We start from the raw sequence: 144,179 nt of genomic DNA, 5'->3' as shown, positions 1-144,179 counted from the left end.
GTTAAGTGTGTTTAATGTTTTTAAATGGAAAAGTGGGATAAAAGCGGATAAAAGAGGATGTTGTTAAAACTCATATACTCAGGGCTCATATAACACTGTCAGATTTCATCAGCTCAGCTAAGCGTGGGATTTTGTAATAAAGTGAACTGTTTTGCTTCAAGGTTGGAATAGTACGTTGACAAGGAACATCAATAGAACACACTGTGATCTCTTCCCAAATCCCCTGGGGATATACTGAATATTTCTGAGAACCATTTATTCAGAAGATGTTAAGCTCCAAGAAAACAGTTTAACCCCAAGTCACAACTAATGACTGTCTAATACAGACAATTTTTTTATGCATAGTACTGACAAAACTTTGAGCAAAAACTTCTCTGGTGAGATTATAGTTTTTAATCTATTAATTTAGGAATGAGATTAATGATATAGAAAAATTAGCTCAGAGAAAGACAAAGTATTAAATTCAACTGACATATTCTTATGTTGATATTTTAACATATATAAAAATATTCTAGTACTGGGCTTCACTGGGCCTTGACTCTGCAAGAAATCCAGATGTCAGGAACAATCACTACAAACAAAAATTGAAGTATCAGCTATTTAGTATCAGTGCACATCTATTCTCTATATGTAAATCCCTTCATCTTTTCAGTTTCTGTTTCTGAATGCTTATTTTGAACAGGTTTTCCAAAAAGAAAATATGCTTTTTAAAAGCTGTTTTGAAAAGCATATCCCTGCTTAGCATAGTTGTGTCTAAATTTCATTCTACAATATGCTTTCTTTAAAGGTGTTTTATATGCTTTTGAACAGTGGTGGGATTCAAATATGTGAACAACTGATTGTCTGTGTGGATGCCGCTTCCAGAAGTTCATTCTGGGCCAGGGCAACAAAAAATTAATTACCAGTTCTGCTGAAGTGGTGCGAACTGGCTGAATCCCACCACTGCTTTTGAGTAATTAATTCTAATATAAAGTTAATTCATTACCAGGTTGGGTCAGGATTTCTAGCCTTGTTTACATGTTAGTTGGAATCAGGTCAGCTTGCACTTGAAATCTCAAATTCCTAGTCCTCAGGATTTCCTTATCATTAGATCTCCATTGGTTTGTGAGCCTAGATATCTAAATGGCTATTGCAGAAGGTATAACTGGAACAATTTTTATCTGATTCAGAAGTCAATTTTTATGTTCTCTTCTTTTCTCATTGGTTAGATTCAGCCTTGAATAGCACAATCTATTGTTTCATGAAAGATCATTGTCTACTATTTCATCTTATAAATGCTATTTAATACTCCAAACATTATGTATTGGTATGTATAGCAGACATTTATAAGAAGTGATTTATCTGTTTGTTTTGAACAGCTAAGATTTTATTTCATCATTACTTTTTATTTTCAAAACTATTTTATTCCTCCTTCATCCTTCCATTATGTATTCAAGATGGACAGTGATTAATATTTACATGTTACTTATATGTAAGGGTGTTGATCTATCTATATCTAATCTATATCTATATCTATATCTATATCATCTATATCTATATCTATATCTATATCTATCTATCTATCTATGTTGTGGATAGTATGTTTAAATATGTGCTATGTATGTGTACACTTTGAGATGAGAGCAAACAACTAAATTTAATTTTTAATGTGTGCCATTGTGCCCACGGTAAAAAATGGCAATAAAGGTTATCTATCTATCTATCTATCTATCTATCTATCTATCTATCTATCTATCTATCTATCTATCTATCTATCTATCTATCTGTTTTCCAGAATAATTAAACCCACTTACAGTTGTCACAATTCATTCCCTGTATCTGAAAATATATGCTATGGATTGAAAAACTTAGTGTCATAATCAACATGTTAGACGCTTTAAGAATTTATGCCACTATTTTATGCTGTGATATTATTTTTGCTAGTAACATCTGCATCTCTATGACTGCTCTCTTTGAAAACTTCTTTTAAAAGTTCAAAATAAAGACTGCACAAACTCATGGTGAACATAAAAAAAATATTGATTAATAAAGGCACTCTACAGCCATAACCAAGGCCAGATTCACCATGGTTAAAGGATTCTGTTTTCTTTAGAACCCATTTTACTACCTGAGGTCATTCTTCCATCTTCTGGCTTGAAAGTCACAACTTAGCCTGCACTTGCAGAGTCACCAGTTTTTGAAGATGGTAAAACCAAAGTTTTTCACATAGAAAAAAGGGAAAGTTCTCAATTTCAGAGATGTTGTATATGTCAATACATTCCAGGAGAAATTGTACAGAGAACTCTTCAAGGTACTATCCAGAATTTGATCATAATTTGATTTGGTTTTGCTTTATTAGAATCAGAAGTTGTTGTTCTTGTCATTTTTAAAATCTTCATTTTCTCCAAACTTGCTTTTTGTCCTTATTGAAAGATGACTTGCTTAGCAAAGAACAAACATTAACCTTACTTTGTTCTTTCCTGGTACATAGAACAGCTTCTCACCATCTGTCAAAAATGTGATCAAGTACTAGACATTAAGCATTCATGTGCAAATACATCACAGGATTGACACAAAGGAACATATTTACCCATATCAGTTGGGTAATGTTTCCTCAAGTGGCAAATTCATCACACAATATTTTTGTGTACTATCTACTGTATAATCATTTACAACCACACAAGATATTTATGATGGTCAAATTCTGAAATGTCATCTGTCTAGGATCAAAACTGAACCTCATCCTAAAATGGCCCACAAAAATCAAATCCAAGATTGATGAAAATAGCCTTTCTAGCTTTTATTACATTTTTCAATATATATATTGTCTGCCAAATGTACTATCTGATATACAATTTATATTTATTTAGAGATTAGAAATATCCTCGGGTCAATGAGCCAACCTTATACATATTTGAATGGGAGTGAAATGATATGACATGGTACAATCCACCCAAGCAGACTCAGTCAATGTGACAGAGCGGCAGCACAGAACACCTGTTATTTTCCACTCAAAAGTTTGCATAATGATCATAAATCTGGGAAGGAAATAACTTTAAAAGTGATCATATAAGCTTCTAGCATTTTTGAATCTGCAAAAAGGAAAAAAATTGCAAAGTGAAATAGTGCACACATTATCTTCAAAGCTTACACAGATAAGCATGTATCAACTTTGAATATTAATATTGTTTTTCTTAGTTTCTGCACAATTTTCTGTCACCCCTTTTTCTACTAATGCTATAACAAAAGCTTAACTTTCTAAGAACAGTCAATTAGGAACTTATTGCCCTTAATTAAAAAAGAAAATGCAAGAGATGGATGGATGGATATTTTGACATTAATTTTTAAAATTATTTTTTTTACTTTGTGTACTAGAAATAAGAAACCTCACAGCAACTGTAAACATCCAAGAATTTTAGATTAATATTATTTCACTGTACTTCATCCATCAGATTTTAAAATTTCTATCATGGTCTTGAATGCATTTCAGAATCACAAACACACTGAAAATACATAAAAGCCAGCTGCTGCTGCTTGCTTACCCTAGAGAACTTCAGAATATTGGAAGCCTTTCTTAGTAGTCAAAGTATGTGCTCACTGGATTAAATTGTCAACCTGGTGAACACAAGGGGAAAACCACTGGAAACAGAAGCTGTCATTTGTGCCTTAAGGCTTTTTGCTATTTCCAACACAGACAGAGTCCTAACTCATCCCTGAAAATTAGCAGCACAACAGCCATTGTGTACCTCTCCCAAACCCTTAGTGCACACCATAACATTCACCCAACATAATTCAAATGTTAGAACAAAATCCAAACTATCCAAAGGAATTTAAAAGATGGGGGGGGAGAGAAAATCTCATCTTGTTTCTACCGGAATCACCTATCCTAATTATTTTGCATTGTGCTCACTGAGGTTCCCTCTAAAAGACTTAAGGTGCTGTCCCACTCACACAAAGGTTGCCTATCCCAGGAACAGGCCTCAGCAAGGAAGGGAAAATTCAAATTCAAATATGCAAAAATACAAAGCTTGGAGAGCTTTTAAGTGTGCAGAATTAGGTAAAATATTCTTCAGAGATTGCATAACTAATCCTGAGCATTTGCTTTGATAGCTGTGTAGTTTCAATTACTCGAAATTCAAAATGATTGTTCCATGATCTCTGCATGGTGCCTCATACTACAAAAGAGATATTACCCACTTTGCAGAATTGCTTTGTGTCATAGGGGTGGTATATCTTGTTGAGATATAACGATATGAGTCATTTCCTTGATCGCATATGGCTATTAGTAATGGCAAAGGAGGTCCCAGAAGTAACAAGACAGGTTTGTTCTGTGAGGGAGTCCCATAACCTTGCAACGTTATTTTCAAGAGATAGTTTGCTTGAAACTTCAGATCAAAACTTTTATTACAGCCTTTAGGCCAGAAAACACAACAATAAAAATGCATAAACCTAAGTTATTAATGAAACTAAAAGTGGGCATAAATGAAATAAATAAATTAATATAGTAACAACAATACAGATAACAGTGGCAATCATCCAAATCTGTACTTGAATTGTAGATAGGACTAACTGAACAAATAGTGGCACAAAATCAGGGAAGAAGTCAAATCAAAGCTAAGAAATTCACTCTTTGCACAGTCCTACCAAATAATGTCAGGGCTGTCATAAGCTGAGGTGTCTAAGTTGTGTAACACACAAAGGTGCCATGTCATGGGGGATGCCAAACAATGGAAATGATAGTAGCTCAGTACTGCATTGTATGATGCCAGTTTGATATAAGAAATCCATTCAGTTACTATTTTGCATATCTAAGCATACATTTTAGAACAAAAGGGAAAATGAAGCACTGGTAAGCTAAAGCTCTGGTGGCAAAAATCTTTTTGTACAATGGTACCTTATAGGTCAGGGGTAGCCTTCGGTAAAGTGCATATTATTATTATTATTATTATTATTATTATTATTATTATTATTATTATTATTATTATTATTATTATTATTATTCCCCAGTGAGGCATTACCTTGAAGTGGTTGTGGGGCTTGTGTACTCTGAGGAAGATGAGAGCTATGCCAGAGATTCAACCATACTGGACAGGTCTCATCACAGGAGTCAGACAAAGAGTGTCTTTCCCATAAAAAATATGGTGAGACGTAAATTTCAGAAAACCATACTGGCTCAGATGTTGCCCAGGTTAACAAGGTCCATGTTGGATGTTGGAGTTCCTGGATATCTGGTGAAAAATGGGTTACAGGACTCAGGACTGTTGGCTGAGCAACCTGGGCCAGCAACTGCAGAACTACTGGAAGAAAAGGTGTTTACCTGTCGTAAATACACAGTGATTGAAAACAAAGAAATAATAGTTAGTTATAGTTAGTTTATTTGATTTATATACCGCCCTTCTCCTTGGTAGGGACTCAGGGCGGTTCACAGGGCATATATCAAAAAGAGAATACAAAAATTAAAAAAGGAATTAAACCCATGCCCAATAAAACAGTGGTACAAATTAAAAACAATTAAAAACCCATAATCCCCCATCAGGCCAGACCAGCTAATTCGAACAGGTGGGTCTTCAGGCCCCGACGGAAAGTTCGGAGGTCTGGTGCCATCCGGAGCTCCACCGGCAGTTGATTCCATAATGCCGGAGCCCCCACAGAGAAGGCCCTCCCCCTGGGGGCCACCAGTCGACATTCCCTGACTGGCGGCACCCTGAGGAGGCCCTCTCTGTGGGAACGCACAGGGCGGAGGGGAGTCGATGCCGGCAGCAGGTGGTCCCCGAGGTATCCCGGACCCAAGCCATGTAGGGCCTTAAAGGTCGTAACCAACACCTTGAACCTCACCCGAAAGACAACTGGTAACCAATGCAGCTCGCGGAGCAAAGGTGTAACATGGGAGTACCGGGAAACTCCCAAGACAACTCTCGCGGCCGCATTCTGTACCAGTTGGAGCCTCCGAGTGGTCTTCAAGGGAAGCCCCATGTAGAGAGCATTACAGTAGTCAAGGCGAGAGGTCACGAGCGCATGAGTGACCGTACACAGGGCATCCCGGTTCAGATAGGGCCGCAACTGGCGCACCAGGCGAACCTGGGCGAAAGCCCCCCTAGTCACGGCCACTATATGCTCTTCCAAAGTAAGCCGTGAATCTAGGAGGACTCCCAAGTTGCGAGCTCTATCCACGGGGGGTAAGAGCTCACCCCCCATAGAAAGAGGTGGAACATTTGGAATGTCCCGGGATGCCGGAATGCACAGCCACTCAGTCTTGTCAGGGTTGAGTTGAAGTCTGTTCCTCCCCATCCAGACCCGAACCGCCTCCAGGCAACGGGACATCACAGCGAGGGCATCACTGGGGTGGTTTGGGGTCGAAAAGAAAAGTTGGGTATCATCGGCATACTGATGATACCCAACTCCAAAACCACGAATGATCTCACCCAGCGGTTTCATGTAGATGTTGAACAGGAGAGGCGAGAGAACCGACCCCTGAGGAACTCCACAAACGAGAGACCTAGGGGCCGATCTCTGCCCCCCTGCCAACACCGACTCCGAGCGTCCCAGGAGATAGGAGGAGAACCACTGAAGAACTGTGCCTCCCACTCCCAGTCCCCTGAGACGCCGCAGCAAGATACCATGGTCGATGGTATCGAAAGCCGCTGAGAGGTCCAATAGGACTAGGACAGAGGAATGTCCCCTATCCCGCGCCCTCCAGAGATCATTCACCAGAGCGACCAATGATCTGTTACTACGGATCAAGTCCAACAAGAAGAGGATATCTAAAATGAATGCAACAGTTCTGGAAAGAACAACATCCAGAATCAGAAATAACAGAACAGAGACTAGCAGATCAATGCCAATTTATAATATGAAATAAAGTATTCACAGAAACAGAATTTATTTTATTTTATTTTATTTTTATTTTAATCCCATTTATATCCCGCCCTTCTCTGAAGACTCAGGGCGGCTTACAATCTAAGCACAAATCAAATGTGCTTAGCAATAGCCTTCATTCTATGTATATGCCTGCTTATTAGGGCTTTTGCCCCCCCCAAGTGGCATTATTACAAAGTCAGCTTATTGCCCCCAACAATCTGGGTCCTCATTTTACCTACCTCAGAAGGATGGAAGGCTGAGTCAACCTTGAGCCTGGTGGGATGCGAACCTGCAATAATTGCAGGCAGCTGGTGTTACTTAAGGAGACATTAGCCCACTGCTCCACCAAGGCTCTTGGTGGATGAACTGCAAAGTTTTGCCCAAGGCAAAGAAATCAAAGCCTTGCCAGAAGTGATTCAGAATGTAGAGGCAAACCAGGGGGAGTTGGCAGTGAAGGAATCCAGCAGAGATATACAACTGTTCTCATTTGGAAACCAGGCACCTCTTCCTCAGGAAGAACAAAACCCTCTAACTAAATAAATAAAAGAATTGAAACAAAGAATAACTGAGCATCTAGAACAGCACAAAAACAACAGAATAAGGCTGCCTGCATTGAAGCTTGTTCCAAAGAAACAGCTAGCACAAGCATTAAAAGATGCAAATACTGCAATATCAAGCATAATTACCAATTCACTGCAAGAAACAAACCAACTAATGTACAGCACAGTTGCAGTTATAACTGAATACCTGGGATGCAAAATCAACAAAAAAGAAAAACAAACAAACAGTGCACCACAAAAATGGAAGGTTAGACTAGAAAATAAGATCAGCAAGTTAAGATCACATGCAAGCAAGCTAGAACAGATGAAAGAAAAGAAGCTGAAGAACAAGAAGACCAAAGAATACCTAATCAAGAAATATCACTTAGAAACAAGGATGATTAAGGAAGCACTAGAAATAATAAAGCAGCAAATAACAGCTATAGTCAGGAAAATCAGTAGATGTGAAGCTCGAATTGCAAATTATAGGCAGAACCTCCAATTTCAATCCAATCAGAAACATTTCTACAAAATCCATCAATGGAGAAACTGCAATGAATCAGTACCTGACAAGGAAGAAACAGTGCAGTTCTAGAAGCAGATATACTAGGATAACCCAAAGAAACACAACAAGGATGTGGCTTGGTTAAAAAAGGTGGATGCAAATAAAACAGAAGTTGAAATGAAGAACTAGTAATAACAACAAAAATGGTAGAAAAAAGAGCAAGGAAGATAAAAAAAAATTGGTCAGCACCAGGTGAAGATGAACTGCATGGGTTTTGGTTGAAACATCTACCTATTATATACCCATTCATTGCCAAGCAGTTCAACAATATACTACAAGAAGGAGAAATTGAAAAGTGGCTAACAACTGGGAAAACCTACCTAATAATGAAAAATCCAGCAAAAGGGGCAACACCAGGCAACTACAGGCCAATTACCTGCTTACCCACAACTTTCAAATTGCTAACTGGTGTGGTACCTGATGCAGTACAACAGCATCTAGTTGAAAATAATCTCTTTCCACCCGAACAGAAAGGAAACCATCCCAACAGCAGAGGAACAAAAGATCAACTCCTAATAGACAAAATGATCTTGGAAAACTGCAAGAAAAGGATGTCCAACCTGAATGTGGCATGGATTGACTACAAAAAAGGCATTTGACTCTCTGCCACATGACTGGATAATCAAGTGCCTCGAAATAACAGGAGTCAGTAGAAACATCAGAAAATTTGTGCAAAGATCGATGCCACAATGGAAGACACAGTTGCAGATCAATGGTGAAAGACTGGGAGAGTTTAATATCAAGAGAGGAATATTTCAAGGAGATTCATTATCACCACTAGTATTTGTTATTGCACTGTTTCCTCTGTCAACAATACTGAATAACTCAGGACATGGCTATCAAACATCAAAAACACCTGCTAGACTATCCCACCTGCTTTACATGGATGGTCTGAAGCTATATGGAAAAACACCATCTGAAATAAAATCTCTGCTGAACACTGTCCATATATATAGCCAAAATATTACAATGGAGTTTGGCTCGGACAAATGTGCCACACTTACTCTCAAACAAGGAAAAATAGTGAAAACTGAAGGAATCAAGATGCCAAATGAAAATAACATTAAAAGTCTGGATGAGGAAGATTACTACAAATACTTGGGTATCCTTCAAGCTGACAACATCAAGCACGCTGAAGTCAAGAAAAAGATTAGAGATGAATACATCAAGAGAGTGAAGAAGATCTTAAAGTCCAAACTCAATGGAGGAAATACTGTGAAGGCAATCAACACCTGGGCAATTCCAGGCATTAGGTACACAGCTGGAATACTGGACTGGACTCAAGCAGAACTAAAAGTAATGGATAGGAAAACCAGAAAAATAATGACAGTGAATCATGCCTTTCATCCACGCAGTATTGACAGACTCTATCTACCAAGGCAAATAGATGGACATGAAATGCTGCAAATACATCAGATGGTTGAAGAAGAAAAAATGGCTTTGGAAGAATACCTGAAGGACAATGATGAAGATGCACTGAAATTAGTATATCAGGAAGGCTTACTGACTACTGGAGAGACCAAACTGGCCTACAAGAAAGACCAAATGAAGAACAGAATAGAGGCATGGGAAGACAAAGCACTACATGGCGAGTAAATAAAAAAAATAGCTGGGAAAGCATATAATAACAAGACCTGGCAATGGCTAAGAGCAGGAAAGTTGAAGAAAGATACTGAGGGACTAATTCTGGCTGCACAAGACCAAGCCTTAGGGACAAATGCATACGAAGTCAAAATTGAGAAGACAGCAACAGACAGTAAGTGCCGCCTATGCAAAGAAGCTGAAGAAACAGTAGACCACCTGGTAAGCTACTGCAAGAAGATCGCACAGACTGACTACAAGCAGTGGCATGACAAAGGAGCAACAATGGTGCATTGGAAGATCTGCAAGAAATATCATTTGCCTGTAAGCAAGAACTGGTGGGATCATAAAATAGAGAAAATCATAGAAAATGATAAAATTAAACTGCTTGGGGACTTCAAAATTCAAACAGACAAGCACCTGCAACATAACACCCTGGACTTAACAATTGTCGATAAGAAAGGCTGACTGTGTGATGATCAATAATAATAATAATAATAATAATAATAATAATAATAATAATAATAATGATGATGATGATGATGATGATGATGATGATGATGATGATGATGATGAAAGTTGGAAGGGATCTTTCAGAAGCAAATTTTTTCTCTGGAAGAATGCTTTGAATGAATTAAATATATAATTGGATTAGTCACTTTGCTCCTCATTTTTGAGATTGCAGAATCCTATCCAAAATCTTCTCCAGCCAAGGTTTTTGTTTGTCTTATAGGCAAACCAGGTGCCCAGTGTCCACACCAGAAGGACTTCTCCTGCTTATTCCATGAAGCCTGTATCAGAATGACAGTTACAGCTATAATAATAATAATAATAATAATAATAATAATAATAATAATAATAATAATAATAATAATAATAATAATAATAATAATAATAATAATAATAATAGAAGGTACCTTGGAGGTCATCTAGTCCAACCCACTGCTCAGGCTGGAAACCCTATATCATTTCAGACAAATGGCTGTCCAGTCTCTTCTTAAAAACCTCCAGTGTTGGAGCATTCACCACTTCTGGAGGCAGGTTGTTCCACTGGTTAATTGTTCTAACTGTCAGGAAGTTTCTCCTTAGTTCTAGGTTGCTTCTCTCCTTGATTAGTTTCCATCCGTTGCTTCTTGTCCTGCTCTCAGGTGTTTTGGATAACAGCTTGACTCTCTTCTTTGTGGCAGCCCCTGAGATATTGGATCACTGCTATCATGTCACCCCTCACCCTTCTCTTCATTAAACTACACATACCCAATTCCAGCAATCATTCCCGATATGTTTTAGCCTCCAGTCCCCTGATTATCTTTGTTGCTCTTCTCTGTACTCTTTCTAGAATATTATTATTCATCATCATTGCTTATCACAGTGTATCCTGGGAAACCTTTGCAGAGATGAGTACGCTGAAGAAATACATTCAAGATTTACTGAAAAACTGGAAAAGAAAAACTCATAAAAGTCAAGTACATTTCCTGGAGATTTCATAGACATGTCCATCTTGCTTTACTTAGCAACAGTAAAAACATTATTTCTCATTATCTTCTTCCAGGATTTTTTTATTATTATTATTTCCAGTCTAGTTGATACCTTCATGCTTTAGGGAGTTTTCCATTCAAGGAAACAATAATTCCCACTACACATAATGCTGCACTGAATTCTTGATAGCTTCTGCATTCTTGATCTAAATGACTGACAGGAGTTGTTAAGTTCATAGTCACGATATTTGAATGACATATTTTTTGCACAACCATCTAAGCAGGGTTTTTTTAATATAAAATCAATAAGAAGTGTAATTTGATAGCACGTTGAAATTGTAATGCTGGAGGTTGCATTTTATAAATTGCTTTTTGAAGACTTCAAATTTTACTCAGATAAAGATAAAGCTCTTTGATAACCTCTTTGAAGACCGGACCAGATTTGTTTAAAGAAAATGCATGCAAATAAAATAGTTATTCATAGCTTATACAGATCTGCATAAAATATTCAACTTTTTTCTGCAATGCCTCCAACAGATGACTCTTTTCCACAGTTTATGTTCTTAACATGAATACTTTTCCTGAAACTCATCATTAACTGAATTTTCTCCAGTGGCATTTTTGGTTTTGTTTACATACATCTTGTAGCACACAATTCATCTTATTTTAATACTACTTAAGAATATACCCAACTTTTTCAGAAATTTAATCAAAGTAAGAACAGCAAAGGGTTGGCTTGTTATTGAAAATGAAAGGCAAAAGTTACCCAGAAATCCCTTGTATTTGCTGGGTTGAATTTATTTGTTTATTTGGAAAATTTATATTTATATTGCAGCCTACTTGCTCATGACAATATAAAAGAAATAAAATAAAAATAGTAAAATAGCAAAAAAATACCTCCCACCCCAGTGACAACACACACTCATACTAGCCCTTCAATGAGTTCCATCCAGCTCTGGGTTCCCCAGGCCCACTGGCAGAACCACATCTTCAGGGCCTTCTAAAAGAGTGTTTGAGTGGGAGCCAGTCTACTTTCTGGAGGGTTGATGTTCCAGAGGGAGGGAGCCACCATGGAGAAGACTCTTCTTCTGAGTCCTGCCAGATGTATCTCCTTAAGGGATGGGACCCTCAACATTCCTTGCCTCTCCACTCTAGTGGGTCAGTGACCAGAAAAAGACGTTCCCTCAGATAACCTGGTCCCAAGCCGTAAAGGGCTTTAAATGTAACCACCAGTACCTTGAATTGCACATTGAAGCAAATCGGCAACCAATGCAGCTCCCAAAAGAGAGGTGATACATGCACGCACTGAGGTTTGCACAAAACCATGTGGGGCACTGCATTTTGCACCACAAGAGCTTCCGGATGCTTTTCAAGGATGGCCTCACGTAGATCATGTTGCAATAGTCAAGATAAGAGGTGACTAGGGCATGACTGACCATGAATTGTTGGTCCAGGAAAGGGCATAACTGGCACACAATCTGCAGTTGTGCAAAGGCCCTCCTGGCCATGACTTCCACCTGCTCTTCAAGCAGGAGTCACAAACCCCCAAGATTATGCAGTGCCACTTCATCCAAGACCAAAAGTGGTAATTCTCCAGGGATCAAAGTACCCCAAACCCAGAGCCACTCAGTCTTGCCAGAGTTCAGTTTCAATCTGTTGCTCCCCATTCAGCCCCTAACAATACCTCCAGGCACTGCGAGAGGGAGGTCATGGTATCATTTAACTCACCATAGGCTGAGATATACATCTAAGTATCATCAGCATATTGATGATATCTCAGTCTATGATGACGGATGATATCTCAGTCAATGGTGATGGATGATCTCACCCAATGGCTTCATGTAGATGTTGAATAGGAGTGGAGAAAGTACCAAGCCCTGTGGGACCCCACAAAGCAGTGGGAGAAGGCTCCCAACTCCCAACCCCTAAAGCTGCTCCAGAAGAATACCATGGTTGATGGTATTGAAAGCCACCAAGAAGTCAATTCAGCGGGATATCTGTAAAAGAAAATGTTTCTGAGCATGTGTAGAGTGCTAAAAGAATACCAAGTAACTAAGTAGCTGCAGGTCTCATTCAGAAAGAAAAATGTTCCCAGTGCCAATATTAGGTGGGAAATATTGGGTTAGAAAACCTATCAATGAATGTTAACAGATATTCTTTATATGTAAAATAAAAGGTAGAATTCTTAAGAAACCCATTGAATAGGAAAAACCTTGTTTCTACTAAGCTACATCTGAGAAAGAGAATGAAAAAACAGAAAGGTCCTTTTTTAAAAAGAAAGATTCTTTTACCAATAGCCCAGATCACTATAGATGCATGGACAATGTACAAAGACTAAGGGAGTCCCAGGTGGGATCAAAACAGCCAATTCAGCAGCCACAGAGGCATTATTAAAACTGTACCTGCTCTTGTATGCATGTTGGGGCTTTGATTACACTGGTGTGGCACCATCTTGAAGAGGATCACTCTCCATTTGCCTTAGTGGCCAAAACATCTCATAGATGCAGTCTCCAACTTGTTGCCTGTCCTTTGCATTTTCATGTAACCATTAACAGAACAACATAAAAAATAAGTTAAAAAAGCAGAATAGAAATCAGAATCTCAGAACTGATTTTTTTGAAAATGTGAAAAAACTAGATTAATATGCTAAATGAGATCTGTAAAAAGACAATATTATGGAAATGCTCTAGGACCTTCTCCCAGTTTTCCTAAGCATTCAAATGTCTCAGAACCTGTAGTAATCCTGAATCAGTTTTTTCCCTTAGAACTGTTTCTCCTCTACTTTTATAGTCAAAAGAATCCAAGTATGAGTCTTGTCCAGGTTGTTATAACAAAGTCATAATTTGTGAAAACTCTGCATTTTCCTGTATATTTCTATTATTACATTTTGTTCATGTTATTACTGAGGATCCCAGAAATTTAAAATCCTTATTGTGTATTCTTGAATGAAATGAAAAGTTGCTTATGTGACCAAATTGCTTTGGACATACACATTTATGCATGTATGTATTATATGTAGTCTTCAGATTTTACTAATACTCTTGATTCTGAAAAAGAATGAATCTTCAATTTACCGTACATTGTTTTTTATTTAAAAGAAAGAAAATGGTTTATACAAGAGTTAGGCAAACCAGCATTATTCTGTTTGAAAAGCATTCATTTGGAATAGCCATTGGTGGAGTTCACAGTGTGAACGTGATGATTAAGTACCTCTTTCTTGATGGGAAGTTTATTGAACAGCATTATTACCACAACGCATTTCCTAAGGTGAGCATGCTGTGCTGTTTTAATAGAGCTGAATAACTATCATTTTGGTCCTCTGTGCTAGGTTTGCTTATTTATTGTGCATGCTAAATCCTAAATTTATATTTTTTTTAAGGAATACATTATGAGGGAAAACAATTTCCACAAAAGGTTTAAAATTAAATACAACCATGACATATAAATCTGGTAATTCAAATCAAGCTAAAATGTTTCACGCAATGGAAAAACATCCTGGTATTATCCATTTTTCATGGACTCATCACAGGGTTTGCATATCAGCTTCCTGATTTGGAAAAGAAACTATTTATTTCCTTCCAGTGGTATGAGTGCTGGGGCATGGACTCCAACAGAAATGCAGCTGTAGAAGCCTTTAGATTTGGGTATGGACAGATTGCGATCAGGCTATCATTAGGGAGGGAGGAAACAAGCATCAAGAAAGAGCACTAAAACTGTACTTTAGAACATGGGATAATTTCTGTCAATGGCTAGAAAAACAAGTTAGAGAAAAAGGAACGTGATATGTAATTTTGAATATATATTAGCAAGAAGAAGGCTATTGAGTGATTAATTAACATACTGTTTATGATACTTAACTATATTATTGTTTGTTAAACACATGAACCCATTATGCTGTTTGCCAAATATTGAAAAGGTTATTTGGAAAAACCCCAACCCTAACCCTAATCCTAATCCAAATCCAAATCCCAACCCTAACCCTAACCCCGACCCAATCTTATTCCTAACCCTCTAAAAACTAATAAAAACTAATAAAATCTCTCTATACCTATATCTATATCTATAATCTATAATCTCTCTCTCTCTCTCTCTCTCTCTATCTATCTATCTATCTATCTATCTATCTCTATCTCTATCTATACATACATACATACATACATACATACATAAAGAGCACTAAAAGATTAGTTACCTAATTATTAAAGTAATTCTATGTCCTTTATAAGGATAGATAAACAATGAAAGCATATGGGCCTGAGGACTATTCAACTGACAAAGTAAAATTTCAGCCACTGGAAAGATACATCCACAGAAGTCCTCTGTAGGTTCTGTAGTTAGTGGTAGACTTAAATGTGAGTCTCCTTTCAGCCATGTGTATGAGTGTGTAGAGGTTAAAACTGATGAATGCAGTGACGTGGTACTGCAGTTCCCCACCCATTTTTAGACGGATCGTAACATTGCATGCAGAGCCCCCAAAAGTGAATCCTAAGATATACATATTGTAGACATTGCTGTCATCCTGTTCCCAATCCAAATCTTAATTACTACGCCTTATTAGTTGTAATATTTTAGTGAACAAGTGGGATAAAATCAACATGAACAGAATATGAAGATCCATGGGATCAAGCATATTAGGAAAGTAATGACTGTGCGCTTATACAGCATAAAAATTATTTTACAGATTTCAGTTCGTATTTCATATATTCCATCATTGTCTTGCCAGGATCTTTTGGCCACAGACAGCTTTAACCATACTTATTCCCAGCCTGGCTGGGGCAGCAGTCAGAATACCAGAATTCAACTCTGTTGTCCTGGAACCTCTGGAAGGGATCAAATTGTGGAAAGCTAATTTAACAATTGGAATCTTGATACACAGATGACTCATTCATTATGGATATTAAATAATAATTTAATTTGCAGAGAACAGGCAAACATGTTCAGTAAGGTTGTATTATGTTTAAAGGGCAAATGTACCTTGACATAATCTTACAGTTATGGCTTGTATTTATAAAATACTACACTTAAAAGTCACTATTTAAATATAAATTCAATTCTACGTTAAGTCAACACATTTCACTATTTATGCTGTGACTATAGAGTATTAAAAAGTATGTTCTGCTCCTAAGTTCATATTTTCTGAACTTCAAAAAGCAAAGTAATTATAAAGGGCAACTCTTAAATACCAAGAACAATTTCTCCAAGTTTTAATATTTGCAGAGGGCACTTTATAGTACTTTAATTTTATGATTTTTTTTTCCTTTTGGGATGTTCTTAATTTTCTTTTCACCCATTCCATTTAGATACTGACATTTTGGGAAGCTGTCTTGAGCAGATCTGGAAGCCCTTTCTTTATGATTTGTGGAGGACTATCATCTTGCAAATGAATACATCATACTTCTGAAAGTAGTTGTAATAGTAGGAAAAATAATGAAGAAGTTGTTCAAGTTGTTCATTTGAGTGGTTTCAAAAACAAAAACCCCTGCAAACTTTTTTAAAAATATATAATTTTTATTAAGAATTGTTATTATAATAGTAAAATCTAATACAAATTGAACTTAAAGAAAGAGAGGAAAAAGAAGGTGTAAAATAGAAGGAGAAGGGAAAAAAGGGAAGAAACATTATAATAGAAATATATAAAAATATATTATACTGTAGATAAATAATATATAAATATTATGTTATATAAATACTATAATATAATATTTCCATTTATATAAAGAAGTGACTTTCAACCTTCATCACAGGTATCAATGAATCTAGTGACTTTTTACCCCATCTAAGGTTACAAGCAATTATCTTTGCATCCCATATTCCATTCCTTATTTATAGGGAGATAGATAAAACAACATCTTTTTAAACCTGGTGTCAGCAGAAAGTCCTAAAGGGTTGTCAGATATAACAGCATATGTAACCTTAATTTTAAACAAATAAACCAAGTTTATATTCTTTCCTACTACTTGTAGAGCTCTTAATCTTTAGTTCATTCAAATATTGTAATAGGATTTTATTTCTCTTTATTTCTTCTTTATACAATCATACAGAGTTCCTCAGTATTTAAAAATCCTTGTTTATAAATAAAAAAATGACTTCTGGTTTGCCATTGCAGCCGCCATGGACGCTGGAAGGCAAGCTCTGTCTTCCGTGTTTGATTTTGCACCACTGGGGGACCCTGGAAAGGTTTGAAAGTTGCCTTGTAGGGGTGACCAGCAAGGAAGGGATCCCCACTTGATTGCAGGAGGGCAGTAGCCCTTCAGCTCGATCTGGGGCAGCCCTACAAACTGACAGATGAAAGACGGACCATAGAAATATGGCTCATCACTAGGCTGCAGACAGCCAAAGTCAAACTTACTACCAGGCACTCTAAAGCAGCACGGATGAAACTGGATGAGATTTGAACCTCTCTTTAATCCCAAGTATTCTTTTTCTTCTGCAAAAGCTGCCCAAAGTATGTTCCCCCCCATGAGGAAAGAGGGGAGGGAACTTTTATCCCACCCTCTAAGAATAGCAGCAACTGACTATCCAGGGGAGTTAAAATACTGAAAGAATAACTTTAATCTAACTGAATTTATATGCTTCTAGAATTTGGGGACCAAAAGATTTCTTATATTTATTGAAGACCTTGGTTTTTATTTATAAAAAAGAAATAAAATTGAAAAAAGGATTATAAAAATTTTGGATTTAAAAAACCTTAAATGGCATTGATGACATCTTGTGGCCATGTTTGATATTACAACTTGTTATTGTCTAAAGGAGATTTGGCTTGAAGCCCAGACTACAGATAAGACTTTTTCAACCTTGACAAATATCAGCTGTGAGAAGCTCAGCTGTGTTCTATACTCAGTTATAAAATTATTTTCATTCTCTGACTTTGAAGAACCCAATTTAACACACCATTAAGAGAATATGGATGAAGACCAGGAACAATTTCTTTTTATGTTGAAAGCAATACGTGAAACAATTCTTTTAGCTTGTGATGAAATAAGATGCTACACAAAAGAACAAGATGTCAGCCTAGATATACGAACCTGAATTTTGACTACAATTAAAGAATCAACTTTGCAGAACATAATAGAAGTGGAACAATTAAATATTATGATAGAGGATTCAACTGATCAACAAATACAGTCAATGGAAAATCCAGAAAAGGGACTGAGAACCTGAAAATGTTCTGGTTTCTATATAAACCAGAAGAAACTTGAGGAGCAAGAAGAACAGACTGAAAGGAAGACAAACATATCAGGACAACTATGGGGATCTGGAATAGTAGAAGATGATTTATTAGGCCTTCCAAAAAATGGTGACTAGATGGTCTCTTTTATTTCAGATAATATATATATATATATATATATATATATATATATATATATATATATATATATATATATATATATATATATATATATATATATATATATATATATATATATATATGTGTGTGTGTGTGTAAATTTTAAATTGCTAACAAAGAATTAAGGGAGACTGATATGCATTTCAAACTTATTAGTTTTCATCAGTCAGCCATACCCTTCTGAGATCCGAACCTGGGCTGATTGCACATTAGGCAGTTGTTTTCACCTCTAAGCCACAGGATCTCTCTCGCTTTGTTAGCTGAGAAGCAAGGGGAGATATATGTCAAATGCTTGTTAACTATTTTTAGATTACCTTGCTAGGCCCCTTGCTATATATATATATAAACAGAGGGAAATCTATTTGATGACCTAAAAGCACTGACATGTAGGGTGAGATGGCAAAGGAAGAAAGCTAGAATAAGGCTGAAGAAAATTGGGGTTTTGATTTATCAGCAAGGATTTTACATTACTAATTAAAATAGAATATACTTAAATAAACAAGATGTGTACTTTGAATACCAGATTTTGTTATGAATTGAGATAAAGAAAACTTTGGTCATTTAAAACTTGGAAGTATAAATACTAAAAGTTGAATCTGAATATTGATGGGAAATTAAAAATTGGGGAAAACAAATAAATAGGATATTGTTTATAAAGATTAAATGTAAAAGTAATTAAGATACGTAATAAGCTAAAATTATTGTTAAATATAACAAATATTTTTATTTAATTGAGATAATAAGAACTGTATTAGCTTAAATATGAGATAGTAGATATCAAGAGGAAAAGAGAGGAAATATTTGATGTTGAAATAGGGGAAATTTTGGTCATTAAATTTAAGACATTTGGAAACTAGTTGAAAATAAGAAAAGTTATAGTATATTAGATGATGTAAGATGGTGGGGAACAGAATATATTAAAATAGATAAGATGTGTATTTTGAATATTAGACTTTGTTAAGAATTGTGATAAAGGAAAATTTGGTTACCAAAAATTTGGAAATTATAAATATCAAATGTTGAATTTAAATATTGATGGGAAACTAAAAATTAGGAAAAACTAACTACAGGACAGTGATTGAACGTTAAAATAAGTAGGATATGTATAAGCTAAAATTTATTGATAAATGTAACAATGCTATCTTTACTTAATGGATACAATAAGAATTGTATTAGTTTAAATAAATAAAGTAGATAGGAAAGGAGGAAGAAATATTTGATGTGGTAGTTTGAGATTTGTACTAAAGATTTTTGTATGTTATTGAATTATTGATTAACCCAGCCACCACATTGCTTTTTAAACACCTAAATGTAAAATTAGAAAATCAATAAAATATTCCAAAATAAATAAATAAATATCCAGGTCACTTTCTTAGTTTATCATTTGTATTTCTCTTTTGATTTTTAAAACATCAGTCAGTTTCTTTTGCATATCCAGTGAGATATACTTTTCTAAGTTGTTTTTGTGGTCTGTCATTTGTAAATCCATTTCCAGGAACACCTCTACCTTGTTAGATAAAATTTGTTCCACATTTGTCATTTCTTCAATAACATATTTTGGTCATAATCTATCCATAAAAACAGATATCGTTACTGACACTGTTGATATTGTGGCTTTTAATTTCTAGTTCCATTCTTCAAAGATTTCCATTAGTATTTTCAATTTTTACATTTTTTCATCATATTTATGTTCCAGTTAATTTAACAAAAGTAGGTTCCTAGTGCTCAGTCCACTAGCACAGGTGATATTAACTAGTTTGGATAATGAAACATCTGCAGGAAAACAACCAAGTTCAGAGAGCACCAAGGACCCTCATTTTGACCATAAGCTATAAATATTCTCCTTTAAAGGTAGGTTCATCCAGCATTTCCAAACTTGTCATTCTAAAGGTCTCTAATAGCTTAAAGTTGCTAATAAGCAATTTCTAAAACTGATAAGAAAATAAGGCAAGCAAACTTAAATGTACTTCAAATTGTGGTCAAACAGTTGTGAGCAAGATGTCTATTCCCATTGTTTTCCAATGCTCAGACTTGCAGAAAATTGCTGTCTTAAGGTCTCCTCACTAAAAGCAACCATCTGGAGCACATTGGTTGATCTTCCAACCAGTGGTGGGATTCAAATACCTGAACAACTGGTTCTCTTATTGGATGCAGGTTTGGGCCTCCGAGGCCTAGTACGGACTTCTGGAAGTGGCATCCACGCACTTCCAGTGGGCTGCTCTAACCTTGGGAGGCCTCCTCCAGACCTCCAAGGCCTAGACTGGACTTTTGGAAACAGTGTGCATTCTCTGAGCTCAGCAAAAGTTAGCTACTGGTTCTGCCAAACCAGTGCAAACTAGCTGAATCCCACCACGGCTTCCATCCCCTCCTTCCCTAGAGATGATCAGAATAATTGGTCTGCTCATCAGTTCATTCTTCACCACAGTCATTGGTTTCACTTTCATGGCAACACCTTCAGTCTTCCATTCTTTTCCAGGAAACCTTGCCACCATGAACTTTGTAAAAAGCAGTCCTTCTCATATATGCACACTAAATAAGATGTGTGGATTGTTTTTGATAGTTCCAAACAATATGTCACTGCACCACTGAAGTTCTCTTGGTTGAATGCAAACATTATACTCTATAACATGAAGCCCCTTAGGACTCCACAACTATTGCAAGGACTATAAAACTGTTCATTCCAATACTGTGTTACTCCAATAAATGGGCTAGGATTCATTGAAAAAACAATTTCTCTGACATAATATATATTTCAGAGTATAGTGGAATAATTCAGGAGGGGAATGCACCACAGCTATTGTTGCTAAGAAAAAGAGGTTCTCTTATTAGCTCCCTTAATGCATATGTTGACTGATATATCCTTTTATAGTCCTGTCAATATATCAGTGAATCATAGCTCTGTTATCAAAAAATCTTTCAATGCATAAATTTCAACTGCATCTGAATTTAAAGATGGCCAGCCTTAGCAACAACTTTAATAAGAGCTAAATGACCCTGAATTCTGACTCTCCACCTCAATCAACTCCTGTGAAATCATTTGAAACAAACTAATCAAATTTCCAGAGCGCAACACATTATAAAACTAGTTTTAAACTATGTGTAATTAAAAGTTGTGTGGTGATTCTACTTCTGCAACAGATCTGTGCCAGTTTTTGTTGTCTCTTTCTCTTGCTTTCGATGTTGTACTCCATTTTGGAAAAGTGTGAAACCACAATGCTCTATTGTGCATATAAAGCACAATGCCATGATGGTCTTATAGTTCCCACTGGCCCTTTCTGTTTCTTAGGAAAACAAGTAACAGGAGACAAGGGAAGAAGCAAATCATGCTGATGACAGAACACACTCTGTCACCAGACTATGCTCAGATGCAACCTATGGTGTTAGCTTTGAGTCAATAACAATAGCAACAGCACTTTGCTTTACAGCCCTCTATAAGCAGGTTACAGAGTCAGCATATTGACCCCAATGATCTGGGTCCTCATTTTACCGACCTCAGAAAGTTGGAAGGCTGAGTCAATCTTGAGCTGGTCAGGATCAAACTTCTGGCAATCAGCAGAATGCGTCTGCAATACTGCATTCTAGCCTTTGTGCCACCACAGCATTGTGCTTTGGGTGCACAATAGTGCATTGCGGTTTCATACTTTTCCAAAATGGAGTACAACATCCAAAGCAAGAAAAAGAGACAACAAAAACTTCTATCTAAACTATAAAAGGAACATGAGATTGTTTTCTTTATGTAATGGTATTGAAATAATTGCCCCTGAGAAAGAATTTCATACTTCAAATGTCTAGTTATAGTTTGTTTATCAATATTATTAAATTGTTCATCTTTCCTTCATGGTCTCAATGTTTTTATTCTTACATAAAAACATCTTAATAAAGTGTTTAACATTAGATATCTTAAGTCCTAACCATGAGATTCATTGATTTTTCTGTGTCAGTTTAATAGCACAAATTTAATGTTCCATCCCAAAGTTCAATTATAGTTTATTCATCAATAAAAATATGATGCAGATTTGCTTTTTGTTGGTTTTTTTAAGTTCAGTTAAATATTTCTGAATCATTAAATTTTTAGAACTGAAAAAAGATTCTAAACATGAATGAATATTTCAGGGTTAAATATAATGATAAAACATTATTTATGATCATTTATTTTACTGGCAATCTTTTGAAGAATATCACCCAAACTGTAAAATTTATTTAAATTTATTTAAGATGCTCCCAACTTTGTGGATAAATGTTGTCAGCTAGTACTGTAATCTTTATATTGCAAAGTAACTTTAAAAGACACCTAATTTAATATTTTAATATTTATTTTTTTCTATATTTTTATTATATCATCCCCAGTACTAAGCAGTAAATAGCTAAAAGAATTACAAAGACTAAATGCAAAAGAAGTTGAGGTTATAGCTCATCAATGTCACATTAAGGTTATGTCAATGCAAGTAGCCTGAAAAAGTTTGTTCCATTTCTATAGATTATTTAAGGACTATCAGATAAATAAAATGGAAGGTATATGGATCTCAATATTCAATATATTTAGGAAACCCAGTTATATTACAAAACATGGAAATTGACCAAAAGAGAGAAGCAACTAAGGAATTTATTTATTTATTTATTTATTTATTTATTTATTTATTTATTTATTTATTTATTTATTTATTTATTTATTTTATTGGATTTCTATACCGCCCTTCTCCCTAGGGACTCAGGGCGGTTCACAGGGCATATATAAATAAGTATACAAAAATTAAAAGAAAATTAAACCATGCCCAAATTAAAATATAAGAATAGTGAAATAAAAACCAATTAAAAACCCAAATACCCCTTCAGGCCAGACCAGCTAACTCGAACAAATGGGTCTTCAACCCGCGACGGAAGGATCGGAGGTCCGATGCCATCCGGAGCTCAACCGGCAGTTGGTTCCATAGTGCCGGGGCACCCACAGAGAAGGCCCTCCCCCTGGGGGCCACCAGTCGACATTCCCTGACTGGAGGCACCCTAAGGAGGCCCTCTCTGTGGGCACGCACAGGGCGGAGGGGAGTTGACGCCGGCAGCAGGTGGTCCTCGAGGTATCCCGGACCCATGCCATGTAAGGACTTAAAGATCATAACCAAGACCTTGAACCTCACCCGGAAGACAACTGGTAACCAATGCAGCTCGCGGAGCAAAGGTGTAACATGGGAGTACCGGGAAACTCGCAAGACAACTCTCGCGGCCGCATTCTGTACCAGTTGGAGCCTCCGAGTGGTCTTCAAGGGAAGCCCCATGTAGAGAGCATTACAGTAGTCTAGGCGAGAGGTCATGAGCGCATGAGTGACCGTGCACAGGGCATCCCGGTCCAGATAGGGCTGCAACTGGTGCACCAGGCGAACCTGGGCGAAAGCCCCCCTAGTCACGGCTACTACATGATCTTCCAAGGTAAGTCGTGAATCTAGGAGGACTCCCAAGTTGCGAGCCCTATCCACGGGGGGTAAGAGCTCACCCCCCATAGAAAGGGATGGAACATTTTGAATGTCCCGGGATGCCGGAATGTACAGCCACTCAGTCTTGTCAGGGTTGAGTTGAAGTCTGTTCCTCCCCATCCAGACCCGAACCGCCTCCAGGCAACGGGACATCACAGCGAGGGCATCACTGGGGTGGTTTGGGGTCGAAATAAAAAGTTGGGTATCATCAGCATATTGATGATACCCAACTCCAAAACCACGAATGATCTCACCCAGCGGTTTCATGTAGATGTTGAACAGGAGAGGCGAGAGAACCGACCCCTGAAGAACTCCACAAACGAGAGACCTAGGGGCCGATCTCTGCCCCCTTGCCAACACTGACTGCGAGCGTCCCAGGAGATAGGAGGAGAACCACTGAAGAACTGTGCCTCCCACTCCCAATCCCCTGAGACACCATCCCCTGAGCAAGATACCATGGTCGATGGTATCGAAAGCCGCCGAGAGGTCTAATAGGACTAGGACAGAGGAATATCCCCTATCCCGAGCCCTCCAGAGATCATTCACCAGAGCGACCAATGCCGTCTCCGTGCTGTACCCGGGCCTGAAACCCGATTGGTAAGGGTCCAGATAATCCGCTTCATCCAGGACCAGAGGGAGCTGATGCGCCACCACACTCTCAACAACCTTCGCAAGAAAGCGAAGGACTGGACGAAAGTTGTTCAATACAGCTGGGTCCAAGGCAGGCTTCTTGAGGAGAGGTCTCACCACCGCCTCCTTCAAGATGGTGGGGAAATAACCCTCACTCAAAGAAGCAGATATGACTGCCTGGAGCCAGCCTCGTGTCCTCTCCCTAGCTGCATAAACCAGCCAGGAAGGGCACGGATCCAATAAACATGTGGTGGAGCTCAGCCTCCCCATAATCCTGTCCACTTCATCAGGGGTCACAGAATCAACCTCCTCCCAGATAACATCGACAAGACCGCCCGTGTCCTGATCGCCAGACTCTGCCCAGCTGGAGTCCAAACCGGTCTGAATCCGAGCGATTTTATCCGACAGATGTTGACTAAATTCCTCGGCACGACCCTGCAAGGGATCCTCCCTCACCTCCTGATTAAGAAGGGAGCGAGTCACCCTAAACAGGGCGGCCGGGCGATTATCTGCGGACGCGATGAGGGTGGAGAAGTAATTACACCTCGCCACCCTCATCGCTGCGAGATAAGACCTAATATGGGTTCTTAACCTCAACCGGTCGGATTCAGATCGGCTAGACCTCCAGCAGCTCTCTAGGCCCCATTTCCGACGCTTCATCTCCTGGAGCCCCGCGGAGAACCATGGAGCTCGCTGGGATCTGCACCGGGTCAGGGGCCGCAAGGGTACAACCCGGTCAAGTGCCTCAGTGGCTGCCCTTTCCCAGGCTTCCACTAAGGCATCCGCCGAGTTGTGAGCAATGGAGGCAGGTGGGGACCCCAGCGCTGCTTGGAATCTATCAGGATCCATTAAGCGTCTGGGGTGGAACCATCTGATTGGCTCCGTACCCCCACGGCAGGGGGTGGCAAAACGGAAGACCATCTGCAGGAGGTGATGATCGGTCCATGACAGGGGCATAATAAATGGAGAGCCCCCACCAAGATCATCCAACCACCGTCCAGATAAAAAAATCAGGTCAAGGGTGTGGCCTCCCTCATGAGTTGGTTCAGAAATTACTTGCGTCAGGTCCATGGCCGTCATGGAAGCCATGAACTCCCGAGCTAGCTCAGATGAACCTCCCAGGGATGGTAGATTGAAGTCTCCCAAAACTATAAGTTTGGGAAACTCAACCACCAACCCCGAGAGGATATCGAGCAGCTTGGGCAGGGCTGCCGCTGCGCGACTAGGCGAAATGTACACCAGCAGCAAGCCCAACTGCGCCCCAGAACCAAATCTCACAAAGAGAGACTCACACCCGTCTATCTGAGGAACGGTGGTCTCCCGCGGACATAAGGTCTCCCTAATAGTCACTGCCACACCCCCACCCCTACCATGAGCTCGTGGCCGATGTAGCACCCGGAAGCCTGGTGGGCAGAGGTCAACCAAAGGGACCCCACCCTCTGGGCCCAACCAAGTCTCCGTGATGCAAGCCAGGTCCGCGTGCTCACCCTCAAGTAAATCCCTAACGAGGGGAGCTTTGTTAACCATGGACCTGGCATTCAGGTACACCAGCCGGAGCTCAGGAGGCTGCACATCCTCGCTCCCGGAGCCTCGGGGAAGAAGCAGAGGGTCGGAGCACCTCACCGCTTGCAAATAGCGGAGACGGCCCTCCCGGTAACGATACGGCCCTCTGTCTATCCACCTGCTGCCATTCCCCATCGTGGGAATCGGTAATCCCACGACCCGCTCATGAGCCCTGGAGACAACCACACCCCGCTCTCCCCCCGAGCGGTCGGACCAAAGTCTGGCCTGAGCCATGGTTGATTGGCCACCCCCCATAGCCAGAAAACCCCTATCTCCCACCCCTCTCCCTAACCCCATAAAAAAATTCGATAAAAAAGTAATCAGAGGCCTTCTATTAAATTTGTATTGACGGCCCCTGCCCCTGCCCAGCCAACTCTCAGGGTCCCAAAACTCGGGCCAGTCATCGAGGTTACGAGTGTTTAAGGAGGCGGGTTGCACCCAGGAGAGGGGGGCACCCCTGAGGGCGTACAGGTCTGTGCTGGTGTATTGTCGCATGAGTCTAGGAAGTCCAGGATAGGCATCCCATTAGTTGTCCATGGGAGGATCGAACATGGAGACAGATATCTGGGTCCCCACCCAACTTCACTGCCACTCAGTTGGGTGCCCCCAGAGACGGGCCGCCCCCCCACCCTCTCACGACGGGTTGCGACTCTGTTCCTGGGGGTGGACCAGATATCCTCTGGGTAGGCAAACCCCATAGAGCTCCCACCTCTATGGGGCTGCAAATGGAAAAGTCAAGCCACTCTCCCACAGTGGCCGGTACCCAGGTGTGTCCAAAATCCAAGGGGAGAGGGGGGAGGGTAGGCAGGCAGATGATAGATATATATGTCCAAGGCAAAAAGGGTAGGCAGGCCAGGATAGGAGGGATGGTCTAAAGTCGCCGTCGTCGGTGCAGAAGCGGTCCAAAGGCGATGCAGGAGCCCCATGTCGTCCTTGCTCCAGTAAGATGACCCGCGGTCGTCTTCTTCGCCACCAAAGCGGCCCGAAGATGCCGTCGCCGCAGAAGGCGGCCCGAAGCAAGGATAAAGACCACCATCGCCACCGAGATGAATAATAGTCACCCTCTCTGCCGCCAAAACGGCCCGAGGGCGACACCACCACCAAAAGTGGCCCAAGGCGGCCTGGGCAACATGGGAGTCCCACCGCCGGCGAAAGGGGCCAAAAGCCCAAAGCACCAAAGCCAGCAGCCGGCCCCCGCAGACAGGGCAACAATCCCAGAAACGCCGGTACAGATGAACGGCCCAAAAGCAGGCCCCAGAAACGACCCGCCAGCTGAAAAATTCCAGGAGTGTCCGGGGCATGCCGCCATCACCGTTGCCGCCAGACTCGGGCCGCCGCCGCCGCCAAGCGCGGCCCAAAAGACCATCGCACGGCCCACGCCGTCGCCGCCATCATCGGCGCCACCCGGACAGCCTCACGGGCATCCTCCTCGCAGACGGGCGTCCTCCTCGTCAACCCGAGCCAGCCCTAGAACGCCGAAGCGGCCCAGACGGCCCGAAACAGCAGGGAACGCCGACGCCGGACACGAGCAGCCACGGACAATCCGGAAGAGGTAAAACGGCGAGAAAAAAACAGCCAGAGGGCAGCAGGGCCAGCAGCCGGTAGCCAGCAGCCGGTAGTTCGAAAAACAAAGTCCAAACAGGTCACTGCCGGCTTCGTCAGCCTCCAAGGTGCCTCTCTGCCACATACCACAAACCCCCAATCCCCATCTCAGAAAGCCTCAGGGCTTGTGAGGGGCTCCCAGGGGACGCCTAACAGCTGGAGCTCGCGGAGCTCAGCCGAGCACGTCCGCCATCTTGGGCATGCGCGATTCCTAATTAAGGAGAAACTTCCTAACAGTGAGGACAATTAACCAGTGGAACATTACTGGAGGTTTTTAAGAAGAGACTAGAGTCACTAGACAGTCACTTGTCTGAAATGGTATAGGTTCTCCTCCTCAAGCAGGGGGCTGGACTAGAAGACTTCCAAGGTCCCTTCCAGCTCTATTCTATTCTATTCTATTCTATTCTATTCTATTCTATTCTATTCTATTCTATTCTATTCTATTCTATTCTATTCTATTCTATGTTATTCTATTCTATTCTATTCTATTCTACTCTACTCTACTCTACTCTACTCTACTCTATTCTATTCTATTCTATTCTATTCTCTCTTCATATTACTGTTTTGAGACCTGTGAAAAGTCAGTTTCATTCTAGAAACTCTAATTAACTCTGTGATTTGTCCACAAATCAAGGACAATCAAGAGTAATTGTGCAGAAAAGATGTACCACCAAGCATCAACACACAATTCATGGTAATGTATATCAGTGGCAGTTAGGGTTTTCAAGAAATGTGAGTTGCATTGGGCCTTTAGTCAGTTAATTGCCAATAGCTCTATCAATTTAAGTAAAGATAATAGCATGAGAAAAAATCCACTTTCATCAGAGAAAAAGTTCATATGGCCCTCCAGCATCTGTTTCTAAAATTGGCCCGAAAATCCATGACCATGGGAAGAAGATACCAGAGCTTTCTGTTTTCCATTCAATAGCAGATTCTATTGGCAGGTAGTAGCAGGACTGACCTGGCAAGTAACTGCTGTCTTGCTAGCAAAGCTCAATAGGGAATGCTAATATCCCTGATTTATATAAATAATTGTAGATTTACATATTGCTGAATATCTCGGCCACTTTGGCTGCTGCTTTGGAAGATTAAGTGATAAGTGTCCAGGGTTAACTTTCTAAATCATCACTGACCAAGAGTCAGTATTTTAAGACCACAGCTCCTTGAAGAATATTATATGCTAAAAATCCTTCATCTAAAATTGCTTACTAGTTTTCACTTTTGTTACACTCTAAATTCCAATAAGCAGAAGGATGGAAAGTGGAATAATAATCTAATCCCTTTCTGGGAATATCAAAGTCCATCAGTGACATCTGATTGCTTTTCTCCAAAGTTCAGTTTCTTTATTTGTTTACATTGAATCTCATTTCTTCAATGATTCTGCACAATCTGTGTGGATTTTCATCATCCAGAATCATTAGTATCAGGTAACTTGATCAACTCTTTGTTCAACCCAACCCTTTCATCTCCACAACAATGCCAGCACTCATAAACACACTCAACATAAATCAAATTTAAAGGATTTTTTGGTATTCAAGAGCTACCTGTTTTATATTTGAATATTTCATCTGCACAAGCATTTTTAGCATTTTGTATACATTATGAATAAACCAAATATTTTATATAGCTCATCCAGAAAGATTTCTCTATTTAAAGAGATTTTTTTTAAAAAAAACAGCACAAACTTTGAAAAAGACATTTTTTTTCCACAGAAAATCTTATGGTTATTCTGATGACAAATACTTGCTCTTTATTTGACAACCATAACAAATATAAGAAAACGCGGTTCTGGCAAATGCAGCATTTGAGAATAAGGTCAAATGGTCCACAACAACAGGAATTCTTCATAGATCCTCTTCTTATGTATCCATGAAATTAACTTCCTTAATTTAGAAAATGAGGAGAATGAAACAAAAGCAAGTCCTGGGCAAAGTGCCATACATTTTGACAAATTGTAATGACCTTTCCTCATTTGTCAGGCTCAGCTGCTCTTGCACCTGGGAAAACTCGTACCAACCTTTGGACAGTTCCACTAAATTGGCTATTTTCAGATAATCAAGTCAAGCTTTCCTAGAAAGGAGGAATGGGATGGGGGAGTAGGACTTTGAGTTACTAGGTTTGCTTCCTAAAAGCAACCACACTTGAGCATTAACCAAAGACAACTGCAAATGCAAAAACCCTATAGCATTGTTTGCCTGAGATTATACATATACCTTGAGCTATAGGTAAAATTGCCTCTGTCCCTGATATCTTGCCATCCTGCTACAAAAGGACAGATAGGAGAATTCAGATCGATTTAATTCTGATTGAAGAGAACCTATTAAAATTCTCTTTGCTCCACTATTAGGATGAGACCTGGGAGAAAATCAAATGACATAGATTTCTCTCTTAAATATTAAAGTGTGAATCACTTCCAGTGGAAATTCTTCCTTCCTTCCTTCCTTCTTTCCTATTAATGCTAGGAATACTTACACAGATGAACATGAGAGTTGTTGTTTATTTAGTACAATTCCCCCAGATTTCTTCATAAGTAAGATGCAATCAATTAGAGACTTAAAAACTTGGAGAATTTTTTTAAAAAAAGACAAAAGCCTCCATCTCTAAGGATTACAAGGACAATTCCATTGGATCAGTTGAAAAACCATCTGCTAATTAACTCTTCTTATTCATAGTAATTTATTAGCAGGCATTTACAGTTGACAGTAACAGGAGAAAATTTGAGACCCCCATGATATTTCTTTCATAATACAGAGATACAAAAATGCAATTTTCCCCCTACATCTTCATTTTTATCTTGTTACAGTGAACTGTGGTATAGGCCAGAAGTGTTCTCTCCTCCTATATTTAATCTCCACTAAAGTGTATCTTTTAACAATCCACAATCCAGAAACCAAAGCTTACTAATTAATAGCACTGTACTATCACATGATAGCTGAACCATGAAATACAAAAAAGCCTATTAAATTAGTAAATTGACTATTAAATTATTAATGCTCCCTAGTGAAAAAATGAAGCAAAAAGCCATTGTTTTAAATAAAATTCCAGTGTCTGTACTATACTGTTTTACTGCCATGCTGGGACAAGCATCAGAATTAATATACCTCTACTCTTACCTTAATATAAATAAATCGTGTCAAGTATCTGTCTAAAACTAAATGGTCTTTAGTTAATTGACTAACACCTTGAAACTTTTAATATAATTCTTTGCCTTACATCCCTTGTTCTTTTATAAAAATAGATTCTGTACCAAAAATCATACTCTGCAGAGAAAAAAATAATGTAGGCAAAATCACATTGATAACACATGAATATTTTAATCATATTCTACAGAATTGCGCAGATAATATTCATATTTATAAATAAAATAAAAACAAAATTACAATAGTTTCCCCAAGCATGCAATTTATGACCAATTCTCTTTTATTTATTTATTTTCTCTCTGAGAAGTTCTAGTTGTCTGGACAAGTCCCTGCAGTTTTCTTGCAGAGGATGCAAGGCTTTCCCTCGCCTTCTTCTTAGGGCTGAGAGAGAATGGCCAACCCAAGGTTACCCAGCTGGTTTTGGCACCTTTGGTGGGACTAGAACTCATGAGCTCCTGGTTCCTAGACTGGTGCCTTAACCACCACATTAAATTGACACTCTTGTTGAATCTACTCTCTTGATGAGGGCCTATCAGCATATTTCACCCAGCAGGATATTTTCTGAAGAAGAGCTTGGTGCGAAAAATCCTTCATGAACTCCACAGGGCACACAGTACTTTGACGCTTCAATTAAAATAACAACCTGTCTTTCTCTGGAACTCTTTACAGATTATAAAAAAATTGTTACACACCTAGAAATAGTCTCTCCATTCCCAGTGCGGGGACACTACAGCTGCAAATGTTTTTGAAATACACTATTTAAAACTATTAGAATACTGGCACTAATCTAGGTATAAATTTAGAAGTGAAACTGATCAAATTAAACAGTTCTGATTAAACTTGCTATCAATAAGTCAGGACAACATCACCAAATCATCTGAGTATTTCCAACATTAGACAAAGCCTAATTTCATTTTCTCTATAATTACATCCTCAGAAAGCCTCTCCCTGCCCTTTATATAGTTTGATTATCAATGCTATATAAAGCATATAAACCTTTCAGTACCGTTTGTTTCACGTGTCAATCAATTATTGCTTCCAGCCTCAATAGTAACAGCACTCCTTGTTTTACAAAATAATGGTCTCTACACTGAAACACTGGATCATGAAAGGAGATATTTACCTTTTCCTTTGTCAACCTTCATTCTGAAACAGGAAAAATGGTGGGCAGCTTATCAAAAAAATGGTGGGAAGCTTCTGATCAAAATGCTGGTGAGCATCTTTTGTGCTGTGGCATATGGTTTGAATGACATGAAGTATGCTTAAAGCTTATCTATTATGGTTCTTGGATACATCATCTCTATTCACCATTTTGTTCAGAACAGAGCAGGCATCACTTATTTCTATTTTCCATCTCTATTGTGCTGCTATTACGTACATAAAAGAGTCAATGACCAAAGGCTCGTCTCTTTGAGATTCTAATTAGTCAGTATTTGTTATGTATTGGGCTCAATAGTAATACCACGTGTGTTGCTGGAGCAGCTAACGGCTCTCCAGCAACCCAGACTACAAGTCTCCAGTGCTGTTATTGGCTTTCCCTAGGAAGCAATGGTTGCTTCAAACCTATTGGCTGCTACCTAGGGGCTAGACTATATATTGCGGCTAGTTACAGCCCAATTCTCAGTTCAGATTCTGCAAGCAAATAAACATGAGTTTTCCTGAACTCACTTGCCTTGTCTTCATTCCTGCGCCAAAGAACCCGCTACACAAGACTGGCAACAAAGGTGGGATGCTGCTTCCTTGAAAAAGAGCTGAAGTCTATGAGGGGAAGGCAGCGCATGCTGGAGGGAAAAGGCATTCCCCCCTCCCTCAAGGTCGGTTAGCAAGTTACGCTAGCTACTTCGTGCTCAGTGGACTCATTCCCTGAGCCTGGGAAGCAGGATCGGAAGAAACCGCAGGAACCAGCAGAGACAGAATGCCGAAGGTTGGGAGACTTCGAGAATTCGACGTGAAGCACCCAGAGGAATGGCCATCCTATTTGTCCCAGGTAGAAAACTACCTCTGGGCAAACCAGATCGCGGAAGAAGGACTGAAGGCCGCAACGCTACTCTGTCTGTGCAGCCCAGCAACCTTTGATTTGGCTGAGAACCTCTTTGCGTTTTCAGCCCAAGATGTCTGAGATAGCATGGTGTTTCAAGTTTGGCCAGAGAGTGCAGCAACCCGGTGAATCATCTTCAGAATTCATCACGGACCTGAGGCAGGCCGCACGCCTTTGTAAATTTTCAAATTTAGAAGAGAGACTACAAGAATGGCTCGTCTGGGGCCTACGGAACCGAACGCTTCAACAGAGACTCTTTGCCAAACCAAACTTAACATTTTCAGAAGCACAAGACAAAGTAATGGGTGCCAAAGCCACCGGAGGGGCAGTTCAAACAGTACAGCCTGCCAAAACGACAAAGCATGAAGAAACGGTCCACCACAAGGACACCAATCGCCCTGAAGAGTCTTCCAAGGAAGAAGAGCCTGAAATCAATAGACTCCAAAAGTAACCCAACACACAACACCACAACAGCCAGCAGCAAGAGAACACTTACAAGGCAGTTCTCTTTCCTAGATGTAAAGGGTGCGGAGGCAACCATGTTCATGCCGATTGCAGATTCTGATCAGCCACATGCAGAGCTTGCTGCAAGACAGGCCACATTGCAGTGGTTTGCAGAGCCTGCCAGAGGGACCGGCCACCCAAACACCAGTCGGAAGAACCGATTAGGAGAGGTACAGGGGCCCAGGGTCTTGTTAATGTAGGGTTTTTCAGAAGCCATAGAAGCGTGTGCCGCACTGGGGCCTGACGCCCCCTCAAACCTAAACTCAGACTCCTGGTAGAGCTACAAGAAGTTCCTTGTAAAATGGAATTTGACTCTGGCTCTGCAGTCTCCATTATTTCTCAAGATACTTTTAATTTCGTGTGTAGGCACAGTAACAATTGGGCCAAACTGAGGCCCTCAGACATAATTCTAACTGACTTTCAAAATGCTCTAGTTAAAGTTAAGGGAGAAGCCACTTTGACTGTAAAATTTAAAGGGTTTTATGGGCACCTGGATGTTATAGTAGTAGGGGGCCAGAGAACAAGTCTCATTGGACTTGATTGGTTTGATGCCTTAGGTATTCAGATTACTGGTATCAACTGGACACAAACTGCAGACCTCTTGTCAGTGTGCAAGGACTATGCAGACATTTTTTATTCAATCCTAGGAATGTACATAGGCCCTGCCTATCTCATTTAAGCTAGATCCCAATGTAGTTCCAGTCAGGGTTAAACCTCAAAGGGTCCCCTTTGCCTTAAAAAATAAAATTGATTCAGAAATTGACAAGCTTGTAGAGCAGGGCGTTTTACAGCCAGTCGATGGAGGGGAGTTTGAAACTCCTATAGTCACCCCTCTTAAAGCCAACGGGGAAATTCGCATTTGTGCTGATTATAAATGCACTCTAAATAAAGCCCTCAAGCAACATGCTTACCCAATTCCAGGGGTCAACCACATTTTAGCCTCCTTGCAAGGGGGTACTATTTTTGCTAAACTAGATTTAGCACAGGCCTATCAGCAATTGCTGGTTGATGAGGCCACAGCCATGGCTCAGATGATCGTGACTCACAGGGGGGCTTTCAAAGTAAAATGCTTACAGTTTGGAGTCAGTGTTGCCATAAACATATTCCAGGGGATCATGGAGCGCACACTTAAAGGCATTCAGGGCATCTGCCCTTATTTTGATGATGTTCTTATTGCTGGGGAATCCCCAGAAGTGTTAGCCAGGAGGCTCAGGGCTGTTCTACAGAGGCTTCACGAAGCAGGCCTCAAATTAAAAAAGAGCAAGTGTAGTATTGGGGTCCCTTCAACAGAATTCCTGGGATTCAGAATTGATGCTAATGGTATTCACCCTGCTGAATCCAAAGTGAAGGCTATTAAAATAGCTCCTAGGCCCAAATCTAAAGGAGAGCTACAAGCATTCTTGGGCCTCCTCAATTTCTATCACACATTTCTACCTCACAAGGCTACACTAGCAGAGCCCCTGCACAGGCTTCTAGATAAGAAAGCTCCATTGAAATGGACTAGTCTACATGAATAAAGTTTTCCGGACTTAAAAGCACTATTGTCAGAAAAGTCCACTGTAACTCATTACAAAGAGTCTAAACCAGTATGTCTTGCATGTGATGCATCTCCCTATGGGGTGGGGACAGTTTTAAGTCACTTAGAAAAAAATGGAACACAGGTTCCTATAGCATTCTACTCAAGGACATTGTCCTCTGCTGAGTGCAACTATGCTCAGATTGACAGAGGCCCTAGCCATGGTTGCTGGAATAAAAAAATTCTATGACTATTTATATGGCAGGGACTTCATGGTCTTTACAGACCACAAACCTCTGTTGGGACTTTTCACAACAGAAAAACAACCCCCCCACACACATACTGTCATGAAGAATGTTGAAATGGTCTATTTTTCTATTTGCATATACTTTTAAATTGATTCACAAACCAGGCAAAGAAATGTGCCATGCTGATGGCCTCAGCAGACTACCACTGCCACTAATGGAACCAGATCCGGCTCCTGCTGCCAGAATTTTGTCCATACAGAACCGGCCTGAATTTCCCCTCCATGCTGGGGACATTTCTGCTGAAAAAGCTACAGACAGAACACTTAGTAGAGTACTGTCATGGGTATACATGGGGTGGTTGGATAAAAGCCCAGGTTCTGAATTTCAGAATTATTTTGTCAGAAGGCATGAATTGTCTGCTCACGGGGGGTGCATTTTATGGGGAAACAGAGTCATAATTCCCACTTCTCTAAGAGACAGGGTTTTACAGTCATTACATGAAGGCCATCCAGGCATTGTCAGAATGAAAGCTTTAGCTAGAAGCTACCTTTGGTGGCCTAGTCTTGATAAGGACATTGAGGCAAAAGTCCATGGTTGTTATACATGCCAGCAATCTAGGCCTGAAATGCCCCAGGTTCCAGTTCACAGGTGGGAGGAAACACACACTCCCTGGTCTAGAATTCACATAGACTATGCTGGGCCCTTTCAGGGACAGCTCTTCCTCATAGTAGTGGACAGCCACTCCAAATGGCTGGAAGTAATTCCAGTTCCTAACATGACTACTGCTAGGACCATCCAGGTGCTGAGAAACCTCTTTGCCACACATGGGTTGCCAGATGTCTTAATTTCAGACAATGGGGCCCAATTCACTGCTGCTGAATTTCAGGCCTTCCTTAGAGCAAATCTCATCAGACATGCAACGTCTGCGCCTTTTCATCCATCTTCTAATGGTCAAACTGAACAAATGGTGAGGACAACGAAGGAATCACTCAATCGCATTGTAACAGGTGACTGGCATCACAGATTGGCAGATTTTCTACTCTGCCAGCATTCTACGCCTTGCACTGCTACAGGCAAAACTCCTGCAGAACTGCGTTGGGGGAGGTGATTGATCACTAAACTGGACAGGTTGCATCCAGATAGAGAGACAGCAGAAGCCTCTCGACCAAAACCCCTGAAGGGGCTGCAAATGGGCGATTCGGTTTGGGCCAGGAACTATGGTCATGGGAATCTGTGGGCTCCTGGTAAAATTACCAAAGCATCCAGGGCCCTGTCTTATGAAGTGGGGCTGGAGGGAGGGTGAGTTGTCAGACACCACATTGATCAACTCAGGAAACGGTTTCCAGAACAGCCACTAAATGAGAACTGCATCATAAGTCCCTCCCAAGGTCCTCAAACTTGCGGCCAAGCCAGTCCTCACATGGACTCTCAGGACTTTTCCTTCATAACCGATGAGGAACCAGATGGAAAAGTGGGGAGTCCAGGAATGCAACATGGATCCCCTGAAGGAGCAAGCCAACCGGACTTCAGCAACCACTGTGCCTACTCTGCTGATCAGTCTGACTCTGGGGTAGGCCAACCTGGAGAGGCCAGCCAGAGAGCATCTAATCCCCTTGACTCAGGAACACCAAGGGACACAGGTCTACCCAGCCCACTGGGTAAGCTGGTAGACCACAAAGTGACTGGAACTCTGAGACGTTCCACTAGGGCTCACAAGCCTCCTTCATATCTTGCTGATTACATTGTAAAATAAAGATCTATAATGTTGTTGTATTGCAACTTGCCACTGTACTACAGAAACTGGTGTTATGATGTTAACTGTCTAGTGTACTGTCAATGAAGCCTATTCATTCAGATGCTGTAAGTTAACCTTGTAACCTATATGGGTTGTTTTTCTATTATTATGTAAGATTGTTTTAATAATGAGTCTTGATAATTATATTAAGACTAACTTATGCTATAATATTGTCTGATCTAAGAGGGGAGGGGTGTTATGTATTGGGCTCAATAGTAATACCACGTGGTTGCTGGAGCAGCTAACGGCTCTCCAGCAACCCAGACTACAAGTCTCCAGTGCTGCTATTGGCTATCCCTAGGCGGCAATGGTTGCTTCAAACCTATCGGCTGCCGCCTAGGGGCTAGACTATATATTGCAGCTAGTTACAGCCCAATTCTCAGTTCAGATTCTGCAAGCAAATAAACATGAGTTTTCCTGAACTCACTTGCCTCGTCTTCATTCCTGCGCCAAAGAACCCGCTACACAACAGTATTGTTTCTGGTGTCTCTGGAAAATTCTCCTATATAGATATGAGTATATAGAGTTTTATTATTAAATATCTCATGACTTTTTCCTTGTTTTTATATCTAATAAATAAACATCAAGCTATGTTTTTCATAGGTGAACTCAGTAGTGTGTATGTGTGTATGTTTCCTCTGATCTGGAGATAGGGATTGACTGGAGGTTTACTGGTTAGAAACTACATTTCCCAGCAACAGGCATTGTAGTTTTATTCTTCTTTCACATTACTTGAAAAAGTATACGAGAGAATGGCAAGCTGGTGGGAGAAATCTCAAAGTTGAACTCCATTTATCCTAAAGTTGCCAATTGATTTATGTCAAGGAACATAAGAAACACTGTCTAAGTCAGAGAATGGAATGGATCTTGGAGATCTTTCCCAGAGCAGAAATACTCATCCCATCCCAGTCAAATGGTTGACTTCCCTTTCCTTGAAAAGATCCTGGATCACAGCTACAGAAGGCAGACTGGTGAGAACTTACTGAAATGCGTCCTGAGGAACTAGGAATCAAGCCAAGCTTTTCTTTGAACCAGTAATTCATAAAAGCATTTCATTATAATGATTTTCAGAATAAATTGTGAATAATACCATGCTCAGAATGAATACAAAAACAATTGCTTCTATGATAGCCTGAAGTTATCCTTCTTTATCTATTATGTAATCCAAATATGGAATCTGGTCCAAAAAAGGACTTATGCTTGATTGGTTACTTTGAGGCTGAATCTTATAAGCATTAAACCATGATTTCCAAATTATTTCAATGTTTGGTTTGTCCTTAAGATGTCATCATCAAGTCTTGTTGTAATTGATCCCTAATAGCTTAACGTGACAGAGGGATTAAGAACATATAGTTTCTGGGAAACATTACATATTATTTGAAAAAGGGACACTCAAAATAACTAGTATAGCAGGTTTACAAAAAGGACCAACTTAGAAAATTGATGCCCTCCAGGCACCTTGAAATACATCTTGAGGCTTTTAGAACAGGCTACGGCTCTATAGGTATCATGTTGATAATTCATTCTTGCTTACCATGCCATTTTGCTTATTGTGCTTTGTTAAGTGACATCTTATTGTCTCTTTGATTTATGTCAAGGAAAATAATCAAATTTAAACAATTAAGTAAATGACATAAAGTATGATAAATGATAAGAGGTGGTTCTAAATTAAAAGCAATCAACTTTAGATTAAGGTATTATTATTAAAGTTTGGAAAACTGTAAGCTTGCTTAGGCAATTGTGACTTGGCCCCAATATCACTAACCATGATATACCTGGTAGAGAAGGGCCAAACATAAATTCAGAAGGCCTCCTTTAAAAAAACAGGAAGACAGCGATTCCAGCAATAGGAATCATAGCACAAGCTTTCCAGAGATGATATCCCAATAAATCTGTCAGCCAACCAAAGCTGTCCCATACCATACCTTGTTAGCCCTCCCTTCTAGTTCCAAGCTCTGAGAGAACATAAAGCTCAGCTCCTTTTAAAAGCGAGCTTGACTCTTATTGAATTTATGGAAAATCACTGTAATTTTCTTGGCAGCATTACAGAAAAGATTTGTCATTACCTTCTTAAGGATTCTCTTTTCTTTTCACTACCTAGTCTAGCTCACAATCCAGGTATGACCTGAAGGGTAATTCAAGACCTTACAGATTCTAACACTTAAATTTGGAGCCCACACAAGGGTGATCAGATTGTATCTGCTGAGAGAGCATCATGCACAAGGTAGATCAGAGGCTGAAGTAACCACTCATTTACTTCATTTGTTTATTCAATTTGTACCTTCCTCTTGGCGCCCAAAGAAGGGACGCGGTGGCTCAGTGGGTTAGGACACTGAGCTTGTCGATCAGAAGGTCGGCAGTTTGGTGGGTCGAATCCTGAGTGCTGCGTAGCAGAGTGAGCACCTGTTACTCGTCCCAGCTTCTGCCAACCTAGCAGTTCGAAAGCATGTAAAAATGCAAGTAGAAAAATAGGGACCACTACGGTGGGAAGGTAACAGCGTTCCGTGCGCCTTTGGCGTCTAGTCATGCCGGCCACATGACCACGGAGACGTCCTCGGACAAGCGCTGGCTCTTCGGCTATGAAACGGAGATGAGCACCGGCCCCTAGAGTTGGAAACGACTAGCACGCATGTGCGGGGGAACCTTTACCTTTACCTTTACCTTGGCGCCCAAGCTAGCTAATGGTAAAAAACAAACAAAATGCACAATAAGTTGTAATACAAAATCATGCATATAGCAAATAAAAAAAACACAGATTACACTCTGAACCAGAGTACCCTTTATGTTGGTCCCTGATCCATGCAACACACAGTTTTACAACTAAAATTATAAATTCCAAGTATACAGAACTAATTTGCATTAAATGAGCATAAATAAAAGTGTTATTATCAGGGCTTTTTTTGTCATAGAACACCCAGAACAGAGTTCCGGCACCTGTTTTGGATGGAACCTTGTAGGGTAGGCAAGGCGGGTTGTATGACGTGTGTGAGTTCCAGCACTTTTTTTTTATTTACAAAAAAAGCACTGGTTATTATGGCTGTGGAACATAAAGTATAAATAGCTTATAATACAGTCTGATAAGGGAGTAATATTCAGATTTTCCATCTTCTGAAAAGTTTTAAGGAAATAGAAACACACTGATAGAAGACACTTTTCAGTGGGAGGGACACATTTCATATTCCAGTGGTGGGAATCATCATTTTTTCTTCATTTGGTGGTAGCAATAGCAATATTATTTAGACTCTCTAAGTGATTTACAGAGTCAGTAGATTGCTCCCAACAAGCCAGGTCCTCATTTTACCAACCTCGGAAGGGCTGAGTCAGCCTTAAGCCGGTAAGAAGGAAACTGTTGAGCTGCTGGCAGCTGGCAATCAGCTGAAGTAACTTGCAGTACTGCATTCTAACCACTGCGCCACCACAGTTCTAGCAATTAGATATAATTTGACCACTGTTTAACAAAATCTCATATGGAAAGCATTTTATTATAATTTTAGGATTTTAATGGACCTATTTGGCATTGTTTAAACAGATTCTATCAGGAATAATGCAAACTAACTCTTATAAATGTTACCCAATGGTTTCAATGTAAGCTATTCAGAATCATCATAGTTGCAACATATTTTTTTCCATAAACAAGATCTGTTAGAGTGCATCATTAAAGACCACTAAAAATCAGAATCTCCTCATTCCAATTTATATTAATGCAAAGTTTCTTGTCTGTTATAATTAAAATAAATATATGTTATAAAAGTCACTAAAAATGTTATACAAAACTTAATTAGATGAAGTTATGAGACAGTAAAGTCCTAAAACTATCTCTTTGTATTCCAGAAACTTGTATTCCAGACTGAAGTAACATAATTCAATCATTCAAAAACTGTACATCATTAATGTTTCTTTTTAAGTTGAGTAATTTAGATTTTCTATTCAGGCAAAATTCAAATTCAAAATTCAGAATACACCCAGGGTCAAGTAACAATGATAATTATGGAAATGAAGATCTTCTGAAGAATTTGTATCTTCAACATACAAATAAAAAACTGCTAAGCAACTTCCTACCAGCATGAGAAAATTTCAGAATATTAATTAGTTTCAGCTGACAAAGCTTTTTAGATGGTATTTCAGGTATCCTCTTCTAAGCGGTGTTTGCCAAAAAAAATGAAATAAGAGCCCAAATTCTGTGGTGCTTTTCAAGAGGATAAAAGTTCTTCCCCCCACCCCCTTGTCTCTTCTGTCATAGTTGGAATGCAACAAAATAGCTAGCATAGCAGGTTTATGAAATCCTTTTGTTGCAGATTCAAAGCAGCCCTGAGTAAGAGAGTTTGCTTTCATTGTTTTGGCATGGAATTGCTAGAATAATGAGCAGCCAAAGGAAAATAATTAATGATTTTAAAGAGAACAAAAAGAAGTTGAACTGTAGAGAAGGCAGATGCATGGACTATTTATTAATGATGTATATACAAGGCGGTCTGGAGAAAAGAGTGAGAAAAAGGATTAAGGTGTAAAAGTGAGAGATGCCATATTAGGAACAGAAAACAGCACCAGACAAAAGGATAAGTGATAACAGAAAGCAAGCAAGATGAATTAGCAATCCACACAGCAAATAAAATAGGTAGGGAGAGATTATACAGAATGTTAAGGCCCTCTGAATATTTTCTTGATTGGGGAAAAAACAGAAAGGATTAAAAAGTGATCAGTGGGGAGGTTTTGTGTTTAAATGATAAAGTCCTATCTAGAGTCGGTCATTAATCATTTTAATCATTTTAATTGTTGAAGTCTTCATAATGTTAATTAATTTTCTTTTCTAAAACTCAATACTTTGAAATTGTAGAAAATAAACCTCAGCAAACTGACCAAAAGGAAGACAAAGCAAATTCATGTTTTAAGTCTGGAATAAAAATTCAATTTGTGAGATAATTTTCAGTGAACAAGAAGGATCTCAATAATTACTACTCTTTTCTTGGGGCAAAAGAAGTTGGATGAGACGAAAGGGAAGCTTTCAAAGTAACATGTTCAAAATAACTCTTTGCTTGTTTGTTATGCAGGTTCCAGGCCTATATTGTATGGTTGTTTAAAAAGTACCAAGGTTAGCATCAGAAACATGTGCTAAAACCTAACTCTCTGTAGGAAGTTTATTTAAAAGCCAGTCTATAGAGCAGGGGTGTCAAACTCAATTTCATTGAGGGTCACATCAGCATTGCGGTTGCCCTCAGGGGGCCGGGTGGGTGTGGCCAGGGTGGGCGTGGCCTACTGGGTGGGTGTGGCTAGAGTGCGTATGGCCTACTGGGTGGGCATGGCCAGCTCTACATCGTTCGCATCAAGGGTGCCTATGGGGGCCTGGGCTGGAGTGGGACAGATCTGAGGGTCTCTGGCAGAAGGAGAGTCTCTGGGCCAGGGCCAAGGCAGTGGGGGCCATTCCCTCACTGTTTCCAGGATGGCTTCACGGGCCACATGAAACCACTTCACGGGCCGGATCCGGCCCCTGGGCCTTGTGTTTGACATGTCTGCTATAGAGTTTCAATAGATGATTAGATTGATTCATTGTGACTCATCTGATTAAACCCAAAAATTCTTCAGCTGCTTCTAAGAGTGTTTGACTTCGCATGACTTTACAACCTTGACCTGGGCACTTCCACTTGTTCAAAAATCACCCATGATGGATTCTTGAATTTGTTCATGGATACATTATGAATATACCAAGCCAACCTATGCAAATCAAAGCACACTCAAAGCAAGCTTTTCTTCATGTATTCAGAACCTGAACAAGCACATTTTCTTTTGACTGCAAAGAACAGTTTTATATGAGGTGATTTCTTTTACTTTTATTTTTTGCAGGGTCACTCTTATAGAGATATTATGAAAATGGAAGAATTCTTCTCTCTTTCTTTCAGAGATAAGTACAGATTTTATTAACCTTTACTATGTTTTCCTTTTTTTCATATTATTTTCTTAAGACAAAGAGCACTGAAAATGTTTCACCTTTTGCTAGATTGCAAACATTTTGCTTTCTTCTGATAATGAAGATTAATAGTGATTGAAAGGAGGCAAGTGAATGTCACTCATCCAGCAATGAAAGAAAGATACAAAACAATTAACTTGAAAGGAGGAAAATGTTTGTTCCATTTCTCTTTTATGCCAGCTGAAGTTATGATCCTTATCTTTTTAAATAAATCTGAGCACAGCAATATTGAATATAGCAATTCGATACATATGTTTCTGTTTCAATAAAAACATTTTAAGATGTAATAAAATAAATTTAATAGAAATAAGCTTACTAAAGGAGCAGGTGCACTTTTGCCGGGGGTCTGAATCAAACATAAATTTGGTGAAGAAATACTTCTGGAAAAGTCCATTCAGGCTGCAATCAACATACTTCATTGAATGAAATTACTTTTGAATAGACATACATAGGTTTGCATAATAAATGTTCACCATAATCTAAAACTTCCATACTTATGGTAACATACTATTTATAACAAAATAAAGGAACTGTTGATAAATTACAATAAAAGGGACAGGGCTTTAAATGCATAGGGATGGCCACCGTCTAGGCTTTCTTGACATGCCCCATCCCTGCAGGTCACCCTGGCCACACCTTAACTAGACCAGTGATTGAAATGATTGCCATATATAGTTGTGTATAAGCTCATCTATAGATAAGCTGGACCTTGAATTTTGTATCAAAATCTGATAAAAAAAAATGTGCCACTTGCAGATAAACCAATTGCAAAAATTAAAATGTGTGATAATGTCAAGGATTGGTTTATCCACAGATGAAGTTAGCCACAAGTATATATAGTATGCATTATTTCCCTGTTTGCCCCTTCTCTCCCCATCCACTAGAATTTTTGCCTTTTTTATTACTTAGATTCTTCCTTGCCCGAAGAGCAGTCTTGCCAGATATTAACTTAATGAAAGGGAAAACTCTGATACTTTCATGTTATTATCATTAAATATTGTAAGAAGATTGAATGAAAACTTTCATGAACTAACAAATCTGTTAACCTTGGTTTATTTTATTGATGGCTATTATTGGGGAAATCATCACCACCATCATCAACTGCCAGTGAAGCAACTCAGCAGTGAATCCAGGAGCCCCAATTTGACATGTATTAATCACTAAGAGTTTCAAATATTTCTTTGGTAACTAGAATAGCTGGCATTAAACAAAAAGCAAGTTGACCAAACATAGGTGAGAGATTGCATTCTGTAGTGGTAAGTGATAAAACATGCTTCTTTCTTCATTCTTATTTCACCTGGCCAAATCATTTCAGGTGACAATCTCTATTAGGTAAAACTAGTCCAGAAGATCACCTGCTGGGTTGGCACAATAAAAATCACATAGCATTCTAGTGGATAAAATTGCTCACATATGCTCAGAGACATGGGAGCTGAACAGGTGCAGCTGAGCTGACAGATGCTTCATGCAAGCTCCCAGATTCCTTGTCATTTCTGGGTACAGTTCAAGGTGCTGATTATAATTTTCACAGGCCTACGTGTCTTAGCATCTGGATATCTCCAGACCATGTTCCTTAACTTGAATCTGCCCATCTGTGAAAACTAACACAAATGACAATCTGACGGATGCAATTTACCAGGTTCCTGTGCTTGAGTATTCTAAGTAATGGATCCTCAGTTCTGAAGATCTTATCTCATCCTTACAATATTTCCAAAGACCTATCAAATCATATTTCTTCAGAGAAACATTTAAGGATGCCTGAAGATTTTGTAGCCGAGGTTCTTTGAATTGCCTGGACTATATTACATTACTAATTGTCTATATTTTGATTTAAGTTGTTCAGAGAAACTGCAGAGACTATTCAGAGATGGACTGACATACAAGACAGAATAAAATATGACCATTTTAGCACACAGTTTTAAATTATGCACATGCTAAGATCCTCTATTCTGAACAAGTATTTTTCTCTTTTTCTGCTGGCAAAAAGCTCTTGTAGGCCTCATTTCCATAGCTAGAGCTAAATGTCATGGTGGTCCATTCTGCTTTGAATTAGGTGGAAAAACAGATTGGTTATAATGAGGTAAGATAAAAAAATCTACCACACATTCCAGGACACTGCCTTTGGAAATGTTTTATTATGCAGCTGCCTCCAGGCTGAAATGATGTTTCTCTGTCCTAAACCTTATTTAAAATGAGCTTGGGTCATAGCATGGTTTGTTTCTCTTCTACAGCAATGACTGATGATTGAGGATGTGATTGATTTAAACAATGGCAGACCTCTCAGGATTCATCATATAAACTTGTGTGCTCCAGGTGGCTCATCTTTTGAATGAGTTAAAATTCACCTCTAAAGGCTGCTCTAAAGTGGAAGATTTGACTGAGCTGAAAAGCTTTTCTTTTGGAAATTCTCTTCTGCAGAAGAATGCGAGTTCTACAGGAGTATGTGATCATCTTTGTGTGGAGAGCCATTTATGAATCAAGTGGAAAGTATCAGATGCTACCTAGGGACAGAGCAAAGGTGAAAAGTAACAGTCAAAACAGGAGGTGTTGGGTCCACACCAAACCTTTGTAAAAAATACCATAAACTCTTATCTACTTTAAAATTTTCTGTTAAGTGTAAATAAGAAAATGATTGGCAATTATATACCTGTTTTGGGCACATCCTGGGTTGGTATTTGTCTCAATTTTCTCAGTATGGTTGATTTAAAAAATCCATGTAAACTTTGACTTTCTTGCACCATAAATATCCATACCATCCAAATCTCTGGTCATGTCCTTCTTGCTTCAAAAGCCTTCTCATTGTCATCAACACCCACTCTTTCATCCAAACCATACAAAAAGCTGAAAATACAATTTCAAATGAGGTAAATCCAATAGCAATAGCAATAGCACTTAGGCTTATATATCCCTTCACAGTGTTTTACAGCCCTCTCTAAGCAGTATACAGAGTCAGTATATTGCCTTTAACAATCTGGCTCCTCATTTAACTGACCTCTGAAGGATGGAAGGCTTGAGTCAACCTTCAGCTGGTGAGACTCAAACTGAATTGCTGGCAGTTGACAGTCAGCAGAAGTAACCTGCAGTAACTGCATTCTAACCATTGCACCACCACAGCTCTACTCAAATCTTCCTCTTTCCTTTGCAACTTGTAGCACCTTATATTTAATTAATTTTTCCCCCATGCTACATAAATTTGGAAATATCCTTTTGCCACTGTTTAAATGGTGTACCAGTTATCAAACCAGGTATCGTCTGAAACAAAAATATCATTCAAAGCAATGCATTTATTTTTATCCCAGAAATTCTCCTGAGCAATGACAATGCAGTTTCTACCTTCTTAACATATCTTTTCTAACGATATTCCATGTCTTAACATAGCTATTTTGCAATAACTTACAATTCATATTTGTCAAGGCAATACCCAGATATTTTACTCATTTCTCAATCTTAGTTTTATTTATCAGTTCTTCTTATTCCTCTGTAATGGTCAATAGCTACCCGAAGAACATAATAATAATAATAATAATAATAATAATAATAATAATAATAATAATAATAATAATAATAATAATAATAATATAAAGTTGGAAGGGACCTTGGAGGTCATCCAGTCCAACCCCCTGCTCAGGCAGGAAACCCTATACCATTTCAGGCAAATGGCTGTCCAGTCTCTTGAAATTTGAGTTTCCAAGAGGGCAAATCAGGAGACTCAAGCAAAGGCTTCCAAGATAAACAGCACTTTAATTGATCAAGTGAAGTTGCTGGATAGAACACTGTCTAAAACACTGGCAGCTGAGTTCAGAAGTGCCGCATCATGGCCACTCAGGCATTTCCTTATATAGGCAGCAACAGCCAATCACAGAGTTACACATGCCAGTGCACATAGTATTAGCCAATCACATTACATTCTTTTCCTGCTCTTTTCCTTGTGTCTGGGTCTGTGTACATGTTCTTCCTGCATTCATAAAATGGCGTCCCTAACACAAGCACAGTTTACAGAAGCAAGATGGTGGTAGTTAGGCTAACAACAAGAATAAGTTTTCACCCTTTTATACAAACCCTATACATCTATTTTAATAGGTTTTTTACTGACATATTCATCTTCTGTTTGTTAAGCTTAAAACCTGCTAATGTACCAAAATCTTTTAGTTTTCCCATTAAAATTTCAATGCCATTTAAAAGATTTTCCAAAACCAACACCAAGCCATGTGCCAAAGCCCTTAACTTATAAGTTAACTGCAGCTACATAGAAGGAAGTGTGTAGTGGGGTGCCCCAGGGCTCTGCTCTGGGCCCAGTGCTCTTCAACATCTTCATCAACAATTTGGATGAGGGGATAGATGGGGAACTCAACAAATTTGCAGACTACACCAAGCTGGCAGGAATAGCCAATACTCCAGAAGATAGGCTTAAGATACAGGAGGATCTGGACAGACTCGAACACTGGGCACTATCTAACAAAATGAAATTCAATTGTGAAAAAAGTAAGGTTATACATCTAGGCAGGAAAAATCAAATGCACGGGTATAGTATAGGTGCTACCTTGCTCAATAGTTGTAACTGTGAGAGGGATCTTGGAGTCCTAGTGGACAATCACTTAAATATGAGCCAGCAGTGTGCTGCAGCTGCCAAAAAAGCCAACACAGTGCTAGGCTGCATTAACAGAGGGATAGAATCAAGATCACGTGAAGTACTAATACCACTTTACAATGCCTTGGTAAGGCCACACCTGGAATACTGCATCCAGTTTTGGTCACCACGATGTAAAAAAGATGTCGAGACTCTAGAAAGAGTACAGAGAAGAGCAACAAAGATGATTGGGGGACTGGAGGCTAAAACATATCGGGAACGGTTGCTGGAATTGGGTATGTGTAGTTTAAAGAAGAGAAGGGTGAGGGGTGACATGATAGCAGTATTCCAATATCTCAGGGGCTGCCACAAAGAAGAGGGAGTCAAGCTATTCTCCAAAGCACCTGAAAGCAGGACAAGAAGCAATGGATGGAAACTAGTCAAGGAGAAAAGCAACCTAGAACTAAGAGAAACTTCCTGACAGTTAGAACAACTAACCAGTGGAACAACCTGCCTCCAGAAGTGGTGAATGCTCCAACACTGGAAGTTTTTAAGAAGAGACTGGCCAGCCATTTGTATGAAATGGTATAGGGTTTCCTGCCTGAGCAGGGGGTTGGACTAGATGACTTCCAAGGTCCCTTCCAACTTCTTCTTCTTCTTCTTCTTCTTCTTCTTCTTCTTCTTCTTCTTCTTCTTCTTCTTCTTCTTCTTCTTCTTCTTCTTCTTCTTCTTCTTCTTCTTCTTCTTCATGATCATTATTATTATTATTATTATTATTATTATTTATTATTATTATTATTATTATTATTATTATTATTATTATTATTATTATTATTATTATTTCTGTTTGTTTTAAATCTTTACTCCCACAACCTTGTCATTTTAAATAAACACAGGCAATGAGCCTCCCTGTCTTGTTCCTTTTTGGATCTTACAAGGCTTTGTTAGATCCCTCTTAACAATTATTTCTGCTGTCTGTGTAGTACAAATTGACCATTTTATGAAGTTTTCTCTAAAGAACATTTAAATATTTTCAAGTATTTGGTATACCCAGATGAGGCAATTTGTAATAAATGAGCTTTAATAATTGAACTCCAAGTGTGCTTAAATTAGCAAATCCCAAATCAAGCAACAAGAGAATTTTACTACCTGAAAGTGAATAGAGACCTACACGATTAGGAACTTGATAAATGAAGGCCCGGTTTATGCAAAGGGATCTATCTACTTCTATTGAAATGAGCAGAAGTGGAAACTTATGAGGACTTTGGTGCTCAATTTAGCAAAACTCATAGTATGTATGTAAAATGGGGGGAATAAAATTGGGAAAATTGAGGGTAGGAACTGGAGTTATAGACCTATTTCTCTTGCATATATACTTATATTCTGATCTTTAAACATATTTTTGGAAGTTTAATTTTGGTGGGAAATTTTAGAGCTGACCTACCTGTTAATGAATAGCAAAATTATTCATATCTAAATGAAGAACACGATGAAACAAGGAACCTGTTTCCATTTTCTAGCTATGTGACTACTCCATTCCAAAATTGTGAAAATCCACTTTTCCAATGGGCTATTAGTGCAACCAATAGCCCCAGGTTGTGTGTGTAATTTTTAATTGTTTTAATATTTATTTCATGTCAAAAGAAATCAGGATTATATAGAGAGATTTAACTTTAAATAAATGTTTTCCAGGTACGCTTATTTATGACCCCAAAATACTAAGGATGATAGGGTACCATGGCTGTGATACAGTATAATGTCAGTGATGCATAATTGAAGTATAATTTCTCCACTAGTTGTTTATTTAAATATCAGCTCAGAAAAAACTTTTTAATGAATCATAACTTCAATATAATAAAACACATTTTTACTCTGTGGCACCTTATCTATCAATAGTATCAAGTCAGTCTTGTTTTGCTTTCATTAGTAAGCTCCCCCACCAAAGCAAAACTGACAGAATTTTTTTCTCCTCAGTTGTGTCATATAGCCCAGCAATAGTGTGGCCTATCCTCCTTCCCTCCCCTGACCTCCAGAGATCTAAGGATCTTTGAGAGTGTGCAATTGTGAGGGGATGGGGTAGGGAGGATGGCCAAAGGGCTGTGAAGACCCTAAGGGGTGGGAATCAGAGCACAGGGTATCTTAGATGGTAGGAAAAAGCCTGATGCAGGTGGATTTCTGCCTGCACTAGTGTCAACGCTGCAAACTTTGGATGTTTTTGCTTTGACAATATAAAGAGGCAGCCTTTTCCTTTAAATTGTTTTGCTCTTAGAATTAGATGATGCTGGGGGAGGGAGGAAGAATGTTTCCCCCAGTTGTTTTTAAGAAGATAAGTAATGATGTGCTACAGAAGGGAAGGGAAGCTTTGCCCTTCAAACTGATTGGAGAACATGATTTATGACTGCTAATTGGAGGAGGGAATTGTACCAAACATTAGGTGCTGAAGGGAGGGGAATTCAGATTTTGCAATCCACCATGCTGTGCTGAAGCTTTGCTTAAAGACTTTTTAGGATAAACGATGCCTGAAAGTTCTTTGAAGTGTTTTGTTAGTCGAAACCATGAAATCTAGGCCTCCAGGAATCTGCCCTCACCCCGGAGGTATCCATGCACCACTTAACAACTCATGTGTTTTCTTACCAAATGCATTGGGGAGAGCAGAGATTGTTAATGAGGCAGTTCACTTAACAAATCATCCCAATTCCGACAGTAATTGGTAGGGTCAATTACTGTCGTAACACGAGGGACTATCTGTAATTGACAGTACCTTTAATTTTAGGGGAATTAGATCCCTATTGGTCACTCTAATAATTATGTTTTGGGGATGAGTCACCCTTAAGAGATAAACCCTTAATTTTATATTTGCTCTATCTCATTAATTCCAAGGTTCTCATCATTAGAACTTGTATGAATATCCCCTACTTGATCCCAAACCCCAGTTTTTCATAGCCTTCCAGTCCCTCACAAAGCTTATTAAAAACCACTCTCATCTTTGCTTTGACCAATACTGAAACACAGGAAAGCATGTAGAGAGCAGACAATATAATATTATGAGCTGATAATACTCAAATTCTATCCCTCCCATGGCCAACATTTCCACAAAAAATGAGAGAAAATGAACTCCTAATTCATCTTCTGAACATTTATTTTAGTTTCAGCCCTCTTATAATTAGCACTACATTTAGGAAAGAAAACATTATTCTTACCACCACTAATCATTTTGCACCATCCCTCCTCAATCTATGTCTGAAATGTATTACTAATAGTGCTTCCATTGGGTGTTTGCTGAAAATGTCATCACAGTCTATCTCACAACAAAATAAATTACTGGCACATTCTTAGATATCATTTCATTATGTAAAGAATAATCATATTAATTCTAAATGGTTAAATGTAATGATAATTTATTGTAACTTTAAGTAAAGTAATTTTTTAATTTTTTTGCCCCAGACCTATATATTTATTTTTATCTGCAGAACTAGGGGAAACTATGTGTGTGTTAGGAAATCTTCATAGAAACACCAGTATATGAAAAAATGCACAAGATAGTGCATACAACAATTCACACCAAGCACACAAGAGAAAGTTTCAAGGCTGCTACATGACCCTGCTGAGCATACACCAGCTCTAAGATTTTGAGGAGCCATGCTTTTTGTCACCACAGTAAGCTTTGCAATGCATCTTTCTTTTTCTTTCAATTTGCACAGCCACCCCCAGTCCTTTTTTTCTAAAAAAAAAAAAAAGGTGCCGGAACTCAGAGGTGCTGTCACTGGGAGCGATGCCCGTGTCCTGCTATGGCGTTGCCACCCATCCTTCGCACCCCTGCCCCTGCGGCTCAGAGCCACTTACTGCAGGGATTCCCCTCCCCACAGCCACTGTGGGGATTCCCCTCCCTGCAGTTGCCACGCTGCGGCCAGTGCTAAGCCCCCACCCGGAGCTGCTCCGAACCCCAACACAGAGCTGTGTTCCTCGTGGCAGTGGTCTCCGACACCAAACAGCCTCTTTCCAACCACATCCAGAAAAATTTGTAACAAACATTGGAATTCTCAAGGCCATGTTTGGTATTTCCCAGCAATCTCTTACTGGAAGGAAAAAGCAATCCCTGCTGTGTTACTGATCCCAGAGAAGCATTTGCATGTATACAGGTATCCTTAGGGTGCCATAGTTATGGATGAGAAATATTGGTTGCAAAGTTGGCTTTTCTGGATGCAATACAGATATTTTGGACTTATTTTTGTTTCTTTCCATGTTTGATATTTTAAAAAGGCATATGCTACTGACTACGTTTATGCACATATGTAACATCTTTTGCTAGGATAGATGACCATTGCTTGTCCAGAATGTGAAAAGTGAAAGATTGTGACTAAACAAAATTTTAATCTATAGATAATACCACCAGAAATTATTTTAGCCTTTTTAATAAATGTTGTTATTGATGTTAAGCTCACCGTGGAAAACATCACATATTGTTATGTATATACTAGGTTAATTATTTAAAGACTGAAGTGCAACATAACTAGATTCTAAATAATCTATTTTTCAAAACACACAACAGTCCAAACAGTAAAAGTAAATTCCAAATTAAGAATATTTCATTCTTAAGAATTGTTGAATTTAAAGTGGTTTAGTTGTAATAGATGGTTATAGATTCAAAATAGTTTTCAAGAGTGTACAAAATATACTATTTTTTTCTAGCATCAGCTAAATTAGACATATCACATTGAGAAAAATGTTTCTCATTTCTTTCCTCTTACCTTTATTGATTTCATTGCAGAGATGTTAACATAGGAAATAGATTATTTTGTTATCTAATTTTACCTTCCAAAAGACAGAAGCAGATGAAAAATGTGAGTTTCTTTCCTGTTGGCTTTTTTGAATTAGCTGTTTTAGATTCTAAAAGTTTAGTTCCTAAAGAAGTAACCTTGTAAATAATTTTAATGCCCTCCTCTAGTGCAGGGTAGGCAACCTTGGCTCTTTTATGACTCAACGACTTCAACTCCCAGAATTCCTGATTCAGCATGGCTCAGCTTGGTAACCTCTCTCTTTCCCCTCAGCGTGGCTGTTTCAGGATTTCTGAGAGTTGAAGTGAACGAGTCATAAAAAAGAGCCAACATTGTCTATTCCTAAAGCCAATAGAGCGAGCTTTTTTTTTTTTTTTTTTGCAAAAAAAGGTGCCAGAACTCCGTTCTGAGCATTCTATGAGAAAAAAAGCCCTGGCCACCCCAAAGGTAACAGCTGAGTTTAGTGGACTGTAGATGCTAAAAGAGTTTGCCACATTGTTTAGCTTTCTGATAGGGATATTTATCATAGTACATTTGAATGAATTTGGATGACTTAAAATTCTGGAAACGATTTGAATAGATGTACATTATTTCTAAAACAGACAGAAAGAATCAGGAGGAGCATTTCTATTTCAAATATATATGTTGACAACATTAAAAATATGATGCACAATTTTTTATGAGTTGTTTAAAACCAATACTTCAGGGATGATTTTTTAAAAGAAAAATAATTAATAGTGCTTTATTAGTTTGTATCTCAATAATTTAATATAACATCAGCATTGATCAGTTAATTAGCATGAGAATCTCCTCAAGCGAGTGCTATGAAATCAGCTATGAAAATGACAGGGCTGGTTTAAGCTGATGTTTTTCAGTTGAATTACTCTAATGCCTTCTAGCTATAAATATTAGCAAACGTATTCCCCATCTGAGGAGACTGCGCTTTACTAAAGAAGTTCTCTGGGAATCATTTAAGCTCAGTGCTATTCTGGAACAAGACCAGGCTGAGCAACTCTATTCTCTGATTGAGGAGAAGGATTCCTGAAGAGAGGGGGAGAAGGGCAGGTTAAGGCCAGTCCAGATGTTTGTGTCACTGATGCCTCTACATTGTGCATTACCACCAATTGTTCTACCAGTAATTTTCCTGAAGACAGAGCCCAGAAAGTAACCAACATCCTAGAAATCTTCATGGGGGAGACTCATTCCTCCCCACCCCACATGATCATCACTAACCAGTGCCCTTTTGTATAATTCTTTTAAAAATAATACTGATACATTTTTATTTATTAATGCATACTGTATATTATATTCTACTGTATTTAGTAGAATCTTCTCTTTCTGCTAGCAGAGCCTAAGACAAACCAATTCGCTTGCTCAGTAGAAAAAAATTCTTCTGATCCTTGACTTGAGCAGCAATAACTCAAACTTCATGATGAACATTTGCAGAACAGAAAGGAACAAGAATGATAGTGGGAAAGCTTTACTGCCTGTGAAAGATTAAAGACAGGATTCTGTGGAAAAAATAGCTACAGGCAGTGGGTTCTTCTGGGACTATACAATAACCACAGGGCTATGCAAAGAGATTAGAAGAAGAAGCCAGTAGAGAATCAGTGTGGCATCATTCCAGTGTAGCTGTTGATATAGTCAAGTTGCTTGCTGTTTGGTTCTTTTTACAAAAGCTGTGAAAAGAAACATCCTGCCTGCCTTTCTACCTATCTAATTGTAGCAATGGGAGTTCTCCCCTGATACTAGCTTGCACCACAGTAGAAAGGGTTCTATTGCATTCTTCTCAAAATATGTGATAAGCCTTGTAACAAATCAAGGACTTACACTAGGGCAACCTAAAAGAGTTCAGTTTGTAATGATTGCAGATAATTTTTGATTGTACTCAGGTTTTAGATACTAATTAAACAAATCTGGAGAATTTTAGTCAATAACCTGATTAAGTATCACTGACCCTATTACTTTCCCCAAGTAAATAAGAAGATCTAATGTTTTGGGGAACGGGTGGGATGGGGAAGAGGAAGAAGACAATGTTTTAAAGTTGATATGAGCTTATCGACAAGCAGTGGTTGTAAGAGGGAAAACTCTCTATCTTCCCTCTAACCACTCACCCTACTATACTTCTTCAAAAATAGTCTTAAACCCAAATAGAAAAGCAGCAGACTTGAACTTAATTTGTTCAACTCCATGGTGGTAAGTGGGGATTGCTTCAAAGGCAGTCAGTGGAAGCTTCTTTTCAGGTAAGCTCTGTTATGATTGTAATTCAAGGGCCACCTGTATTAATTTTTAAACCCACTACTCCTATTAATAGCCAGATCAACTGTGACTCATGGGTCTCCAAAAAGTATTAAATGCAAGTCCTGGCCATCAAACAATTTTTATTGCTATATTAGATCTATCCAGAACAGATGTATTTATTTAAGAAAATTAATATTCTGCATTTTCATTGCTGAAACAGAAATATGCTTCAGTTTCATAAAGAAACAAAGCTTAAAAATAAAAAGTTTTTAAAAATACAATTGAAATCATGCAATTTCTTAAAGATAAATCATATAGTTACAATAGCAAAGTACTCAAAAGTGAAACAATTGTCTATTGATTTCTAGGCTCTATTTAAACTCCAGTTAAATTAGAGTCAGATTAAGAGAAAAGCGGTCTTTTAGATGAGCCTGAAGGCTTTGTAATCAGTTGTATTAATGTCTGTGGAGATTCTCAGTCATCCAGGTCATGGTTGTCCCAAAAGTGCTTTTTCAGGAGGCAACTGGACTTTGTTTTTCTTTGAAGACATTTCACTTCTCATCCAAGAAGCTTCTTCATCTCTGACTAGATAGTGGGGAATGGAAGGATTTATATTCCTTGCTGACAGCTGGTCATTTGCATTCTTTTAGAGAGTCATTGAAGCCATTTGAAGGTTTACCTGGGTCCTCAGGGTCACCTGAGTAGTGCAAGTGTGTGTGCATAGCTAATGTCTATGGAGATTATCAGTTATCCAGACCAGAAAACCTCCTGCAGCCAAGAAGACTCCACAAGGGCAAACTCCATTCCATTATGACTGCCAGAAGGGAGAAAGCTAAAGACTTAACTTTTATTGTCTTCCACCATCCAACAGACTGATGGGCAAATAATGGATAGGACTCTTAGGAACCCAATGTTCTGTCATTTCTGTTTAATGTTCCCAAACTCACTAAAGTTAATTCAGTTGTGTTAAAATGTGTGAAAAATAATCGGCAGAATTTTTGACTATATAACTGATTTCCCAGATTCTTTTTCTTTCAGTAAATGGCCCTCCCAATGTGTATTTCATAGGGATGCCTTGAACTAATCAGGTATGCAAAGATAATTACATCAGGGTTTTTAAAAAAATGTTCTCTGAAGTCACTTGAAGCAGTTTCAGATATGAATTGCTCTTTCTATCACACATGCCTGCTTAGCAAGAGAGCATTATAAACAAGTGAACCATAAGTATCTAAGGAAATTATGATTCAGCTGTAAGCATCCCTGTCTAAAAATATAAAAAGATACTTGAAGATGAAACAAATAAGAACAGGCTGATGCTTCTTTGTTTTCAAGTTTGTTGTAGGTTTTTTCTTCTTTTAACAAAGGAAGTGAGTGGAATATAAAATTCAGAGATAAAACTGTGATATTATCATAGTTTAGTTTGATTTGTGTAGATAAATACCTTTAATCTATTCAATGAAGCAATGTGTTGATATGTAGAAATACAAAAATGGCACTGAAATAATGTTTTTTTCAGTAAGGATAAGGTCCAAAAAAAAAGACCAAATTGCCTATAAAAGAGATGCATTTTTTTAACAGAGCAATTTTCATTGCATTTTTAAACCAAAGCTAATAATGATATCAGCACTGCAAGTAATAATACAAAGGCTTTACAAGTAGGTACAACTAACAGCAAAAGTAATAAATTTCCTTTCCTTTCAGCTATTACTGTTATACATTTCTAAAATGCAGTGCAAATTAAAAAAAAAACTAAAAATCATGCAACAAATCAGTTACAAATGGTTGAAAGAAATCATAACAAAACTATTTTAAGGAATTAAATCTAGACTACACAATATTATAATATTAAAACTTGTCTCTGTCAAAACAAATGCTTTAGTGTTAAAATCTGACAACTAGATTGTTTTAAAGTTCTGAGCTAACTTTATTAAATTGATTTGTAATTAATAACTCTTTATTTTCTACTCCACCTTGTAATAATAATAACTATTATTATACTCTAGGTTGGCCTAAGATGAACTCTGATGAAGTAGAAGTTTCAATTTGAATCAAATTCTCAGGACAAACCCAATATCCACTACATTGCATTATATAACTTAGTCGGCTATATGCTTTTTCGGTTGCACTTACTGCGCTCTTAAAACAATGTAAAAATATAAGGAATAAATATGGTGTCTATTTTTCTCTTCTGATTTCTGTTGAAAGCATGCTAAAGAGCATTAAAGAAACCTTAGAAAGCCAGATGGGGATGCAGAAGAACAGTAAAAATAAAATAGATGGGATGGGTGGCAATATCAGCAGAAATTTCGAGTGTACAATTGTACAATAGTGTACAATAATTGGCAAATGTATCTTTTTGAATACCTTTTTAGGAATCCCACACTGACTAATTTAGCTAACATATGTAATGTGAAAAATTATGTATAATTCATTAATAATTTTACACAGTTTATTTCCCTTGAAAATAATCTATTAATTGTTATTGTTTTCATAACAAAGGGGAGTGCAAATTGAAATGTTTCCATTTTATTTAGCATATTTTTTTCTACATATCTGGCTATTTTTCTACCCTGCTTTCATAATCTTAAACACAGGAGTTTAAATGAATCAATATAATGAGCAGTTATAAAGAAAGAGGAAGTCTTAAAAGCAATTAAATTGAGAAGAAAGTTGTTTATGTATTTTAATACCAGGAGGCACTTAAGAGGATTCATTTACAATCAATGAAAATTCATTCCAACGCTTGCATTTTTCTGAGAAGTGACATGGGTCTCTTCCTCAGAACCTGAGAAGAATTATCTACAAGAATATTGCAGCATCAGTTAGACAATTGCTTCGGTTTTTGAAAACAGTTGCCCAGAAACAAATCACCAAGCCCTGTAGCTCTCTGTACAGGTAAGTCTATACTGTTCTGTACTGTAGTGCTGATAATGAATCCCACAAACTGACACCTTATATCAGCCTTATGAGGTAAACCAGACAGGAAGCATATTCAGATGAACTAATTCTATTTTACTGTAAGGTTACATTAATACAATCTTGCAAGTCTGAAAGTACATTTATCTGCTGTCTCTTTTACAAGAAACTAGGGGGAGTCCCTTCTGACAGTCTGCCATGCCACAGTCCTTTAGAGGTCTAAGCTGCCTCTTGTGTGAAACCATTCTCCTTGTTGTGTCTCTTCCCCCTGTCTCCCAAGGTCTTTCTCACGTGCCCTTGCATTGGATACTTTATTCAAATTCATACTATTCAATTAGATATTTCTAAAATAGGGTAACTGGTTCAAGCTTGGTGAAAATGGGCAATAAAATGTTTAAACAGAATTTTTTGAATGTTTATTAATGATGTAAAACAGTAAAAGAATAAAAGAATGTCTAACAACTTACATTAATTTTCAACGAAATCACAGAGTAGAAACCAAAAAAAATTCTTAATATCATTCCTAAAGTTAAGCTTACACTGATAAAAGCACCTCTATTGTCTTGAAAATATTTGAAAGTGTTTTTATTTCTTTCTTACTTTTACTTTACTTTTATTAAATTTGTATACCGCCCTTCTCCCGAAGGACTCTGATGAACTGTAACCTTCCATGCAATCTTCCAAATAGATGTCATAAATATTGATCTATATAATCAAATGAACAAAGGATAAGCTGGAGTATAAACTCATATCAAAAGCTGACCTGCTATTTCCTATATTCTGCTATAGCTCTTCAAAATGAGCCTCTTTTTAAAAATCTTTTCTCAAATAGAACCTTCCTTTTTTCCATTTTGACCATTACCAACTGCTCATGCACTATCCTCACCTGCAGGCATGTTAACTGAATTTGGGCTTGCATTAAATATGACCTGCTATCAATTTATAATTCTCACTAAACCAACCATCGCACTTTTTGAACTTGCTTTAATCATGACTAAACTGCATCAACTAACAGACCTTAGTTCTGTTCTGGGCCTCGCGAAAAAGGGCTACGGCCAGTAGTAGGATTCAGCCAGTTCACACCACTTCGGCAGAACCGGTAGCTATTTTTTTGTTGCCCAGTCCCAGAATGGAGAGAGAACCAGTTGTTCACATATTTGAATCCCACCACTGGCTAGGCCATCAGCCAGTTCACTGAAGTAAACAAATTTTCAAAATACACTTTTGAAAATACATTTTCAAAATACACTTTTCTATGCTATGTTGCCTCAGGTTTCTTGTCTGATTGGGTTAGGCTGCTTTAGTTTGCTTAATATCTTTTCAGCTACTTTGAAGAAGGACAATCTCTTCAACTGAACCAAGTTTTCACATGACTTTGCTTAGCATAAAGAGGTTTGCTGGCTTGAAATGCAACAACATATGGATTATCTGACAATTGGGAGCAAAACTATTCTAATTCAGGTGACTGAAAAGATGTTGAACTCAATATATTTGTTCCAAAAAAAAAAGTTCAGTTAAGGTTTCTGCTGGGTTTAACACCAGCAACCTTTTCTGTGAAATGGAAAGTTCTTCATTACTGTGCTATTTATTTATGTCTTTATGTAAAGGGAGATAGACAAACATTGAAGTGCATGCTGGGAAAAAAGGGGAGGGTTGTTTTTTTTCTAAAAAGCTGCTTTTTATATTTTTATGCATTATGCATTATATATTTTTATGTATGTGTCTTTTTTATTTTTATGTGTCTATATTTTTATGTATTAACCTGATAAATTTAACTATGGAGAGAAAGAAAGACACAAAGAGAAAGAGACAAACGGACAGATGGACGGACAGATAGACTTGCATACAGAGTGGAAATGGACACTACTTTTTTGGGAACAGAAAAATGGAAAGCACAGCATCAGGGGAAATGTTCAATGAAAAGTGATGCAAACTGTTGCTAAAATGTATCAGCCCAGAAAGGTTTTTGTCAATCCAGTTTAAGATCAGGCTGGCATGAGTGGAGGGCTGTAGCAATTTAAATGGAAAAATGGGATATGCCAAATATGTTCTTTGGTGTTTTTTCAACCATTAAAATATTGAAACTGAAACATATGATACAGGTCCTATCAAAGTCAGACTATTAATTTGCAAGTCTATAATTTATTACACCTTTATATTGGAAGAAAATCACTGGTAACACTCCCCCCCAGTTTTTAAATAACTGCCTTAAGCCTACTAGCCAAATATGTGCTACTACTATCTTTTTTACAAAGTTTCAGTTCTTTTTTTTTAAAAAACAATAACAACACAAAAGATGCTGCTCACGTACTTAGTACATGAAAAGATTGATGCAATTATTGATGTTTTCTTTGAGACTTAATTAAATCCCAGTTACTGCTGTGTTTACAGAGATTTGACAGATGATGATTTAGCTTGACATCTTTGGCTGTTAAATTTTTAATTTAAGCAAAATCACTGAATTTAATGAAGGAAATAACATTTTCTTTACATGGTTAAGAAAGCTATTTTAAATTTTAAGTTGAGTGTCAGGCCCAAACCAATTGAGTTTTATTCTTTATCTGCTTACACCAAGTGGTCAGAATCTTGCCAAACTAAAACTATAACTTTCTAATATATTAGGTATAGCCTAAGAGATTTTAGGGTATGGTTCTCCTGAATTTCTTCTCCTCTGCCCCATCCAACTCAGTACTCTGAGTCTCTTAATCCAGGCCTCTCTCCGGAGAAGCTATGTATTGGCCAAATTGTCCCTCACCGGCCCTGCAGGTACAAATTCCACCATAACTGGGAAAAATAAATATAGCACACAAAATGCCGGAGAAGATATTGATGATATGTAACTGAAGTTGCCATTATCTCCTGCTGCATAAGATTTCATTACTTATGCCAGCATTTTTTTTCTTTTGTAAATTAGACGAGGTAATACAATACATACCTTCTGACATGCAAATACTGAAAAATGTTTTAAATGGGAAAGCTTAAAAACACTTTGAAAGGAAAGAATGGAAAGGCAACAAGAAAGCAATAGATTTATTTCTTCATGAAGAACAATTTTCTTAACATTTTGAAAGTAACAAGATGGTCCTCAGACTTTACAATAGAATTTAGGAAAGCTCCACATTGAGTTGTTAAATTCATACATTCACAAGTACAAGAGAAAATGTTTACCATACAGTATTAATTATGAATTTCATATGAAATATCCACCTCCACAATCCATGAACCATTCAGAAAAGCTGTAACATATTAGCTAGATAATATCATTCAGGTGTAGAAAATAATAATCAGTGGAAATTGTACCTTGGGGAAAACAGCTAATAGAGCAATACTAAGGAATGACTGATTGGATTTTGAAAATGGGAGAAACAATCAGGTTCCCTAAATTTTCATACTGATTTAGTAAAAGATGAGAGATGAACATCTGCTGAACTCCAGAATGAGTTTAGGCTGAGTCAGAATTGAACTGTTTCAGTTTTCAGTCTTCCTTCACACAGGCAAACATCTACGGCCATTACATCTGGAAACATTTAAAACCATAATAAAACATGGTGAATGAACTTGGAATTTATATGAGACATTGATAAAGAATACAGAGAGATGTGGCATTCGTTTCAGTTACTGGTGCTGCCTTTCTGGTCTATGCATTTTGGGCCATGCACTTATTTTGTAATTATTTTACAATTATTTCAATAATTATTTGATTATAATTCACGGTTTATTCTGTAACAGCTTTGTTCCCTATGCCATCCATCTGGTAAACTTGCAAAATTCATTTTTTTGCCATGTATTGTATACATCCCAATTAGACTGTGTTCTTTCTCTTATGTGTGTGTATGTGGGTATATGCATTATTTTTTTTATTTTGTTTATGCACTGTACATTGGTTACCCTTTGAGAGCTGTATGCAACGAAATCTCATTTTAATGTATGCTGATTAGTGTACATTTAAAGTGACAACAAAGTTTTCTATTCTGTTCTGTTCTGTTCTATTCTATTTCTATGCACTCAGTTCAATTGCACAAAGTTGATTAGTCGATTAGTTTTTTCTTGTATTTAAATGGCCATATCATGGGTTAAGGCTTTTTTTATCAGTCGCACACTTTCCAGAATCAATTTACTCACAAATTTCAAATTTCAATTGTAGTCCAGTCCCTAGAAATTTAAGATTTTAATCATTTCTTTTCAGAGAAGCTTTCTGAAGCTGGAACCACCTCTATGGGTTTTTTTTATTGTGCTAATATTAGGAAATATCCTAAATTGATTGGTCTATTGTTGTATTGTTACTATTCATTTATGTTAACATATTATTACTTTAATAATACTATGCATTTAAAACATTTATATAGCCACCCATCTTATATCAAACTCTGGACATCTATATATTATATATTTTTTTCTTTGGATGAATTATAAAAATACACCAAATATAACTGCTTCTCTTTCTACTACTACTATACAGTTGTTGAGTAGATTATTACTAAAGCTTGGTGACTGCAGCTAATATGCATGACAGTATCTAGAGTGGAAGGAGACTGGGACTGAGCTTTTTTCAACAAACCTTGTTGCTGCTGTGCTAGAATTCTTCCAACACATCTGGAGGCTACAGCATATGCTCATAATATGCAGGCTCCTTGTGACACAGGAGTTTCTTCTATCCTTCATCTCTCTTTCATCACTAATGTAATACCAAATGGAAGTAAAAGAAGAAGAAGCATGATATGTTTGAGGAAAAAGTACAAGGAGGTATGTATACTGAAACACCACTCCACGGTGTTTGCTACAGTGGTTATTTTTGGTAATTAGAGAGGCCAGGGTGTAGTTTAGATCAAAGCTGGGGGTGGAGGTCCAGGGCTTTGCAATCAAAAGGAGGCCCAAATGATCATGTAGGGGTTGAGGAAGCAGTAAATAGGGGTCAATAGCTGGATTGGAAGGGTTATCATGGGGCCATTAACACAGCATCCTGTCTATCTGATTTTTTTAATAAACTAAATTAGAGAGCAGCAGGCTGAACATAACACTGCTTAAAAAGTCCATAGTGAAAAATTATCTGGTGTGCTGTTACAGCAATGAAAGGTAATTGAATCTTCTAGTGAGGTTGCCTGATCTGTTTTCTGCTTGTATCAGTTGGCATGTGACGTGGATATGTCCAAATGACTTTAAATGCTATTAAGCAAATTGATTTAAAAACTATCCAGTAAACATTTCTCAAATGAGTCCAGGTAAAATACCTCACCTTTAGATTGATCTAGGTTGAAACTGGCCACATATAAAAAATGATTCCCTATAAGAAAGAAGCAATTTTTAAAAAAATCTAAAGGACAATCCCATAAATGCCAAGTGGGTTCACTTTGATATGAAGAATGGATCTTTATTTACTTGCAAATTGTGTTTAAGGTGACTGCAGCATACATGAGTAGATTCTAAATTCTAACAACAGTACATAGACTTCTATGTGCATGGTTTAAGGTGAAAAAGTTCATTTATAAGGAAGTTTCTTATTGGCTGAGTCTTTCTGAAACCATTCAAGCCAGATGACTTTTATGACTTTTGGTTTAATTTAACAGCTCTATCCTAACAAATATTGATTAATATACCCAACATTTTATTGTATTACGGTGGTTATTTTAGCTAGTTCTGGTTCTAATTTTATGAGGCACCCACCTAAAGTTTCTAATGTAAGGCGGCCAATAAATTATATAGACTTTTACAGCATGTAGTAAATTGGGCTACACAAAACAAGGTGAATGTGAATTATTTCCAGGCAAATACTCATCAGGAGATGGCATAAACATTTTTCAGGATTGATTGTAGCTTGAACACTCTGCTAATGAGTTTCCTTGATGTTGTTCCAACCCCTGCCAATGTAGCTGTTCTCATGGCAATTTTTGTGAACATGGGATTCCAACATTTAATGATAATGTCCATGTTTTGAATGTTCCAGTTGCAAGAAAGCCAGAAAGGGACTATCCTAGCTTTGTTTGGGACAAAAAACTTTCCTATTGAAATACGCTAGAATGATGTGCTCCATCTCCTTATTATCATGTATATTATAATTGTGCCATAGGGCCTGGTTCCTTGAGAGGCTTCCTGTCTCCCATAATGTCTGCTGACCAATTTGATCTTGTGGGATTGAATTCCTTCAATCAGACCATCTCATCTATAGAGTTCTGAGAAATGCATCTTCTCTGTAGCAACACCTGCTTTCTGGAATGAGGTTCTCCGCTTTCCCCCACCCAAGAATTGGTTGACTCCCACTTTGTTATTGTTGTTGTTTAGAAATGCTGTGAAGACCTGGCTATTCACCCAGGTCTTTAGTGAGGGAGAGTCAGATATCTCACTTCATCGCACTTGCCATTTTTAATCTTTTTTTAAATTCGAATTTGACTGTTATGTGTTGCCCAGAGTTATTAAGAGTGGGTGGCATGCAAGTTTAATGAATTATCATCCTCGTTGACTCACTTCAAGAATTAAAAATGCTAATAAAGTGAGTGAATAAATAAATAATCCTTCCTTGGACGATAACACCACCACCATGTATTAGGAATATCCTGTCTTTTCTTGATAGGAGTTTTGATCTGTTGGGTTTTTTTTAAAAAAAATATGATTTCATAAAAGACTTTTCTGACTTCTTCCTGTTCATGTTTCTATATTTCTTTCTATGGGCTGGTTAAAATAAACACTAAAAAGCATTTCCCTTCAAAGTGCTTTGGTGTAATTTGTTCTCCTATTGGAAAAAAAATTCCTTACAAATAGAAATTTTGCATGAGTGAGAAGATGCTGCTAAGACATTGTATTTGTTGATTTTAATAGAAATAGATGTAAATTGCAAGAAAATTTGAACGTTTCTTTCACCATAAGAGAGCATTTAATTTTATACATTTATTTTAAAAGCATAAATAATAAAATTAAAATTGTAAGAGTCAATATAAGATTGGGAAATAGATCTCCTAATAGTCTTTTTTTCTACTTTCTTTCTTCTTTATGTTTTCCATGGTTTTAGACTGTGCTGCTTTTAACCTGTTGCTTTAATACAATTGTTTTCTTGAATTTAATTATATGGGTTCTTTATCTCTATTTTAATTTATTTTGAGATACACCATGAATAGTTGATACAGGTGATAAATCAAATGAATTAATTTATCTGATGTGAATAAGTAGAAACATTGCAAAAAATAGATCTCCTTGCCCTATTCACTACGTACCCTTTCACAACGTATGACTACTAGCCTCCTTGAAATGAACCAGAAATGAAATCTACTTTATTTCAGTGATCTCTTGGAAACTGTGGCTGTATTAAATCTGACTGTCAGTAGCTTCTTTAATAAGCTCCATAAATCACTTTACACTTCAAAGATGAATATTTGAATTTGTCATGCCTGTGTAATATACATTCTGCTGTTGATATGACAGCACAATGAAATAACAGAATTTATTTCCAATTCTACCCTTGTTGATAAACACTTCTGCAGCAGTACATCACAGAACATTTGTTTGGAAAGAAAGAAAATGCTCTGGGTTCAAGTTAGCACATTTCTATTTCAATGAATTGCTTATTTCAAAAAAGAGTATTATCTCTTTCTTATATTATGGATTTCTTTCCACCATAAGTATTGGATCTGCTTGAAACAAAGATTAGGCTTTTCTCTTACGTAATTCATCTTTAAATTGGTAGGATTGTCCTAGATTTAATGAGAATTCTTCCTTTTAGGGTGAAGATAAATTTAACTTTCTGATCTTTCTCCTTTTAGGAAATATAGTAAACCACATTCTATTACTATACAAAGGGCATAGCTACCATTAACATTTTATTTATTTATTAAATTTATATGCTGCCCATCCCCTAATAAGGTGACTCTAGGTAGCTTACAAAGAGTAAAAAGATAAATACAAAAACAATTAAAATTTTAAAAGTTTTGAAAGCTACAAAAGTTTGTAGCCACCAGCTTTTAAAATTTTTAAAAACTACAGACATTTGTTTTGCAAAGAAAAAACCAAGGAGAGGGGTGCAAAAAGATGCAAACTTCTTACCCCATCAACCCCCTCCAGCAGTGATCACCCACTTTGGGGCCCAAGCTTTGATATCCTTCTGGAAGGCCAGAAGAATGGGAGCAGTTCTTAACTCTTGTGGCAGGATATTCCATAGGACCAAGGCCACAAGAGTAAAGTCCTTCTCCTTGGCTCTGCTGGAATTCCTTAGCAGACATGGTTTGCAATAGGCCTTTTTCAGTGGAGCAGGTGGGACAGGCTAGTCCCATTGGGGAGAGTTGACTCCTCATATATCCTGGACTTGTGCCATATTTAAAGGTAATAACTAACACCTTGAATTGGATCTGAAAGCAAACTGGTAACCAATGCAACTTGCCCAACAGTGGTGTTTATGTGCCACCCTAGGGGCCCCCAGAACTGTGCATGCTGTGTGATCCAAATAAGGGTGCAGCTGGCACACAACATAAAATTGTGCAAAGGCCCTTCTAGTCACAACTGCCACCTGCTCTTTGAGCAGTAGTTGTGAGTCTAGGATAGCCCTCAAGTTCTGCCCTGGATCTTTCTGGGTTAGTTCAACCCCATCATAGACACTTACTTTACCAAGGTTTAGTTGAAGCTTGTTGTCCCCTATCCAGACCCCTATATCCTCCTGACACTGTGAAAGGGAAGCCATGGCATCACTTTGATCACTGGTGATTGGATGATTTTATCCAAAGATTTAATAGATAATGTTGGATAGCTATTGGATAATTCTGTTTATAAGATTAACATTTAGACAACACTTCTATATTTGAAACTATGAACAAAATATACAAAATGCCTCCAAATTAATTTGCTTAAGATCTTACCCATTTATATTACTTTATGTTCCCATATTCTACAAATGCCTAAAATTAGGTTGAACCAAAAATTATTGTTCCTATTCACTCAGAAATGGATAATATGAAATATATGGGAAAAGGAAGCCTGTAATGTAAGTAGATGGGAATTCCTTTTCATATGTACCACTAAAGAAGCATTATTTATCTGCTTATATGTCTACCTAATTTAATGCAGACAATTCTTTTTATGAGTTCAAGTATTCGTGGAAACCATGATTTCTTCCTTATTGACAGAATATCATTTCTTCTGCTCAAACTTTAAGCACATTAAAAATTAACATTTGTTGGCCAGATAAAAAAGGAATGAATAGGAGTTTGAGAAGTAGGGGTAAATAGATTAGAAATAGGGAGACCAACTCAACTTTTGTATAACTTATAATGAGTCATCCCTTCTAAACTCAATTTACTGAGAATGAGTTTAGTGAATGAGGTGTACTTTCTTGGCCTCCAATTCTGTTTGATAGTCCTAACACAAATTAATTGGAGAAAATCAGGCACAATGATTCATTGCTATTAATGGATTCGTGTGTCTTGCAACTAATGTTTAAAACTTAACCAAGTATTATACAGTACACCATTTATTATTTATTGTGTTCTTCATATAATTATTGAAACATTCTATTGCTTTTTGAATATCTTATCTGGATATATCTATATATTTATACTAATACAAATCTATATACAAACATAGGCTAAATGTGCATGTAATATTTATTAGAATTCATGAACTTCAATAACACAATACTTGAGATCATTTATAACACTGCTGAGCAATTACAAAAAACAACAACAAAGAGCCAGCATATTGTTTATTCAGGAGAATTCTCCATTTTATTTTATTCCATTTTTTAAATCATCTAATCCAAGTTTCTAACTGTTCAAGTTTCAATCATTTGCTTAGATTTCTATGACCTTATACAAGTGACTTTCGGCTGCAAGCACTATTAAAAATCAATATAATAGCACAAAATAAAAATGTAAAAAAGGGTTTTTTTAAAAAATTTCACATTCATTAAAATATTTTTTTTCTGTCAATGATCACTTCCACTGTAGCTTTGAAGGTCAGTGCCGGTCCTGCATCTCAAAAGACCAATTTTGTTCCTTTATTTTTGGCCAGATACTGCCAGCCGACAAAACCAATCTCTGGTTGAATAGCATAAAATGATTTTCAACAGCTATGGACGTGAGGCTAACCTACGCTGAGAAGCCTGCTGTGTCTCATTTCCCATTTTCTTGAATTTAACCAAAAAACAAAATCAATTGTGCTGGTTTCCTTAAGTGCTATAATTACTTCCTAGTTCAGCATGCTTATTGTTTTATCACATATTTTATATTGAAAGCTTGATTAAAAGGAATGAATATAAAAGGGAGAGGAGATTAATATGAACAGTTCCATTATTCATGAGAAATACTGAGATTGGTGAAACAACAAAAGTTATTGTGTGATGAACATGTTGCCAAAAGCAGTGAGAATGCAAAGGGCTGGTCTCTATATGGGGCTCTCTTCTCTATTTAGAATAAAAAATAGAAATAACAATAGCATTTAGACTTATATATCAGTTCATAGTGCTTTACAGCCCTCTCTAAACAGAGTCAGCATATTGGCCCCAACAATCTGGGTCCTCATTTTACCAACCTCAGAAGGATAGAAGGCTGAGTCAACCTTGAGCTGGTCAGGATCAAACTGTTGGCAGTGGAATGCAGAATCAGCCTGCAATACTGTATTCTAACCCAGGGCTTTTCAACCTTTTCACTCATTGTACCACTTTTAGGGTATGGCAACATCCGAGTACCACCAGTCACCTAGCAATGTGTCAAAAACCTGATGACCAAAAAAAAAAGTAAAAAAAAATGATCAAGTACAGGTAGTCCTCAACTTACAACACTTCACTTAGTAACTGTTCAAAGTTAAAATGGCACTGAAAAAGTGCCCCCCAAGCCACAGCTGAGCAACACACCTGCCTGCCCGCCCGACAACACTCTTCCTCCTGTACGAGGTTTTCATTGTTGTGACATTTCTGTTGAGGATTGGCAGCGGGGGTGGGGGAGGTGTTTGGTTTTTTATTCCCTCCATCTGCTGGGTGGTTGTAGCAGGTTTTGGTCACTTCACATGACCCTGGAACACTGTGACCATCATAAATATGAATCAGTTGCCAAGCATCTGAATGTAAATCACAAGACCCTGGAGATGCTGCAACATTCCAGCTGATTGGCGCTTCTTCTGGGCTCAGAAGCACCACAATCAGCGCTGAGCTTCAGCTGGAGCCTGGTGCTGATCCTGGTGCTTCCACTGAGCCCTGACAGCCCTGCAGCTCCAGCCGTCTCTCGCTCAGGCTTGTGTGATGCTGCCATTCTCTTCCCCTGCTACCACTTTTCTAGGATGGTTGCGTACCACCTGCCAGGTGCCAATGTACCACATGTGGTATCCGTACCACTGGTTGAAAAGCCCTGTTCTAACCACAGCACCATCATGGCTCTTTTGCAAAGTATGTAAAAAATGAATGACTCAGCCATTCATTGCCAACATTTTAGTACCTTCTTACCTTTTAAAGCATTTTTAAATGTCCATTTGATAAACAGGCAGGGAAGCTGGGCCTTAGACATACATTTAGTCTCTAAATTCTTGTCTTGCAAATCATAAATTGTCCTCCAATTGTTTAACCAATCTGTTTAAACAAACAAATTTAATTTCCTGCTGAAAAACAAGTAAAACCTGAAATAAGACCACTACTATAAAAAAAGAAGGAGCCACGCTCACTTTGCCTAAGGAAAATTCACATTTGCCTTTACAAAGTGCAAAGAGCGTGTGACAAGGTGAGTGGATGTGCAAACAATGTACCTTAATTTGTACATGTATTTTTCTGGATTTGTATAGGGCTACCAAGAAAAGATGCAGGTACAAAGTGCCTTCTCACAACTACTCCTGAGCCCCGTTTCAATTATAGATCCAAAGTACAGCACATCACTACTAATAGCGTCTGGTTGCACAAACTACAAAGTATGCAAGTGGATAACCTTTTTTTCAAGATGCTTAAAATTGCTGCTCCTTGACATTATTTATTTGCCTTAACAACTTGTTCATACTATTAAGCAGCAGGTTCTCCAAGGGCCCCCAGTTTAAAACATTTTAAAGCACTTCAAAGCTCCACAGTATCCTTAGGGTACTTTCACAGCAACACTGAATTACCAGCAAGGCTCCCAAGGAGATGCATTCAATAGGCTAGATGACATGCACTCCACTTATTTTTGCAGCATTCTTAAAAACCAAGAAATGTTAATGCATAAATCTTGCCATTTATATGATTAAATTCTCCAGTAACAAACCTAAAATGTTTTTTTTATTCATGCATGGAGTTGCAATTTGACAACTGAAAGCTTTTTATCAGCTTTTTTAAAAATAAAAGACTTCAAAACTGTACGCCTAAAAAAAATTTTATCATCAAAATCCCATTGGTGCAAACCATTTTTTGTTGTTGTTGAGCCCTAGGCTGTCTAGTCTTATGATAAAGAAAGTAGTTGAAATATTTCAGCTGAATGCAGTTTGTGGGTCATGAGCTTTGGAGTAAAGCCTTTCCCATGTGAATTGATCACTGCTGTCAAAGCCCATGTTGTGCATATAAATGTCAGTAGGATCCATTAGCAGCTGCCGCTCTATTTCCTGGTATCTTTCCAAGGACATCAGTGGCATATTGATGGAGTGGCAGACAGTAACAATATTTTAAGTCTTACTGCTTTTTTGTTAAAGAATGTTTGCAGAAAAAAATATGAAGTTTCCAATCATTTGAACAAAAGTGTCCAAACTGCCTGGCCAGGTATCATTGTGGAAATAATCAAAGTGCCTAATAGAAAGAGTTAGGCACAAATTCAAATATCTATTTTGGATTTCACCCACAGTCCAGACAAATAAATGTTTATTGCTAAAAAATGTAGTCAAAATGTGGTTGAAAATATGGTGTTTTACAAGTTATACGATATTTGTCCTTTGTTGCAATTATATGACATCAGTTCAGGATATTGTGAAGCAACTGCAAGTAGTAATTGACTTATGACCAGTTGCTTAATGAATGTTCAAAGTTATGATGGAGCCTCCCAAAAAAACACTACCGTAGATTCCGGCGTATAAGATGACTTTTTAACCCATGAAAATCTTCTCAAAAGACAGGGGTCGTCTTATACGCCGGGTGCTGAAACTGGACAGCCATTTGTCTGAAATGGTATAGGGTTTCCTGCCTTAGCAGGCGGTTGGACTAGATGACCTCCAAGGTCCCTTCCAACTTCTTCTTCTTCTTCTTCTTCTTCTTCTTCTTCTTCTTCTTCTTCTTCTTCTTCTTCTTCTTCTTCTTCTTCTTCTTCTTCTTCTTCTTCTTCTTCTTCTTTTTCTTCTTCTTCTTCTTCTTCTTCTTCTTCTTCTTCTTCTTCTTCTTCTTCTTCTTCTTGTTATTATTATTAAGTTTAATCCACTTGCACTGTTTTATGTTTACATGTTTGATGACAAACAGCCTTATGTTTATAAATGACAGTTTTCCTACTAAGTACCTACATGTCATAAGCATTTGAATTAACATTACCATATTAAAATCAAATCTGATGTTTGTTAATTTTTATTTGGTGTGCGTTGGAAGAGGGGTAGTCTTATACGGCGAGTATAGCCCAAACCCTATAATTTAACAGGAAATGTAGGGGGTCGTCTTATACGCCCAGTCGTCTTATATGCCAGAAAATATGGTATTTATGACCCGGTTTCAATGTTACAGCTGATACATTTGCTTTTATGACCAACTGCAGGATGGTCCTTTGGCTATCTCCCTCCCATCGTGCCCCTTCCCCCTGTTTCCCACAGCCCTTGGGCCTGCTTCCCTCCCACTGGTGAAGGATAGTAAAGTTGATAAACAGCATAGCTGTAACACATTACGACTCTGAAGTCAAAGGCTGATCCAAGCCTGACTAAGGTGGTGTTCATTTTCATTGTCACAATGCACAGAAGATCTTGTGAAGGGCCTGACCTTGTGGTCATGGTAGAAAAGGAAAAGCTAGGAAGATACATGGAAGTTATTAAGGCATTTGGCATTCCAGTAAGAAGAAAGTAGGCACAGGTTAGCTAGTAGCCCCAGTTCAGTCACAGATCATGAAAACATCAATTTCTCTGTAGAGGAAGTTGTTTAGGGTGACCTGCTCCCTCCTCAATCAGGAGGTGAGTGAGGAACCCTTGCAGGGGCGTGCTGAGGAGTTTAGTCAACATCTGTTGGATAAAATCACTCGGATTCGGACCAATTTGGACTCCGACTGGGCAGAGTCAGATGATCAGGACATGGGTGATCTTGTCAATGTGATCTGGGAGGAGTTTGATCCTGTAACTCCAGAGGAAGTGGACAGGATTATGGGGAGGCTGAGCTCCACCACATATTTATTGGACCTGTGCCCTTCCTGGCTGGTTTGTGCAGCCCGGGAGGGGACACGAGGCTGGTTCCAGGTGGTTATATCTGCCTCTTTGACTGAGGGTAGTTTCCTTGCCGCCCTGAAGGAGGCGGTGGTGAGACCTCTCCTCAAGAAGCCTGCCTTGGACCCAGCTGTGTTAAATAACTTTCGTCCGGTCTCCAACCTTCGCTTTCTTACGAAGGTTGTTGAGAGTGTGGTGGCGCATCAGCTCCCTCTGGTTCTGGATGAAGCGGATTATCTAGACCCGTACCAATCGGGCTTCAGGCCCGGGTACAGCACGGAGACGGCATTGTTTATTTATTTATTTAATAATATTTCTATACCGCCCTTCTCCCTGAGGACTCAGGGCGGTTCACAGGGCAAGAATAAAATACAAAGTTACAAATATTAAAAGGAAATTAAATAATTGCCCGATTTTAAAACAATTGATATGCTACAATTATAAAACCCCAAAGATACAACGATAAAAATACAAGAATAAAAAAAACCCACCAATCCCCCATCAGGCTAGGCCGGCTTGTGCAAACAAAAACGTCTTCAGATCGCGGCGAAAGGAGCGAAGATTGGGCGCCATCCGGAGCTCTACTGGTAACTGATTCCATAGTTCTGGAGCGCCCACAGAGAAGGATCTCCCCCTGGGGGCCACCAATTGGTCGCTCTGGTGAATGATCTCTGGAGGGCTCGGGACAGGGGATATTCCTCTGTCCTAGTCCTATTAGACCTCTCAGTGGCTTTCGATACCATCGACCATGGTATCTTGCTGCGGCGTCTCAGGGGATTGGGAGTGGGAGGCACGGTCCTTCAGTGGTTCTCCTCCTATCTCCTGGGACGCTTGCAGATGGTGTTGGCAGGGGGGCAGAGGTCGACCTCGAGGCCTCTCGCTTGTGGAGTCCCTCAGGGGTCGGTCCTCTCGCCTCTCCTGTTCAACATCTACATGAAACCGCTGGGTGAGATCATTCGTGGTTTTGGAGTTGGGTATCATCAGTATGCTGATGATACCCAGCTTTTCATTTCGACCCCAAACCACCCCAGTGATGCCCTCGACATGATGTCACACTGCCTGGAGGCGGTTCGGGTCTGGATGGGGAGGAACAGGCTTCGACTCAACCCTGACAAGACCGAGTGGCTGTGCGTACTGGCATCTCGGGATATTCAGGATATCCCATCTCTCTCTATGGGGGGTGAGTTATTACCCCCCGTAGATAGGGCTCGCAACTTGGGAGTCCTCCTAGATTCACAGCTTTCTCTTGAAGACCATATAGTAGCTGTGACTAGGGGGGGCCTTCGCCCAGGTTCATCTGGTGCACCAGTTACGGCCCTATCTAGACCGGGATGCCTTATGTACGGTCACTCACAACCTCGTGACCTCTCGTCTGGACTACTGCAACACTCTCTACATGGGGCTACCCTTGAAGACCACTCGGAGGCTCCAGCTGGTACAGAATGCAGCCGCGAGAGTTGTGTTGGGAGTTTCCCGACACTCCCATGTTACACCTCTGCTCCGCGAGCTGCATTGGCTTCCAGTTGTCTTCCGGGTGAGATTCAAGGTGTTGGTAATGACCTACAAAGCCCTACATGGCATGGGTCCAGAATACCTTGGGGAGCACCTGCGGCCGGCATCAACTTCCCTCCGCCCAGTACGCTCCCACAGAGAGGGCCTCCTCAGGGTGCCACCGGTCAAAGAATGTCGACTGGTGGCCCCCAGGGGGAGGGCGTTCTCTGTGGGCGTGCCGGATTTATGGAACCATCTTCCGGTCGAGCTCCGGATAGCGCCTGACCTCCGCTCCTTCCGGCGCAATCTCAAAACCTACCTTTTCGAACAAGCTGGCCTGGCCTGATGGGATGGGGTTGGGTTTTATTAATCTGTTTTAATCTATTTTTTATGTGTTTTAACTTATTCATGGGCATTTGTTTAATTGTTTTTAATTTTTGTATCTTGTTTTTTAATATGTATTGCCCATTTCACCGCCCTGAGTCCTTCGGGAGAAGGGCGGTATACAAATAAAATTATTATTATTATTATTATTATTATTATTATTATTATTATTATTATTATTATTATTATTATTATTAATAATAATAATAATAATAATAATAATAATAATAATATTTCCACATTCTACCATTACTCTCAAATGAAAAATACAAGATGGCGGGAGGATCAGGACAATAGTAGTGATAAAACCTTTACGAAAAGTTAACAGTCTCAAACAAAGTCCTATAAACTGGATGAATTTAGTGGATCAGATTAAGTGTATGGGTCAGAGATTGCCTCCTCTACTTCCCATAGGTGGATGACAGATGTTTTTAAATGTAAATTTATTTATTTATTTAAAATTTATTTAACAAATTATGGAGCATATTGTATGTGAAAGATTCCTAGATAATCAAGATTTATTTCATGTGTTTCTTGGGAAGTTTATACACTGCCTTTCTTGTTCTTTGCATTTCCCTGATGTTATTTTTTTCTTTGTAAAGCATCCTTTCTGTCCTTAATTGATTCCTTCCTTGGTTTGGAAAATCATTTATGTTTTCGGCTATGTATAAGTGGCCCCTATTAGGCTTATGAAAATTGACCATCGTTTGATTCAACTTGAAGAGACACAATTCAAAGAAGGCACAATTTAATTCAAGTTTTTGTGATTAAGATATGAGAGTGAAATGACTTAGGCTGCTCAAGACTGAGATTAGATATGTAAAAAAGATTTCACCCACAGGGTATAATGGGGAAGCAACTTTGTTTTTTGGTTGAAATGGATTAAAATGTCACAATGGTAGACACTTCAGAGAATTTAACTGGGATTAGTTTCTGCTAGTGGCAAAAATGCCACAAAAATGATAGCAGAGCAGCCTCCAAATTCTTTAGTAAGTGGCCAAGCTTGTACTGATTCTATGCAAAAAGTGTCCTATCTCAACTCTAATTCATTCAGATACTGCTTAAAAGGTAAACTCCTACTTTTCCATTTTTATGGGATAACCAGCTTAATGAAGAATTAGGAATTGTTAGATATCATGCTATCTCCAATCACTGAGGTATCTAGTTCTAGGCTTGTTTTTTTCTTCTATTTTTCTCTTAGTTAATACAAATAATATCTTGTTAGAAGTATCACAGCAATGTAAATGCAAATTACATGATAATACTGGAACAACTACATGCAGGTTTAATGTGCAAGTTTATTGTCATTAGAGTACCATAACTAAATTCGTATGGCTTCCAGATGAGATGAAAATGGCTATGATGAAACATGCCAATTCTATACCTTTCATTTCAATGATGCAAATTGAAGAAATGTCATGAGGAAACACAGCTGAATATTATTTATTTATTTTTATTTTTATTCCATTTATATCCCGTCCTTCTCTGAAGACTCAGGGCGGCTTACAAGCTTAGCAGCAATATTGGTATTATAATTTCCTAAAGTAATTTTGATCCTGCAAATTCCAGAAATTTAAAGTTATCTGTCTCTAGATGAACTTGATTCTATTAATAGAATAATTTACCAAAAAAACTCAGGGACAAATTTTGAAAAGTTTAACAACTTGGTTCAAGATCTGATTTGTAAATGTTTCAGTTAGCATTATTTTTTTTTAAAAAAAGAAATGTCTGCAGTATTGTTAGCATATGCATCTTTCAAAGAACAAAGAGATTATACGTTGAAATATAATTAAATTGCTATATGGAGTGATCTCAAAGCTAACTTTATAAAGTAAACTTTATAAATTACTCAGTGTTGGCACAAAAAGCTGCAGTTTATTACACAACAATAAATGTTCCTAGATCTCCCTATATTCCAAAGAAGCAACAGAAGACAACTGTACTTGATCACTTCTGCCCCCAGAAATTTATTGTGTGAATTGAAAATAGCGGAGGAGAGCATATAGTGATTTTAATAAACTTACATAATAAATAATAAATTTAATAGATAATCAGAACTTTTATAATGAATATAAAAACTAACACAAAAACTAAGAAAAAGAAAAAACAGAAATGAGAAAAAAAGAAAGACAAAAGACAAAAGTGCAGAGCGAAAGAATAATAAAGGAATCTTCTGATAAATACAAGTACAAAATTATCTCTTACTTTATGGTTACAAAAGAAAAGCTCATTCTTTTCTGCTATCCAGGCTTTTTCCCTAAATGCATTTTTATTCCATTTTATACAAAAAGTCTATGAGGGGGTTTCCAGTCAGCCATAAATGTAGATGTTGTTTTCTCTCTAAGCAAGAACTTTAATTTAGCCCTCTCTTCATGTTCCATTGTCTTCACCAAACATTTCTCCATTGTGGGTATCAATTAGACTTTTCCACTCTTGTTGCAGAATATTGTGATTAAAAAAAAACAACAATGGAAATTCTACTACAGATCTGTAATGGCTTTGTTGTCCAAAACATATTAGCTTTAAAATCTAATTTGGTGCTTAGGTACAGACACATAATATTTTTGTAAAGTTTCTTATGGGGACAAAGTTTACAGATAAAAGCATAAAGGGAAATAATAATAATAAAAAAACCATTGCCAATTCTATATACCTTGCTTCTTTAAAAAAGGGTGTTTATGTTCTACCAGCATGCATCATTAGACAAACTTCGAAATGTCTGAAGGAATGGAAATACATGATCGTATTTAACAGTTATTTTAGAACAAGCTTAACTGATCTCAGAGAATTCTTTCCTTCTTCCTTCCCTCCTTCCCTCCCACTCTCCTTCCAGAAGGGTGCTGGGCCTTGATGACAGTTTTGAAGGTACCTTGAAACCATGTAGATTTTTAAATTTTATTTTCCCAAGCAGTACTCTGAATTGGATCCAGAAGCCTGAGGAAGATATTATTGAAGTGAATGTTCATTTCCTTTTTGGCTGCAAGAATTGTGATTGCATCTTCCTTTGCACCCTGGAAGAGTTGGAAAGTAATTTCTGCAAAATCTTTCATATTCTGACATGGAGCATTCTAGGAATCCTCAAATATTCTTTTCTTCTTCCTTTTCCAAACCGCTCTGATTTGGCCATACTGGGAGTAGTTCACTATCAAACTATTTTAACATACCGCTTTGTGTTCTGAGTTTATTTTCAGAAAAGTGTCAAATTGTTGTGGTCCTGAGGATGAAAGGAAGAATCTGCAATTGGCTAGAAAGTTCCATCTCTAGAGGCAGAATGGTTTGCAAATAACTAGATAGCAATTCCCTCACTGAGGGATTAATAGCATCCTCTATACTAAAATAGATGAAGGTTCTTTAAAAACAAGTTATGTTCAGCCCCTTACTTTGGTATAAATTGAGTTCCTTGCTATGATTCAGGATTTATGACATCCAGTGGTGTCATCTTGGAATGCAAAGGATCTAAATCAAGATTACTTCTTATAAATAGCAAGTTATCAGCAATGTACTGATAACTACAGATTCCCAGATAATTGCCCAAGAGCATCATACTCTCTTGTAACAAAGAACATTGGATTCAAAGGTGTATAGCTTTCCCTGGAGCAAACTATTGCTTCTTGAAATATAACATTTGTGTTGTTCTCTAGAGAAACATAAAAAAGAATAAAGTAGCCCAAGTATAGGATTAATTGAATCATTCCATCCATTTCTTTACTTTCTGTAAAACAACAACAAAAATGCCTGATGATTCTAATATGCTCATAATTTTTGCTATAACCACTACAGGGTGATTTCAGAAATGGATATAGAGCAGTGTTTCTCAGTCTCAGCAACTGGACTTCAATTTGTGTACTTCAGTATGCTGGTTGGAGAATTCTGGAAGTTAATGATAACTTTATTGTCACTTTGAATGTACACCAATCGGCATACATCAAAATGAAATTTCGTTGCATACAGCTCTCAATGGGTCACCACCTCTGATATATACTCCTTGTTCGGGGCCCGCTCAAATTTCACATTGTCTATTTTAGTCTCTAGGGAGTGAACGATGGCAAACAGGACAGATGGAAATGGGGCTCCATGTGCATTAGCCCTCAAATTCGCTTGTATTCTGACAACCTCATCTTAAAGTTGTTGTAGTTGAGAAATATTGGTCTAGTTCAGGGGTCCCCAACCCCCAGTCTGTGAACCAGTACCAGGCCACGGCATGCCAGCAACCGGTCTGCACAAATAAGGAAAGCCCCATCCGCAGGATGCAGGCAGCACACAAAACCACGCCCCCTCCGGTCCGCAGAAAAACCTCTCTCCACGTAACTGGTCCCTGGTTCCCAAAAGGTTGGGGACAAAGGATGGGGACCTCTGGTCTAGTTTATGCAGCATTTACAGTATTCAAAGATTCACATTTTAATTGTTGCTTATTCATGATCTTTCTTAGCAAGAATGTGATCTATTGTAATTTTAGACTAATTTAAATAAATTATATAAATTTATATAATACATGCCTCCCTAAATGTGGGAATCTTTCTAGCTCATATTGTTCATCTGAGAAGTGTTATAGACCAGAACAACAAAGGCAGCTAGAAACCAATATAATGGTGATACTAAGGCTAACATTATCTTTGAGAGTTATTTTTCATTTGGAAATGATTCTAAAAGTAATTTCTTTTTTTAAAAAACCATCCCTTTAAAAAACTTTAATCTTAAAATGTATTACAAGTTATAGCTACACTTCTGACTTTCATTTCACAGTTGCATGGATGATAATGAATTATTTTTTATCAGAAAAGGACTCATTGGATAGCACATGCTACTAATCACAAGTGACATACCATTTGATATTTTTCCAAGTCAATAGCACTTTCCTAATCAAAGCCCTGGACATCTCTTGAATTTAAAACAAATTAAGGTTAAAAAAGAAACAAATAAATGAAAACAAAATACATTTATCACAATATAATTTATCTGTAGGCAAGAGAGAAAAAGAGAGAGAGAATTAAGAGTTATATACCTTTTTCTCTAATGTATTTTATATGCAACTTTTTTAAGAACATAGAACTGGAGTACTGATCCTGAAACATGTAAATAAGGAAGAATCACTGTTTTTCAAGTTTCATGTTAATTTGGAAAATGAACATGTCATAGGTTCATAGAAAATTATCATTATGTTTAATGTTCAGAAATTAGGAACTCATTTTCATTTCATTTGTATTCAACTCCAATTAATAAGGAAAATAAATAAATGAAATTAGCTTAGTTAACATTTCCGAAACCTTTCTTCATAAGAAAACCAATTTAAAATTCATGCATGACTAATCAGCCAAGTTTTCCCATCTTATAGCGATACAGGATTTTTATCATTTATTTAAACATTATTTTAAAACCAACTCAGTTATGACATTCTGAGCAGTGTACAAGAAAAAAAGAACCATAAATAATAAGAGAAATAACAAAAATAAAATAATTTTATATACAAAACTGAACATTGGCAAAGAGATTGGGTTAAAGGCAATGGGATCAAAGTATCTTAATAGCATTGCAGAAAGTAAGGCGGGATGGGACTCTATAAAGTAACAGAATCCTGAACACCTACAAAACATATACTTAGCATAATGAATGTAGACTTACTTTGAGTAAGCATCTTAGCCAAGCTAAATTCAAAAATGCTAGGGAATTCCAGGTAGCTTGTCATTATCAGGGCCAAAGACCAAGCAAGACATACAAAGTTTGTTCTAAGCAGTTTCCTTTATTGTTCCTCACCTACAGCAAAGAAAGAAATCTTGCCAAACTACAGCAAACTACTTGTGTCATTAAAGATATACTCTGAGAACTTCTAGAGAACCTTCTGATCTTCTTCCTCCCAACCAAACTATTTAAGTGTTGCTGGAATGTTCCAGTCCTCTGGAATGCACTGCCTCCCTTCTGGGAATCTGAACTCCATTCTACCACAGGCATACAAAAAAATCAGTCATCAAGAAACTTATAGAGATAATTTACACACCATTCAAAAGAAACAGTAAAATACATGGTAATGGCAATATGGTTAGATGTTTCATTTGAATTATCTGAATTGAATTGGCAAGTCAATTAAAACTATCAATTCAAGACAGATACTTCCACACCAGGGTTCCTGAAAATCTCAGACTTCTTCCCAAACTAATCTTTCTTAGTACTTTTTAAAATTAAATAGTGAAAGTAATGTGCACCAGAATTTTAGAGTCTCTTGTGTAATAAGATAATTGGGGACAGAAGGCAATTGGAAGGAAAATGAATGGCTTATCCTTTAGGATATATATATATTTTTCCTGGCATGCTTAAGTTTAAATAACAACCCAAAACAACAAAGCAATGTGTTTGCCAGCTGCCTTTTACAAAAGAGAGGAAAACTGATTGCTTTCTCATGAGGAAAAATGGAGGTTTTGTTTTTATGCCTCAAGTCAGAATCAGATTATAAGAAAATTATGAAGTGCATATATTTTAATCTCCATATTATAATTATCTTCCAAACAACTGCAGGTCATTTTGTGGTATAATTGGAGACCAATATTAGACAAAACATAAAACCATTAAAAAGATGAACAAATTCTTTGCAATAGAATAATGCCAGAATATTACTGAGGATGAAATAGGTTAGCCCATAGATTTATAAAGGTTAAAAATAAAAGATAATGTGGGGAAAAAATACTGACAAGGAAAGCCTCTTTATCTTAATATTAAACTAAAATGGGACAATAGTTGGAATTTCCTTCTTCCTTTTTATACTCCCAGTATCATGTTCAGTAAACATGAAAGAAAAAAATATGATCAGTTAATATTTTAAAATATTAATCATTATAGTATACTTTATATTAGTTAAAAACTAACTTTTAATCTGTTAATGAGAGATATTCCATTATTCCAACTCTTGACAATAACTAATGTCGAATTTCAAGATTTTTTTTCAAAAATACCAAAAATATAGATTACTCAGAACGTGTTCCAAGAGTGATCATAACTCAAATAGTTGTGTTTTTGCTGTTTGCTGCCAATACATTTTGTCGAAACTGCGGAATTAGGAGAAGCATTTTTATGCAGTCCAAATTTTTGTAATAATGCAGATGATTTAAAAACTTGAGATGAAGCATTGATATCTCACTGGCTATGAGTTCCGCAACAACAGGGATTGTTCTAAAGGTTCGCCATGTGGATAAAAATTGAATTACATTTCTGCTCCATCTTCCAAATATGTCTTCCAGCTTTCAGTGCAGGAAGTACAACAGAACTATTAGAAAAAGTAGAGCCAATCTTCTTTCATAATATCAGAGGAACCATATAATAACATTCAAATGATGTTTTCATGTATTAAGAAATTGAGGTCAATATATATTCAGAATAATGAAAACTAAAAGTCAAGGAAGTTGATCCCCCTTATAACCATAATTTAAATAAAGATAATAACAATAACAATAAAGTTGGAAGGGACGTTGGAGGTCATCTAGTCCAACCCCCTGCTCAGGCAGGAAACCCTATACCATTTCAGACAAATGGCTGTCCAGTCTCTTTTTAAAAACTTCCAGTGTTGGAGCATTCACCACTTCTGGAGGCAGGTTGTTCCACTCATTAATTGTTCTATTAGGAGGTAAACACTTTCCATAGGGTAGTTTTAATGATTTATCTATCTGTTCAAAATAAAGATACTAGCATAGGAATATCTGTTAAATAAATATAGCAAACCTGAAGTAATACTCATTTTAAAGTATTTGTCCTGCTTCATAAACTCAGTGAGATTTTAACCATTTTTTTAAAAATGATATATTTACATGCATGAATAAAGATTTCCTTAGAATTATTCTTCTCTTGAATTTCAAAGAATTCAAGAAATCTTCTACTCACTAGTGTGAGAGAAAGGATTGCAACAACCATCAGCATATGACCACACTCTCCTGGAGCACAGGATTCTGCCTTACATATACTAACAATTGTGGCTTTGGTTCTGTGTTAAAAGGAAGACAGAAAAAATATTTCCCCCTGCTTTTATTAAAAGAACATAGACAATAGCTCCATGGATTGATCTGAAATTTGACACTCAGGAATAAATAGATTTGAAGAAGGTCTGTGGTGATTTTGATGTAGAAAGGGGAGGAAAGGCTTACTGATGGAAGCTTAAATTTGACAACTTTCAGCAACTTGACATGAATTGTCAGCTCTTTCTTCCCCCACAGACTAGTAGATTGAATTTTGTCAGTTGATTTCTGCATTTGGACTACGTCAATTTGTGTCTGTATGTCTCTCCATGTGTCTTAGATCAAGGGAAAGCTCTGTATTGTGTTTTCTCTTAGTATGAATAGCAACTTTTTTTTGTAAAATACTTCTTTTAGTGGGGAAAAAATATTAACACCAAATCTAGGCTACCAGATATGAGAGCCCTGATCCAGAACCTTGATATCTAGTAAGAGAAATTTGGATTCAAGATCTTGTTTAACATGTTCCTGGAGTCTCCACTTTGAATAACACAGGCTGCTAAAAATTATATAAGTTGTTTTTTTTTAAAAAAAGGACCTAAGAAAAATAAAGTTGTATTATCTTAGTTCTAAAAATCAAGCACTGCCTATTGTCTTCCAAAGTGTTATTGTTGTACATGGTTTTCCTGCTTACACATACACATGCTGAATTTGATAGGCAACTTATGTAGCCTTTTAATGGATTGCACCAGCTCACTAAGTGATAGTGGATCAGTTATTCCCAGTGCTTTTTTTTAAAGGTGCTGGAACTCACAAACATCACACAACCCGCCTTGCCTACCCTACAAGGTTCCATCCAAAAAAGGTGCCAGAACTCTGTTCTGGGCATTCTATGACAAAAAAAAAAGCCCTGGTTATTCCCAACCCTCAGAGGGTTGTCACTGTGGGCTAAGATAGTAACAGGATGTGCTATACATGCCATTTTGAACTTCTGAATGCAAAGGCAGGGTATAAATCTAACCAGCTAATAAATAAACCAATAAATAAAGAGCTGTGGTGATGTAGTGGTTAGAATGCAGTACTGGAAGCTAACTCACAGCTCACTCCAGGAGTTCAATTCTGAGTGGCTCAAGGTTGACTCAACCTTTCACCCTTGCCAGGTCAGTAAAATGAGGACCCAGATTGTTGGGGGCAATATGCTAACATTGTAAACTGCTTAGAGAGGGCTGTAAAGCACTATGAAGTGGTATATAGGTCTAAGTGCTATTGCTAATTAACATGGAAAACAGATTCTTAACCCATCATTGTTCATAACATCTATAAACTATCATGTGAGAAAGAGAGGAAGCTGACAGAAAGAAACATTGAGTCTGTTCACTGCAGCTGTTTACCAAATTGGACTTGTAGTTCCTTCCTTATTAACAACTGCCCTTTAGTATACATTCTTGCACTGAGCGAAATGGATCATCTTCTCTAAAGCTGATGGCGTCCATTTCAGCATGATCCATCATCTTCATTATAAAAACTATACAGTATTAACATCTAAGTTCCTTTGCAGCCCTTTCCCCTGCACCAAACCTCTTTCTTCTGTTTTGCATCTTTTTAAGAGCATAATTGTGTCTTTTTTTAAAAAAAATATTATTTGGAAGTCTTTTAAGTTAAAGTGTGGTAAAAATGCTTGTGATAAAAAGATAGAATAATATGAAAGTCAGTTTTTATTTGCTTCTATTCCAGTATTACCTAAAGGGTAACACTTTATTCACCTTCTCTCCTCTGTCATGAATTTTTAGAGCTACTGGAAGAATCCCCGCTGACAAACTTCACACCAGGAATGTGCAGTAAATCACATCTTTCCAGACACTTGATATTTAGTTCAGCAATTGACTAGATTTGGCAGATCCACTTTAGCTACTTTAGAATTTTTGTTGCGGACATAATAAAGGTTGAACATAAGCATATGATTGCCCAAAACAATCCATAGAAGTCAGAACTTCCATATATCTATAGTCTAGCATTTAAAATCTTCATGCACACATTCTTTTTTAATTAATGAATACTTGATGGTTCATGATAGCTTTGGGTAGCAGAGATATGTTTACATAAGGATCCATTCAAGCACTTCTATCTGCTTATAATTACTATGTCAGAACTGATTTAAGATTAATTCAGATCCAGCGGGCCAGGAAGAAATTCAAAGCAGACAGATAAGTTAACATTTGGTTTCCAGAGGCTTTCCCACAAGAAACTCCTCCCTTGTTTGAGCCTACCTTGCTCAGGTACAATCTTGGAGAAACGTTCATTCTGAATGTATTCCTTAGTGGTAACTAAATAAGCTAATCAGGTGCCAACAAGCAGTTTCTTCTCTTATTTATCTTTCCTGGAACAATAGAACATATGAATAATTTTGGGGATAAGAATTTCCCCAATCTACCTTAATAAGCTTATATAATCTAATATAATGAAAAATCTAGAACAATGTTATATATTAGTGAAATTAAACATAATGCAAAGAAGCATGTTCTGATTGCTTTGGGTATTTTGTTTTTCAGTAACTGTTATTCTTCAAGCAGTTCAGAAGAAGATATGCCATAATAAAAATATAAATAGATTAACAATACACTTATACCCGTGAGTTCTCCTTTTAAAATTCAATGAATACAAAAGAGTTTCATAATAGCAAAAGTATACAATAACCTCCAGTCAGAGCTATTCATTTTAAAAGTCATTACTATAAGAATGAAAATATCAACAAAGGTATATAGAGTTGAAAGAGCTTCAGAACTTGTCCCAGTCTCAGATACAAACTGAAATTCAAGGGAGTTGTCATTAATTCCTGTGGCAATGATAAATGTAGAATAGTGTTAGATTAACTCCTTCACACATTTTGCCAGAAAGACTTTGACAAGAAGATGGAGTTGAGAATAATTGTCTTTTGGCTATTTTCTCTAGCTTTTCTTTCCTGCTGCTACTTATCTGATGTTTGCGATATCTGACCTAGATCAGTTACCTTGTTATCCAGAACAATTGAATTGTATTCATTGAATTTTAAAGGGAGAACTCATAGGTACAAGTGTATTGTTAATCTCTTTATATTTTTAATCCTTTTTGTTTATTCAACAGGTTTTACAGCTCCAAATATTTTATTTTTGATCCTTAAGGAAACCATTTTAAAATACAAATTTGACTTTTTTTAAAAATAAACAATAAAAAGGTGATCAAAGCTTTGAAAAGTTACAAGTGGTCCAAGGGTCCAGATGGATTTGCAATAAGATTTTGCAACTAGTTATAAGAATCTTTCCTGTGGGAAAATGCTTTTGTTTTGAATTCTGTTTAAAAAAATGATAGGGTGAATCTTTGAAGGTTGGACACTAAAAGGAACCAGTAAGAAATCAAGTTCTAGGATATTATTTGACCAGATATTATTTGTCCAGATTAATCTCAATGTATACATGTTTGTACTTTGACAATAAAGGTTCATTCATTCATTCATTCATTAAAGATCAAGGTTTTTTAAGTAAAAGGAAAGAATATAACATTGGTTTATTTGATTAAAGCTAAAATAGATATGTTATCCTTGGCAAATCTTAATGGACTTTTGCTAATCAGGCAAGTCTTTTCTTTCCATATTTTTCTTTTTCTTTATTATTTTTCTTCCTTTTCTATTTTTCTTTCATTGTTTTCTTTCCTACACTTTCTATTTTTTCTTTTCATTCTTTTCTTTTTTATTAGTTTGTATTAGTTTTTATTTTGTAATATAATTTTTAATGAAATTACTTTTTAAAAAAGGAGGTTTTTATATGTTATCTAAGTGTGCATACGTATTTTCAGGTTATCCATGCTTTAAATACCAACAACCTCTATTTCAAATAATCTAGTTAAGATTTTAAAATAATTTATTTCAGGAAACTATTTCACTGATTTTGCTTGGATGCCAATTTTGATTATTTTAATGCAGATAGCCTGAAATGTTAGCCTAAGGTGCTGTGTACATCATTAAATTGCTTATTGCTCATAAACACATTACTCTTGTTTATTTTTGTCCAAAGAGACAATTATTGCTTTTGATTGTAAGGAGCTGTATATCTGCTGTAGGAGATATTGGAGTAATAACAAGGAGGAATCCCTAAGGCATGACAGATGGCAAACTTGTCCCATAAAAATAAATTTACTCTGGGAAAAATATTATATATATGAACAAGCTCTTGGCCTAACAAATAGGATTATGATAGCCTTTGTGTTAAGAAAAATAAAAATAACTTGATAAGGATAATTCAACCTAGCAAAAAAGCCAATCAACTCTAGGGGGGGGGAATGCATCCTCTGATTCACTTGAGTAGGCATCTAATCAGTTGAACCCTGACAAGACATTTCAAATATAAATATGAAAGATAAATTATATCATAAAGAATGAAGGCCTACGAGATAGGAAAATTTAAATACAAGAATAAGATTGCATGAAAGAAAATACTTTAGAATAATCAAGCTCCCCAAAAACTGGTTAGGTAAATGAATTGGTCTGAAAAAGTGGAGAAATTACCTGATATATTGATATATTGATATATTGGGAATACAATTCAAAAATTTTCTACCAGTCAAAACATCAGGGGATTGTCACCTCAGCATGCAGAGTTATGGAAAGAGACTGACAATAACTGGCAAATTTTACCATTTATTTATTTATTTATTTATTTATTCGTTTTATATACCGCCCTTCTCCCGGAGGACTCAGGGCGGTGTACAGAGCAAAGTAAGTATACAATAAACCAACAATAAAACAAATAAAACCCCAGATCTACAAATAAAACCCCAAATCTATCAGGCCAGGCCGGCTTGCTGGAATAGATAGGTTTTTAAATCTCGCCGAAAGGTGCGAAGGTCGGGGGCCATCCGGATTTCGGCTGGTAAGCGGTTCCAGAGGATTGGCGCACCCACCGAGAATGCTCTCCCCCTGGGGGTCACCAGCCGGCATTCTCTGACCGGTGGCACCCTGAGGAGGCCCTCTCTGTGGGAACGCGTCGTTGGTTTATTTTACTGTCCTTTTTAGTATTAACCTACTGAAGTAAAATGCTTTTTATGAGATTTTTTCGGGGGGAAAAGAAACCAACCTCTTCTGAAAGTAAAGTTTCTTTCATCTCTGCTTGACTCACATTGACTACAAGGATCAGTCTGTCTTGGTCTCTGGGTGACAGTGTGGAAGTGATTTATCATTGCCCTTTTTTAGAATATTTTTTTTACTGTTCTGTCCATAGTGATGAGAGAGTTGACCATCCAACTACTAACAAGATCTGACCTTCTTAGTGGCTTTTTTTTAGATTTTCTAAGATTAGCTACAGGCAGAGACATCACCCTGCCAACAAAAGTGCATATAGTCAAGGCCATGGTTTTCCCAGTTGCAATGTATGGCCATGAAAGTTGGACCATAAGAAAGGCTGAGTGCCAAAGAATTGAGGCCTTTGAACTATGGTGCTGGAGAAGACTCCTGCGAGTCCCTTGGACTGCAATATGATCAAATCGGTCAGTCCTAGAGGAGATCAACACAGACTGCTCTTTAGAAAGCCAGATCCTGAAGTTGAAACTCAAATACTTTGGCCACCTAATGAGAAGGAAGGACTCACTGGAGAAGAGCCTAATGCTGGGAAAGATTGAGGGCAAGAGAAGAAGGGGACGACAGAGAATGAGGTGGCTGGCTGGAGTCACTGAAGCAGTAGGTGTGAGCTTTAATGGACTCCAGAAGATGGTAGAGGACAGGAAGACCTGGAGGAACATTGTCCATAGGGTCGCAAGGGGTCGGACACAACTTTGCAGCTAACAACAACAACAACAACAACAACAAAAGACTTAATATCTTCTGGCAGAAAGCTTTTCTTTTGGGGGTTTAGGATTTTATAGGTCTAAATAAGACAATGTGTTTTATTAATGTCATATAGTATTCATTTGTTTGGAAGTTTGCATCAAATGCCCATATTGGCCACCTTGTCAAAAGCTTATTTGTTCCAACACTAGAGAATTGAAGAAATAAAACTTAGCTTGTGTAGCTGTGGAAGAGTTGGTAAAAGGAATTAGAATTAGATAACCAGAGACATTAGAAATAAGCTATTTCCTAAGAAATTCAAGAAATGGGGGGAAAATGTGGGCAGGTAACCACAGCTCTAAGACTAAGGTAGTATGCATCAAAGTTATTTCCTCTTCCTTCAGCAGACATACGTGGGATTGCATGGCTCATCATTTCCAACCTTTCCTTTAACAATATGCTATAAGACATATTCTATACTTTGCAAAGAAACTGCTTTTACAGAGTTTTTCTCTGAAGCAAAAGAGCAATATTGCTTCTAGCAATACTCTTCCTGATATGTTAAAAAACAACAACAACCCACCACCTTCCTGTCTAAGTCTGGACTGGAAAGCAAATTAGATACTAGAAGTATAGCATTTCTCATCACTCCATCGTGGGCAGGCTTGGACAGTGAAGCTTGACTCCTTTGCCAGCACCTTCCTTTCTTCATTAGATCAGGACATACTCCATCCAATATACTTTTGTATCTTTGGTCCTTTTTTTATATATCTTTCCAGTGCTCTGCAGAAGAAGGAAGCAAGCAAGGAAGGAAACAGTGCTCAGAGTAGCAGAAGACTTCATCTAATGCAGTGGTCTTCAAACGTGGCCCTTTTATGACTTGTAGACTTGGCCCTTTTATGACTTGTGGACACTGGCTGAGGAATTCTGGGAGTTGAAGTCCACAAGTCATTAAAGGACCATGTTTGAAGACCCCTGACCTAATGAATGATAACATTATAGTTGAGAAAAGGTTCTAGGAAGCTTGCTTGCAAAAAAAATAATAATAAACAGAACAAATGTCTTCAGTAGAAGTGCAAATATGCAAAACAATAAAATCAAAACCACAAATACACATAGCATATTAATAGTCCCCCTTGGATCAAAACCAAATATATGTTTCCAATGTGCTTGCAAAAATTGTGACCAGAAAATCCAGTTATTCTTTTCATTAAAGTTTGAATTGTTCTGCAACCCCAACCCCCAAATCAAAGTCTAGTTCCAAACAACTGGACAGCAATTGTGACTGCCAATTATTGAAATCCAGAAGCCTAATAATAACTGCAAACATAATAACAAGGATGTAGAAACTGGCCCTAGTCCTGCCAATTTCAGCTGTATTTATGTACTAATTCAGATTTTCTTACACCAGGTGATAAGAGCACTTAATTATTACTTGTTCTTCTATCATTCATATTTAGCACTCCAGTGATTTTCCAAAGTTCCTCCTGAATAATGATATTATTTTTTGAGGGTCCCACCAAACAACTGAAAAGGTTTTGCACAAATACCTTGAAGAGCTCCTCTTTACCAGTGGATTACCTTGCACAAGGCAACAAACTGTAATTGTCCACAAGGACATAATGTTGAACCTTCTGCTGAATAGAAATATGGAATTTTATCTCTTCCCTTGGCACATGATTTCTAACCTGATGCTCCACACACGTCCCCCAAAGTTAAAAAGCAACACTCAAATCTGGAGCCAAGCTTTTAGTTGATTATTTCTGTAATAAATATATTCTAATCTCCATAATGGTGGCACCTCCTTTTGCCTGTGGAAGCTTTCCAGAGATTGACTCTAATTTATATGATCCTTTAATCTCAACCAACCAATACAGATAGTATATATTTTTTCCTCATTTGTGAGATAGAGACGTGAGGGACTAATTCAGCAGGACTGTCTTAAAGGACATGTTATTATCATTATTGCAATTGCAATACCTTTTAGCTCAAGCTTTAGGGTGTTTCAATTATATAATTGGATAAATGAAAGCAGTATTTTCAGTCACTTGGCAGCAACATTCCCTACTGAACTCTTGGGGAATTATAGACCCCAGTTGGCAGTTGAGGAAGCTGCATTCAAAAATAGTTCCCTCCTTGATATTCAGGGCAGCAGAGATTTTGAGATATTGAACATCAATTCCACTCTGCTGAACTGCAAGCATTCTGCTACTGTGACCTGCAGCCTTACATCTCATTTTCTAGTGTTCCTAGGAATACAGAAACAGTGAAATTCTATATAATGAGAAATACAGTTTTATATTTATTATGAATTTATGTATTTCTGTATTGATCCACATCTGCTCATGTATTCTTTCTCTGCCTACCATTTTTCTGTTCTCACACATAATTAATACATATCATCACATTACAGTGCTAATGGGAAATTTTGGTTTTCAATGTGGGAGAAGTTAAGCAGGCTACACAACTGAAGTGATCCCCAGAAATGAGGAAGAGCATACCAATTATTTTCAAAGAAAGACTCCTCCTGAATCAAGGGGGTTCCTAAAGCAGGGTTAAAAACAAACAAACCCAAGGTGGCAATTTATACCTTATGATCAAAGCCCTACCCCTATTTTAAGTGCTCATGAATCACTAGGAAACCATTTCCAAATATAATGGAAATAGGATGTGATTTGGGAATTTAGTGCTAAGTTCCTCTGTCTTCTATCCCAATTCTCCATTTCCCCTCAGTATCGTTTCTTGCAATGAGTCAACTTGCTCTCATTGTATAAAAGAAAATGTGTGGATCTGTATGTACCGAGCATAGGAAGTAGATGTAGGTAACTAATGATAATGGTTGTATTGACTTCTCCTACTTTTGGTTTTAACCCTTTCCTCATGGGTTTGTAGTTCCTTAAAGATGTAGTATGGGATAGACCAGGGGTAGGCAACCTTGGCTGTTTTATGACTTGTGGACTTCAACTCCCAGAATTCCTGGTTCAGGAATTCTGGGTTTTGAAGTCCACAAGTCATAAAAGGGTCAAGTTTGCCTACCCCTGGATAGGCAATCCAGAGCTGAAAGACCACACACAGACTTCAACCTTTGGTTGTAATCACCAACCCCCAAGATTCTTCATAAAAATGCTTAATTCTGGATTTTTGTTCTGGGGTGGTGTTAAAGGAATGGTGATTCTTGAAGCTTCCTAATCTTATTATCCACAATAAAAAAGACCAGAAAGTTCAGCCTCACCCCTCAACTGGAGTAAAACTAATGACAAGCAAACTGCCTGAATTCATACATTACAGATAAATCTTGCTAAATCTTATTCAACTTAAGTAGTTGTGGGCCTTTGGGACTATTTGAAGAGAAATGTTTGCCAGATACAGGTGATTAGTATTATTGCCAGTGCTTTTTTTCTAAAAAAAAAAAAGGTGCCGGAACTCAGAGGTGCTGTCACTGGAAGCGATGCCGGTGTCTTGCTACGGCGTCGCCATCCATCCTTTACACCCCTGCCCCTGCAGTTCAGAGCCACATGCTGTGGGGATTCCCCTCCCCACAGTTGCCACGCCGCAGCCCATGCTGAGCCCCCACCCGGAGCTCCTCTGAACCCTGACCCAGAGCTGTGTTCCTCGTGGCAGTGGTCTCTGGTGCCAAACAGCTGATGGCCTCCGGCACTCATTCACTTACTGCCCCATTGCTTCCAAATGCAGTAAGTGAGTGGGCGAACAAGTGGTGTTTGGAAGGGTTTGGAAATGAGGGGGCAGTAAGTGAGTAAGTGAATGAGCAAATGGCGTTTGGAAGCATCGGAGCAGTAAGTGAGTGTGTGAATGAGCAAATGGCATTTGGAAGCGAGAGGGCAGTAAGTGAGCGAGCAAGAGGTCTTTGAAAGAGACAGAGTGAGTGGGGGAGAGACTAAACGAGGTGCCTTTGAAAGAGACAGAGGAATGAGTGAGAGTGACTGGAGGCTTTTGTGAGCAAAGTGTGAGTGAGTGGGGGGGCTTTTGTGAGCAAAGGGTGAGAGAAAAGGGAAAAGTGAGGGGGAGAAGGGAAAAAGAAAAGGCACTGACTTCTGACTTCCTCTGTTACCAGAGTAGAAGGAAGCATTAACACTGAACCTCAACTTTTTGCTTTTCTATAATATTATAAAGTAGCCATTTCTATAACAATAAATTAATCTAACCAATGAAACCCAAAATATGCCCCCCTTTTTTAGTCATCAAGTTTTTGACACGTTGTTAAGCACGGGTGGTGCTTGAATATTGTCATGTCCTAAAAGTGGTACAATTTCTGAAAATGTTGAAAAGCCCTGATGTAAATGCAGCCTAAATTGTTTATTGCCATCCTATTTGCAAATAATATCTTATTTACTTACCTGTGACTAAACAAAATTTTAATGTACAGATAATACCACCAGAAATTATGTTAGCCTTTTTAATAAATGTTGTTATTGATGTTAAGCTCACCACGGAAAACATCATATATTGTTATGTATATACTAGGTTAATTATTTAAAGACTGAAGTGCAACATAAGTAGATTCTAAATAATCTATTTTTCAAAACACACAACAGTCCAAACAGTAAAAGTAAAGTCCAAATTAAGAATATTTCATTCTTAAGAATTGTTGAATTTAAAGAGGTTTAGTTGTAATAGATGGTTATAGATTCAAAATAGTTTTCAAGAGTGTACAAAAGATACTAATTTTTTCTAGCATCAGCTAAATTAGACATATTACATTGAGAAAAATGTTTCTCATTTCTTTCCTGTTACCTTTATTGATTTCATTGCAGAGATGTTAACATAGGAAATAGATTATTTTTTAATCTAATTTTACCTTCCAAAAGACAAAAGCAGATAAAAAATGTGAGGTTCTTTCCTGTTGGCTTTTTTTTTGAATTAGCTGTTTTAGATTCTAAAAGTTTGGTTCCTAAAGAAGTAACCTTATAAATAATTTTAATGTTCTCCTCTAGTGCAGGGTAGGCAACCTTGGCTCTTTTATGACTCAAGGACTTCAACTCCCAGAATTCTGAGCATGGCTCAGCTTGGAAACCTCTCTCTTTCCCCTCAGCGTGGCTGGTTCAGGATTTCTGGGAGTTGAAGTCCACGAGTCATAACAAAGAGCCAAGATTTACCCCTCCAACAGGCTTTCGAAAGCCAATAATAGAGGGAGCTTTTTTTCAAAAAAAAAAAAAAGGTGCCAGAACACCGTTCTGAGTGTTCTATGAGAAAAAAAGGCCTGATTATTGCATTAATTTCTGCTCAATAAGACATCATCACAGATGTGTGTTACAGAAAGGAAGCCTTAGCCTAGTCATGGATTGAAGTAAATATTAATTATTTCTAGTTGAGTATACAATTGTAAACATTTGTATTTGCTCTTCCTCTATGCCAGGGGTGTCAAACTGCTAGCCCATGGGCCGGACACATCATCCAGTAGCTGCGCCCACCCCTTTGCCAGCTATGGCAAGACCTCCCGGTATGTTGCGTGACATCTCGTGACGTTGTGAGTTTGACATGTCTGCTCTATGCACATACTTTTATCCCCATTTACCTCTGTGTTCACTAAATTCCTTTCCTTTGTTGCCTTCTTTGACTGAAATCTGTTTAGAGCAAGTAAGACTACTCTATTTTGCTCTTTGGAGTATGTTTGTTAGGAATATACAAATTAATGGCAGTGCTACAAGTAAATTAGGTGGCCAGTTCCCAACATCATTTAGCACAGCCTTTCTGAACCTTGTCAACTTTAAGATTTGTGGGGCTGGGGAATTTTGGGACTATAAATCCACACATATTGAAGTACTCTAGCTTACTTGTAGAAAAAAATACAGAATACAGAATTAAAATGTGGCAAAAGCTTTTAGCTGTGCAATCTCTACAGAAGGTGAAGCAATATCTTCAAAAATTGTAAATAGGTTTATTTGTCCTATGAGACAGGTTTCTAAAGCATTTTATCACTAAGTCTTTTGAGGAGGACAGACAAGCCATAAATGTCCTTCAAAGTCAAAATTCAAAACTTGAAATGTAGGACCTTTGTTTGAAGTTAATAGTAGAGAAAAAGATTCTATATTCATTTTTGGCATCTTGACTCATTGGTCACTACTAATTCTGGAAAGAAAAACTATTTTGGAAAATTATCCCAAGCTGGAAGAATCAGTATTGAATCAAATGTACAATGGACTAACTCAGCTCAGAAAGTCCTATGCACAGTATAAAGCCAGAAGAACAGAATGTCTTTTCTTAGTTAAGAGCTATGGGAAGTGCTAAACCAGAGTTTCTCAACCTTGTCAACTTCAGGAAGTGTGGACTTCAACCGCCAGCTGAACAAACCTTAAAGTTGCCAAGGATGAGAAAAGTTGTGATAAACAATGTTGGGAAATGTCCACCTAATTTACTTATAGCTCTGCCATTAATTTCTATATTCCTAACAATCATACTCCAAATAGCAAAACAGAGTAGTCTAACCTGCTCTGAACAGATTTCAAAGAAGGCAACAAATAAAAATAATAAATAGACAAAAAATCAAAGTCATTAGTCTAGAAGTAGGCATTGTGATCTTTGCCTTGTAATAATGCCTCAGGAAGATCTTCAGAATATTGAGTCAATTTTTTTACCATTAGTCAGTAAAAAATAAAACAAAATAATACTTTCCAACAACATTAAAAACACAGATGTTTTATTGGTTTAGATAAACCAGGTTAGTTGTTTTTAAATATTGGAGATATTTTTTTCAAGCCTCTTGAAAATGGCACAAAGTCAAACCTTTGGAGAGCCCAGCATAAAGGAACATTGCAACTAAGCTCAGAGAAATTGGGTGGCCAGTCTACATTTTTGTAGGCCTAGGGCAGAGGTAGGCAACTTGGCTATTTTATGACTTCTGGACTTCAACTCCCATAATTCCTGAGATAGCCAATTCTGGGAGTTGAAGTCCACAAGTCATAAAAGAGCCAAGGTTGCCTGCCCCTGGCCTAGGGTGAGTGTTATGCTGTTAGATTATTAGTTGCAAAATCAGCAGCACAGATTCTCTATAGTGTGTAATTGAACTCAGCATAAAATTCCAACCATATGAAAGGATGCAATCATACTTTCTGGCAGCCATATTCTCTCCACTTAGAAGTACTTCCAGTGCTGTACTGAAGCTGGTTTGCATTTAAAAAAAAAGCATTTGGCAACTAATCACGTATTCCAGTCTCACCTGACTTCTCTCTCTCTTAATATGCAATAATTTTAAAATTAGATGTATATAGCAATAATTAACAAACTTTTTCACTTTGCCATGGTCCCTGACTTTCTTTTAAATATTGGTTCCAATAAAGCCATGGGGTTTATTAAACTAAGACTAGGAGACATGGACTTCAGCATTACATAGCAACCAGTTCTACCATCTCCCCAGGAATTCAAGAAAACCGTAACCTGTACATTATTTATTTTTTTTAAAAAATATACCCATCAATGATCTGTTTTTCCCAAAGCACATTTCAATGCCCTCTTTTCTCCAGTTGTGAATGGCAGCTATTAAGGAAACATGTGGTGGTCAGGCAATGAATGCCCTTTCCCTCTAGTGAACTTGAAATTATAAAACATGGATTTAAAGGTGTAAATTCTATGAGGAATTGCACTCTCAACTAATCCACCCTCTAGTGGAAAGATTGCCTGTCTGCCCTAATCAATGTTATTTAGAAATTTCTTTAAATGACAGGTGTCCTGAAATGGCCTTTTTAATTGCTAAGTTTCATGCTTTAGCCATAAGGCTACATATGGATATGATGTAGAAGCACAATATATATTAAACTCTTATCATGTCATTATATTTTTGGACTATAATTTTTTGGATTATTTTGTATTGATCTTGCAACATAATAAAGAACTGTGAGGCTGAAGATGGTGCTTTCTACCTACAGCATATGTAACAAAAACATTCTGAACCATTCACAAGCAGTAAAAGAATAATCCATGGTATACTGTATATGTGACTTCCATGTTTCAGGTATTGTACATCTTTATTGCTGGATTTCTCATTATTGAGATATGTCTCCTTCAAAGTCAAAACATTGCCATTTTATTTCCCACTTGCTTCTCAGAAACTATTTGTCTGATTTCTGGACTGAATTTTGTGCATTCATTTTCTGTCCCAACTGACTTATTCTTTGCCCTAAACTCAGTTTCCTGAAGAATATTTGAATGGTGGACAGTTGTTCAAAGAAGAAATGGGCTTTTCGACAAAGAAACTGTAAAGGAAACTTAAAAGTGTCCAATTTATCTCTCCCTTCTATCAAACAAAGAAAAGGAAAATATAATCTAGAAGATACATCACTAGATTGCATTTAAGCACCCCTTAACAAATGCTAGGGGACACGGTGGCTCAGTGGGTTAGGATGCTGAGCTTGTCGATCAGAAGGTCGGCAGTTTGGCAGGTCGAATCCCAAGTGTCGCGTAGCAGAGTGAGCGCCTGTTACTCGTCCCAGCTTCTGCCAACCTATCAGTTCGAAAGCACGTAAAAATGCAAGTAGAAAAATAGGGACCACTATGGTGGGAAGGTAACAGCATTCCGTACACCTTTGGCCTCTAGTCATGCCAACCACATGACCACGGAGACGTCCTCAGACAAGTGCTGGCTCTTCAGCTTTGAAATGGAGATGAGCACTAGCCCCTAGAGCAGACATGTCAAACACAAGGCCCAGGGGCCGGATCCGGCCCGCGAAGTGGTTTCATGCGGCCCGCGAAGCCATCCTGGAAACAGTGAGGGAACGGCCCCGACTGCCTTGGCCCTGGCCCAGAGACCCTCCTCCTGCCAGAGACCCTCAGATCTGTCCCACTCCTGCTCAGGCCCCCATAGGCACCCTTGATGCGAACCATGTAGAGCTGGCCACGCCCACCCAGTAGGCCATATGCACTCTAGCCACGCCCACCCAGCAGGCCACGCCCACCCTGGCCATACCCTCCTGGCCCCTTGAGGGCAACCGCAATGCTGATGCGGCCCTCAATGAAATTGAGTTTGACACCCCTGCCCTAGAGTCAGAAACGACTAGCACGCATGTGCGGGGGAAACTTTACCTTTAACAAATGCTATTTCTTAGGAGTCAAGGATGAATGATTGTTATTCCACAAACCTGATATAATTCCAATAACATCCAGTTGTCTATAACAAGAACTACCAAGGCCTTGCATTTTCTTTTTTAAAAAAGTTTAATTTATGTTATGTGTGCTGTAGCTAGGAAGCATCTCCTCATCCACATAATTCTTTATTATGTTCCAAAATCATTCCCCCATAATTTAATATAATTCTACTATACAGTAGTCCAAAAGTATAATGGCATTATTAGAGGTTAATGTGTGTGTGTGTGTGTGTATGTGTGTGTGTACATATGTTTTTGTAGATTTTCATGGGTATAGGTATGTAGGTCTTGGCATATTCGGGTCTTTTCCCATGTAGGATTGAGGGTGTCTTGGCGACATTTCAACGAGGTCCCACTCGTCATCTTCAGGCTGGTGTCTTCGGTTTCGTGCTTGTGCGAGTGAAGCGTGATTGGAGCTGCCGTCTCTCTATAAATACTGGTGGGGATGTGTGGGGTGCTGGCTTTGTTGCTGTAAGTGGATTGGTTGGCTGTGATGTTACATCATGATTGGTTGATGGGGTTATTGTTAGGGGATTAGTTGGCTGATTTGTAAGATCCTGTGTGGCTGAGGTGCTAGCTGTGTGCTCGATAGTACTTTGTGTTGTAACGACCTGGGTAATGGGCTGTGTGATGACATCCTGAGCTCTATTGTAGTGATTTCCTGAGTTCTGTGTTGAAATATCCTGGGTGGTTTTCTGTGTTGTGATATCCTGGGTTTTAGCATTGTAACCTCCTGAATTCTGTGATGCAATGTCCCGAGCAGAAGGCTGTGGTGTAACATCCCAGGCTTTGGTTTGGCTTCGGGTTTGTGGTCTGGCCCTGTGTTCATGGCATATGTCAGTTTGCTTTGTGTGGGGGTCAGGGGGGAGTGCAGCAGCTGGAGATGCCGCCGAGGTTTGGCTTCCGGATGGTGGTTGCATTTCTATGGGGTGGGTTTGGGTTTGAGTCTGGTGAGGGTGATTGGTGGTGGTGTCCTGTGTTGTTGTGGGTCCGGTGTCGGTTTTCATGGCTGGGACTCATTTGTTGGCTAGGGCTAGTTTCCAAATGTCTGGTAGGCGGGAAGTATCATCACGGTTATTCATGTTGTGGGGGTGTTTCTCTATTTTAATGGCTTCCATAATTATTCTCTTGTTGTAGTGTTCAGTTTTGGAGATTAATTTTGTTCCTTCAAAGTTAATTTCATGTCCCGTTGCTTTAAGGTGCTGGAAAAGGGAGAAAGTTTTTTCTTCTTTTCTGACTGTGTTCTTGTGTTCTGTGATGCGTGCATTAATTCTCCTATTAGTTTGTCCAATGTATGTGGCTGGGCAGCTTTTGCATGGTATTTCATAGACTCCTTGGTTTTCTAGCTGGAGCTTGTCTTTGGGGTTTCTTAAGATGTTGGCTATTTTTTGGTCAGTGCCGAAGGCTGTCTTGATATTGTGTTTGTGGAGACTTTTGCTGATTTTATCTGTGGTGCCTTTGATGTAGGGGAGAAGGGCGACGCCATTGTCCTGTTCTGTGTCTCGGTTCTTGGGGGGTGTCTCTCTTTGGATTAGTTTGGTAACTGTGTTTCTTTGGAATCTGTTGGAAATTAATACGTTAGTGAGAGTGTGTAATTCGGTTTTCAGGTGGTCTTTGTTGGCTAGGCTTTTGGTTCTGGAGATGAGGGTCTTGGCTATGGAGTTGATCTGTGACGGGTGATGGGATTGTGCATTTAAGTAGCGGTTGGTGTGTGTTTTTTTCCGGTAGATGGTGTGTCCTAGGGAACCATTGGATTTTTTGTAGATTAGGACGTCCAGAAAGGGGAGTTGGTTATTAGCTTCTATTTCCATAGTAAATTGTATTTTGGGGTGTAGGCTGTTGAGATGTGTGACGAAGTTGTGCAGTTTTTCTTTCCCGTGTGGCCATATTACGAAAGTGTCATCTACATATCTGAGCCAGAGTTTGGGTTTGTGTTCAGATTTGTCTAAGGCGTTGGTTTCAAAGTGTTCCATGTATAGGTTTGCATCCCCACCAGTATTTATAGAGAGACGGCAGCTCCAATCATGCTTCGCTCGCACAAGCACGAAACCGAAGACACCAGCCTGAAGATGACAAGTGGGACCTCGTCGAAATGTTGCCAAGACACCCTCAATCCTACATGGGAAAAGACCCAAATACGCCAAGACCTACCTACCTACCTACCTACATACATACATACATACATACATATGTATGTAAAGCAGCTAAAATCAGAAGGTTATTGTGTGTGTGTGTGTGTGTGTGTGTGTGTGTGTGTATAATATTTATATATACAGGTGAAACTCAAAAAATTAGAATATCGTGCAAAAGATCATTTATTTTAGTAATGCAGCTTAAAAGGGGAAACTAATATATGAGATAGACTCATTACATGCAAAGCAAGATAGTTCAAGCCATGATTTGCCATAATTGTGATGATTATGGCGTACAGCTCATGAAAACCCCAAATCCACAATCTCAGAAAATTAGAATATTACATGCAATCAATAAAACAAGGAGTGTACATAGAACAATATCGGACCTCTGAAAAGTATAAGCATGCATATGTACTCAGTACTTGGTTTGGGCCCCTTTTGCAGCAATTACTACCTCAATGCGGCATGGCATGGAAGCTATCAGCCTGTGGCACTGCTGAGGCGTTATGGAAGACCAGGATGCTTCAATAGCGGCCTTCAGCTCTTCTGCATTGTTCATTCTCATGTCTCTCATCTTTCTCTTGGCAATGCCCCATAGATTCTCTATGGGGTTCAGGTCAAGTGAGTTTGCTGGCCAATCAAGCACAGTAATCCCACGGTCATTGAACCAGGTTTTGGTGTTTTTAGCAGTGTGGGCAGGCGCCAAGTCCTGCTGGAAAATGAAGTCAGCATCCCCATAAAGCTCATCTGTGGAAGGAAGCATGAAGTGCTCCAAAATCTCCTGGTAGACGGCTGTGTTGACCCTGGACTTAATGAAGCACAGTGGACCAACACCAGCAGATGACATGGCTCCCCAAATCAACACAGACTGTGGAAACTTCACACTGGACTTCAAGCATCTTGCAGTGTGTGCCTCTCCATTCTTCTTCCAGACTCTGGGTCCTTGGTTTCCAAAGGAGATGCAAAACTTGCTCTCATCAGAAAAGAGGCCTTTGGACCACTGAGCAACAGACCAGGTCTGTTTTTCTTTAGCCCAGGTAAGACGCTTCTGATGTTGTTTGTTGTTCAGGAGCGGCTTGACAAGAGGAATATGACATTTGAAGCCCATGTCCAGGATCCGTCTGTGTGTGATGGCTCTTGATGCACTGACTCCAGCCTCAGTCCACTCCTTGTGAAAGTCCCCAACACTTTTGAATGGCCTTTTCCTAACAATCCTCTCCAGGCTGCGGTCATCCCTGCTGCTTGTGCACCTTTTTCTTCCACACTTTTCTCTTCCACATAACTTTCTATTAATGTGCTTTGATACAGCACTTTGGGAACATCCAACCTATTTTACAATTACCTTTTGAGGCTTTCCCTCCTTATGGAGGGTGTCAATGATGGGTTTTCTGCACAACTGTCAGGTCAGCAGTCTTCCCCATGATTCTGATTCCTACTGAACCAGACTGAGAGACCATTCAAAGGCTCAGGAAGCCTTTGCAGGTGCTATGGCTTAATTAGCTGATTAGAGTGGGACACTTTGAGCCTAGAATATTGCACTTTTTCACAATATTCTAATTTTCTAAGATTGTGGATTTGGGGTTTTCATGAGCTGTAAGCCATAATCATCACAATTATGACAAATCACGGCTTGAACTATCTTGCTTTGCATGTAACGAATCTATCCCATATATTAGTTTCCCCTTTTAAGTTGCATTACTGAAATAAATGAACTTTTGCACGATATTCTAATTTTTCGAATTTCACCTGTATGTGTGTTTAACAAGAGTCAGTATGATGTGAAAGCATAGCATTAGAAACAGGAGTGTTTAAGGGCTGCTGCAAAACTAATCCAGATGACCAGAAAATATCTTTTCTGAATTTTGTTCCCCTTTTTGTTCAAAGTCTTTCAAGGAATATATCTGCCCAGTTGAAAATTGCTAATCCCTAGAACTTTGTGAAGAACTAACTTCAGCTGCACCCAGGAAGACAAAAATCTAACCTGCCTCTTGAAGAGTCTCTGTGTATGCATTTTTTTCAGGTTATCTCTCTTAATCGGCATCTTAAAAGTTCAATGAACAATTTTCCCACTCTCTGTCTCTTTAGCAATATGGATAGGCCAGCTTCAGCATTTTCATAATCCTAGCAAAAGCCTCAACAGCAGAGCTGAGCAAAATGCAGCTGTGTCAATCACACCTTTCAACTTTCTGACTAGCTTTTGTATTTCTGCTGTCTGCCTGATTCCATGCATTTCATTTCTGATGGTAGCCCCTCTGATTTTCAGCTGCTAAATCAAGGAGAGAAGCAACCTAGAACTAAGGAGAAACTTCCTGACAGTTAGAACAATTAACCGGAGGAACAACCTGCCTTCAGAAGCTGTGAATGCTCCAACACTGGAAGTTTTTAAGAAGAGACTGGACAGCCATTTGTCTGAAATGGTATAGGGTTTCCTGCCTGAGCAGGGGATTGAACTAGATGACCTCCAAGGTCCCTTCCAACTTTACTATTATGATTATGATTATGAATCACCTGTAATTTAAAAATGCCATCATCTTATTGATGTGAGAAGAATTCCCCTGTTGAATTCAAGCCCACAGTCATTGCTTGAATTAGTAATAATGAGGTGTTTTGTTTTGTTTAAACCCAGATGGAGAAAATAGAGGGGTGCAACATCAGAAACCATATAAATATACAAAGTGAATTATCTTCTCTTCTTGTGCAAGCTTTATATATTTTAAATCCCATTTTCTTCATGGGATGACAGATCCAAATTTTTCTTTAAAAAAACAAAGAAATAAAATAAAAGTTTTTTTTTAAAGAGAATCAAATAATTATTTGAGAATTGTGCTATACATTATGTTGCAATCAGTGCCAAAGAATGCTGAAGACAGTTGAGCATTGTAAACATTGTGTAAGTTACTTCAATATTTATCTGCATGTTCCAAAGTCTTCCATGTTTAAATTGAACCTGTGGTTTATGACAACAGTTGTTGAGAACTTAATGTGGAATTCTTGCTTTCCTTGTTTCTGTTCCAAAGTCTCTCATTTTCATTTTGTAAAATAAGGGACATCATTTTAATCATTTTAATAATTGTTAAAATAAAAATAAAAAGAGAAGCAGTTTCTCTGATTCTTTGTTATCCAAAGCTACATAAACAGGACAGACTTTTTCATGCTATGCTGGGTGGCAATTTACATAGATGTCAGGTGGGATAGGTTGAACATCAAAATCCAAGTTCAAAAGAAGTTAACTGAAAATGTCAAAGAAACATTTGTCCTTTTATTTCACTCTAACCATTATGTGACCTTATTAATACAGTAATGATGGTTAATATGAGATCAGACTCCAATATTTCACCACATGAAACAACTAGAGACTAACTCTGGATTATAATTACACATGATGTATACAGTATTGTCACTTTGCCTGGGCTTGCAATAAAGTTTAGAGAGTAGGACAAGAATGAGAACGAACAATGGATAAAAAGAAGAAGGGGCAAGGAGTTATAAATTTCATTCTGAGGTTTATTGAGATAGCTCATGTGGGCATAGATAGCTCTGATCAACATTTTAAATATTTCAAAAATTGTCCCTGATGTTCCAGAATGGTATTTGCATCATTTTCTAGTAAGAATAAGTATTAGTAAAAAGAAGAAGAAGAAGAAGAAGAAGAAGAAGAAGAAGAAGAAGAAGAAGAAGAAGAAGAAGAAGAAGAAGAAGAAGAAGAAGAAGAAGAAGAAGAAGAAGAAGTTCCATACAGTAGAATGAAGTAATGAAGAGGTGGTAGACTTTTAAAGAAGTAGAATATTGGAGTCCTTTGAAAATGGCATGCCGAGTGGTGAGGTGATCTTTTTCTCCTGCCAACAAATAGCTGACTTTGCCACCAAAGCTGGTTCTTTGGTGGCGTACTCCCCATATTTGAACAGGGCCAACCAGGAAATGACCCAAAATGACCTTCAGATGATTGTGTACCTATCTGAGAAGAAAAATCTCAATGGTTGCAATTTTCAGCAGGAGCAGCTGGAGTGTTAGTTGTCTCCATCTTTTCCTTTAATCGTTTGTTGTTGTTGTTTTTAGCATGCCTCAGTTTTTACTGCATGTTTTGAAGTTTCTTTTTTCATTTTGATTTTGATTTTTAACTGTTAATTAACTTGTTGAATGCTGATTTATTCTAACCCCTCACTGGAGTTTAATGTGAATATTTTTTTCATCTTTTTATTGTTTTACATGGACATTTATTCATAGACATTTCCCATGGGGGAGGAAACTATTATTCATGAAATATATTTATCGGTATTCAACTGGGGGACAATCTATCTGTAATGTTTTGTGTTTTTTTCTTCTTTTTATGCACATTTTATTTCTATGTCTTGTTTAGTTATGCTCTGTTATTGTATTTTTATTTCCTTTTTTTGGAATTTACACTTTAACATGAATAAAATAAAAACCTTACAGGAAAAAAAGAGGTAGAATACCAAAAAGGCTTTGGGTTTTAAGATGACAACTTACTTTTTCTATTTCAAACATCATTCAAAAAATCCCAGTTCTCAAGCCCTCCCTTTTATTTTATTTTTTTTAAAAATTCATACCCTGATTGGCCTAGCAACATTTTCCTACATATGCTAAGTCTGTCTCATTTGCAGAGAGGTTTACTATTTTCTTATTCTTGTTCAGTATTTCATCCCACTTCATGCAATTAAAATGGTGCAGTTCATTCTCCCTAGTAATACAAAGCTCTCTATGCCCCCTTAGAGATATCCTTGACTAAATGTAATGAGACTTATTTCTATGTAAATGAGTACAAGAGAAAGATTAAAGTACCTGTTTGTTCTCCATCTGTAATATGAAGAACAGCTGTTTCTGGGGTGTTTCAGGACTTCATCCAACATTTCTCCCTATTATCAGAACCAATAATGAAGTTTCTTTCAAAACTTACATTCATTCTATCTACATGGGACATTTCAGTTTGCCACCCTCATTGCATCCGCAGATAACCGCCCGGCCACCCTGTTTAGGGTGACCCGCTCCCTTTTAAATCAGGGGACAGGAGAGGACCCCTTGCGGGGATGGGCCAAGGAGTTTAGTGAGTATCTGGTGGATAAAATCGCTCACATTCGGGCTGGCTTGGACTCCGACTGGGCAGTATCTGACGAGGGGGAAGCGATGGGTTTGGACGATAATATTTGGGAAGAGTTTGATCCTGTGACTCCGGATGAAGTGGACAGGATCATGGGGAAATTAAGTGCCGCCACATGTTTGTTGGACCTGTGTCCCTCCTGGCTGGTTTATGCAGCTCGGGAGGTTACACGAGGCTGGCTCCTGGCAGTTATTAATGCTTCCTTGAGTGAGGGGTGCTTCCCTGCCGCCTTGAAAGAGGTGGTGGTAAGGCCCCTCCTCAAGAAACCTGCCTTGGATCCAGCTATTTTAAATAACTTTCGTCCTGTCTCCAACCTTCGCTTCCTTGTGAAGGTTGTTGAGAGCGTGGTGGCACGGCAGCTCCCTTTGGTCCTGGAGGAAACTGAGTATCTGGATCTATACCAATCGGGTTTCAGGCCCAGGTACAGCACAGAGATGGCATTGGTTGCACTGGTGGATGATCTCTGGTGGGCCCAAGACAGGGGTTATTCCTCTGTCCTGGTCCTATTAGACCTCTCAGCGGCTTTTGATACCATTGACCATGGTATCTTGCTGCGACATCTTGAGGGGTTGGGAGTGGGAGGCACCGTTTTATGGTGGTTCTCCTCCTACCTCTCAGACCATTCACAGACAGTGTTGGCAGGAGGGCAGTGGTCAACCCCTAGGCCCCTTAGGTGTGGGGTGCCTCATGGGTCGGTACTCTCGCCCCTCCTGTTCAACATCTATATGAAGCCGCTGGGTGAGATCATCCGTGGTTTTGGGGTGAGGTATCATCAATATGCTGATGATACTGAGCTTTTCATCTCCACCCCGAACCAACCCAGTGATGCCCTCGATGTGATGTCCTGTTGCCTGGAAGCGGTACGGATCTGGATGGGGAAGAACAGGCTCCAGCTCAACCCGGCCAAGACTGAGTGGCTTTATGTACCGGCACCTCGACTTGTCCAAGAGCTTCCATCTATGGTTATGGGAGGAGAGGTGTTACCTCCCATTGATAGGGAACGCAATTTAGGCATCCTCCTGGACTCACGACTCAGTTTTGAAGATCATATTGGAGTCGTGGCCAGGGGGGCATTTGCCCAGATTCGCCTGGTGCGCCAGTTGCGCCCCTATGTGGACCGAGATGCCCTACGTACAGTCACTCATGCACTCATTACCTCCAGGATAGATTACTGCAATGCTCTCTACATGGGGCTGCCCTTGAAGACCACCCAGAGGCTCCAGCTGGTGCAGAATGCGGCCACGCGGGTAGTGATGGGAGCATCCCAATACTCCCATATTACACCCCTCCTGCATGAGCTGCATTGGTTACTGGTTGTCTTCCGGGTGAGATTTAAGGTGCTGGTACTTACCTTTAAAGCCCTACATGGCCTAGGCCTGGGATATTTACAGGACCGTCTGCTGCCAGGAACGACTTCCCATTGCCCAGTGCGCTCACACAGAGAGGGCCTCCTCAGGGTGCCGTCGGCTAGACAATGTCGGCTGGTGACCACCAGGGGGAGGGCCTTCTCTGTGGGAGCGCCAGCCCTGTGGAACCAACTCCCCCTTGAGCTCCGGATGGCCCCGGCTCTCCGGTCCTTTTGCCGCGGCCTTAAAACTTTCCTTTTTCATCAGGCTGACCTGGACTGATGACAGTTTTTTAAAATCTTTTTTTTTATTTTTTAATTGTTTAGTTTAACTTATTTATTGGGGCTGTTTATTTAATTTCTTTTAACTTTTGTATTGTTGTTTTTATTGTTGTTAGCCGCCCTGAGTCCTTCAGGAGATAGGGTGGCATATAAGTCCCAAAAATAAATAAATAAATAAATAAACTTCCTGACAGTTAGAACAATTAACGAGTGGAACAACCTGCCTCCAGAAGCTGTGAATGCTCCAACACTGGAAGTTTTAAAGAAGAGACTGGACAGCCATTTGTCAGAAATTGTATAGGGTTTCCTGCCTGAGCAGGGGGTTGGACTAGATGACCTCCAAGGTACCTTCCAACTTTACTACTATTATGACATATCTATATCATATATATCTCTATCTATAGAGATAGAGATTCATACTGGTTATTTATTTTGTTCATGGATTCATCCCTATCCCTATTTCTTTTTAGATTACCATATTAGGGTTAGGTGTACTTGAAGTCACAGCTGAAAACTAACATCAAAGTTACATTCACAGAGGGACTCTAAAGAAAGGGGGGATGATGACTTTATGAGTGGACTTATGTGGAAACTACATTAAAATACATGAGAAAGTCCCATTCTCAGTGAAAATGAATGTAGAGTTAGGATTAAAAATATAGTTGGGTTTAGGCTTCTAGGATTCAGGGCTTAAGATAGATAACTGGGTTCTCTATGGAAAGGGAGGGTGACAGCTTCTCGTTCAAACATATTTGTGGACCAGAGAAAATTACATGGGGAAATGCTATTGCCAATCAAATTTGAAGTAGATTCAGCTTAGTGTTAAGGTTATGATTAGATCTCCTTGGAATAAGGGCAGAAAAACCTATGCCAGGGATAGAGTCTTTCCTTGGTATAAGTACAGAAAACTTACTTCAGGGTTATATTTGTATATGTTCCATAAGGGCAGTGTGTGAGAGATGTTTTCCTTTGGGAGTATTTTCAAACCAAAGTAACATTCATGGGAAAATCACATTCCCAGTGAAATTTAATTAATTTAGGGTTTATTCTATTTAATAATAACATTTTTTCTTGTCAGGATGTGATGTCTCTTCCAATGGTTTGAGGAATACACAGAATGACATTCTCCAGGTTGATGCCTGCCACATTCTTTGGACTATTTCCTTCATCCTTCACCAGATAGGACATCATTGTCAATCCTGATTTGGGATAAAAGTAGCTTTAGGGAAGGCTGACACAAAAACTAGGAACTTGATATAGGTAACGATGCATCTGCCACACTGGGTCAGTTTGTATAATAGTATGGGTAATTGCTATCTAGCATCAGGAGAAAATGTGATTTTTTTTCTCATTGGGCATACTAAAAGCGAAAACTGCTTAGCACAATTTAGCATAAACAGAGTGATCGCAGTCACTTCTTCCAATCATACTGTATATAAAAATTAATCGTGGAAATGCTCCTTTTTTCATAATGTTGTATGAACATTATGGAGTTTATATATTTCAGCCACAGACTGAAACAGAAAACTGGACCTTGAATATGGTTTCCTTGTTTGCCATAATATGCTTTGTTTTTCACGTTTGACAGTTTTGTTTGAAGGATGAGTGGCTGTATAAGTCAATCAATTAAACAAATAGTATGTGGAAAAGATAGCTTAAATGAGCCTTATAGAAACAATAAATATTCCACTATATTGGAAAGAAGTTTTTATAGGGTATTAATGCATTTATAGATAGCCCTTGTATTATGATAGCAATTGGGACTAAAATTTCCACAATAAAACATAATGCATGACCACACATGATCACATCACTTAGCAATGGCATTCCCAGAAGTCCCTGTTGCCATTGTTAAACAAAGACCATGCAGTTGCTCAGAAAAGAACTTATATCACCTCAATGTGGGAAAAGGAACTTAAACAAGCAGGCTAGCAGGCCTAATAGGCCTCTGAAGTAAGGTTGGGTGAATAGCTGCCACAGGCAAGCACTACAGAGTGCAGATGGATGGAGAGGTGCCACAGATGGGTATTATGGAAAGCAGATAGATGTATTCCGTGGTTACACATTGTGAAATGCAGACTGGTAGGCATTATGGAGCATGAGATTCCTGTACTGTCCAGAGGCTCCTTGGAAGAAAACAAAATGGCAGGAACAGGAATACAGGAGCAACTTGCAACTTCCTGCTGGCTTTCCCATTGACTTTGCTCCTGGGAAAGGTCAATCATGTGACCACAGGATGCTGCAACCATTGTCATTGCTAGTCAGTTGCCAAGCACCCAAACATCTGCTACTGCCTAGGATCAAGCTCACAGCCTCCTGATTGTTGGATAAGAGCTCCACCTCTAGGCCACCATGCCACTCCTGGAATATTCTCTATCCCTGTCTTCCATAATATGACCCTGATTCGGTTGGCTCTCAGAAAGGCAGCAAAAACTTGGCTTTGCTCTAAGGCTTTAAGGTCAGGATAAACACTCTCCTACCTAGAGAAGGGTGTGGACTGTGAGTTCCAAGTCACCTATTAATGCTTTAGATTTTAGAATAATAAAAGAAGAAATTATCTTATTTTAGAATTCATATCCATTGTACACCAACCAGAGTTCCAGTGCTCCAACTGGCAGCCGTCTTTTGAGTTCCTTCCTATTCTTTGCTTTCTGTTCTTTAAACTTTCCTTACAAAGATGTTGTCTTTTAAACTAAGAATAGGCAGTCTGTTGCATTTCAGATGTTGCTGGATTTCAGGTCCCTATTCAGTTTGACAAAATAGTAACAGATTGTGAAAATTACACCTAAGGAATATCTGGAAGATCAGAAACTGCTTATGTCTCCATCATAATTGATAACTACTAAATTTGTTCAGGAGCTATAGGCAAGGACAATATTTACTGATTATACAATGATTGGCTTGATCAATTTATGCTTGCTTTGGTCCAGTTTATCCATATTCATTGTTGAAGATGTTTTGTAATATCTGTAATAGATATTAAATGATTTAAATAATAATTTCTTGCTCTCTTTTTAAAAAATAAAATAAAATGGGATTGCACCAGCTTCTTTCCAGTCTTCTATACAAATTTTATTACAAAATTAATAGTTTTATAGCTGAGTTCTTTAAAAAAAATCTTGGTTGGGTAACTGTGCCTAGTGCTTTCAATTTGGCAATGAAGTATAGCATTTTATTTATTTATATAAATTGCCTCAGATTCTAATAGTTATAGCTGAAAATATCACCTCACAGATACTTTAAAGTTAAAAGTTCAGTTTCCTTTGATTTCTCAAATACTTCCTTTAAAGCAAATAATCTCTCTTTCTTTGATTTTGCACTTTTGATGAATTTAAATAGGCCTTCTTTATCAGCATTACGGCTAAGAATTTTTACAGTAAAACTTTTATTTTTAATTTGCACTTCCTTTGTGCAAGTCTGCATATCACATAAGGTTATATGGTTTACTTAACCATAGTTTCTTTAAATAAAACTACAAATGTTTCATAGTAATATAAACCATAAACAATCACTTTCAAACCATTACAACAGGTTTCACAGAACACAATAAAAATCAACCTCATTGTAGCTTAGCAAAATGTGGGAATCTGAAAGGCAGTTTTAGTCATAAGTCAGAACTAGCACAGGTCCAGAAATAATGCAGTGTGGTATAATATAATGTAACACATACATACTATTGCTCAACTGGGTATTGTGGTATTTGAAATTAATGCAATGCAACAGTACTAGTTAGCTTAACAAACTTAAACGGAGGAACAAAACAAGGTCTTCTAGCCCCCCCAAATGGAATATAGAAACATCTGCACAATGAATTAGGTTCCCAATAGCAACTGTATTTGCATCAGCATGAAGGAATTATTCATTTCTGTAATATTATATACCCTATACATAATCACAAATTGCATGTATCAGAAAATCAGAGGATATTTTTAAAAAAAAAAATTTTTAGAGACAAAGCTTATACATATAATTTTGTCCTGTTTTTATTCAGTTTTACTCCTATTACTCAGTTTTTTTTATTGAAAAGTTTTACTACATTTTTAAATACAAAAAACTCCCTCCTCCCCTTCCCCTCTCCCCAACCCGCCCTCCCCTCCCCTCCCCCCTCCCCGACTTCCCAGAGCTGAATACAGGGTATATTAATACAAACATAAGCTAAAATATGCTAACAACAAAAATAAGACATTAAATTCTATCACACTTTAACTCTCCATAGTCATAATTATATTACTAACAAATAACAAATAACTAATAATACATCATATAAAACCACTACTTATTCAAATGCTAAATGAAACTTTTTAGTCCCATATTTATTCTGAATATATTCAATCCATCTTCTCCATTCCACAATATATCTCTGTTGCGATTGTTCTTTCAAATATTATTTTATTTATTTATTTATTTATTTTATTACATTTATATCCCGCCCTTCTCCGAAGACTCAGGGCGGCTTACAAGCTTAGCAGTAGCCTTCATTCTATGTATATGCCTGCTTGTTAGGGCTTTCACACACACCCCAAGCGGCATTATTACAAATTCAGCTTATTGCCCCCAACAATCTGGGTCCTCATTTTACCTACCTCGGAAGGATGGAAGGCTGAGTCAACCTTGAGCCTGGTGGGATGCGAACCTGCACTAATTGCAGGCAGCTGGTATTATGCTGAAATCTTTGCCATTTCCGCCAAGTTAGAAACTTTCAAAGTCCACTCTTCTATAGTCGGCAGTTCCTCCTTCTTCCAATATTGCGCTACTAAAAGTCTTGCTGCCGTAATTAGATTCAACATCAACTTAGTGTCTATAACAGTAGTATCTGTAATAATATCCAATAAAAACAATTGCAGAGAAAACTTTATCCTTTTCTTAAATATCTTTTGTATATTCCACCAAATTTTAATCCAAAAAGCTTTAACCTTTTTACAAGTCCACCATATATGAAAATACGTTGCATCCTCACCACCACACCTCCAACATTTGGGCTGGCAATTCGGATACATACTTGCTATTTTTTTAGGGTCTAAGTGCCACCTATAAAACATTTTATAAAAATTCTCTCTTAAATTTTGGGCCTGCGTAAATTTTACATTTCTAACCCAGATCTTTTCCCAAGTATCCATTGCTATAACTTCTTGAAAATTCTGGCCCCCCTTTATCATACAATGTTTAACAAGTTCCGCTTCTGAATCAATTTCTATCAATGCATTATATATCCTTTTTATATGTGCTTGACCTTGATCTCTAATTTGTTTTACCAAATTTTCATCAGTCATCGAAAAACCAACTTTCTGGTCCTCTTTCCATCTTGCCTGTAACTGTCCATACTGAAACCAAGTTTGTACAATCTTTTCTTCTTTTAAAATATTATATGGCTTTAATTGCCATACATTCCTTTCTAAACTTAAGATCTCCTTGTACGTAGTCTCATCATGTTTAAATCCCACATTTATATTTTCTATTGCATGTTTAGGTATTGTCCAAATTGGTATCTTATAATTTAACTTATGTCTATACTTTTTCCAAACTCACAACAGAGCATACTTTAGTATATGTATCTTAAACACATTATCCACCTTCTTATCATACAATAAATATGCATGCCAACCAAATAACAAATCATAACCCTCAAGATTTAATAGTCCCCCTTGTGTTAAATTAAACCAGTCGCTTATCGATGACAAAGAAGCAGCCTCATAATATAATTTAAAATTAGGCATTTTAAGACCACCGCTTTCACGCGTATCTTGCATTATCTTAAATTTAACTCGTGGCTTTTTCCCTGCCCAAACAAATTTATTAATACCTTTTTGCCATTCCTCCAAATTTGAATCCTTTTTAAGTATAGGTATCATTTGAAATAAAAATAAAAATTTTGGCAAAACATTCATTTTCACTGCTGCAATTCTTCCCAGTAATGATAATTGTAATTTTTTCCAACTATCTAGTTCTTTTTGTATTTTTCCCCATAACATTTCATAATTATTCTTATATAGCTTCACATTTGAGACTGACAGATAAACCCCCAAGTATTTAATCTTTTTAACTATTTCAAATCCCGTTAACTCTTCCAGAGCAACCTTTTGTTTCCTATTACTCAGTTTTATAACCTTAGATAAAACCAGTATTGAATATTGCATGGTGCCCAAAAGTGTATGCATGCTAATCTTATCATTTCAGGATTCAAAGTATACAAGGGGGACCTATGAAAAAATGAAGCAGAATATTTTCAGCTTGTTTCATAGATCAAAATGCAAGCTATTCAGGAGCCATCCAGAAGCCTGGATATGTTCTGAAGGTGCATATAAAATTGCTCAATATAATGTCAAGCTGGTTGTTCAATAAAATACAGTAGTAAAATTTTGACAACATCTGTAATTAAATAAAACCAATCTCTTTTGCATGATTGTCTCTGTTTCCAGTCTTAAGGCTATTTCATTGATTATGGAGGCAAAATGGAGGAGCCCAATTTCTGAGATGATACATGATAGGAGAGGGAGAGGGGGAGAGAGAGACAGGACCCAATCACTCACAGTAGTCATTCACGTGGACAAGCGGACATTTTGGGGATAACCCTCTTTTTATCACAGCAGTAGTATTTAATAAGCTGCTCTCAGATCCCTTTCCTGCTCCTCTTATCTTTTTAAGTAATAGTGGGGAAATCACGTATAGTGGCAATAAGAAATAGGGTAATCAATATTTACTAGTAGTACTAGACAAAGTACATAAAAATGAATAGGACTAGTCAAAGTATTCTGTTGTGGAGAAAAATCTTGAGAGGAAGAGGGGCAATGCATACAAGTTTTTATTTTCACAAACCTGATTATAATTGCACTGAAGAATCAGTAATTTATGCATTTTAAGTGGGCAGTATTTTATGCATTTTGATTTTCAATTTGCAGCATTAAAAAGGTAACTCTGAAAAGCATTTTGATTGGAGTTTGTGACTTTCATTTTCCAGCAATAAGTGAAAAGATTTTTTTTTCTAGTAAGCCTTCCAGAAGTATACTGTAGCATGTGTATTTGCTGCCCTCTAATGTTGCCAACACCTCTGATGATAATTCAGGATATATGTGTCTCTCTCTGTGTGTGTATACACACACATAATATATATATATGTGTGTGTGTGTGTGTGTGTGTGTGTGTGTGTGTGTAATGCATTTGTTGAAAATACTTGAAGCTCTCCATTTGTCACTGTTCTACTGCACTATTTGCATATTTATAGCTTTCTATTACTTACCTTCAAAAACTAAAATGAAATTATGGCTGTGGCAACTGCTGTTCCCTTTCCTTTACCCTTCTTTTGTCCTGAGGAAATTGCCTGCCAAACTACAGAAGGAACAAGGCAAACACAGTTGTTCAAATCTTTCATGCTCTCATCCTTCACATTCTCAATTCTGCAAATCTTCCAGCTCTCAAAACAAACAAACTCCATGGAAGTCTAAAACTACTTTTATTGAGATGGATTATTGTAACAGAATCTTGCAAGTCTGATTATGCTTTGCTACCTCGATTTCTTCTATGAATGATGGGGGTGTCTCTCTGAGATGTTTACATACTTCTTCCTTTGGACTCAAACCATATTTAGTAGCTCGCTGCTTTATTAATACAGGCAGTCCTCGACTTATGACCACAATTGAACCCAAAATTTCTGTTACTGAGATATTTGATAAATGAGTTTTGCTCCTTCCTTGCCACAGTTGTTAAGTGAATCAATGCAGTTGTTAAGTTAGTAACACAGTTGTAAAGGGAATCTGGCTTCCCCATTGTCTTTGCTTGTCAGAAGGTTACAAAATCTGATCACATGATCCTGGAACACTGCAACTGTCATAAATATGAATCAGTTGCCAAGTATCTGAATTTTAATCACATGACCATGGGGATGCTGCAGTAGTCATAAGTGTGAAAACGATCATAAATCACTTTTTTCAGAGCTGTTGTAACTTCAAACAGTCACTAAATGAACAGTTGTAAATGCCTGTAATAACATTTGTTATGGTTTCACTCTTTTTAGCAATAGGAATAATTGGAGAAAGCATAAGCACCACTTCTGCTTGCCTTATACCGAAACAAGAATTCCTGTAGTTTTAAAACTAATTAAAAGTCATCCTTTTGTTTCAGCTGTCAAAACGACTATATACTACTAGAAGAAAGCAACCTTTTGGGTTACATTGTACATACCCAGAAAATGAACAAGACAGAAAATAAATTTTAGAAAAAGAAACATAGTTTATAAATTTATATTTAAGTAGAATACAAATATTCAGTTCAAAGTATTGGTACTGGTATTGCAGGATGATTTAATATATTTCTCACTGAGCATATTCCAGGACATGCAAAGCAATCTGAAAGAAAAAGGGCACAATCTTGGAAACCCAAGAGCAATTCCAAAACAATCTACTGAATCATAACTTTTAAAATAATGGAAGAAAAATTATTAGACATACTGGGACGTACTGTTAACTATATAATTATTTAAACGAAATGTCAGTTAAATCAGAGTAATTATTATCCTAATGCTGCCTAGGTTTTGTTCTCATCTGTTGCTGGAATGAAAAGCAGACAGTTCATTTAAAGGGCAAGTGTAATCCCTAGTCTGAAAAATGTTGTGTATTTGTATGGCAGGAACACTTGGGACTGTTTTGGTTTTCTTCTTTAGAAAATGTGAATATTAGGCTTTATTTTTATTTTAATTCATTAACCAAACAATGTAGTCTATGGACAGCACAGATCCATAATATATTGAATATAATGCTTCTTTTGCTACAGTTATATAAATCTAGAATTCATCTGATGAAGTGAGTTACAGTTCACTAAAGTTTATGTTTTTAAAATATTTTTCTTAGTCAGATATTAGTTGATTGCTTAGTTAGATGCTATCAGAGTTCTGATATTTTACTACTGTGAACTAAAACAGCTCTCCTCCTACAATGTCTACATGTAGAAGGTGTCCTACAGCCATAGATTCTTGGGCAAATGTGTACACATACTGTAAAACACATCTATTTACTCTAAAAGATAAGATGTTTTAACTTATTGTAAGAGTTGTGGGCATTTTGTTTAATCTCTTTTAATATTTGTATTTTGTCTTTCAACGTGTACTGCCCTGTTCACCGTCCTGAGTCCTTCGGGAGAAGGGCGGTATACAAATAAAATTAATAATAATAATAATAATAATAATAATAATAATAATAATAATAATTAATAATAATTAATAATAATAATAATAATAATAATAATAATAATAATAATAATAATAAGGTTGACATCAAATATGTCCATAGCTGAAGACGTAACACTAGTTGCAATGACGCTTCTTTTCTTAGCAAGTTAATTGGAGAATTCCAAGGCTGAACTCAATTTTTCTTCTTTCTCTTTAGTTTTTGATGTAGAAAAAGGAGTGGCTTGAGAGAATGACTGAACATCTATCAAATATAGAATTCAGAAATGCATTTGTGGATTGTTGTTACCTGTTCTTCTTATAATATCTACATTCTTGCCACCACACCCCACATCTATCTAAAGGGGGCTTTTCAGAACAGATTGTTATGATATATGGAAGGATGGGAAGGTCATCCAGCCTTTCTCTTTCATCAACATGAGAGTTACCTAAGCTTTAGTGTTTACCCAGATGTCTGCAGCTCAGATCTGGTGGTCCTAATGAACTTAAGTTGTTTCTGCTAAAAGAAGCAGGCAATTGAATTTCAACTATGGTCAATAACCACTTTAAGAGCTCTTCCCTACACTACATTTTATGGACAGAAAGTAGTTTTTATTTTATTGAATCAGATTAGATAGAATTACCAGGTATACAAACTGATAAATATCTAAATTTTTAAAAAGTGCTCATAAAATTTAAAGGAAACCATTACACAATTGCATATTGATTATAATCCAGAGGTTTGTATAATATGGAAAATGTCTTTTCACCTGAACATTGACCAAATATATTATGCCTTGGAATTCAGCCAACCACTCAGGCAGGATATAGATGAGCAAATCTTAAATCTGGAAATTCTTGGTTATTGTAGTTATTGGATATTCTAGAGGAGTCTTACAGGTTGAGTACAGCAAGGTTGTTGTTCCTGCCTTCTCTGCTGACTTCATCTGCATGGCTGCCTTAATGAATCCAAGTGCAGAGTTCCCAATTGGCTCACCGCTTCTCCCTCCTCACACCCTTCCAGAGCTTCACCTTCTTTAGCTACCAATGTTGATGGTTTTCTGTTTCTCCAATCATGGAACACCTTTATTCAAAAACATGTATCTGAGTCCGTGCCCAAATCAAACAAAGAGCTGTTGGGAGGTGTTACATTCTGTAACTCTGTTGGAGGTGGCCAGAAAAGTAGCGGATTGTGCACCATTAGGCACACAAATTATATAACTAAAAATCATAAACAGCAGTAGTACATCCTTCTATCTAAGAATGTCTGGCTTAATTCAGTGCAACACTTGTTTTGCAGCTGTCTTTTGTAGTACCCTTTTCAAACTTGGAAACTGTCCTGTCTGTAAACAAATCACTAGTCTACAAGGACACATTATTTATCTAGGGTCTGTAATCTATGCTCTTCAGGCAGAAATTAAGTATCCAGTTCAGCCCTTCTACTGAACACAAAGCTTTTTTTGCTGTGTCCCTGCACAACAGATACAGTGCCCTTGTTGACCTTAATAGGGACTTTAAGGAGACTGGTAAAGGTATTTGTGATGATAGCTCAAATAAGCAGGGGATTGTGGTCTGATATGAAGAACTTGTTTTCGACAGGGAGAAGTGCTAATTAGGTATTACACAGCAGTCATGCAGGAACAGAAAGGCATCCAAAAACAGAAGCCACCTTCTGGTTGGTGATTCAGTTATACGGGATGTAAGTTTAGGAAAGGACACAGAGGTTTCAAAAGAGGTCAGGTGTCTTTCAGGTGCTACTGCCAGTAGGGACAAGAAGCGTATTTCTAAAATAATCAAGAATGCCAGCAAGGACTGTGATGTGGAGGCTATTGTACATCTTGGCACTAACGATCTGTCCCAAAAAGATGTACTGCCTGTGTAGAATGATTTCCAGAGCCTGGGGCAGGAACTTAGCAGAATAGGCTGTAGGCTTACTTTTTCAGAGTTTTTACCAGTGTATAAGGAGCAAAATGGAAAAGGCCAACATATAGCACAATTCAATATGTGGCTAAAGGAGTGGTGTAAAAGGGAAGGCTTTGGATATATTAGTCAAAATGTCTGTAGCTGGTCCAATGAAAAAATGTACAAAAGAGATGGTTTGCATCCATTGAAGAAAGGGACTGAGTTGCTTGGCTATAAATTCACAGACTTTCTGGAGGAATATTTAAACTAAACAGCGGGGACAGTGAGTTAATTGATACAGAACATCCCTGTCCCCGGCAATCTAAAAATTATAGGGCTATCAGTGCATGTAACATAGATGTGTGTGTGGACAAGAATATCAACCTTGCTGTTGGCAAAATCAAGCTTCTAATAGCAAGTGCCACACAAAGTGCACTAACCAAATAGGTGGTAAGACAATAGGGGAACTCAGACACCACACAGGTCATGTAGAAAGTAAACACAGGGTCAGTCATAAAAGACTCAAGTGTCTATACACCAATGCACAGAGTATGAACAGCAAACAGCAAACAGCAAACTAGAAATTCAGATTAATGAGGTCAAATATGATATTGTTGCCATTACAGAAACATGGTGAGATGAAACCCACAAATGGAACACACAGCTAGAGGGATTTAAATTATTAAAAAGAAACAGACCAAATAAAAGAGGAGGTGGAGTTGCTCTCTATATAAGAAATAACTACATCTCTACAGAAACAGAGCACAACAATGATGAAAACTGTCAGATTCCTGACAAACCTGGCAGACAACTTTGTCACCCAAAAAGTAGAGAAGAGAGCTAGGGGATTAGCCATTTTGGATCTAATTCTCACTAACATAGATGAAATGATAGAAGGTGTTGAAGCCACAGGAACTTTGGGAGGAAGTGATCGTGCAATATTGGAATTCAACACTATGGAAGCACAAGCCATAGAATACAGTCAAACTAGAGTCTTGCACTTTAAGAGAGCTAATTTCAATAAAGTTAGAGAGAGCTTGGGAAGGATTCCATGGTTGAGAATCCTCAAGGGGAAAACAACTCAAGAAGCTTGGGAAATTTTGAAAAGTGAGACAATAAAAGCCCAGTTTAGCATAATACCAATAAAGAGGAAAAATAACAGCTCTCAAAAGAAACCAGCATGGCTGCATAAAGAACTCTCTGATAAATTGAAAGATAAAAAGGACAAGTATAAGAAGTAGAAAGAGGGGCACATAACTAAGTTAGAATATCAGCAAATAGCTTGAGCTTGCAAAGATGAAGTGAGGAAAGCTAAGGCTCAAAATGAACTAAGGCTTGCGACCAAAGTCAACAATAACAAAAAAAGCTTATTTCAACATGTAAAAAAACAAGAAAAAAGTGGGTGAAAATGGCAAGAAGGTGACAAGCAACAGGGAGAAAGCGAAACTATTTAACTCATTTTTTGCATCTGTCTTTACACAAAGGGAAAAAACAGACCAATCTATCAAAGATAGTGCCATAAAAAACAGAATAGAAACACAAGTTAAGATAGGCAAGAAAATGGTAAGTGAGCACCTGTCCAGCCTAGACGAGTTCAAATCACCAGGACCAGATGGATTATACCCCAGAGTTCTCAAGGAACTGGCAGATGTGATCTCAGAACCACTGAACTATATTTTTCAAAGATCCTGGAGCACTGGGGAACTACCAGAGGACTGGAAAAGAGGACCAGAGGACTGGAAAAGAGCATCTTCAAAAAAGGAAAAAAAATAGATCCAGGAAACTACAGACCTATCAGCCTGACCTCAATACCTGGGAAGATTCTGGTAAAGATAATCAAACAATGAATCAGCGAACACCTAGAGGCAAACAAAGTCATTACTAAAAGCCAACATGGTTTGTCAAAAACAGATCATGCCAGACAAATTTTATTGCATTATTTGACCAAGTGACAAAATTAGTGGATCAGAGGAATGCTGTGAATATAATTTTCTTGGACTTCAGTAAGACATTTGATAAAGTAGATCACAAACTACTACTTGATAAGATAGAAAAATGTGGGTTAGACAGCATCACCATTCATAGCTGGCTGACTGGCCATACTCAGCGTGTGGTCCTCAATGGAACCACATTTACATGGAGGGAAGTGTGTAGTGGGGTGCCCCAGGGCTCTGTTCTGGGCCCAGTGCTCTTCAATATCTTCATCAACAATCTGGATGAGGGGATAGATGGGGAACTCATCAAATTTGCAGACGACACCAAGCTGGCAGGAATAGCCAACACTCAGGAAGATAGGCTTAAGATACAGGAGGATCTGGACAGACTTGAATGCTGGGTGCTATCTAACAAAATGAAATTCAATGTTGAAAAAAGTAAGGTTCTACATTTAAGCAAGAAAAACCAAAGGTAGAGGTATAGTATAGGGGGTACCTTGCTCAATAGTAGTAACTGTGAGAGGGATCTCAGAGTCCTAGTAGACAATCACTTCAATATGAGCCAGCAGTGTGCTGCAGCTGCCAAAAAAGCCAACACAATGCTAGGCTGCATTAACAGAGGGATAGAATCAAGATCACGTGAAGTATTAAGACCACTTTACAATGCCTTGGTAAGGCCACACTTGGAATACTGCATCCAGTTTTGGTCACCATGATGTAAAAAAGATGTTGAGTCTGTAGAAACAGTACAGAGAACAGCCACAAAGATGATTAGGGAACTGGAGGCCAAAACATGTAAGGAATGGCTGCTGGAATTGGGAATGCCGTAGCTGGCTCAGGAATTCTGGTACTTGAAGTCCACGAGTCATAAAAGAGCCAAGGTTGCCTACCCCTGGACTAGTCTAATGAAGAGGGGGACGAGGGGGGACATGATAGCAGTGTTCCAATATCTCAGGTGCTGCCACAAAGAAGAGGGAGTCAACCAGTGGAACAACCTGCTTCCAGAAGCTGTGAATGCTCCAACATTGGAAGTTTTTAAGAAGAGACTGGACAGCCATTTGTCCAAAATGGTATAGGGTTTCCTGAGTAGGGGGTTGGGCTAGATGACCTTCAAGGTTCCTTCCAACTTTATTATTATTATTAAAATTAACTTGATGCTATGCATAGTGTAATTGTGCTCCTTCAAAAGGCCACTTACATATGAGAGAGACCAATTAACTATTTCACAATAACCCAAGAGCTGCACAAATTTTCAATATTCCTCAATGTATTGGAAAAGACAACAAGAAAGAAATGAGAACTAGAAAGAGTACAGAGAAGAGCAACAAAGATGATCATGGGACTGGAGGCTAAAACATGTAAGGAACAGTTGCTGGAATTGGGAATGCCTAGTCTAATGAAGAGAAGGACAAGGAGTGACATGATAACAGTGTTCCAATATCTCAGGGGTTGCCACAAAGAAGAGGGAGTCAAGCTATTCTCCAAGCACCTGAAGGCATGACAAGAAGCAATGGATGGAAACTAACCAAAGAGAGAAGCAACTTAGAACTAAGGAGAAATTTTCTGACAGTTAGAACAATTAATCAGTGGAACACCTGCCTCCAGAAGCTGTGAATGCTCCAAAACTGGAAGTTTTAAAGAAGAGACTGGACAGACATTTGTCTGAAATGGTATCAGGTTTCCTGCCTTCAAGATCCCTTCCAATGTTGTTGTTGTTGTTACTATTATTACTATGGGATAGATCATTATCTCTACCCCTTACAGGCATCATCCAGTCAGAGGTCACTACATTAATAGAGGTATAACACACCCTGGAATCATTCCTTTTTTTTCTTGATTACATTTAGCAGCTGTGCTGTCATTGTCATTAAAAGACTAGGCTGATCCTCTTGGCGTCCAAGAAGTTAGCACTTAAGATAAATTAAAAGTATTGGTAATTAAGCACTTCCCCAATGAGCTGTTTAGTAAAATTAAGCTTTAATATTTTACTGTTTAAGCCGCAGAACCATTGGCTGTTTTTAGCTTGCACTCTTCATACAATTTCATTGATTTCAAATTAAAGTTTAATACTTCACAAAAATAAAAAACCTCAAGTATCTTCAACCATTTCCAATGTGAAGAAATTCCTGTTTGGAAAATGCCAATCTATTCCAGCATTATTGAAAAAACAAATCCCTTAGAGAGAAATGTGAAGCAATGGATAGATATTGAAAAACTTGGATTCAAACATTATCCAATTTTACTGTCAGTATAAAGCCTTAAGAAAGTCACATGGGATTATGTGAGATGTGAATTATGCTCATAAAAAATCATGAAATGCTTTGCCAATTGACATAATGGTATTATTTATTTAGCTAGAGTTAAAATAAGCTGGAATGAAAGCCTCAGTGAATTTAATGAAAACTAATTCCAATTTTGCATATAGAATTACAAGTGAAACTTGGGAATTTGGTGGATGTTTCTATGCAGTATATGAAATTTTGCTGCATTTACCTTAGTCTACATAATGGGATAAATGATACAGGATAATGCAACTAACATGATTTGTATCACATTTCTACAGATGGCATACATTCCAGTTTGGTGATAACAGGCCCCATTCTCAACCCCTTTGCCCTTTTAGCTGGATGTTTTATGTGACTCCTATTGTCATGGAGTAACCGTTGTCTCTCACATATACAAAACACTCCTCCTCACAGAAACAAACATGCACATGCAAACACACACACACACACACACACACACACAAACATTTAGAAAAGAAGACATTCCTCTTTCCTCAATAAACAGCAAAAAGAACTAAAAATAGAATGAAGATAGAGTAAATTTATTTATTTATTTATTTGATTTGTATACCGCCCTTCTCCCTAAGGACTCAGGGCGGTGAGTGACAAAGTGACAAAGGAGAGGAGAGAGATAGGCAGGAGAGAAGAGGGGGGAAGGAGAAAGGCAAGGGGAGGGGAGGGAGAGGGGAGACAAGGGGAAGAGGGAGGAGGAGGAAGTGAAAGGAGAGGAGAGGAGAGGAGAGGAGAGGAGAGGAGAGGAGAGGAGAGGAGAGGAGAGGAGAGGAGAGGAGAAGGAATGAGATAACCAGACCAGAAGGAAAAAGGGAGAAAAAAGACTGTGTTGAATCATTGCAAAAAGAGTTAAACTTAGAAGTCCCAAAGGCATCTAACCTTCATATCATCCATTAAAACTTCACCCTTCTCATTAACTGGTTTCATTAAAGGAGAGACCAGTCGCATCATTTCTTTTAGTTGATCTTCAACTTACTTTAACCCAGGTGTATTAATAACTTCACTCATTTGAATATCATTTTTCTACTCCTTCTGCTCCTTTTGAACAAATTCTATTTTAGTTATAGGAGTCATTATAACAAGTTTTCTTTATACTTTATACTTAATTATGTTTTTCTTTCTGTGTTCAAGCTAATTGTGTTCATTTGTCAATACTCTGAGCATTAGTATGTAAACGATGAATGTCATGGATTTTATGACCCAATGTTCTTTCTAAGCTTTCATTAAATTGCATTTGTATCAGTGCACACATCTTGATACATAGGCTGCATTTTGCCATTTACATCAGGTACCAATTAGACAGATCTCTCTTTCTCTTTGACTTTTGTCATTTGAACAGACAGATGAAGTGCCTCCATACAGTCCTTCAAGAAATCCTCCACTGCTGACTAAGTAGTTCCTTGTAGTAGGAATTGATTCACCACAGTATTTACTTGTGACTTTTCTCATTGTCTTCTTATAGAGGACAGTTACAACCTGTTTGTTCTTTAGGGATCTCATTGACTGTTTTGCAGTGTCTCTCTAACTAAACCCTCATCTACAGGGCCACAAAGCTTAAATTTTAGCAACACAGAATAATATCTTAGTATCTTGCTTCTGATTGTTTCTCTCGTCTGTTGGATTTGCTCTTCTGACTATCTTTCTTATTGAATTGTTTCCACAATCACTTTTACTCTACAGGCTCATTTCTTTGTGTTGATAACTCATCCTTTCTCATCAGATGAAATGTGGATCTTTGTTGTTCCAATCCTTTGCCATTTTCATCTAGGACTGCTGCAATTGCATCCCAGGATCATTGTTGACTAGAACAATTCAGATAGTCGACCCTGCATCTTTTCATTCCAGATAGAAAATTGAATACCTGTATTAGTTCAGGCAAGGAAATGAATCAAAATGGCATTTTTATTTGTTTTTCTCCTTTCCTTTTCCTATTTTTATTTCCTTATTGTTGTCGCATACTTGCAGAAGTGCATATCCTGTATTACAACAATATCCTTAGCTGTCCTAAATCCTTAGGAAGTATCCAAGAGTTCTCACTAGGTTTGGTGCTTTTGACTAACTGTGGAGTGTGTAAATAACAATTATACTATTGCATTATATGTTAATGCTATGTATGTGTACTTTTTCTTCTCAATGCCCAGTGTATCCTACTAAAAGAATAGATGCAATTCTTGAATACCACAAAGAGGATTGTTTATGATCCTTGGAAACTTCGGGAGGGAGACAAATGGATCAGACTGATTCTTCTTCTCCTTGTCCAACAAAACTGGTCATAAAAACCAGAAAAGTTCATTAATCTGTAATTTAATCAATACAGTAGTAGCTGAGAGCTACTTGGAAGCTCAACCAAAAAGATCACGTTAAAGAACAAGAATAGATTTTACATCTAATCATAGTATAACTCACCATTCTGTGTAATAAAATGTCCCCCTGGTGGCTTATTATAGGTGTGAAAAAATAACAATAAATCAGTATGACAAAAGTAATCAGTGAACATGGTGCCCCTTGATATGTATGTATTAGGGCTATCAGATTGAACTACAGAATTTCTGATGACCAATAGATGGCAGAAAAGAATTAGCATTTTCTTTAACACTTTGGTAGTATCCTCTACTGATCATTCATATTTCTGCAGCTCAGACTGGTAACCTTAAACAGTACATTCTCTTTCTCTCTTCCTTTCCATCCATTTTCTGTTCTAAGAGAATTTGATTTGATCTACTGAAATATGTTAATGGGGTGACTACATATTTTTAAGCTGTTTCAACTTACTGGTCAAATTGTTTCAACCTCTTTAGAATTTACGATATGGGCAGCCATTTTCTTCAGTATGTTAACTGAATTTGAGAAGCACTTTGAAATCTCAGGGAAACACTGGAAAAACAAAAAGGAATAAGGAAGAATGTTTTGTATGTAATTCATGCCAAACTGCTATCTTTTTTTAACAAATGAAGCTGAATATGACAGTCTAAATTAGGTCTAGGCAATAAGTTGCCTAGAAAATGAAAATGCCTTTTCTGAAAATGTCATGGCCATTTCATTTTATTTAAATTGGTCGGGGTTGATTGCAAGAATGTTAATTAACTTAATTCCATAAATAAATACCAGTTCAGTTAAAGGTTTTTTTAGAGCCTATCCCTGAAAACCTGCAAGTTTAGAGTTTGCTGCACTCTGATTTCAATTTTCTACATTTAATATTTTTAATTTAAATTCTTTGGCCACCAACTCTGGAGAATTCTAATATGTTTGTCAGATTGCTGCATTAACTGTGATAGTGTTCGCGTTCCAATGTTACCATGTTTTTATTTTAAAAAAAGATATGAATTATGGATTGATATATAATCACCTTATATGAAGTAAAAGACAACAGTTTCACAATGACATCTTCTAAAGAGCAAAATATAAGGGAACAAAACAGCAGAGGGCACTCTTCCTATTTGGCTGGGAATCAGCACTGTTAAATGACATTTGGGGAACTTTCTCACTAGTATTGGAATCACATTTTTCTCTGTTAAATTCACACTGCTTTTACAGTAAAACTGAATGATTTTCTTTGTGGATTCATTGCCAGTGAGAAAACAGTGGCTGGCTTTCTATAGATCTTCCAGTGGTTTATACAGGTAAAGCAGACTTCAGATAAAAAATTCCATGGGCCTCTATTGAGGAGACAGGCTAATGACAACAGGCAGTTTGATGTAAATCCTATAAACGCTGTAAATTAAGTATTTGAGTAAGAGATTCTGATCCAAGTGTGAAATTGTGACATTTGTGTGATTATGTCAATATATGCATGTCATTGTTTTGACCTTATCGTGGTTTGCCATGATGGCTACTGAAAACTCTGCAATCCAACCATCTTTTTGACCTTCCAAATCTGTCAGGGAATTCATGATACCACTTTCCTAAGGGACACATTAAAGTAGCTGGAATGACAACTTGAATGTTGAAATCAAGTTTGGATCATAAACCAACCATAAAGAATTTACATTTTTATACCAAAACATAAGAGTCAGATTAAAGTATAATTATGCAGCAGGCAAAAAAAAATGACTGCAGTCTTCATTAGATTATTTATTTATTTGCATATTGCTTCCTTTCAAAAGAAGAAACAAAATAACTTCATTGCTAAAGGTAATGTGCAAGTCAATGATCTTAGGAAATATTAAGGATTCTGGAAGCGGAAGTACTGTCTGATAGGATATAAAGCAGCAAATAGAAGCCATCGGAACTTTTCCATTTCTTGACTGGATTTGTATTTGTACTTGATTTAGAGCACTGAAAAAAAGGGTTTTTCTGGGCTTGATATGGAAATATCTAATATTTTTAGTCTTCCTTCCTATTTCAGAATTATAAGAAGTAAAAGAGTATGAGAGAACAACTAAGAAACACCACTGTTGATACTGCAGCATAATGGCTTGATTTGAGGTATAATGCTATGACAATTTGCCAGTAGAAGTTTGAATTTGAAAAATAATAAGAGATGAACAACAGAATACATTAAGTGTTGAATGTTTGTCTGACTTTGTCTGACATGTTTAACCTGTGAACATGAGGGATAATGGCAGTAGAAGCCAATCACTCCTGATTGGCATAGGTTGGTATATAGTCACTATTTGCTCATCAAAAGGGAGGGTTCACACACTGATGGTGTTGTTAGGGATGGGTAATGAATGGTACATGTGAAGTCATCTCTGTGCATATCAGGATAGCTATGTGTATGTCTCTTTCTTTCCCCTTGTATAACTATCTGAGGGTTGCACCAACTGTGAAACAGCCTTGTATCATCAAGATTTCCTGCTGATAAAAACAAAATTATAAGTGTGAATCAATTTTGAAATGGCGTTTATTTGTTTGTCTTTATTCAAATTTATTATAGCCACCCAACTCCAATAGACAGTATAATTGCTATTGTAGTGATAATGAATTAAGTTTTCCCTTTGCTGTCTCTCCTTGGTTTTTATCTTGTCCTTGGGAGATATAATTCCTACTTCAACATTCCTGTAGTCCAGTCTGTCCCAACAACATTAATAATTCATCTTCTATTTTGTTTAACTGTGCACATTATGCATTATGTTAAATGCATTTTTGCATGTGCCTTTTCTTGCTCTTTTTCAAAGTAACTGGGAATAAATTCTTGGTTTGGGCAATGTTGCAGGGAAAGCTAGTTAATCCCTTCTTCATTGTTGCAAGCTTGAAGAAAATCAAATTCACATCCCTGAAGCTACATTTTGTTTTGTAAGAGAAAATTGTTTTAGTGCCAATAATGCCTCCTAAAGATTGTGCTCTAGATATATAGGAACCTTAAATCAAACACAGTATAGGACTTGACTGTCCATCATGTCTCTCTACAAACAAAAATATACTGTACTTAACCAATCAGATGGATAGGATCAACTGATTCTGTCAACAGGATGAAGAGGTTGTTTATGGAATTTTATTTGCTCCACATGATTCTGCGCATTTTCAGTCAGCTTACTTTAAAGAGTGTCTTCTCCTCTCAAAGGCTGAATGTTAGTGTTTTGACTTGGTACATTAATCAATAGTTCATGCTCAACCGACTATGTTTAATGCCACTTCTACCTACAATTTTAACTCACCTTTTGCCTCTGACATGCCAGCATTCATTTGCGCTGTGAAAGACCTGAAAGTGAAACTTTTCCACCTTAGGTGACTGGTAAAATTGTAAACTTCTGAACTTACTTTTTTTTTAAAGAAAAGCCGGAAGGAAATGATGTAATCAAGAAAAGAAAAATTGTAATAAAAAATAAAAACAGAGACTATTCTGATCTTCCAGCATAGCTCAATAAGTGAGCTACAAAGGAGTGTTGTGCCTGCATGTACAGGTAGTCCTTGACATATGACCACAATTGAGCCAAAAATTCTGGTTGCTAAGTAAGAAAGTTGTTAAGCGAGTTCTACCTCATTTTACGATCTTTCTGGCAACAGTGGTTAAGTGAATCCCTACAGCTGTTATGTTAGTAACATGTTTGTTAAGTGAAACTGTCTTCCCCATTGACTTTGCTTTTCAGAATGTCGCACAAGTTGATCACACAACCCAGGCACACATAAATATTAAACAGTTGCCAAGCATCCAAATTTTAATGACAAATTTTATGACCATATAAGTGTGAAAATGGTCATAAGTCACTTTTTTCACTTCCATTGTAACTTAGAATGGTCACTAAATGAATGGTTATAAATCATTTCCATTTCCATTTCCAAAATGTATTTCCATTTTGATATTGTAACCATGTGTATGTAATATGTATATGTATAAATGTTAACTTTGTATGTGTTCAGAATAGAGAGACAATAGATAGATATACACACATACACAGGAAGCCCTTTCCACAGTAAGAAATGTGATTGGCAACTGCTTTATGAGTGAGAAAGGTGGAATGGCAGAGTAGTAGAGGAAGCATCCAATGGGAGATGTCAGATAGCAGTCCATGCAAGCTGTTTCCGGTGTTCCATTTTGGACAGGCTTTTCTGAAAGCACCTTAGACTCAAACTGAATGAGCAGAGGACAGAAGCACCTTAAAAGTTTAGTGTCTTGAGATAAGATCAGATCCCTGTTTGAGAATTTGCATCAACATGTAAGACTTTAACTTAAAATTATTAAGGAAATTTTCAGTTGATCACTAGAGAGCAGTAGAGTTTAAAAGAAGAAAGAGTTAAAAGTTTTTAATCAGATTAGTGGTGGGGGGGAAGCCAGGAGATTGGAGATTGCAACAGCAAGCCAACTTCCTACTGTCAGTCACAGAAAGCAACCTAATATACATGAAACACAGTGGATTTTGAAATTGCCATGCTGTCAGAGGATTTTTTTTTGCAGGGACCAGCTAGCAAGGACAACCCTTTAAATAAAGAGTGTTTAAATATGCTAGAGTGTATACAGACTTCAAAATCGATAACCACATATGCTTCAAAGAAAGGGGGTGGATTACAATGAGACAATCATTTGTGTGTCAATGGGAAATGGAAATGGAAAGCAACCATCAAATGAAAAGCATTTAAACAATATTGAGCCAATAGTAATAAACAATCCCTGGAAGCTGATAATGGAATAGCCTGTACAGACCAGTATTTTGAAAAGAGAGCAGATCCATTGTATTCTCCCTGAAAACCCTGGATACATTAGGAGGGGCAGATAACTAACACACCTTACTTTTGAGGAGTAAGGAACTTAATGGAAGAGAGGGGGGGAGGAAAAAGAAATTAAAACAGCATATATTCAACAAATAAATGAGGCAGTACATAACTTCTTTCTCTGATTTCAACTGGTCTGGTCAAGCAAAGCTAGTTAGCTTTCCAGGCTATGAAATCCAACTCAGCATGGACTGCTTGAGAAAAGGCTGTGTTTCTGAAAGGCATTGGACTGAAAGGATTAAGCTTAAGAAATGTATTGGAAGGTCTTACAGCTTCGTAGGGCCTGTATTGGCATGTCCAATTCAGGAGAGACCTTCAGCAGATTTCCAGCCACATTGTGCTCAGTTATGATCCATTAAAGAGATCTGGCCTCAAATAATTCAAGAAATGTCTTTTTGGATTAGGCAACAACTTAAAAGAAAGGGAATAGTTGAGAACTGATTGTCCAGTTCTGACCTTGAATGGCTTCAACTGGAAATGGAATGAGAAATTAAAATAGTATCTTTTCTCTACTTTCTGGTTGGCCAAAATGTCAGAACTTTTATGGTGAATATATTCAAAGGGAAGCAATTCACTAAGGGCTTTCCAGTTCTAATTGTTTTTCAGATGTGCTATCCCCTTTTTCCTTCCTTTATGGTGGTCAGCAATAATGAGAGCCAATCAACTTTTCAACACTATATCTACTTTTCCTCCATGTCCTAAAACGAAAATTTAACCCTTGCAAGTTAAATTGGAGTTAAATTTAAGCAGAAGTTATTTGGATGGAAATTAGGAAATCCCTATGGCATAAAATAGATGGGAAAGTTGGAGAAGCATCCTAGTAAAAGGGAGTGTTAAACCACTTCTATATGGGGTCACAAAACGATATGTCTATATCCTACCAACATATGTTAAAGGCATATAAATGATGGTCACATATTAAAAACACCTTCATTTTATCACATATGTAACAAGAACCTTGCTATAAGTTTATAGTAAGAAAGTTAGTCAATAAAACCAGCTAGACAATAAAACCAGTTGGACAGTAATTGATCCTTCTACATTCTCCCTGTCTTCAAATTAAATATCCCCTTAGGTTATTTTTAAGTGTGCAAAAGAAATGGAAGAGCTGCAGATCAGGTTTTCTTTCCTTGAAAGAACAGAGAAAAAGTGAAACATGTGAATTTTGCCCATCAGTTGTTCTCTATTGTTGCAGCACACAAAAAAATAAACCAGAGTTTTCCATATTCTGTTCTTTTACATCTCCTCATTTCCCAGTGGAACTATTAAAACTTTGAATATTATTCAATATTTTTCTATTTATATTTTATATTCATAGAAGAAAGTGGACACAGATTGGCATTAGCACTATTTCAGGGACTCTTGAAGCATAAAGCAGTTATCAAGATGCTATTAGATCTGGATTACCTTCATCACAAGGAACAAGATGGCTTGCATTTTATAACGAATACAATGGTATTTTCTAGAGCAGGGCTTTTGGAGAGATGTGTGCATGACAATAGGAAAGATTTTGGAGAGACGTGTACGTGAGAATGGGAAGGATTTTGGACCGAGGTGTACATGAGAATGGGGAGGATTTTGGAGGGATGTGTGCATGAGAATGGGGAGGATTTGGAGGGACATGTGCATGAAAAAAGGCTTTTTGTGAGACAAGCCATGAGGAGAAAGGAAGAAGAGAAGAAGGAAGGAGATGGGAATGAGAAAGAGGGAGGGAGGAAGGGAGGGAGGGAAGGAGCCTAACCCTAGCCCCTCCACCTAGACCCCTGGATCCCCCCTCAGGCACCCCCCAACCTAAGTGACATAAAACTGGCCACACAGCCCCACTCCCCCCGACAGTAACCACAATGCTGATGAGGCACTTAATGAAATCAAGTTCAACAACCCTGATATAAAAGGTGGAGTCGGGAGAGAGGAGAGGATATAAAAGGAGAAGGGTGAGAAATTTGTTAAATGAGTTTTGCCCCATTTTATGACTTTTCTTGCCACATCTGTTAAGTGAATCACTGCAGTTGTTAAATTAGTAACATGGTTGTTAAGTGAATCTGGTTCCCCCATTGATTTTGCTTGTCAAAAGGTTGCAAAAGGGGATCACATGACCTGGGACACTGTGACCATCATAAATATCACATGTGTTGTGTAAATCACATGTGTTATGTATGCAGGCACCTGCATAGCAACAGCCACCAGGGGGTGTTGGCCTGAACGGTTTTGGCGGGAAACCCAGTTTCGGCGGGAAACCTAGGGCCAACCCCATTGGCTGTCTGCTTACCTGGCTAGGTATTTAAGGAGGCCAGGTAACCCTCATTCCATCCAATAAAGAGCTGAACTCACACACCGGCTGGCGTCTCTTCTTTAGGTCGGACCCACTACACAACAACATGACCCTGGGGATGCTGTAACGGTCATAAGTGTGAAAAATGGTCATAAGTCACTTTTTCCAGTGCCATTGTAACTTTGAACAGTCACTAAGCGAACTGTTGTAAGTCGAGGACTACCTGTACTTTATCACTTTTTTTCCTTTTTTTTGGGTCATCAAGTTTTTGACACCTTGCTAGGTGACTGGTGGTACTCGAGTATTGCCATATCGTAAAAGTGGTTGTTGTTGTTGTTAGTTGCGAAGTCGTGTCCAGCCCATCGCGACCCTATGGACAATGTTCCTCCAGGTCTTCCTGTCCTCTACCATCTTCTGGAGTCCATTTAAGCTCACACCTACTGCTTCAATGACTCCATCCAGCCACCTAATTCTCTGTCGTCCCCTTCTTCTATTGCCCTCAATCTTTCCCAGCATTAGGCTCTTCTCCAGTGAGTCCTTCCTTCTCATTAGGTGGCCAAAGTATTTGAGTTTTAGCTTCAGGATCTGGCCTTCTAAAGAGCAGTCAGGGTTGATCTCCTCTAGGACTGACCGGTTTGATCGCCTTGCAGTCCAAGGGACTCGCAGGAGTCTTCTCCAGCACCATAGTTCAATGGCTTCAGTTCTAGTTCAAAGGCTTCAAACAACATATTGAGAAACTCAAAGAATTTGAGTTTCAACTTCTGTCACTACTTCCATTTCTTCCCCATCTATTTGCCAGGAATTGAGAGGGCCGGATGCCATGATCTTGGTTTTCTTAATGTTAAGTTTCAACCCAGGTTTTGCACTCTCCTTCTTCACCTGCAACAAGAGGCTCTTTACTTCTTCTTCACTTTCTGCCATTACTGTAGAGTGGTATCATCTGAATATCTTAGGTTGTTGATATTTCTTCTGGCAATCTTAATTTCAACTTTTGATTCATCTAGCCCTGCCTTTCTCATGATGTGCTCTGCATATACGTTAAATAGCCAGGGCGACAGTATACAGCCTTGCCGGACTCCTTTCCTAATTTTGAACCAATCAGTGGTTCCGTGTCCAGTTCTCACTGTTGCTTCTTGGCCCACATATAGGTTTCTCAACAGACAGATAAGATGGTCTGGTACGCCCATCTCTTTAAGAACTTGCCACATTTGTTGTGATCCACACAAACAAAGGCTTTAGCATAGTCAATGAAGCAGAAGTAGATGTTTTTCTGGAACTCCCTAGCTTTCTCCATGATCCAGCTTATGTTGGCAATTTGATCTCTAGTTCTTCTGCCTCTTCGAAATCCTGCTTGTACTTCTGGTAGTTCTCGATACACATACTGCTGGAGTCTAGCTTGTAGGATTTTAAGCATAACTTTACTAGCACGTGAAATGAGAGCAATGGTGCGATAGTTTGAACATTCTTTTGGCATTGCCTTTCTTTGGAATTGGAATGTAAACTGATCTTTTCCAATCCTCTGGCCACTGTTGAGTTTTCCAAATTTGCTGGCAATTTGAGTGTAGCACTTTTACTGCATCATCTTTTATTTTTAATTCCATTTATATCCCGCCCTTCTCCGAAGACTCAGGGCGGCTTACAAGCTTAGCAGTAGAATACTGGAATACTGTCATCTCCACTAGCTTTGTTGTTGCTCAGCTTTCCTAAGGCCCATTTTATTTCACATTCTAGGATGTCTGGCTAGGGGTCAGTGACCACCCAATCGTGATTATCTGGGATGTTAAGCTCGTTCTTGTATAGTTCTTCTGTGTAGTTTGCCACCTCTTCTTAATCTCTTCTGCCTCTTTTAGGTCCCTGCCATTTTGGTCCTTTATCATGCCCATTTTTGCCAGAAACATTGCCTTCATATCTCCATTTTTCCTGAACAGATCTCTGGCCCTCCCTATTCTATTGTTTTCTTCTATTCCTTTGCATTGTTCATTTAAGAAGGCATTCTTATCTCTTCTAACTATTCTGTGGAATTCTGCATTCCAATGGGTGTATCTTTCTCTTTCTCCCTTGCCTTTCACTTCACTTCTTTCCTCAGCTCTTTGCAAAGCTTCCATTTTTATTTTTTAAATAAATAATCTTTATTAATTATTTACAGTAAAATTGACAACAGAATAATACATAGGGAAAGGGACAAGGGGTTTAAAGACACAAACCATATAATCACATAGTACAAATCGTGAAAAACAAATAAAACAGACCGAGAGTTATATCTACTCTTCTATTAACAAAAAATATATCATCCCAGCTAAACTTTCCAATACATAGAATATCCTTATCATTAGAAAAAGAAAAAAGAAAAACAAAAAAACCCCAAAAAACCTACCATTGGTCATATCTTATCAACCATGTAGGCCTAATAAATTACACAAATCAATTGAGTGGGCGATCTCATCACTCATCTCCTAAATTGAGCCTTCTTTTAAGCCATACAAAACATTTGTTCCAACTTATGTTATATAGAGATTCACGTTTATCTTTTAAAATATACGTTAACCTGTCCATCTCCGCACAATGGAGAATCTTGTTTTTTATCAAATGATCAGGGGGTATATCTGGGTCCTTCCACAATTGGGCAAAGGCCATCCTCGCCGCTGTTGAGACATGAACAAATATATACCAATCTCTTTTGTCAATATTGTCTGGTCTTATACCCAGTAAGTAGAGGTCTGGCTGCATAGGGAAGCTCACACCGGTTATTTCCAACAGCCACTGTTGAATTTTTCTCCAATATCGTCTGGCATATAAACAGGTCCACCATTGGTGTAAGAAGGTGCCCTTGGCCGAGCAACATTTCCAGCATCTGTCAGAAGATCCTGGAAACATTTTAGCGATTTTAACAGGGGGGAGATACCAACAGTAGATCATTTTATAGAAATTTTCCTCAGCTATTTGCAAAGCTTCCTAAGACAACCATTTTGCTTTCTTGCATTTCTTTTTCTTTGGGATGGTTTTAGTGGCTACCTCTTTTACAGTGTTGCGAACCTCTGTCCATAGTTCTTCAGGCACTCTGTTTATCAGATCTAATTCCTAAAATCTATTTGTCACCTTTACTGTGTATTCATCAGAGATATGTTTTAGTTCATATCTGAGTGGCCTAGTGCTTTCCCTACTTTCTTCAGTTTAAGCCTAAATTTTGCAATGAGAAGCTCATGATCTGAGCCACAGTCAGCTCCTGGTCTTGTTTTTACTGACTGTATAGAGCTTCTCCATCTTTGGCTGCAGAGCACATAGTCAATCTGATTCCGTGTTGGCCGTCTGGTGATGTCCATGTGTAGAGCCATCTTTTGGGTTGTTGGAAAAGTGTGTTTGCTATGACCATTGTATTCTCTTGGCAAAATTCTATCAGCCTGTGCCCTGCTTCACTTGTACTCCAAGGCCAAACTTGCCTGTTATTCCAGTTATCTTTTGGCTTCCTACTTTAGCATTCCAATCCCCCATGATGATAAGGGCATCATTTTTTGGTTTTAGTTCTATAAGGTGCTGTAGGGCTTCATAGAACTGGTCAATTTCATCCTCTTCAGCACAGGTGGTTGGGGCATAGACTTGGACTATTGTGATTTTGAATGGTTTGCCTTGGATTCAAACTGAGATCATTCTGTCATTTTGCGGATTACTGTATATTCCAGTATTGCTTTTCCTACTCTTTTATTGACTATGAAGGCTACTCCATTTCTTCTGAGGGATTCTTGCTTGCAGTAGTAAACCTGATGGTCATCTGAATTAAATTCACCCATTCCTGTCCATTTTAGTTTGCTGATTCCTAAGATGTTGATGTTCAGTCTTGTCATCTCTTGTTTGACCACATCCAGCTTGCCTTGATTCATGGATCTTACATTCCAGGTTCCTATGGAGAAAAAATCTTTACAGCATCAGACTTTCCTTTCACCACCAGATGCATCCACAGCTGAACATCCTTTTGACTTTGGCCCAGTCACTTCATTCTTTCTGGCGCTACTAGTACTAGCCCTCTGCTCTTCCCTAGTAGCATATTGGACACCTTCTGACCTGAGGGGCTCATCTTCCAGCATCATATCTTTTTGCCTTTTGGTACTTTCCATGGGGTTTTCATGGCAAAGATATTGGAGTGGGTTGCCATTTCCTTTTCTAGTGGTACAACAGGTGAAAAAGTTGTAAACCCTGTCCTAGGGAGCTTACTTTGCCACACATAAATCATTTACTTATCATTACCATCCCTGTTTTTGTAAGCATGTTTGGTTATGCATATGATTGTGTTGCTTGTACCAGCTGGGCTAGAACTAGATATTGAGATTAGCATAAGAAAGAAGACTGGGAGCAAGGATGGTCATAGCTAGTGTTCCATTAGCAATATTTGTAAGATCAAAAAATGAAGAACAGTGTTGAAGCAGCTGGTTGCATTGCTATAGCCTGCAGCAACAAAAATTTGCTATTCCATTCTCAGCATCAAGAGAGGTCAGAGTAGTCATGATGCTGAATTGAAAAACACAACACACTAATCCATCATATTTATGTCATTATCACTGACATGCAAAAAGTCTGGGATAACTTTGATAGGGTTATGATTTCTTTGGAGGAGGGGAAAGTGGAAGTTTTAGGGTGTCTGTCAAATCTTTTCAGAGTTTGTTCCACATATTTAATTTAAAAGAAATTCAGTCAAATCACTATTTTGAAATGAATGATCAAATCAAACTAGTGTATTAATTTCATGCCTCAAATTGGGTGTCCTATGAATCAATTTTGCAATTTTATGGATTTGCATAGGTGCTTATATACTTTTATTTATTTTTTAAAAAACAAGTTTTATAAATTTTCTAATTTTACATCCAAAATATTTATGAAGCAATGTGGTGATTGGATAATCAAAAGTCCAATAACAAAATCTTTTTGTACATAGGTCAGGATAGATCAACAAAAATTCCCTCTCCAATTCCCTTGATCATAATATCAAAATCAAATTAATACATTTCTGGTTGTGACAGAGTCAATTAGAACAATTATCAATACATTTTCACAGATACTTATCCACGTCCTGTTTTTATCTAATTTCAATACAGTGCTCCAAATTAGCCTATGGTATCTAAGAAGCTTAATTTTCAGGTAACCCACATTTCCCCAATTTCATTATATAGTAGTTGTCATATCTGAAATACATACATTGTTCATTTAAGTGCATTCTTGTTATATTTCAAAAATATATTCTACTATCATCTTTGTAATTATCAATAATTAACAAGGTATTTTTTGTTGTGTCATTCCAAGTTCTGTAATATAATTCAAAGTTATGCTCTAGTAGCTAATTTTCATTCCCTTAAAAATCTAGGTCCTAAATATAAAATCAGTTTATATCTTTTAACAGTTCCCCTTATCCCATTAAAAACAATTTTAAGCTTTATTATTACAAATCCCAAAATTTTAAAAAAACCCATTTTTTAAATCTAACTCTAGGCTTCTTTTTGTGCCAGGCAGGCTTCCATATCATTGCCTTTAACTTCTCAAATGTGTCTTCCTACACATGTTGTTTGAATCCAGGGAGACCATCAAGTTGTCAATTTTTCAAAGAGAGTGAACCCTTTATAGTAATTAAATTGTCATTGTAATAAATCAGGTCTCCATGTTTGGCATAATATAGTTGTCATTAATTCAGTCTGGTCTTCTTCTTTGAGTCCCATCTGGGTTAGGTAAGAGGTCATGTCCGGTGTTACAGTTTTTGTTTGTTTGGTTAGGTTCTTAATGTACTGTATTTGAAGGCCTTTGGCATCCTCCATCTTAGTATTGCTTTCTTCAGCTTCTGTTGTTTGTTGAATTGTAGATTTTATAGTTGAAATTGAAGTTTGGGCATTAAGGCTCTCAGTAAATTGTACTTGTTCTTTAAAGTTCCCTATTTGGTTGTTGAGTTCCTCCTCTTCTGTTAGTTTTTGGATTGTCAGTTCATCGATTGAAGTCAGAGTCTCATTTAGTGGGTTTATGCTGTCAGATTTGTCTTCAAGTCTGGCTTTCATTTGTTCAGTCATTGCCAAAATTGTATCAAGTATAAGTTTATAATCAAGTGGTGGAATATAATCCTCCATTTCTTTGATGTTTACAAATAGGTCTTTATTGGAGGCTATTTTAATAAGAGTCAGTGAATGTCCACCTCTACTATTACTAAAGGTTGTTTTTGGTGCCAGGTGTTCCCAATTTTTATCTTTAGAGATAATGTCAAGGACACATCTGTTACAGCCAGATCTCACAATAAAAAAAAGGTTTACTTGCTATACCAGGTTTCACTACAAGATGTTCTCAATAGCATATAGAATCTTTTTCCAGGCTTTTATCCAATTAGTCCATTTTTAGCAATAAATACATAGAAGGTCCCCACAAAGATAAGAACATTTTAGTAGCCCAAAAATTCCAGAGGTACAAATAGGGTTGTTTAATTATTTAGCTAAGTCATTTGGTTTCTTTTTAGGCTTTAAGGCTTTAGTTCCCCAAGTAAACAGTTGCCGATCTTTCAAGAAAGGGGGAGAAGATTCTCAGAAGAGTCCCACAGGGAAGTAATTAGGGAAGTAAGAAAGGTAAGGTCTCACCCAAATCCTCCAGATTGCTTCGTTGTGCTTGATGGTGATTTTGGCTTTTGGCAGGGAGCGATCTCTTTTTCTTCTGGCCAGAGGAGCTGCTCCAGATCAAACGGAGGGATGCCGCCTTTCCACAATCACAAGGAGGGCCTCCTCATGGTGGTTGCCCCTCCAGGGCAACTTTTGATCCAAGGAAGATAGATCGGACGACAAGAGAGGCTTCTTCGCACACATCTGCTGGCACCACGCGCGCAGACTTCTGGCCAGAGGAGCTGCTCCGGATCAAACGGAGGGCTGCCGCCTTTCCACAATCACAAGGAGGACCTCCTCATGGTGGTTGCCCCTCCAGGGCGACTTTTGATCCAAGGAAGATAGATCGGATGGCAAGAGAGGCTTCTTCGCACACATCCGCTGGCACCACGCGCGCAGACTGGAAGCCCCTTATATACTTTTATTGACATGACATAGCTAATCTAAAGATGAGCATATTTCTTTTTTTTCCCTTTTCATATTCTTTCATTAGTTCAGCCTGCTCCACATTCTATTCTGTCTTAGTACTAATTTTCTGTAATAATTACATTATTACATAGATATACACAGGGAAAAGAGAATTAATATAGGTTAAGTCTAGATTTAATCATGCTTAACATGATTCTATTAACATCATCATGAATTTGATTAATCACGATTAACGTAAGTCGCATTGTAATGAAAATGATAGCATACATAGATATGGCATAATTATGTAAGTCTTTTATTGAAAAGTTTTATCATACATTTTATCTTTAACAAACCCCCCTACCCCTCCCCTATCCCTCCCTCCTTACCCCTCCCCCCTCCCCCCCGACTTCCCAGAGCTAAGTACAAGGTATAAAAAACAAAAAAAAGAATCATAAACAACCATATGCTAACAACCGTAAACTCTAAAATCTATCACTCTCTAGCTCATATAGGATAACTACAAACACTATTAATATAAAATATATAAAAATATATATAAAAAAAAGGAAAAAAGAAAGGAAGACTTATTCAAATGCTACATGAAACTTCTTAGACCCATATTTGTTCTGGATATACTCAATCCATTTTCTCCACTCCATAATATAGCGTTCTTGCGAATGATCTTTCAAATAGGCCGATATCTTTGCCATCTCTGCCAGGTCAGAAACCTTTAAAGTCCATTCTTCTATAGTCGGCAGTTCCTCCTTCTTCCAATACTGACCTATTAAGAGTCTTGCTGCCGTAATTAAATTCAACATCAACTTAGTGTCCACAACTGTAGCATCTGTAATTATTCCCAACAAAAAAAGTTGCGGACAAAACTTTATCCTCTGTTTAAAAATCTTCTGCATGTTCCACCAGACTTTTATCCAAAAAGCCTTAACCTTTTTACAAGTCCACCATATGTGAAAATATGTTGCATCTTCGTCACCGCACCTCCAACATTTAGGCTGATAATTCGGATACATACTTGCAAGCTTTTTAGGATCTAAATGCCATCTATAAAACATTTTGTAAAAATTCTCTCTTAGATTTTGAGCTTGTGTAAATTTTACGTTCCTCACCCAAATCCTTTCCCACGTATCCATTGTAATAACTTCTTGGATATTTTGGGCCCATTTAATCATACAATCTTTAACAAGCTCTGTTTCTGAGTCAATCTCTATCAATGCAAGATATATCCGTTTTATATGTGCTGGACCCTGATTTCTGATTTGCTTTATCAGATTTTCATCAGTCATTGTAAAACCATTTTTCTGATCTTCTTTCCACCTGGCCCGTAGCTGAGTATATTGAAACCAATTCTGAACAACCTTCTCTTCTCGCAAGAGGCTATATGATTTCAAACACCAGACATTTCTTTCCAAGCTCAGAATCTCCTTGTACGTAGTCACATCATGTTTGAAACCAGCATGTATATTTTCTATTGCGTGTTTTGGAATTGCCCACAGTGGTATCTTGCAATCTAGCTTATGTCTATACTTCTTCCAAACTCTCAACAATGCCTGTCTTAGAATATGCACTCTAAACACATTGTCTACCTTCTTGTCATACAACAAATATGCATGCCAGCCAAACAACAAATCGTGGCCCTCAAGATTTAATAATCTCTCTTGTGTCAAATTAATCCAATCACTTATTCCTACTAATGCAGCAGCTTCATAATATAGTTTAAGATTGGGCATTTTAAGACCACCTCTCTCACGAGTATCCTGCATAATCTTAAGTTTAACTCGTGGCCTTTTCCCTGCCCAAACAAATTTATTGATACCTCGCTGCCATTCCTCCAAATTAGAATCTTTCTTAAGAATCGGTATCATTTGAAATAAAAATAAAAATTTAGGCAGGACATTCATTTTCACTGCTGCAATCCGTCCCAACAAAGACAATTGCAATTTTTCCCAACTCTCCAATTCTTTTTGAATTTTCCCCCATAGATTTTCATAATTATTTTTATATAACTTTGTATTAGAGGGTGACAAAAGCACCCCCAAATATTTAACCCTTTTAACAATCTCAAATCCAGTTAATCCTTCTAAGAGAGCCTTTTGCGAAACTGTCATATTTTTGGCCAGAATTTTGGTTTTCTGTATATTAACTTTAAATCCAGAAACCTTGCCGTATTGTGTTATTATCTCCATCAGGTCCACAACAGAGTTCTCTGGCTGGGTCACTGTAACAACCAGATCATCTGCGAATGCTCTCAATCTATAATCCTGATCTCTAATTTGTATACCCTTAATTTTTTCCGAATTCCGTATTTTAACCAATAATATCTCTAATGTTAACACAAATAACAAGGGCGATAACGGACACCCTTGCCTTGTGCCCTTCTCAATATTACATGCTTCTGTCAGACTATTATTAACTATAATTCGGGCAGTTTGTTTTTGATATAATGCCCTAATCGGTTGTAAAAAATTTTCCCCAAAATCCATTTTGTCTAAAACTTTCATCAAAAATTGCCAATTCAATTGATCAAAAGCTTTTTCAGCATCTAGAAAAATTAGCGCCGCAGGGATCTGGTTGTTCCTTTCCAAAAACTCTAACACATCAACTATATGCCTCACATTATTTTTCATTTGCCTACCACTAATAAACCCCGTTTGGTCCCCATGAATCACCTGTTGCAGAACCCTCATCAGTCTATTAGCCAACACCTTAGCAAATATCTTGTAATCTGTATTTAAAAGCGATATCGGTCTATAATTTTTGACTTGAGTAGCATCTTGGTCTTCCTTCGGAATCAAGGAAATAAAAGCTGTTCTCCAAGACGGTGGCACCTTCCCCCCCCCCTGGATTGTCTGGAACAGTTCCTTTAACGGTTTCATCATCTCTAATTGTAAATTTTTGTAATAAGCCGCAGACAAACCATCCGTACCTGGTGCTTTATCCACCTTCAATTCCTTAATTGCTGTAAAAATTTCTTCTTCTGTAATTAATTGATTAATCCCCTCTTTTTGTACTTGCGTAAGAACCGGGATGCTAGCATTCTCCAAATATATATCAATGTCTTTTTCATTAATCTTCTCCTTAGCATATAATTTAGAATAAAAATCCACAAAAGCATCCTTGATAAGGTCCTGTTGAAACACAACCCTTCCTTTATGCTCAATTTTGTCTATATTAGAAGCCCTTTGCTTTTTCCTCAATCTATAAGCTAACCATCTACCTGGTTTGTTAGCGTTGCAAAAGGTATTATGCCTGGCAAACCGCAAATTGGTTGCCACTTGGTCAGCCATTAATTTATCAAATTGTCCTCTTAACAGTTTAATAGCCTCCTTAGTCTTCACATCCTCTGAATTCAAAATCAAAGCCTTTTCTTTTTCCTTTATTTCATTCTCCAGTTCTTTCCTCCTAGCTTCCACAGCACGTCTATGTTTATTATTCATATATATCAACACCCCTCTCATATAGGCCTTACTAGCATCCCAAACCATGTCCATAGAGGTGCCCTTATTCATATTAATTTCAAAAAAATCCTTCATCCGCTGTTTACATTCTTCCATATTTCTCTGATTTCTAAACAGATTCTCATTTACGCGCCACGAGCGCCTATCTCTATTCTCCTTATCAATCTCTAGCCAAACTGGGCTATGATCAGAAATAGTTCTTGCACAAATCTTCACCTTCTTAGTCCTTAAAAAAAATCATTAGTCAACAAAATAAAATCGATCCTGGAAAAAGATTGATGTCTGTCAGAAAAAAAAGTATAATCCTTTTCCTGCAAATGTCTCTCGCGCCAAATATCTCGCAGTTCCAAGTCATCCTTCATTTCAAAAAAGGATTTAGGCAGTCTAGCATGATTTGGGACGCGCTTGAAAGCTCCAGCCTTGTCCATCTGTACATCCAAAACACCATTCCAATCCCCCATAAAAATAAAAGATTTATAATCCAACTGGGTAAGCTTTGTATGAAGTAAACTAAAAAAGTCAGCTTGTTGTTGATTAGGAGCATATAATCCAACTAAAAGCGTCTTTTTACCTTCTAGCAGCAACTCTATCATAACGTATCTTCCATGCTTATCTGCTTCAATTAAGTCTGCTGTTAAAGCACTTTTAACATAAACAACCACTCCATTTTTCTTACTCATTGCAGAAGCAACAAATTGCGTACCCAACCTTGAGTTCGATAAATACTTTTGATCCACAACCCTAATATGCGTTTCTTGCAAACATATAACATCTATCTTGAATTGTTTTAAATATTGAAAAACTTTCTTCCTCTTCTGTGGTGAATTTAGTCCATTAACGTTCCAAGTTAAAAATTTAGTTGCCATGCATATCATCCCAAAGCTCTTGGAGCACTGCTTTGATAGGACTATCTTTTTTAGGCCGTGCCCCTCCCACTGCTTGGCTGTAAGTACATTGTGGAAGTTCCATAGACTTCTGCTGATCTTGTTCTTTTATTTTTTTTGATCATTTTAAAGCAGCACGCGTCACCCTCTGCTCTCTAGGATCATCCAAAGAAATTGTAGCTTGATCTCCTCCAGCACCGTTTGTCTGTCCATTTTCAGCCTCTTGATGTTCTCCTTCTCCAGATCCCTTTGCAGCTTCCAGAAGTGATAATGGAGTTGCTTTTAGAACATTATTGTAAAAATCACGCGCCTGCATCACAGTAACCAGACGGTACCTTTTACCTTCATGCATCACCATCAACCCAACTGGAATCTCCCATCTGAACCTTATATCTCGTTGCTTGAGCTCTTGCACAAGAAATGTAAAATCCTTCCTTCTCCTTAAAATCTTTGGAGGAATTTCTTTTAGAACCAAAACTTCTTGATCAGCAATCACAACTTTAGTATCATAGGCAGCTTGTATAACTTCATCTCTAATTTCCCTCTTTGCAAAATAAACCACCACATCTCTAGGCAGCTTTCTCTGTCTAGCAATCCATGAATTCACACGAAACACTTTATCCATGCCTCCCTTTATTTCAGATGCTGGCTGATTCAATACCACTTCCAGAGCCTCAGAAATCAGCTGCTTTAGATCTTCCTTAATATTCTCTTTTAAGCCTCTGATTCTAACAGCAAACTGCATCTGGTAATATTGAGCAAGACTCAGTTCTCTGTCCATTTTGTCTCTTAAATCTTCATTCTCCAATACTTTTGCTTCTAATATGGCATTCTTTTGAGTCAAATCTTCCACTTTTTCATCCAGATCTTCCACACATTCAGCCACTTTATGCACTGAAGACAAAATGTCTACCTTCATCACACTGAACTTCTGTTCCATCCTCTCTTCCATTCTCTCCTCCAATTTCTCCAATTTCTCCTCCATCTTTGCAAATTTATCACCCATTGATTCCAGAATTACCTGAGCATGTTTTTCAAGAGCATCTTGTAAATCCTTCGGTGTCAATACATCAGGAGGATGCAACGCCTGCAATGATGATTGTTACACCGGAGAAGTTCCAGCACTCCGAAGAGTTTTTGGGGGAGGTTTAGCCGCCATCTTTTACTTTCACTTGTGACGCACTTTCACTTTAAGTTTAAAAAGTCCATCAAGCTCGAGAGTAAAATATAATAATCCTCTTCACCTTTTCCTCTTGTACCGCTCTGCCTGCTCCTTTTATTCCATAGTCCTTCCTTCAGGCAGGGGTGGTCGCAAACGCCTGGCTCTGCTCCAAGAAATCCGGAGCAGAGACGCTGACCAGCTGGGAGCGACCCAGGCTACGGGGGAGTTCGATCCTTCAGCCGCCCCAGCTACAAGCTCAGGCGGCCCCGGAGAACTCGACCCCTACCTGGGGCCTCACCCCCTCCTCTTCTCCCGAGGAGGGGGCTTCAAATTCACCCGAACAGCTGATCGGAGCTGTTTCGGGTGAAAATTACTCAGCTGAGCCGCGGGCAGCCCGGGAAGGCTGTCTCCGGCACCGCGCAGCCACCGGAAGATCCATGTAAGTCTTGTGTATGTGTATTATTTTTATATATGATTCCTCAGAATCCTTTTTACATCCTAGAAAAAAGGTGCTTCTAACCAAATCACACAAATTATTTCTTTTGACATAAGTCCATTTGAGTCTCCCCCAAACAGGAAATCCTTCCCTTCTCATCAAATGTTATGTACTGCACACTGCTGTCCAAATGTATCATCATAGTAATATTTTCTACCTGACTTTAATCTACTCTGCTAGTTAAAGATGATCATGAGAGCAGGAAACACATCCTAGATATACTGCAAATATGGAAATATACTAAATCCTACTTTGTAAAGCATTTGGGTTCAAAAGAACAAGTGAAATTTGTTGGTTGTTGGTCCATTGATAACGCATGTGCTTTTGAACTGATTTTCCATCTCTGTGTATATGTTTAAAATAAAGATTGATGGCTTTTTTGTTTACTTACTACATTCTTACCTATTATTCTTTTTTTCGTCCAAAGAGCTTAAACAGCATCTCACCCCCTTATTGAATTCTCACAAAAATCCACTAACAGAGTTATGGGTAAAATCTTTGGATCAATACAAGGAGACAGCAACCATTAAACAATCTATAACCTTGCTTATTGATTCCAACAGAAAAGATATTATACCAAATTTCTGCTACCACTCTAAACTAAGCTGATAATGATTAAAGAAAGCAATCACAATCAAGAGTGTTTTATGGCTAAGTGGGGATTACAACCTAACTCTCTATTTCTAAATCAGATGCGGTAGTTATACATCACTGGCAACATGAATTGAGAATCATGACATTTTTCTGAAATTCTTCATGTCATACCGTGCTCAAACAGAAATTTACCCTTTTTCCTACTTGACTAATTCATGGCAATTTAAAAACATAAGGAGAAATTTTTATTCAGGTTACCAAGATGTTTATCTCAGTAATACAAAAGATAACCTATTGAATATAATCTATCAACTATAATCAATCCATTATATTGTACAGTCAACTCATAAAATTTTTAAAATGTTGAGATGTGTTGAGACCACTTCACTTTGAATTCTTGTGTTGTAGTGTGGGAAGTCAGCTCCCCAGAGAAGGAAATATTAAAAGGGCAGAAGAAATATATTTCCTCAAAGGATCTTGAAGAGGCAGGAAAGCATGCCCAGTTTTCTTAATAGCCCCAGGTCTCCCTCCCCCAAGCAAAAAACAGTTCTGTACAAATGCAGATGTAAATCCAGGAAGGTTGCAGGTCCCCAGCTGGGAGATTAAGAAGACAAAGAGACCTAAAATCTGCATACCTCATCAGCCCAGCCCCAGGGAAG

Source organism: Vipera ursinii (genome assembly GCF_947247035.1).
Source record: "Vipera ursinii genome assembly, chromosome: 2".
NCBI lineage: Eukaryota > Metazoa > Chordata > Lepidosauria > Squamata > Viperidae > Vipera > Vipera ursinii.
This window is presented reverse-complemented; position numbering follows the sequence as displayed.